This window comes from Sander lucioperca, chromosome 7 (genome assembly GCF_008315115.2).
Source record: "Sander lucioperca isolate FBNREF2018 chromosome 7, SLUC_FBN_1.2, whole genome shotgun sequence".
NCBI classification, from domain to species: domain Eukaryota; kingdom Metazoa; phylum Chordata; class Actinopteri; order Perciformes; family Percidae; genus Sander; species Sander lucioperca.
The window spans coordinates 32,999,532-33,121,427 of record NC_050179.1 but is presented as its reverse complement, the minus strand read 5'-3'; the positions used below and the strand labels follow the sequence as shown (position 1 = coordinate 33,121,427).

The 121,896-nt window shown below is 41.3% G+C and overlaps 5 protein-coding genes and 1 long non-coding RNA gene across 12 annotated transcripts; 5 read left to right on the top strand and 1 right to left on the bottom strand.

The window, feature by feature from the left end:
- Nucleotides 1-829: 829 nt before the first annotated feature.
- LOC116036278 (kelch repeat and BTB domain-containing protein 13) lies at nucleotides 830-2,513 on the bottom strand. The gene has a single exon (XM_031279767.2). The coding sequence runs from the start codon at nucleotides 2,363-2,365 to the stop codon at nucleotides 929-931; it is 1,437 nt and encodes a 478-aa protein (XP_031135627.1). The 5' UTR covers nucleotides 2,366-2,513; the 3' UTR covers nucleotides 830-928.
- A 3,597-nt stretch (nucleotides 2,514-6,110) lies between these two features.
- LOC116036289 (serine/threonine-protein kinase pim-3-like) lies at nucleotides 6,111-11,901 on the top strand. Its single transcript, XM_031279797.2, has 6 exons — nucleotides 6,111-6,526; nucleotides 7,451-7,560; nucleotides 8,425-8,475; nucleotides 9,205-9,568; nucleotides 10,445-10,621; nucleotides 11,384-11,901. Exons 1-6 carry the CDS (start codon nucleotides 6,457-6,459, stop codon nucleotides 11,560-11,562), a joined length of 951 nt encoding a protein of 316 aa, XP_031135657.1. The 5' UTR covers nucleotides 6,111-6,456; the 3' UTR covers nucleotides 11,563-11,901.
- Nucleotides 11,902-15,413: 3,512 nt separating this feature from the next.
- LOC118495423 lies at nucleotides 15,414-17,066 on the top strand. The gene is made up of 3 exons (XR_004897829.1): nucleotides 15,414-15,476; nucleotides 15,910-16,054; nucleotides 16,606-17,066. It is a non-coding gene; the product is annotated as an uncharacterized LOC118495423 (long non-coding RNA).
- A 1,590-nt stretch (nucleotides 17,067-18,656) lies between these two features.
- ftsj1 (FtsJ RNA 2'-O-methyltransferase 1) lies at nucleotides 18,657-27,432 on the top strand. 3 transcript variants are annotated; one of them, XM_036003007.1, is made up of 12 exons: nucleotides 18,657-18,734; nucleotides 19,536-19,671; nucleotides 20,974-21,043; nucleotides 21,155-21,266; nucleotides 22,413-22,491; nucleotides 22,884-22,936; nucleotides 23,009-23,062; nucleotides 25,005-25,107; nucleotides 25,365-25,448; nucleotides 25,922-26,025; nucleotides 26,554-26,777; nucleotides 27,034-27,418. In XM_036003007.1, the coding sequence occupies exons 2-11, from the start codon at nucleotides 19,551-19,553 to the stop codon at nucleotides 26,728-26,730; spliced, it is 957 nt and encodes a 318-aa protein (XP_035858900.1). In that variant the 5' UTR covers nucleotides 18,657-18,734; nucleotides 19,536-19,550; the 3' UTR covers nucleotides 26,731-26,777; nucleotides 27,034-27,418. The 3 variants fall into 3 exon arrangements, with proteins under 3 accessions (XP_035858900.1, XP_031135655.1, XP_031135656.1); XM_031279796.2 differs by adding an exon at nucleotides 19,133-19,159 and having other exon boundaries at nucleotides 18,669-18,734; nucleotides 26,554-27,432; XM_031279795.2 differs by having other exon boundaries at nucleotides 26,554-27,432.
- Nucleotides 27,433-28,438: 1,006 nt separating this feature from the next.
- LOC116036254 (bromodomain-containing protein 1-like) lies at nucleotides 28,439-52,188 on the top strand. 4 transcript variants are annotated; one of them, XM_031279726.2, is made up of 12 exons: nucleotides 28,440-28,754; nucleotides 32,291-33,696; nucleotides 35,619-35,775; nucleotides 37,357-37,485; nucleotides 38,452-38,580; nucleotides 40,222-40,534; nucleotides 42,313-43,071; nucleotides 43,215-43,344; nucleotides 45,619-45,749; nucleotides 47,948-48,042; nucleotides 48,385-48,539; nucleotides 50,474-52,188. In XM_031279726.2, exons 2-12 carry the CDS (start codon nucleotides 32,309-32,311, stop codon nucleotides 50,661-50,663), a joined length of 3,576 nt encoding a protein of 1,191 aa, XP_031135586.2. In that variant the 5' UTR covers nucleotides 28,440-28,754; nucleotides 32,291-32,308; the 3' UTR covers nucleotides 50,664-52,188. The 4 variants fall into 4 exon arrangements, with proteins under 4 accessions (XP_035858897.1, XP_035858899.1, XP_031135586.2 ...); XM_036003004.1 differs by having other exon boundaries at nucleotides 28,439-28,754; nucleotides 47,948-48,539; XM_036003005.1 differs by lacking the exon at nucleotides 47,948-48,042 and having other exon boundaries at nucleotides 28,441-28,754.
- Nucleotides 52,189-75,235: 23,047 nt separating this feature from the next.
- On the top strand, nucleotides 75,236-80,777 carry LOC116036267 (E3 ubiquitin-protein ligase TRIM21-like). Of its 2 annotated transcripts, XM_036003529.1 has the most exons (3): nucleotides 75,236-75,410; nucleotides 75,516-75,519; nucleotides 78,904-80,777. In XM_036003529.1, exon 3 carries the CDS (start codon nucleotides 78,913-78,915, stop codon nucleotides 80,551-80,553), a length of 1,641 nt encoding a protein of 546 aa, XP_035859422.1. In that variant the 5' UTR covers nucleotides 75,236-75,410; nucleotides 75,516-75,519; nucleotides 78,904-78,912; the 3' UTR covers nucleotides 80,554-80,777. The 2 variants fall into 2 exon arrangements, with proteins under 2 accessions (XP_035859422.1, XP_035859421.1); XM_036003528.1 differs by lacking the exon at nucleotides 75,516-75,519.
- The last annotated feature ends 41,119 nt before the right edge of the window (nucleotides 80,778-121,896 follow it).

Genomic DNA, 121,896 nt, shown 5'->3' with positions numbered 1-121,896 from the left:
CCCTGTTTCTGTTCTTTTTTAAGCACTTCTGAACCTTTAATACACAAACTATTATATATTATTATATATTACATATTATGAATGAGATCAAGATCCCTGTTACAACAAGAGAGACCTGAGAACAAACACATATAAGTGTTTCCCTTTACCCTAACTTAAACCCAATCTTACCCAAACCCTAGTCTATATCCACGACCTTCCACTTCCGGGATTGCTCCGTTGCCGCCGGAAATTCCGCCGTAGGTCACTCTTTTGTTGTCACGTTTGTTACCTTACGCTTTCTTTATGTTGTAATTCTAAAACTCCGGTGGATTTCTGAGGACTGTGGTTAACTGCTCCTCAGATCTCTGCAGGGTAAATCCAGACAGCTAGCTAGACTATCTGTCCAATCTGAGTTTTCTGTTGCACGACTAAAACAACTTTTGAACGTACACATGTTCCACTAAAACAAGTTCCTTCTTGAGGCTATTTTGCAGCAGCACCTTTGCTCCGTCCGGCCAAGACGATTGTGATTGGTTTAAAGAAATGCCAATAAACCAGAGCACGTTTTTCTCCCAACCTGGAATGCTGTGTGGACTAGTCAGACCCTCCTCCACAGCGCTGAAACATAACCAAACTGGACAATAACCAAACTGCAACCTTTTTTCACAACTTTAATGATGTGTTTAAAACCGTGACCGTTACAATCCATGTTTTAATATAAAAACGGAAAAAATGCTCCTGTGGGTCATATTAGAGGGCAGGAATAAACAACCCATATCGTCGTATGGTTCGGAGGACTTGTTATATTGCATGATAGAGATGATGGCCAAAACTGCAAAGACCCGAAGAAGTTCTAAACAGGAATTCTCCTTTAAATGTATTAAAGCACATGTCTGAGTGTAAAACGATGTTGACAATCCAATAAATACCAGAGCAAATTAAGACGTTACTGCAGCATGAGAGTGTCTGGCAGCCGGAGCAGAAACGTCCACACAGATCCACTTCTGGGGAAACCCTTCATCTGCCGTCGGGGCTTCCAGGTTTTACCGTCGACGGCAAACTCCAGAGTCATGGTCCTGTTGAGCGTGAGCACAGAGTCGCCTCTCACCACTGCCGTGAACAGCGAACCTTTGCTGTTGGCGAAGTGTCCCGGCAGAGACGACCACTGGCCCGAGCTCAGGTTATAACAGTCCATCAGGCATCTCAGGAAGTCGTCCGACGGCCCGTTTCTCACAACGTACAGGTTGTCCCTGTGGCCGATCATGCAGTGGCCGTAGCTCTGGTGCCTGATCAGCGTGGTAACCAGCCGCCACTCGTCTTTGCTTGAGACGTACTCGTAGATCTCTGTGGTCTCCATCGGCCTCCATAAACACGCAAATATCCTGCCCATGGCTTTGGTGCACGCCGCTCCCGCCGCCGGTCGTGGTAAGTGAGCGGCAAACTCCCACCTTCCTGTCTTAACGTCGTATGTTTCCACAGATGACATTAACTTCCGGTCGTACTCTCCTCCGATGGCGTAGAGTCGACCGTCTAAACCCACGAGGCTGAGATTGCATCGGAGCTGCGCCGGACTGGAGATCTGGCTCCAGCTGTTGTTTTCGACGCTGTAGCAGAAACAAGAGTCCACGACTTGTCTATGAAGTCCATGAACTCCTCCGACGACGTAGAGTTTGTTGTCCAAAACAGTCACTCCAGCCATGGAGGTGCTGGCCTCTATTGGAAGATCTGTCAATACTTTCCAAATGTTGGCAGTTTCATCCAGGTAGCAGACCGTCCTGGAGGCAGCGTGGACCGTTTCATCCACGCCGCAGGTCACATGAGCCCCCACAGCTACGAAAACACTCGGGGTCAAAGACTCAACGTAGGAGATCAGCGCTGACGGCAGGGATTTCTTCACCTCCGCTTCCATGTCGGCGTACATGTTCCGGATGAACAGCGCAGCAGCGCGGTAAAGATCCATGAGGCCGAAGTTTGCGGCGGTGTGATACATCAGCAGACAGTTGTCAGAATCCATGAGGTAGATGAGATGCTTAGTGAGCGGAGCCACCTGCAAGAAAGCAGCACATTCGATGGCTTCGACGATGTCGTCGCCATCCAGGACGGGCATCTCGCCTCGTAACACCGCCAAGGCGATAAGGAAACCTCGAGCACGCAGAGACTTGAGGTGGATTTCTTCCTGCCGACACTCCTTCATTCCTGAGCGATACAGAGCTCGGAAATAGTCGCAGCTCTGAACGAGAAACCTCTTCTCCTCAGAGAAGTGAGTGTCTCCGACCACGATAGTTAATTTAGCTGAGGAGAGACCAGAGGCACAACATGGCAGATATCTTTCGTCTGCACTGTCACAGCTGCTGTCCTCTGATTCACGGCAGTGCGTTGACATTACAGTTCTCTGACAGTAACACTTGAGGAAATATCTTCCATGAAAATTAAACCAGAGGTTGAAGCGTTTCCAAAAGTCCTAGAGAAGAGCTGGAGAGAATTGAGTCAGTGCGACGACGCTTCACTCTGTTCTTTCACAGCTTTCAAAAATAGACGCAGCTAAAAATAGAAGAGAACAAATGACCTGAGTCACATTCATGTTGTGGAGTACGTGTGAACACAGGGTGAGTAGTAATATCTGCTGCTGCAAACTTAAAGGACCAGTTCAACCATCACACAGAAATATATTTTCTCACTTAGTGGCATCTGGTCATGACAATTGTTTTTGTTTGATTTGCAGAGATTTAGCTTTTTAACCAAAATGCAATGGAAGTAAAAAAAAAAACATTTTAAGCATCAAAACCTTAAAAAATCTCTTTAAAGCTCCATTGTGTATTTTTTTGAGTTGATTCATAGCAAAAAACCCTTTGGTATTTCACAAAAATGTGCTCATTCATGTGTAATTACTTCCACCAACTAATCAAAGTATTCCCGTACGCGTAGAATCTGCCATTCAGAATCATTCAAAATACATACAAGCGAGTCGCTCGAATGGCGGCAGCCATGTTGCGCCTCCATCTTTAAAATACATTAGCCAAAGAGGGACATACCTCTGCCTTTCGCGCTTTTCACTCAGTGGCACCGTGACGAATGCCAGAGAGGGAGGGGGAGAAGATTACTCGTGACTCCTGGCAGTCTGTTAAAAATGGAGGATTGCGCCTATTCTCGAGGACATGTAACGGAGTCGTCAAGGAAGTTAAAAAGAGAATTAAAACGACAACGCGACAGGCCAAGCAACAAGACCAAAGTTAATATTGGAGTGGCTTTTCCAAGATGGAAAGAGCACATAGGGAGCAAGGATTTTAAAAGGGACGCCAAAGTTTCCTGCTTCCTTCTCGACAGGTAATTCAGCCTATTTGAGTAAATTCTAAGTTTTATAGTTACTACTTGCTTGGCTAACTATAGCATGGTTGTGCATAACAATAGAAAGACGTCTAGGATACTTTTCCTCGTGTCAATGATGAAAAAGGATTGTCTACCTTGTAACATATATCTAGAAAGTAATATTCAATACATACATACAATTTCACCGCTAGTTGGGAGAAATTCTTACACAATGTAGCTTTAAGAAACAATATCCACGACTTTACTGAGATCATTTCTCACTGGAACATTTTTTTGGCAGAAGACAACCATGGTTTTGAAAGGTGCTTTATAAATAAATATTATTATTTATTATTAAGATAGTTTCAACGTAAAAGATCCATACTGTAATAAATTAAGACCTAAGGACATTGAGGTCTCAGTATTTCATCTGCAAATGTGGGCATTTAGCAACGTACAATTTAAAAATATACAGAAGATAGATTCCACTATTTTCAAGCTCCTTATATTTAAAGTATCTCGTCACCAGGATTTTATTCCTATTAGTGTGGAGTCTTTCAAAAGACATTTACCGTTCATGTTGGGAAATAAAATATTTGAACAGATTTTCGTAAATTGTAAATTTACCGTAAAAGAACTCAGATATTCTCTGAGATTTAAGTGGTAAATTTGGAATTGGAATTAATTGCTTCGCTGCAATTTTGACACTTTGTAAAGTCATCCAGTGGGCCTAATTGGACCCTTTGCGGGCTGGATCTGGCCCACGGGCCATATCTTTGACACCCCTCCTATAGGGTGTAGCACTTAAAGGAGTGTTAGGTTCAGCGATCGTGACACATTCAACATACAAACACCAGATTAATACAAATAAGACAATCAAAACTTCTTCTGTGATAATATTCACATGAGAATTTAGACTTTTTGGAACCAAACGGCTGAAGGGTCAGTTAGTGAAGGGTGACATGTTACAGGGATGTCTGACCTCTGTGAGCTCAGATCAGTTTGAAGAACAGCAGCAGCTCTTTGTTTGTGTCTTGGCATCTTTTTTCTGTCGATCTGTGCCTTTACAGTCACGTACAGTGAAGCGGAGGAGGGGCTGACCTACATTCGGGCTCGGTGGGGGCAGTAATACAGCAGGTCCTCATCAAAACAATCTCACCGGCTCCAGCGGTTTGTGAGCAGGCAGAAGGGATTGTGGGAAAAAACATTGTGCTGGAGCTTTGATCCGTCTCATCGGCTGCAGGTGCTCCACGTGGTTACAGCATGGCCCAAGTAGAAGAGAAAACAATGAAATAAGAAGATTACACAGACAAATGTACTGCAATACTGCAGGATGTTGTTTACACCATGTAGAAATACCAGTGTTGTGACCAAGTCATCTTTGCTCAAGTCCCACGTAAGTCATTTGGTAAGTCTCGAGTTATTATTTTTTTGGGCAAGTCAAGTCCCAAATCAAGTCACTTTTTTTTTAAACCCAAGATAAGGCTGATGAAGTTCATTATATTTATATTTATTTTTTGATGATTGATGTTACGTGTTGCCATAGCAAGGAGTTTGACTGACAGCCAGTCATCCAAAATCATGACAATCACATACCGGGGGAGCTTTTTGAGTCGTCCAATCATGATTCACAGTTTGCACTGCTGCTGCAATACTTGATAGTTAGACAAAATTGTGACATATATATTATTTTAAATTTAACAGCTAAACATTCAAAACTTATGAAAACACGCAGGTCATCCGAGTCATCATGCCTTAAATCAAGTCAAGTCTCGAGTCATTAATTTACAAGTCCAAGTCGAGTCTCAAGTCATTTCTTTTTTGTCAAAACAGTGACTCAAGTCGACTTGAATCCAAGTCACCAAGTCTCAAGTCCACATCTCTGTCTCTGAGAAATACAATATACTATTTGGGGAAAAAAAGGGATGTAAGTAAGTTATTACATTCAATAATCTTTGAATATTCTTTTTATCTGTATACACTACCTGCTGAGCAGCAAACAGCAGACAGCACATTTCGAGACTAGCTGGTGAACATAGTGGAGCGTTCAGCAGCTGATATCCTCTCAGGGGTTGGTGGAGACCAAAAAACGCTTAAAAAGAGAATATTGGACTGACGTTCTTCAGGTGGACACTAGTCTCGCATTGCCAGACCTTCCTCCGCAGCTCTGTGGAGGAGGGTCTGGCTAGTCCACACAGTGTGCCGGGATGGGAGAAAAACGTGCTCCGGTTTATTGCCATTTTGTACTGTATTTATCATTGTAAATATAACGTATGTGTATGGAATTGAAAAATGATAAACATTGAAACAGCAGGATAAGTAACATACCAGAAGGAAAATAAATATTCAGATTTTATAAAAACACGAAAAACTAGATATGCATGTGTTGATATATGAATGCTATTTGTAGTGTATCTCTCATTTACCTATCAGTTCTATGGGTGGTTTTGAAAGGCATTCTGGGAAATGTAGGAAACCACTGCAGATGAGTCAGGCTAAAGGGAAATGGGTTCATCTGAAAGTAAACAATGAGATTTTGTCAATTTATATAATATTCACTATTATAATAATGATTCTTACAACCTTATAGTATTGTCATTAGTATTTTTTTTTAAAAAGTGTTTCCTTGTTTTATTATTACTTTTAGATGAGATGTTTTCTGAAGTGATTATTTTAAAGCCTCTTCTTTTCTCCCTGATGAACCGCAGCACTGCCGGAGTGACCCTCTCTGAATCCTTGCGCCTGTCCTACTATGTTAAACTAGTTCGCCTTTTCTAATTCGTTTTGGGGGCGACTTTTTCACTTCACCAACTTCTAATTCACCGTGGACCGATACCACTCGTTACACCGCTTTTTATTCGTGTGCAAGTTTGGATATAAAGCGTGTGGTACTGTGGTGTTACTTAACGTTTAGCTGGAGGCAGGCGGAAGGATCTATCTGATGTTTGTAAATATTGGCAGCGGCGGAGCTCGAGGCAGAGTGGCGCGCTTCTCTAGCTAGATGCAGCAACGACCATCTGACTTTTTTTTGACCGGACTACCGATTTTCCCCGCTTAACCGTCTCGTTTGGCCCGTGAGAAGAAGCGAGGACTTCGCTGTTATCTGGGATCTTTACGTGAATATTTTCAGCTGTATTTTTATTTTTATTGGGACAAGTTACGAGCAGCATGCTGCTCTCTAAACTGGGCTCCTTGTCTTACATCTCCAGCATGGATCTGCCGGCGAAGCTGCAGCAAGGTAACGACAGCATGCAGGTGTTAACGGCACACCGTGTTCCGTGAGCCGGTAGATTCCGTAACACACGTTCTCTTTACCTAAGCTCAACCGGTCCTCTCCGGTACGCATCACTTTAAGTGGATATACCACAAAATAAAATCCATCGGTTTCTTATCAGGTCACCGAATCTGACACAAAATACGACGTAACACGTGTACCGGCCTTAACTGGCGAAAAATACATAAACTAACGGACATTTTGTAGACGTTATTATTAGCAAGCATTTCAAAAATATTTGAAAATATGGATTTAAACGCATCGTATCTTCTAATTGAAGAGGTTAAGACCAGCTTAAGTGTTATATTCTTACAGAATACTTAAATAATAAATAAAATTCACACATTTCCATCCACTATGGATCTGTGCTGATGTATGACCTTTTAAATAAAACAGTCTGGGACCATTTTAGAAAGCAAGGTGCCAAAATGTGTAGTGCGTATCTCGTTATAACAGTTACACCCCCTCTGTTAAGACAGCATGTGTTTTACATCAGCCATGTAGCTAACATCGTTGAAATAGATGATATTGGCGATGCTGTTATAACAGTCCACCATTTTTAAACGCATGACACGAGAACAACAGGGGTCGTCTGAGGACGTTTGGTTATTCTGTCGTGTGTATTCATTCAGTAATGCGTATTGTTTATTTTCTTTGCGAATTGCGGCAGTATTTATAATAAACATATTATAAACGTATAGTAAGAGCTAAGTGTTTAGCTAAAGCTGCGTAGACAACACGCAGGAGACGAAACGCACCGGCATTTGTTTTGTGTTGTGGGTGGGGGCGGGGGAGTTACAGATTTTGGCGCAACACCACAATGTCCTAACTGTCCAAAGTACATAGTCCTGATTTATATTCTGTTATGTTTTTTTTTTTTTTTTTTAGCCAAAGCGGAGAAGCAGCCGTTTGAGAAGTTGTACCGGCTGGGTTCGGTGCTCGGCAGCGGAGGATTTGGCACGGTCCACTCGGCTGTCCGCCTCGCCGACGGGCTGCCGGTAAGAGCTGGGCGCCGCTTTGTTTTGGTCCCAGCACATGGTCGCAGCACGCAGCGTCACGCTAACTGCAAGCAGCTGCGTTTCCGACTCCTGCCTTCAAAATAAAAGCCGTACTAAAGTCATCATTGGAGTGACAAATTGGAGACAATAGGTGACAAAACAATCTGTTCACAGTTTTTAGATCGTCTTAGCTCCCTCAAAAGATATGTGTTCACATTTCCATTTTTCTGAAACCTATTTTCAGATTGGTACAGCTGCTGTATCCAACCTTTTGTGCTTTTATTTGGGAGGCAGCGTCTATTCCCTTTACTTCCTGTTTTACTCTTGTAAGCTGTTGAGCTTGACACCGCCCAGCCCTGCCTGGCATGTGGTCTTTGTTTTGACAAAGAAATGTGGTTTTGGAAACTTTCCTTTTCTCTTTTTATTAAAAAATAATCTTGGTATTTTGCTGTATACTCTTTAAGGGAACAAGAAGTGGGTACATGTTTGATAATATTTTCATGAAATCACCAAAATGGGAAAATAATTTTATTAGTAAAGGAAAAATATAAAGCTTTGTGTTGCTGTTAACGGTCACAGTTTTTTTTTTAATTTGGCGGCTGTTTTTTTTATGTGTTTTTACATAGACATGTCATGTTGTGTGTGTGTGTATATATATATATATATATATATATATATATATATATATATATATATATATATATATATATATATATATAATTTTTTTTTAATTTTTATATATATATATATAAAATATAATTTTTTTTAAATTTATATATATATATATATATATATATATATATATATATAAAAAAAACTGTATGGAGGCTGTGTGTTAATGGTGTTGTTTTTCTTCACATGCAGGTAGCGGTGAAGCATGTGTGCAGGGAAAGAGTGACTGAGTGGGGCTCTCTGGTGAGATTATACCTGATTATACCTGCAGATTAACTGTTTTATAAAAACTTCCTGTCAGATAGTTTACCACTTCAACTGCTAGTTAATCCTTTAATTAAAAATTAAGGTCAATACCCCCCTTTTTTTTTTTTTAACAAGAAAAGCTATTTTGACAAAACACACTATTTACATACACAATAGAGACATTAAGAATTACAAGTTGTATTCTGAGTACGTGAGCATGTTTTAACATCTTCAAATGGAATAAGAGATTTTAACTTATAGCAACACTTTTCCCACTTCAGTCCCCCTACAGGTTGGAAGCCGAATTGTCCATTACATTACATGTCCAGCTCATTCGAACTACAGATCCGCTACCCGATCTGGCAACTTGCATAATGTAATGTAATGTAATGTAATGGACAATTCCGCTTCCAACCTGTAGGGGGACTGAAGCGGGAAAAGTTCTCTAGTGTTGCTTTAAGCCCGCCCTGCGGCCCTTTGCTGCTGGTCATTCCCCCTCTCTCTCCCCTTTCAAGTCTAAGCTGTCCTATACAAATAAAGGCCTAAAATGCCAAAAAAGTTATCTTTAAAAAAATAAAAACACGAGTTGTAACTGTAAATAAAAAAACATAAATGTATTTCATTATGTGCAACTAAAGTGCTTTTGGTATCTGTCATTTCTACATGATTAAGTGTAATGTTTATAAGTTATGGGTGGTGAGATCAAGATATACATTTCCCTCTCAGTGCGGCGCGGTGGTTCCTCTGGAGATCGTGCTGTTGAAGAAGGTGGGCGGGGCGTTTGGCGGCGTGGTGCGCCTGTTGGACTGGTGGGAGCTGGCGGACGGCTGGCTGATGGTGATGGAGCGCCCCGAGCTGGGGCAGGACCTGTTCGATTACATCACGGAGCGCGGCCCGCTGGAAGAGGCGGCGGCGCGCGGCTTCCTCCGTCAGGTGCTGGAGGCGGTGCGTCACTGCCACGCCTGCGGCGTCGTCCACCGAGACATCAAGGACGAGAACCTGCTGGTGGACCTGCGCACCGGACAGATCAAACTCATCGACTTCGGCTCGGGGGCGCTCCTCAAAGACACCGCCTACACCGAGTTTGATGGTGAGTCGGATCAGTGTGTGCTCTTGTACTTTTGTGTGTATATAGATATATAGATATATATATCTCTCCAGAAACGTTACAAAACAAACAGAATTTCCCTAACATTAGTTATTGGTAGTTATTTATGAGTCCTCACTAAAATAATGATAATGCAGTTTAGAAATAAACTTGTTTGTTATATTGTCACAACAGAACATCAAAATATATTAAAGTTCTGATAAATAAAATACATAAAAATACAAACTTAAGATATAAAACTTAAACGGTTAAACACGAGTGTTGCCAACAGGGACGTTGTAGAGCGTCCTCTGGTGGACAGACTACGCAACACCAACACTCAGAACATGGTTGAAGGGTGTTTTGTCCGTTTTTATTTAATTTTTTAAATATTCATTTTTCAGCCATTATTAATGCCGATACCGATAGTTTGGAAAAAGCCTAATATCGGCCCGCCGATATATCGGTCGGGCTCTACTTGTGATGACCAATTACAGTTTTACATCTGTTGGAGAGTGAAAATGTTTGTTTTGGGAAGGTGAGGATGTAAGTGGGGACATCTTGGAACACATGGAATTTTTTTTATACATTATTTTTGTAAAGTAAGGATGTTTTAAACGCTTTAAAAAAAGTAGGGGTCATTTTAGACAGGACAATATTTATTTTTTTATTATTATGCGTGCGTGTGTGTCATCATGCACCAGTCCTCGTTAACGACTCACTCTGACACACTGTACCCCTTTGTGATGCCGTTGTCATGACAACTGCAGCAGGCCAGGAATTGCTGTTAGCACTTATGAGCCTCAATCAGACCATTGTCTTACTGTACATTGTCCAATATGATGAATACCTAACGCCACCTCCCCTCCTCCCCTGCAGGTACGCGGGTGTACAGTCCTCCGGAGTGGATCCGGTTCCACCGGTACCACGGCCGCCCGGCCACCGTCTGGTCTCTCGGCGTGCTGCTGTACGACATGGTGTGTGGGGACATCCCCTTCGAACAGGACGAGGAGATCCTGGGAGGGCGGCTCTACTTCAGACGCAAAATCTCCTCAGGTCAGTCCGAGCGCGACGAGTCTGCTCCGCTTAGATCGCAAGATCCGGTCCAACATCCATGTCCAGGGAGGGCGGAAGCTCTGCCTGTAAAGTGACCTCAAAGAAAGGCTCTTTTATAGAATTTCTTTTTTTTTATTAACGTTTTAAAGTACTTAAATATACAATAAGTATAGTATTTTACGTCCGTTTTGGTGAGCCCAGAGGGAAAATATGGCATTTTAAAAGTAGCCTACATTTACGGTAGCTAGCTAACGGTAGACTACAGAGAGAGTGTGATATTTTTACGTCCGTTTCAGAGCGGCAGAGGGAAAATATTTCAGTCGACACATTAAGTGGAACCGAAATGAGGAACCGAAAATTGCGTTCTAATCCGGTCCGAGTACTACCGGTTGCGTAGGAACCGGTTCCACAGTGGAACCAGGTTTCAGTACCCAACCCTACCAAGCTCCTTATCCTCTTTTAAATCCTTATCCTGCTTTATAAAGCATCTTTTATAAGTGCGCTTTTACTGGATATGGCCTGAATGGTACTTTTATCTGTTTTAATCTATTTTATACGTAATGGCATTATCTAAACCTATATTTTAAATAGTTAATATTGTTCTATTATACTTATTCTCTAGTGTTGCTCCTTTTTTACTAATGGAAAAACTCATTGTTGGTCTGGCATGTTGTTGTTGTCTTGTTAAGCAATTTGTAACTTTGTTTTTGAAAAGTACTGTATAAATAAAGTTATTATCCCTTTTTTGTATTTGTGTCACAGAGTGCCAGCAGCTGATTGGCTGGTGTCTGAGCCAGCAGCCGTCTGACCGGCCGACCCTGGAGCAGATTCTCCTCCACCCCTGGGTGACGGGCAGCGACGGGCAGCAGGCACACGGCGACGCCATCACGCTCCACGCCGTCACAGTGGACTCCTCCTCCTCGAGCCAGCAGGGCCTCTGATTGGTCAACGCGAGGCTGCCAGGAGGGGGCGTGACATAGACTTGTTGCCGTTTGGATGTCCTCGTGCGCGCAGCGTTGACGCTGCGAGGAAGTGTTTTCTGGTGGCGGGAGCGAGTCATCACAGTTCAGGGTTGGGTTGACTCTGTGCTCCCCCCCCCCCCCTTCACAGACAGTAGAGCCGCTCTTATAGAGCATAAACGCCTGTCTGGTGTTCGTGTTTCAGAGTGCCTTGAGTTTGTAGTAGGGATGCACTGAATCCAGATTTTTGGGGTTCGGCCGAATACCGAATCCACTGGTTGAGATTCTGCCGAATACCGAATCCTCCTCCCATCCTCAGTCCATTAACACAGTAAACACATTAATGAAGTAAACAACGTCCACAGTTTTTACCTGTGACTGTCCTTCCTTTGCCGTACCTGAAGTTGCAGCGTTTTGGCTGCTGTCTGTAGATTCCTTCATCACAACTCGTATTCTTTCAGATGTTTCATACCAGATGTTGTAACAGCGGTGATGTTGTGTACAGTTTAGGGTCCTCGCCACCACGAGACAAATCAGCATTGCAGATTGAACATGTAGCTGGACTTGAATGGCCTTCTTTTGACTGAAAGTACTGCCAAACTACATTGTTTATGCTCACGTGTTCCATTTTCACTTTCGCCTTACGCCTACTGCATTGAACGGTCCACCTACGTAAACACCTTCCCGTAATCAACGGCGCCGTCATTACGACGACCAGCGTAGCGCAAGCGTAGAAAGAAACCGAACCCCGTCAAAAAGCCCAATATTCAGCCGAATCTGAAGCCTGGATTCGGTGCATCCCTGGTTTGAAGGTTGCTGTGGGCAGAGCGTCGCCACGGTAACCAACTGCAGTTCAGAAGTTGGTCCGGAGGGTTCTTCAGACGTTCCTTTAGTTCAGATAATAAAGTTTCTAAACTTGACTTTTTGATACTTGATACGGAGTATAAATGTTGTCTTTGTTACATATAATATATCACATCCCTCAGTGTTCCCTTTGGCCTGAAAACAAATAGATGAGGACTTTCTGTGATTAAAATACAGGCTAAAACTAGCAAAATAAGAGAAAACATCTCTCAGGTTCATCAAGACGGTTGGTTGTGTTGTTGATTGTTCTTTGTTTAAACGGGGCTTCTTATATTATTTTTAACATATTTTATTTTGACATCTGTGTCCATACGATACCAGAGTTTCAGTATCGATGCCACGACCATAGCTCATCTCTTCACTGTGTGTGTGTGTGTGTGTGTGTGTGTGTGTGTTTGTGTGACTGAGATGCACAGTCAATGCAAATATTCAGTTTTGTATTTTGAATATACCGTATGTATTTTTGTTCTTACATTTCCATATATTTTGTACATTTCCTAAGTGTTTTATTTATTTAGTAAACACATTCCTCGTCATGGGATTATTTATTTAAGTTGTCTAACTTTAAAAGAATATATATATTTTAGTAATTCATGTTTTTGTCATCCTGAAAACAAGAATAAAGTTTTTGAGTTTTCTCAACGCAGGTTAAGAGTGGTAGTTCTGAGTGTCATATATCTCACAGGAAAAAGTATTTTTTTCATGGAAACATGGATTCTTCATGGATTTTCAAATAAAACCTGTTTGTATATAAACTGATCTTCCGTGTGATGTGTTCGCTCCTTTTAGACTCTGACACTCATCTCTACAAACCACATTACATTCAAAAATAACCTCAGATCTACTTTATTTTCTTCTCCAAACCATTTCTATTGGTCCAGGGAGTCTTTTAATAGAGAAAAATAGACTAGTTTTACATTACATTTGAAACCACCTTGAACAACAACTTGATTTTTTGACCATTAACTTAAAGGTCCAGTGTGTTTAGTTCAACTGTGTTGCCAGTTCACAAACTTGTTCTTTTTCATGAATATTTACCACCACCATCAATTCCAAGTAGTATTCCTTTTGGCTTGAAATGTTACATTTGCATTCGCATGAACTGGGGTAGACGCTCTATATTCATGCTCCATCGTGAAATACGTTAGCCGGTAAGGGACATACAGGACATACTGCTCCGCCTTTCGCGTTTTCTCTGTCACATGATAAACTCACAGGTGCTGCTAATGCTGCTAATGGGTATCGTAGCTTCCCGCCCTGGCAAGTTTGAAGAAGGAAACATGGAGGACCACACGTATTCAAAATTAAAATTTCAGGAACAGGAGTCTTCTTCTTCGCCCAGAAAAAGAAAAAAGAGATTGAAAATAGCAAGAGACCGGCTTTTTGCAGCGTGAAGGCTACTGTAGCTGTATTACGTACTTTGAACTGCGTGGCGCGAGAGAGTTGATTGCGATATATGATTTTAACGCTAGATGGGAGAAATTCCTACACATTGGACCTTTAATATTAATGAAATGAAAAATCTAGGTAGATAAAATGCTCCAATATAGTTCCTTGTCAAAACTATTTCTTTTTCAAGGGTTTATCAAGAAGGCTCATATTCTTCCATTTTTACTGAATAACTATTTAAATTTGGAAAAACAATCATTCTTAATTTTTTAATTGAAGGTAATTGAAATAGATTTTGGCTATATTTATTAAATCTTTTTTTTTACCTGTTTATTTAATTAGCCTGTCAACAGTGCACAAAATCGGCAAATTAATAAACTCAGAGTTCCTTTAAAACAACACATGCCTTTGTCAATGTAAATTTCGTAAAAGAAAATTTGACTTTTTTGGCTTGAAATCCCATTTCAAATTTGAACTTTGTTTTTTTTTTTTTTTTTCATCTGCAGTATTTTCATTTAAAGTGCCCATATTATGAAAAAAATCACTTTTTGTGGGTGGTTATTTTGTGTCTCTGGTGCTTCCACACGCATACAAACTTTGAAATAAAACATCCATGCTGTTGAGAGTGAGATACGGTTTCTGAATGTGTCCTGCCTTCAGTCTCTGGGTGAGCTGTTCAAAATCTGCACGGCTTTCTACGTAACTAGCTGAGACGAGGGGCCTAGGGGGCTAACTGTTAGCATGCTAGCTCGTTCTCAATGGCAAAACATTGCTACAACACACACAAATTCACACTAATCTACAAAATAAATTGTATAGAACTACTTCCATGTCCCTGTTCTGCAGGTATTCCACACAAAGTTAGAAGTGCGCCCTCGTTTAGAAGAAGGCTCCCGGCTAATCCTGCCTTGTACAGGCCGAAGTTGCAGAAACAGCTAGCTAGCTCATGTAATCTTACCTAGCTACTGAGCATGTGCGACTGACAACAAAGATGGAACAGAAGTTACGAGGTCTCACTCTGTAGCTAAAACACAGACCTGACACAGGATGAAAAGAGGATCTGCAGCAATGTGCAGTACAACAAAAATGTTGTGTTTTTTGAAAATTAAACCACGTAAACCTATTCTGGTACAACCTCAAAATACAATTATGAACCTGAAAATGAGCATAATATGGCCACTTTAAAATAACCAAATTTCCCATCAGTGACATTAAAACATATCCAATCCAATATTTATGTATATTTAATTTACCTTTTGGTTTGTTTCTTCTTTAATACAGAACGCTTGGACCCATTACTTACTCAGTGATATTTTCTGTGATATTCCTTCAGGAGGTTTTTACCATGGATGTATTAGGTTTTTACCATAGACTATATACAGTCTATGGTTTTTACACACGTTGTTTCTGTAGAGAGCACTTCCATGTGTCTGCGGCGACACCGTGTGGCCGCTACCAACAACTAGCAAAGATGGTTGGTATGCCAACGTCATTTTGAACGAGAAGGGTCCAGCTGCGGCTTGCGGCCGCTCACGCCACGCCCCCGTCCGCTCACGCCACGCCCCCACCATCCGCTCACGACACGCCCCCCTGCCGCTCACGCCACGTCCGACTTACAGCTTCATATTGCCAGTGAGTACCAGGTAAGCTACTGATAATAGTTATTTAGCCCGGCTTGTTTAAAATTAATATTAGGCTACTATCTACAGCTATTGATGTTGATGATAGCTTATAGTTAACAGGGTGTGTTAAAAGTATGCTAAAGTTAGCTGTGTCAGTGTATGCTAACGTTAGCTTAGCCTGTCAGAGTTAAGCTAACTCTGACAGTTAGTGTGTGTGTGTGTGTGTGTGTGTGTGTGTGTGTGTGTGTGTGTGTGTGTGTGTGTGTGTTTGAGTGAGGTACTTCAGATGATGATAGTTTTTATTAAATGAAATATGACAGAGTTTCAGAAACACTACAAAGTGACATAGTCACTTTAATGTAATTTGAGTTATTGAGAATTGGCTACATTCAAAAGTTAAAGCTTCTTTTACTAACATTGTGTTGTATACATCATTTCTTCCTCTTCTCTTCAGTCTGTTCTGCCAGAGCACAATGATCCTCAGTTGGTACCGACCTGTGATTCACAGTACAAGTGTCCCCTTTGTGAAAAGAAGGGAGACTTGTGTAAGCTGGTCCCTCATTTACAGGGCCACAAGCCAAACACAGTTAAACATGCAGGTATTTTTTTTTGAAAAACATACAATGTGATATTAAATATCTCATGTTTTATTGAAATAACTGACTGCAAATTTTGGTATCGCCTCATAACTGTGGTGAACAGTGAATGAAATTTAAGACCTACACATTAAAGTACAGCAAAATGCAGTGTCACAATAGTAGTTGTAAAGTTAATAAATGTATTCAAATTGAATAAAAGCAACACAGAGTAATATAATAATAGTAAAATAATAATGCGGTCTGGCATATCTGGCTTCATTATTATTGCTACATGACATTTCACAACATCATTACTGCATTGTCAGATGTATTTTAAACATCAGAAGAAACAGAACTGATTACTTTGTATGTACACCCTGACACATGCTCCCCAGGACATTTACTTTGTCATTGAACTTTTAACAAATAGCTCTGAGCATCTGAAAAAGGAAAATTAGATTTATGTAACAAATAAATAATACAATTACTATTCTTTTTATGTAACAAAGGGGTGTGAAAAAATAATTTAATACGTACTTGCTGCATTTATTTACTCTCTTTTTCTCTTTTAGTGCTTCAATCTAGAGAGAGCCTTCTACTCAAATGTACTCTATTGCGACCAGCCCAGGAAAAGGAGAACACACACAGACAGTAGTTGCATTACCAGGACCTACCCATGCAACAAACACAGCTGCTGTCACCCACCTTTTTGTGTCCTCCAATAAGCTGGGACTTTGCTGTGACCCTAGAGACACCCTGAGCTATGTGTGCACCAAACGTTGTGTCAATCCATCCAGTAGATTTTGAAATATTTGGATAAGTGAAAACTTTAAGAGAGACGGGAATTCCTGAGAGAAGAACAGGTTCATCTTCTCAGACCAGAGGTCAACCCGAAGAGAGATGGTGAAAAAGATTGTTCATTGATCACCAGGGTACCAAAAACTCTAAAATACTTACATAAGGTTGTTCGGAACACAACAATTACTCTCACAAAATAAGGAGGGTTTGATGGAGAACAGATGAATAAGATGAAGAAAAACTACAAGAAGGCAAATCCCTACCCAGCCCCATTCATGTCAATCTAACATGTCCTCTCATATATATTTACATCCACATCTTCATGGTTGACTCAGTGTTCAGCACTTTTACTGCAGGAATGTTCTTGTTTCAAACCAGCGGGGGTCTTTCTGTGTTCAGCAGCATGTGTTTGCATGTGGTTGTGTTTACTTACAGTACAGTCACGATCTCTCCCATGTCCGTGTGGGTTTCCTTCCTTCCTCCCACAGTCCAGACATGTTGAACAGGTGAAACATTGAATCTAAACAGTCTGTAGCTGTGAAGCCTATCCGGCTTCACTTCTCTTCTCCTAAATAGTGTTATAGCTCATTAGTATATAAGTCAAAACGTTATCACAATATAATTATATTATGTTTATTACTGTGATTTCACCAGTGCATAATCATCAGAATCAGAGGATTCGGTCCTTCCCCTTCATTTATTTATTATCCTAGTTGTGCACAACATATTATCATGTGCAAAACAAGAATAGACCAGTACAGGTACGGATTTACCTACAGTATGTACCTTTGGAACCTAATAATTACAGTAAACTAACCAATTATTATCATCTCCAGGAGCCTGGTTGACTGAAACGTTTTTACAGCAGAATGAGAATAAACCCAAAGTTATATTATTTAGTCCAAAGCATAAAACCTATCTGCTTTATTTTGTCTTGTCAAGTAGTTTTAATCAGGCAGTCCTGCCTTATTTCCTGACTCTTAACAATTTTCTGTGTTTGACCTAGAGAAAGTTAACAGGCTCTGTCTATTGACTCTCTATTGATTGATATTCTTTCTAACTTCACCTTAAAAAAACACTCTTACTTGTTGGCTTTTAACTGTGCCAAACATGTTCTTCTAAGCCTTACTGTAAGTAATCTGCTGTTTGTGACATACATACCATATGTTTTGATTTTGTTTTTGAATAAAATGTTATTAGCAACAAATTATCTCATTCAAGTCAATTTTATTTATAGTATAAAATAACAAGAGTTATCTCAAGACACTTTACAGATAGAGTAGGTCTAGACCACATTCTATAATTTACAAAGACCAACAATTCCAGTAATTCCCCCAAGAGCAAGCATTTAGTGCGACAGTAGCGAGGAAAAACTCCCTTAACTAAGGCATTGTCCCCTGTTTCTTTCCCATTGCCAAATAATCCTGTTATTTCCTTCCTCCTGTCATCAATATCTTATTCTTCCTCCACTTCTGACCCCACATCTTTAAAACAAAGTCAAATGCATACATTTCCAAGCATCTATGCAGTGGTGAGAGGGATTGAAATTATACTACGGATATAGATTTTTTTTTAAATACATATTTGAAGTTTTGTTGTTTGTATTATAAATTAGCAAATAAAAAAACATGAACTGATGATTGTTGTTTGCAGTTCAATGTATTATGTATTAGCAAATTAAAAAAACGAATCCAATACAATATGAACTGACATTCTATAGTTCCACCCCAAACTGGCTTTTATTTTGAAGGCGAAGAAAATAAGGGGCGTGGCGTGAGCGGGGGGCGTGGCGTGAGCGGACGCAAGCTGCAGCTGGACCATATTGTTTTGAACAGGCGTTTCGGGGACAGCTACCTACCAGCAGGGGTCCTTCCATCATCAACACCGGAACTGCACGTGAACAGTAAGTAAAATAGTTTCTTAATGCTTAATAAAGTATGTTAAAATGAGAAAATATACTATTGTTTTATATGTATAGTTTAGTTAAAGTGTGTATATATTTAACCCAGAGACATATGCTGCGCTAACGTCAGACGATAAGCTCAAACAGCCATGAAATATGCAGTTTCTTGTGCACTCTAAGCCAAACCCTGTTTAAAAAGTGAATTAGATCAAGTTAACGGGTCTTCAGCACGATAACATTGTTTACTAATTCTTGAACAAATACATTTTTAGATTCATCAAGAGGTGCTCCGTAATTCGGCTAATAAAGAATAAACCAAATGTCAAACCTTTTTAGTAAAATCTTGACTTTCTTAGTCGGATCACACAGCACGGTTTAACGTTTTTTGGTTGGAACAGACGGACTGATATTGATAGTGGACACAGGTGATGCTTTAAAGGTATTTGGCAATGTTGGAACTACTATTTGCATTGACCAATACACAAGAAATAATAATTTACAATACAATAATGGTAAAAAAAAATATAAAAAATAGTTTGTTGTTTATCACAACGTGTCATCACATCATTGCAGTGATTCCACTAAAACAAAACCAGTATGTATATTGTATTGTATGTGTATATAATATGTGGTATGTTGTGTGTCTGTCTGTGTTTGTATCTCTGTATGTTTGTGTGTGTGTGTGTGTGTGTGTGTGTGTCTCTCTGTATGTTTGTATGTATGTGTGTTTGTGTCTCTGTATGTCTGTTTGTCTCTGTGTGTTTGTGTGTGTGTGTGTGTGTGTGTTTTTTCCAAACCGTGGGGTCAGAGGTCAGGATGGGTCGCTCCTCCAAAGACAAGCGGGACATTTACTACCGTCTGGCCAAAGAGGAGGGCTGGAGAGCGAGGAGCGCCTTCAAGCTGCTGCAGCTCGACCACGAGTTCAACCTGTTCACAGGTGAGACCCGCAGGACGCCTGATGGGCTCAGGACACCTAAATATCCCCGCCTACATTACACCCTCCTGGAGACAATATAAACTACAGATTGACTGATACCATTTTTTTGCTTCCTGATACAGATTCCGATACCTGAACTTGCGTATCGGCCGATACCGAGTACTGATCCGATACCAGTGTGTTGTATATTTTATTATGTTTTAACAGATGTGTACTAGTACCCCTGTATGGATGTGATACGATTTCTATCTTTGTTGTATGGGTTCAACTTTTTGTGAAACAAGAACAAACACAAACAATAAACGCCATAGAACTTTCTTTTATTATCCAGTTTGAGAGTCAGTCATAGCGGAAAAAGAACATAAATACAACTTTAAAGTAGATTTTCTTTGGGGCTAAATGCTGAAAAGGTATCAGATCGGTGGATAAACTCCAGGACTTTCCGATACCAGCATTTTAGGCAGCTTTTGGAGGCCTTTCCGATACTGGTATTGGTATCGGAACATCTCTAGTAGGTTCGAGTCTGGTTCTCTCTCTATGGGCCCTTTGGGACTCCTTTGGTATTAGAGCTTAGAAAAATATCAAGCCTGACCCTACTCGAGCCCGTGCACGTTGTGTCCGAGCCCGGCCTGGCCCAGCCCGACACATTAACTGGAATTATGAGCCCGAGCCCGATTTTAAACCCGACAATGTTTTAATACGTGGGCCGTTATAACTGACGTTCTTAACTACCATTCAGAGTTGTTTGAACTACAGAAATCTGTTTAGAATTATCTTAATGTTAATTTACGCATGTAAACTGCGCTGTTTGTTTATTCAGAATGGAACGGATCGCAAATGGATCCGAATGAAGAAACGTAAAAAAAAAGCTCGACCCTAGCTCCTTCAGCCGGATAGTTTGGGTAACAGATCAAGGCAGCCTTTCTTGTCTCGATCACCTAATTAATACTGTCCTTCGCCGCGGTCTGCATGCTGACGCACTGGCTGACAACAGTGCTGCAGAGGGGGGAGACACGATGTAGCCCAGTTTCCCTCACACTCGAGTCAGGTTAGGACATCCAACCAGAGCGACGGGAGAAGCTGGAGAGGCATAGCTTTCTCCCTACCGAATTAGGCTAATAAAGTAATGATTCAAAAAACACAAATGCTTGATCAAGGGCCCGGCCCGAGTATTGCGGCGGAAAATATCGGTCTAAACTCTCTTTGGTATCCCTATTTGCGCCTGTCTCTGATTGTATTATTCTGCTGTCTTTAAATAAATGGCTGATTTGACATTTATTAATGTTTTTTTTTCTGCCTTAGGTGTGAACCGAGCAGTTGATCTGTGTGCAGCTCCTGGCAGCTGGAGTCAGGTCCTCAGTCGGAAACTCAGGTTTGACTTTTTTTTTTTTTTAAATAAACATACGGTCACGCAGAAAGAAATGAAATGGATTTGAACAAATACCAACAGTGAAGTGATCGATTGTTTGGTTTTTCCACTCAGAGGGCAGGAGGAGAAGGGTGAGACGGGGGAGGAGGTGAAGATCGTGGCAGTGGACCTGCAGGCCATGGCTCCTCTGCCCGGAGTCACTCAGATCCAGGGAGACATCACCAAGGTGACGACACCATGAATCTGATGGTGTGACTCTAATCGCCCTTTTCCACTGCAGGAATTAACAAAACGTAACGCGGAACCATCGTTGCTGGCTCTTCTTTTATTCCACTTTGGCACGGGGCGGGGCCAGAAGGGGGGAACGGGGGCGGGGCTAGAAGGGGGGCACGGGGCGGGGCTAGAAGGGGGGCACGGGGCGGGGCCAGAAGGGGGGGAGTGGAATATAGAACCACACAATCCACAAACACAACTACTGCTGATGCGTTCTAATGTGTGTCTTAGAGCTGGGCAATATATTGATATTATATTGATATCGCGATATGAGAATAGATATCGTCTTAGATTTTGGATATCGTAATATCGTGATATGACATAAGTGGTGTCGTTTCCTGGTTTTAAAGGCTGCATTACAGTAAAGTGATGTACTTTTCTGAACTTACCAGACTGTTGTAACTGTTCTATTATTTAACTTTACCCACTTAGTCATTATATCCACATTACTGAAGATTATTTATCAAAAATCTCATTGTGTAACTATTTTGTGAAAGCATCAATAGTCAACCCTACAATATTGTTGTGGTATTGATATCGAGGTATTTGGTCAAAAATATTGTGATATTTGATTTTCTCCATATCGCCCAGCTCTAGTGTGTCTATGCACTTTGACCTGTGTCTACTGTGTATGATACTTGTGTTATGTTTTTCTCATGCCATCAACCTGCCAGTTGTCCTGATCTGGAATAGTGGTTGTTATTTTTACTTGTCTATGCCTACGTCTTTCTTGTTTTATGTGTATTTGTTGTATTGTTGTAGTGTATCTATTGTTTTTAAGCCATCAACCTGCTAGGGATTGCAGATGAAAATTAGCCTGTATGGCTAAATCTGGCACATTTACACGTTGGACTCTGTACACATGTTGATTAATGTGTGTTGTCCCTTTTAAATAAAGAAATCAAAAAATAAAATAAAATAACCATCCTGTTGCATCTGTAAGGAGCAGGACAACCAATCCTTTTAACAAGTCGTTAGTGTTTGTCCCGCTGTCGTCCGTTGAATGACGTAAATCTGACTCGTCCCGGTTTGTAAAAAGCAAGAAGAAGTGCGTCAGTGCTTGGCATGACCTGTGTCTTCTTCTTCTTCTTCTTCTTAGGTGTCGACAGCGCAGGAGATCATCCGTCACTTTGAGGGTCAGCCGGCCGACCTGGTGGTGTGTGACGGCGCTCCAGACGGTGAGATGCTCACTTCCTGTCTGTCCTCACCAGGGGCATGTTCAATCTCAAAACGGTGTGCACCGTTTTGCTACGGATTCCTGGTTGAACGACAGGTTTCCTCGGAACGGCGTGCGACCGCTTTGAGTTGTTTTCTCTCGTTTGGTGGGCGTGTCACAGGTGATACCCAATCAGCAGAGACGTGTCTGGAAACTCGTGGTAATAAAAAGGCAGAGCGCCTTGCGCACACAACAGGGTGTTCAACGCACCCCCGTTTCAGTTAAAAAAAAACGTGTTGCTATGTTTTGTCGAGGCTGAACGTGGCCCTGATCTTAAGTCTCTCCTGTCTCCCTTTAAAAAAAGAAAAACATGCATTCAGCTGTCTGGAGTTATTTCCTGTTCTGTTTCCATAGTGACCGGGCTCCATGACGTGGACGAGTACATCCAGGCTCAGCTCCTATTGGCCGTGAGTACAGAGGTGTGTTTTGTGGTCACCTGTCGGTCTGTGATGTCATACTGACACCTGTTTGTCTCTCAGGCTCTGAACATCACAACTCACGTCCTGAAACCTGGAGGGACGTTTGTGGCCAAGGTGAGTCCAACTTTCATTCATATGGTTTATTAAGAACACATTTTGTAATTAGGGCTGTCAAACAATAAAAAAATTTTAATCGCTGAATTTCTATAGTTAATCGCATATTTTATCACATGATTAAAATTCTATTATTTTGCATTTCAGAACAGTTTTTAAGTATATATTAACAATGGAAAGCAATTTTTACCAGTGTATCTTGGTTGGGAATCAAATGAATGCAAAGAAAGTTACTTTATGAACTTGATTTTAAGATTTGTAATTATTTATTTACTGTAAACAAAAGAAAAATGTGTGAATCTGTCATTATTGCACAATTCCTCCAAGTACCTAACTAAAAAACTAAAAATCCCTATCCTTACCAGAGTCAATATAGTGTTTAGTAACTCCTAAATAATGTTGATTACTCACTGACGTCCAGTGATCCCCGGTTAATGAGACAGCGTTTGCAGCATGCATGGAGTGTTTCTCCATCATGCTGCAGCCTGCAGCAGCAGGATGTGTTAGGAGGAAGTGGCAGCTTGATGATAAGTAACGGTGCTGCAAAGGGTCAAAATAGTAGCCTGTTAGGCACGACGCAAAGCCCAGTGAAGTGTAAAATAAATTAATAAATGGCGGCATGCGATTTAAAAAAAAATTAATGCGTTATGCTCGGCCCTTTATCACATCGCGATTAACGGGTTAATGCTGACAGCCCTATTTGTAATGTTACGTTAATGTTATTCGGTATTAAATGTAGTTTTAACTCAAACTTGAAACTGCAGCCTGTTAGCTTAGTTTAGCACAAAGAATGGAAACAGATGGACACCGGTCTGGCTCTGTTCGATGGAAACAAAGTCCACCTATCAGCACCTCTAAAAGCTCACACATTATATCTTGTTTGTTTGTCCAAACACCAAACTCGTTGGCCTAAAAACACATTCTGGATAAGGCCGGGTTCAGACAGCCTGCGTCGGCCGTCCGACGGTCCGGCAAAAATGCAGGTCTTTCCATTCAATTGGTCTCTAACTAACATGACAACGCTTATGCCTATTGAAGCACTCTTCAAGAGAGCCATTAAAATCTTGGATAAAAAAGCGGTATCATTTCATCACTGTAGCATACTGGAAAAACACAAACTATTGAGTTTTGAGAATTTTAAGTACCTGTTTTGTATATAAGGTTATACATCACCGTGGCCCGCCCCCACTGAATGATTTCTTTCAAAGATTTGAGAGTGGTGGTAGTACAAGGGCCTCCACCAAAGGGGACTGTGTAATACCTTTTAGGCGCACCACTTTTGGACAAACTGTTTTGTCAGTAAAGGGAAATAACTATTGGAATAGCCTGCCCTCCACAATAAGGGACTGTCCCACATACATCAATTTCGAAACTCATTTAAAATTCTGGCTTTTAGAAAACCAAAGCTGCACTCACTTTTAACTGCCTCACACATTTCACTATGTGTGACAATCACATGTTCTGTTGTATTTTGTCTTGACTGTTGTTAGTGTTTGTCTTGCCTCTTAAACTATGAGAGTGTTGCATGCTTGTTACTGTTTTCATAGATGAAAATTAGCTATGGTGCTAACTCTAGCATATTTACATTGTGTACTTGTACTGATGTCCATTAATATGCACTGTCCCTATCTAAATAAACTATTAAATAAAAAAAGAAATCATTTTGAATGGGACTAGTGCGTCTGTGAAATATAAAGTCTACTTGTGCTTTGTTGGGTTGTTTTAAGAACACAACAGGACGTCACAGAAAAGGGCCGTTCCATTGACACTACCCCCGCCGCAAATCGCCGGATCCATTTTTTTTTTTTTTGGGTCTGAATGCCCCGTAACTCCCACAGTGAAAGTAATTAAGTGAAAAAGTAGTTTAATGCAGTGGTGCATTGTGGGCGGAGGTAACGCTGTGTCACACTGTATTAACCCCTCATTGTCCCGTGTTGTTCAGATCTTCAGAGGTAAAGACGTGACTCTGCTGTATTCCCAGCTGAAGATCTTCTTCAGTGGTGTGACCTGCGCCAAGCCTCGCAGCAGCAGGAACTCTAGCATTGGTGAGTAACACCCCCCCCCCCGAATCCTTCCCCTAGCTCTGGTTGAATCATTTACACACCTGAGACTTTTATACTGAGGGCTGCTATCCAATTGAAAGAAGTAAAATCTGACATGCCCAGAATGTTTGACAAAATAATTTGAACTCAGAGTAAAAGCAGATTTTACCACATTAATTTGCATCTGGATCTGTGGTGTTAGCTAGAACTCTGTTGACTACTTACAGTATCTGTCTGTCTGTCTGTCCGTCTGTGTGCAGAGGCCTTCGTGGTGTGTCAGAATTACTCTCCTCCTGAAGGTTACGTCCCCAACATGTCCAACCCTCTGCTGGATCATTCCTACGGTAACTATGAGCCCTTTTGCCGTACGTGCTATGGATATCTGATCTGGATCAGGAAAACCCAACACGTGAACGCAGTCAGAACAGAATCACGATGCCACTGGGAGATAGAAGCAGCGTCACTTCCCTTCACCATGTTTGGTGACAAGTCAGACGGCGCCGCTTAACTCATTTCTCTATTTAAAAGCTGTTCTATTAATGCAAACAAGTGTCATGTTTTGAAAAAATCCTTAAGACGAGCGTAAAAAAATACATATTCTTTGATTTTTTTATATTTGATGTTTTAGTTACCTATTCGGTCTTTAAATTGGATGTCTAAGGAAAAGGGAAATATGTCATTTAAAGTCACGATACCCAGCTCTAGTTGCAGCCTTTCGCGATGTGTATATTGGCTTAGTCGATATCGCGATGCCTTTAGTTCCCCTGCGTGCCCTGCTCCTGCTTCTCCTCAGTGTGTTCTGGTCTCTGTCCTCCAGATGTGGACTTCAACCAGTTAGAGGGTCCAAACCGCGTCATCGTTCCCTTCCTGGCGTGCGGTGACCTCAGCGCCTTCGACTCAGACAGGACCTACCCTCTGCAGGTGACCAGACACAGGTTTATCTTCACGGAGTTAAACTAAGCAACAGAAACATGGTTCTTACATTAAAACAATCATTTTTAGTCATTCAGTAATTGTGCTCAATGCAGTATTATAATTGAGGTATTTCACTGGATTTTTAAGGAGATGATTAATAGATAAATTCATTTATTGTGATTTTTTTTTTTAGTGTGACTGACTGTGGAGACGTAGCTCATACTATGGAGACGTAGCTCATACAACCCTACTTCAAAACATCTGAACTATCCCTTTAAGAAACCCTTGGATTTGTCGAATACTTTTAACTAATATGTGAATTAAGGGGAAAGTAATGTATCGGTAATGTTTCTCAAATTAAAGGATCTCTAGCTACCAAACACCTTGATGTTGTTTAAGGTGTTTGGTGTGTTTTTAGGGGTAAATTAAAGATAAATTAAAGGGTATTTTAAGATTTCTTGGTTCTACTTTTGATGTTTTTTTTACCATTCTTCAAACACAACCTCACACCTGTTGACTGTTTTCTTTCTTCAGCTGGATGCTGGTAAACAGTACCAGTACACGCCCCCCACCCAACCGCCCATACGCCCCCCCTACCAGCAGGCTTGCCACCTCCGCAAAAACAACCTGCTGTCCAAAGAGGACGCGCTGTCCAACCGTCCCAACCAGAGCCAAGACAAGGAGACGGATCCACCGGCCGAGTCCTCCTGATTCGTCTGACAGCTGACGGCTTGGTGGGAAAAGAAACCGAGTTATCATTAAAGCAACACCAAATCACCTTTCCCCTTCGGTCCCCCTACAGGTTGGAAGCGGAATTGTCCATTGTAGTTTCTTATGTTTCATCCGAACTACAGATCCGCTACCCGATCTGGCAAACTTGCATAGTGCGGTTATAGCCGATAGAGGGCCGTAAAGCGAATGCAGAAGTGCCGTTCACCCTGTTACGAGTTGATGAACCACTGAAACAATTTTGGAAACATTATTTTAAGGTACAAAAGAATCTTTGGTGTTGCTTTAAAAGGGACAGTCTGGCATTTTGGAAAAAGTCAGTTCTTTTCTGTCTGATAAGAAGATGGATACCAGTTTAATTTCTGAACAGTGCTAGGTCCAGAGCATATTTAGCCTAGCTAGCTTAGCACAAAGACTGGAGGCAGGACGGAACTACATGTAGCCGTAGAATAGAAGTTTCCTCCTGCCTCCAGTCGTTGTGCTAAGCTAGCTAGGCTAAACGTGCTCTGACCGATTGCTGTACTGGATGTTTTTCCAATCAAAGGATACGTTTTTACTGTTTTGTCTGATTTTATGTGGAGTCTTTTTTGACAGATCCTCCATTGAGGAATTGTAAACCTTTTAAAAAAAATAAAGTAATTTCTTGGAGGCAAACCAATACTGTGGTTAACATGGATTTTATTTGAATTCATTCAAATCTGAGTTATGTTTTTTGTCTATTTTACTACTGTAGATATTTATGGTTGTGCTAGTTTTAATTCATTTATAAACTGTTGGGTAGTTTAATCTCCAGCGATGCATCCTATTCTATAAGATCATCATGTGTTTGTAGCGTCACTGTCCTGTGAGAACCACGTATCTCTAAAAAGTTTTGAAACTTTTCATGATGTCAGAAAAACAGCCCTGTTTTCAGCTTTGTGACGATGCACTTTCCAGCTGATCCAAGAGGCTTTTTAACCCTTGTGTTGTCTTCCCTTCAACCTTGAAAAAAAAACACTCTTTTCGACGTTTTTGACGCCTTTTTTCACAATTTGTTTTTGCTTTTTCCAACGTTTGAAATTTTTCTTCTACACATTTTCAGCGCTTATTTCTAAGTCCCATATTTTCTGATATAAAACAAAAATGTAAAACGGGTCATTGTGACCCGAAGTCAACACAAGGACATTATTTTTTATTTATATTTTTTACATTTAATTTTTTTATATATTTTTAGGAGAATTTCACATTAAATACAAAAAATAAAAAAGAATTACAAAAGACATTAAGGAACACTCTTCATCCTTCAGTTTATCTCAAAACATCTGGAGATACGTGGTTTTCACTGGACAGGAAGGGGATGGAAACTCATCTGAAAAGTAACTAAAGCTGTCAGACAAATGTAGTGGAGTAAAAAAGTACAATATTTACCTCTCAGATGTAGTGCAGTTGAAGTAACGTTATAAAGTTGCTTAAAATGTAAATGCTCAAGTACCTCTAATTACGTTCCGCTGCTGGTAGCAGCAAATACCAAACTGCAAAAGACGAAAAGCCTTCAACGCACCAAATAACCAAGTAACGTTCCTACTTGTACCCATAGACTGTATATAATTAATACCATGGATGTATTAAAAGAACTTGTACTCTACAGTTCCATGGTAGTGAAGCCAGAAGCCACTTCCGGGTTTCGTTTGTACGCGGTGACGTCACGACGACGTAAGATCTCACACAACCGCATTGTTGTTGGGGGAAGAGAAGCTCGGGCAGCCGCTGAGCTCTGCCGCTTCTAACTGCTTCCAAACAGCCCTATATTGATCAGTATTTATCCTGATCAACTGATCAATAACACTCTGAAACTGGCTCCGTCGCCCTGGATACCTGTCGGCCACTCTCAAGTTTAACTCGGTTCAGCGCGAGCCGCAGCCGCCGTTGGATGAACGGACTGAATGTGGATTTAACTGCCGCTTCGCTCCGCAGGCCGCACCGCCATTGCTGCTGTTTTTATAAGCTGAATTCGTGATAATACCGAGGTAAGTTCAGCCTCACTCTGCCCATATCTCTTTAATATAAACCCGCTACAGTCTGGGCTGGTTTGAATCCAAAACCAGTCCGCGCTGCTCATAGGAAAAGCACCCTTTTTCCGAACGAGGCAGTTTCTTGTTGTGTTGGTCGCCATATTTCCTCCCCCCTTCAGTTGTAATGCTAGCAGGCTAACGTTAGCCCAGTTTGTGGACGGAGTGTCCTACTGCGTTTAACTGGCCACCAGAGAGGCCGCCGTCTGATCGGAAGACACCACCAGGTCGTCTTTTAGTGTAGCCAACAACAGATCTGTGTTTGGCACACCACTTTAAAAGCTGTCTCGATTAATAACAAAGATCAACGTTGTGGTTTGGTAAATAGGTGCTAACGTTAGCTGGTGGCCAGCATGCACAATTTAACCGAGAGAAACCGAACGAGCCGCAGCTGCTGTTAGCCGATGATATCCAACAACAAGCAGCTCTCGGCGGCTTCAGTCAGGCTAGCTGAGCCGCCCGTAGGCTCGGCTCGGTGCGGAGGTGTGCTGCTCTGTGCATTTCTGTCATTCACTCAGCGAACCGTTATCACAGTCGGTTTCCGCCCCCTTTAAAGGGATGCTTTGCCCGATATTCAAACAACTTTGTATGATAATAATATTGGTAGTATATGTAAATTAATTAGGTTAAACTTTACACCATCTTACCAGTACCCAGATCTCCCTACTCACAGGTCAGCAGAAAAACTCCAAGTGATGCGTTTTGCGTCACTTGGAGTATTTCTACTGATGCTACAGCTGTTGCTGTATAGACTGTAACATTATATAAATATGGAAGACGCCTCTCCGTGTTTAGATTTTACATACGTTCTTGGTTGCCGATGTTGTTAAGAATGTCTTCCTAATTTTGGATCACATTAATGTTGCAATCCGTAGACTGTACATAAAGATGGACGACGCGTGTGAAGCCAAAATATCCCGGAAATGGGCGCCGCCAACTTGGAATTTTGAAGCTAGACGCTGCTCGGTAGTCATCGGCGGTGAACAACTCTAATTAAACTAGACAGCGCTGATCAAATATAAACCAAGATTCCATTTCTGCATTGCCTATTTCTAGCCTAAAAGGTTTTCAAAAGCATATTTGTTGTTGCCGTTTAGGCTAACTGTTACACAAGATTGGTACCAGCCGGCCGCCAATCTATCATTGCTGTCGATGCAGACAAGCTCTGCTATTTAAGCCCCTAACATGGTCTATAATGGCGTTTTTCCATCACGTTATACCTGCTTGACTTGACTCTGCCGCAGTGCCGGAGGTGATACTAAAAAAAAAGTACCTGTTAGCTAGTACCAGGGACTTTATTTCGTAATTGAAAACCCAAAAAAGCGAGTAGAGTCGAGGCAAGTGGACCAGGTACCATGTAATGGAAAAACGCCATAAAAGCCACAGCAGTTTTTTCAAGACTTCTTACAGTCGTTTTTGTACAAATCACTTGACGTAGCGGTCTAACGCTCATGTGGAAACCCTCTTATATGAAGGTGTGGAAATTTGGTAAGATTCAGAATCTTTTTTTGCATTTTTTGATTGAATAATTCCTGATTGTAATCAGGAAACTCTTAACTCTACACTTTATTCCATTCAGGCAATTCTGTCTATTTAACACTGATACATTTAACAGATTAGCATATTTAGTTTCAGGAGGAAAGGAATTAGTATTGGAAATGGTCTGTATAAGTACGGTTATTATGGCGGCACAGATATCAAAACAAGATTTTAACAATAACCAGCCTTTATGTAGTCAGGTCAATTGCATAATCGGCATCACCAAACGAGAGAGATTTATATGGGCAGATGAGACTGTACCACGTAACAGACGCACTACACGGCATTATAAAGCTGGGCGAGGTGGAGAAAATCTAACACCCCGTTATTTTTGACCAAATACATCGATGTCAATGTTGCTCCAACTTTGTAGAGTTGGCTATTTGTGCTTTCACGAAATATTAACACAACGAGAGTGTGGAAACAATGACTTTGTGGGTAAAGGCAAATAATAAAATGGGTAGTAAGTTTGGTAGGTTCAGAAAATGACATCCCTTTACTGTAATGCAGCCTTCAAAACCAGGAACGATATCCAAAATTTAAGACCATGTCGATATATTGCCCAGCCCTATTGCATCAGTAATAAATTGATAGTTCACAGTTTGCAGAACAAGTAAACCACACTGGAACTAAAATGACTCACTCACAGAGATAAAAAGCGGTGTATTTCTTTACATAATTCTCTGGTCGTCTATGATTTAAGGTGGGAAGAGGTGATGACATCCTTGTGTAAACACGTTAGCTGCCCATCATTGTTCCCTCAGGGTTAAGGGGGTTAATCATTACTGCAGGTTTTGGTGGATCCAACGTGCTGGTTGTTGCTTCACAAACTCGTCAGTTGCTGCCACAACATCACGTAAGTGGGTCACTGACAACTAGGGGTGCATGATATATCGACTGGATATCGTTATCGCGATATCACGTTGCGCAATATTATGTCGAACGTGTCGCGATAAGTATGCAATATTTAGTGTATTTTGTGGAGCGCTGCGTCCCGTCCGTTGGCTGTGTGGTTTAGTTGTGTTTGATTTAGAGGCCGCTTGAGACGCTATAATGATCATGTTTCATTGGCCAGTTACCGTGCCACCTGCACGTTAGTGCACGTCAGCGCACGGGTCCACTACGTGACAAACCCTATGGAGCGTACTAGGCCTGCACGACTTGGGGGGAAAATATGAATCACGATTTTTTTTAGCTTAGAGTTGATATCACGATTCTCTGGCACGATTTTTTTTTCTCACGAAGTGTAATGTTTATTGCACACATCAACCATGACAAAACAAAACAAATTGGCAGTACCAAACATAGATTTTTTTTGGCACCTATAGCACATTACGCATCACCACGAGCCTGTAAACACAGAGGCTTCAATGAAGAGAAGGGAGAGCACTGCAGCGCTTGGGAGCGCTTTAAAACCTTTTTTATACAGTCTATGTTTAAAACTCACAGAAGAAAGTAGTAGCGTTTGTGATGCAGTCGGCTTGTAAAATTAAATGAGTAGATTTTTTTTTTTTTTTTAAATAAAAAAAGTTATTTAAAAGTTATTTAAAAATTAAATCGTGAACAGGGTGAATCGAGATCGCGATTTTATAACGATTAATCCTGCAGGCCTAAAGCGTACCACGGAACGAATCAAAAGTGAAAGAAAAGTTGTGTCCTGTTCTCTTTATTTATGTATTTTATACTGTCCAACCAGTAGAACATGTCCTGTTCTGTAGACGTGGTCCTTATTTATATATTTATACTGTCCAACCAGTAGAACATGTCCTGTTCTGTAGACATAAACCTTGTGTTGTATTTGTTATGAATCTCTTCTGATGCGTTTTCCCGTAACTTTTGTAATTTTACATATGTTTAAAAAAATATTGAAATTAATATCGATATCGCAATATCACATTTAGTCGATATCGTGCGACCCTACTGACAACGTTGCTAAAGTCTGCCTGGTGTTTCAGGGTCTTTACGGCTTCAAGATGAAGAAGAAGAGTCGACATCACAGACCTTCGGTGCTGAAGAGGGACTCGTCTCCCATCAAGCCGTCGCCCAACCGGGAGACGCTGACGTACGCCCAGGCCCAGCGGATCGTGGAGCTGGAGGTGGACGGCCGCGTGCACCGGCTCAGCATCTACGACAAGCTGGACGTCATCACCGACGACGACCCCACGGCGCAGGAGATCATGGAGTGCAACAGCAACAAGGAGAACAACGAGAAGCCCCAGCAGGTCCTGGTGCGCTCGGTGCGCCTGAAAAACAACCAGCAGAAGAAGAACGCGGCGCTCGTGGCTTCGCACGCCGGCGGCGGCGGCACCCCCACCGCAACGCACGGCAGCACCGGCGGCCTGTTGGAGCCGAAGGTTAGAACGGTTGAATACAACCTGCCGGTGGTGCCGAGGCGGCCGGCGGCGTACTTCAAGTACACGGAGCGGACGGAGGAGGAGCTGGACGACGAGGTGGAGTACGACATGGACGAGGAGGACTACGCCTGGCTGGAGCTCCTCAACGACAAGAGGAAGAGCGAGGGCGTCAGCCAGGTGTCCTACAACCTGTTCGAGTTCCTCATGGACCGCTTCGAGAAGGAGTCGCACGCGGCCACGCAGGGCCAGAGCGACCTGCAGTCGCTGGTGGACGAGGACGCCGTCTGCTGCATCTGCATGGACGGCGACGGCGCCGACAGCAACGTCATCCTCTTCTGCGACTCCTGCAACATCGCCGTGCACCAGGAGTGCTACGGTGTGCCGTACGTCCCCGAGGGCCAGTGGCTGTGCCGCCACTGCCTGCAGTGTCCGTCGCGGCCCGCCGACTGCGTCTTCTGCCCCAACCGAGGCGGCGCCCTGAAGAAGACCGACGACGAGCGCTGGGGCCACGTGGTGTGCGCTCTGTGGGTGCCCGAGGTCGGCTTCTCCGACACGGTTTTTATCGAGCCCATCGACGGCGTCAGCAACATCCCGCCAGCGCGCTGGAAGCTCACCTGCTACCTGTGCAAGGAGAAGGGCGCCGGGGCGTGCATTCAGTGCGACAAGATCAACTGCTACACCGCCTTCCACGTCAGCTGTGCCCAGAAGGCCGGCCTCTACATGAAGATGGAGCCCGTCAAAGAGGTGACGCCGTCCGGCGGCGCCACCTTCTCCGTGAAGAAGACGGCCTACTGCTGCAGCCACACGCCCGAAGGCTGCGACTGCCGGCAGCTCAACATCTACGAGGAGCCCCATCCGAAAAACGGCGCCTGCCACAAGAGGGCCGAAAAGAGGGGGAAGTCCCGGGCCAAGGGCTGGCACAAGAAGAAGAGTAAGAGAGGGGAGCCTGAACCAGAACCGGAACCTGAGACCCCCAACAACTCTGGGCCCAGCATCACTGCCTCAAGGTAAGCGGCAAACTAGGTTTATTCAGCTGAAGTTAAAACTGAGAGAGAAAAACACACTTGAGTCGACTGAGTGTTGATTGTTAATTCATGTGAGAGATGCATTCTGGGAGTCTTGTTGTTCTCGGGTCAAATTTGACCCATTTTCAAAAAGTTTCTATATCAGAAATTTGGGTTTCTTTCAACCAAAAAAATAACGTGGATGGTTCCGTACAACACATAAATGATCAGTTTACTACTTTCATTGAATTTGGGTGTTTTATTCAATTTGATAGCATTTGAAAAATAACCGATGAAAGAATGTTGAAAAAAAAGTGACAAAAATGTCAGAAAAAGCTTCAAAATTTGAAAAAAAAAAACGCAGAAAAAAAAAATTCAACAAAAACATCGGAACAAGTGACAAAAAACTTGAAAAAACGCCAAAAAACAATTGCCCAAAACGTTGGAAAAAAACTTCTAACAAGACTCCCAGAATGCATCTCTCACATGAATTAATAATCAGTACTCGGTCGACTCAAGTGTGTTTTTCTCTCTCAGTTTTAACTTCATCTGAATAGACTTTCTAACTCCTGAGTTTAAAAGAATAGTTTCCCAATGAACTCCAGCACACTGTCAGGTTTCAGGAGTCAATGCATACTTTAGACAGTTGCGTCAGTAACCACTAAAATATACACAGGAAAATCAGAGAAGCAATGCATCACAATACAATGCAAACCTGGAAATAGAATATACTGTCTGGTTAACACAACATTAGTTATTTTTATTACCACTATTAGTCAGAACAAGTTTTAGTTTTCCCAACATCCTGATCCAATATTACTGCAGTAATTCACGGGTCCACTCAGTTCCTAGTCACTTAGAGCTCCAGATTTAAAAAAAAATTACAGGTCAGTAAGTTTATTTTTCTACAGTCTTGTTTCTGATCAGGTCCACAAATCTATACAATCAGTATTAGTAACAACCAGATCTAGTTTAGGTAAGAACATTTTTGACAAATTAAATAACTTTGCATGAAGCTGCATTCACGTTCATTCTGGTTCATTACAACTACAGTCTTTTTTTGTAATAACGACTACTCACCGAGTTAATATCTGTAACACGGTGACGGGTCGTGATCCTGATTACAACCTATTACAGATATAAAGACACGGAACAAACATGTAAAGCTTGTTAGATAAGCGGTCTGTAAAAAAGGACAACAGCGCCTATGCTGCTTGAGAAAATGTTACCATTTTCATATACACAAGACATTATTTTATCAGGCTTTTATCGAATCCATCATATGTTTCTCCTTAGAGTCATGCTTTGGGTGTGTTTCAGTTAAGCACAAGAATCGCCTAAATCAAATTCTATAGATGGTCAAGTCAGCTGACTGGTGAGTCTCAGCTGCCCCCCTCCTCCACACATCCCTGTACGCTAAACAACTACAGCAGATAGCTATGGCCATCTTAGAAGATAGCCTACACCCTTTGAATAGGGAATTCCAGTATCCCCCCTCTGGACGGAGGCTAATAGTCCCTGGTTGTAGAACTACAAGATTTAAAAAAACGTTTTGTCCCAGCGGCAATCACTCTATTAAACAGACTGTAGAATGACTTGCACACAACGCACAAGCACCTTGGTCATGTACTAGCTGTAGAATTTCTGCATATAACTGCACAAGTCAATGTGGTCATGTACTGTTTTTTAATCCATGTTCTACTGTCTGGTTTATATGTTTTAATGTTTTGTGTGTTGCATGTTATGTGGTGGTCTACAAAGTTTTAAGGATCTCCTGCCTCTTAGACTGTAAACCTAGTTTACCTACTGGGACCAGTAAAGTAACCTGAACCTGAGATAGGAGGTTGTGTTTCTGATCAGGTTATCCCTTAGGAACTGATGATTATTTATTGATTATTATCTCCCCTGTTTCCCCCGTGGGTCAGTTTCGACACCATCCTGAACCAGGTGGCAGTCCAGAGGAAGCGGGTGTTTGTGGAGCGGGTGCTGAGCTACTGGGTGCAGAAGAGGCAGTCGAGGAACAACGTGCCGCTGATCCGCCGGCTGCAGGCCAACCCTCATCCGCCCAAAGTCAAGCCAATGGTCAGTGCTGCCGACGCTCGCCGTGGAACAATAACTTTTAGTAGGGCTGGGACGAAGTGCTTTTGTCCTGTTTCGATTCTTTCCCGATGCACGGTAGGGTTGCACGATATTGACAAAATGTGATATTGCGATATCGATTATGAACATTGCGAAATCGATATTAATTTAGATATTTTTAAACATATGTAAAATTACAAAAGTTATGGGAAAGCGAATCAAAATATATAGTGCACACTGAGACTTATGCACGGCTCCGTAGTGTGGCTGGACCACAGGTCGGTCGTGGATGAAACATATTCTATATTTCCGACTCCAAACTCTGCCTCATATAAACACCTTTTATAAAGTTGCGGGATAGCTACCGGTGAGAAATAGATGCGGGATGGGATTACTTTTGGCCACTAAAGTTTCCTCTTCAATCTCTGTTATTTCGTCTTCTCCAACACTCATTTTCTTACTTTTGTGTTCTTTCTTTTGCTCCACTCACTCCCTTCGCTCTCTCTTTAGGTCCTTTCTTTTCTTTCACTTCACTGATGCATTCAAATTTTTTTGTCTCTATCCAATTCTTCACTTACACTGTCACTCTGTCGAAATACGCACACACGTCACGTGGTACGCTCTATAGGGTTAGTCACGTAGTGGACCCGTGAGCTGACGTGATCTAACACGTGCAGGTGGCACGGTAACTGGCCAATGAAACATGATCATTATAGCGTTTCAAGCGGCCTCTAAATCAAACACAACTAAGCCACACAGCCAACGGACGGGACGCAGCGCTCCACGAAATAAACAAAATATTGCATACTTATCGCGACACTTTCAATATAATATTGCGCATCGTGATATCGCGATAACGATAGAGTCGATATATCATGCACCCCTAATACACGGGTGCCGTTTCGATTTGTATTGCGATTTTCATTTATTTGCAATTCTAATAGTATTGCGGTTCGATAGCATTGCGAATTTCTTTTCCTTGTTTAACAAAAACAAAAGTTGAATAATAAACTTCTAGAGACAATAAATCACGAGACATTTCTCAAAAACGAATTGTTTTCTAAGAATACACATCACGTGTTAGGGACTCAGTCTGACATTTATTTCATTTAAGAAGTACATGACACGGATTTTCTGCTTTCTGTTGGTTTAGCTGGAGACTGAAGATGTATTCGCCGTCGGCAGCACCGTGTGTAAACAGAAACCATTGAGTTGAATCACTGGTAGATAAAATAAATATCGATTCTGGGGAAGGAATCAATTTTCATAACGGTCTCAAATCAAATCACGACTAGGGTTGGATACCGTTTGAATTTTTACGATTCCGATGCCGAACCGGTACTTCGATTCCTAAACCGATTCTAGAAAAACGACATCAAAGATGTAATATGTTTACTAGCGATCACGTGCAGTGAATGGTCAATATGCTTTTACGTCCGTTTTGGTGAGCCCAGAGGGAAAATATGGCGTGAACCGAAATGATTAACCGAAATTTGTGTTCCAATCCGGTCCGAGTACTACCAGTTACGTAGGATCCTTTAGTGTCAACGCTTTACTGACTTGAAGTTTGTCTGTTCTCCGCAGGACCGCGCCGAGTCGAACCAGGCGCTGAAGGAGCAGCTGAAAGAGTGGCACCGCCTCCGCCACGACCTGGAGCGAGCGCGCCTGCTGCTGGAGCTCATCAGGAAGAGAGAGAAGCTGAAGAGAGAGGAGGTAGAGTCACGTCACCATTTACCGCTTCCCCGTTTCTCCTTTTTTTTTTTTTTTACTCCAATTTTTATTTGAAATCAAAGTATCTGCGAATAATGCCGAAAAAGGGGTTTCCTGTCTGGATATTTTTTGATTTATTTCCAACCACCTGCCTGCATCCATGAGAAATTTCTTTTAGTAAAGGTTTGTTGTTCACACTTTATCAGCTTAAATAAGTAATGTTATTCGGTGTTTCCCCTAGGTTTGTGGAAGACTTGGGTGCGCATATTTGGCGGAGGGTTTGGGGGTCTTTCCTCAACAAGATTTGATGTTTTTCAATAAAAAAAAATGCAATTTGACATAATTTTGGACCATTATTATCACCATATCCGTGTCTAAAATGTGGGGAAAGCTAGAGCAGATAATACATAACAACTTCAAGACAAAACTTGCTAAAGAAGTCCAACTACAATCATTAGATCTGAGAAAAGTCTTTGTTAGTTTGGTTCTTTTGTCACTGTTTTTGCCGCATTCATTCAGCTCAGGTGCTGCACCTAAGACTTATAATGGCAGGGAAAGCCCTGTAGTTTATTCATCATGGCGTAGTGGCTGTCTTTCACCAAAACCTCCCAGATTTCGCAGACCTGAATGGAATCTGCGGGGGTTTTCTGCGGATGTTCTCAGCAGTGATCCAGAATGAAAATCTGCAGAAAGGTGTCTGTGGGGTGGACATGTGTTCAACAAAGCCGCATTTTTTTTTAGCAAAGTTCTACTTTTCTCGTTTTACTTACAGATTTTATGTGGACCTGCTGATAAGTCAGGTGTATTCAGACTGAATGTGAAGAGAGCGTTGTGCTCACAAATATGACCTCAAACACCCCCAATGTACCGCTGTCATTGACTGTTTGTACAATCAACACTGACCTCTGGAACATTCCCAACAAGGAAAGGGGACACAGTTTTGACTTTGTGCGCGTGTTCTCCCGTCAGATGAAGCTGCAGCAGTCGGCGCTGGAGAGTCAGCTGACCCCCTTCAACATCCTGCTGAGAGCCGTGCTCAGCCAGCTGCAGGAGAAGGACCAGTACAGTATCTTCGCCCAGCCCGTCAACATCAAGGAGGTCTGCCACCATTTATCAATTAACAATCTGCTTTACTGTCCATCGATTACATTGTCGCATGCTATGGTCCCATAACGGTCAGCAGCCAGGGTTACTACATCTGGTATATGATGTGATTTACATTCAAGTCCTGGAAAGTAACTAAATAGACCAAAATGTCCAGGAAATGCTTAGTCAGGCTTATCACTAGACCAAAGTCTGGGGAGTCTGCTCTGTATTTTCTACTGCGCAAGAGGCGTGATCAACGGGCATAGTTCACATGACTCTGTACGCAATTGGATAGTCCTTCAACCAATCAGACCAACGATCCGGGTGACGTAGCAGCGACAGCGGCATCAACGGGTTGCTGCGCTTCGGTGGCCGCCACGTTGAATGTAAACAAGAAGCTGCTTGCCGTCGCTTCTCTATCGTCATCGTGTTAAACCCGCCAATAGCACGCCAGGTGGATAAGCCGGTTTGTGATTGGTCTCCGCTTATTTGTAACGGAAGCAGGATAGATAAACATACAAGTTTCCAGCCTGAGCTGCAGGGAGAAATCAAATCACCGGCAGATCGGGCTGGGTTTACCCAGTCTAGGAAACGCTTTCAATGTGCAACAAATTGTTAACGTTAATTTGACTGTTACATCAACCAGGGTTTTTACCGATTACTCATCGGCTACTAAAACCACAAGTTGGTAGTAGGGCTGCACGGTATGAAGAAAATATCTGATTGCGATTATTTTGACTGATCTTGTGATTGCGATATCGGAGGGAAATTATAGTTTTTGCGAGGATCTGTTACACAAACAACAACTTTAGTCTGTAGGATACGATTTGTAGTCTGGGACGTCTCTGCAGCACTGAGTCCTTAATTCAGAATGGTTTGACACATATTTTGTCTGTAACGATATTGCGCCCCCTTGCCATTTGGATTTTTGCACTAGTCCCTATTGCGATTTCGATACAATTGTGATTGCGCAGACCTAGTTGGTAGCTGTTACTTTCTGCTTAAAGATGAAGCTACTGTGGATTCTAACACATCACGTCCTGCCTGTGTTTTAATGTGAGGACAGGGGTTGACCTTTATTGTGTAACAACCAAAGGAAGTGTTGACCGTGCTAGCCAACGAAAGCTTGACCCATCTCTAGGGTTGGGTATCGTTTGGATTTTTACGATTCTGGTGCCGAACCGGTACTGTTTAAAACGATACCGATTCTTGAAAAATGACATCAAAGATGTAATATGTTTACTAGCGATCGCGTGCAGTGAATGGTTAATATGCTTTTACGTCTGTTTTGGTGACCCCAGAGGGAAAATATGGCATTTTAAAAGTAGCCTACATTTACGGTAGCTAGCTAACGGTAGACTACAGAGAAAGTGTGATATTTTTGTGTCCGTTTCGGAGCGACGGAGGGAAAATATTTCAGTCGACGCATGAAGTGGAACCGAAATGAGGAACCGAAATTTGCGTTCTAATCCGGTCCGAGTACTACCGGTTGCGTAGGAACCGGTTCCATAGTGAAACCAGGTTTCGGTACCCAACCCTGCCCATCACGTGGTTACGTTTAATTCTAAATGAGAACTGATGTCTGTAACGAACGTGAATCCCTGTATATCTTCTGCCGCCCCCCCAACGTGTCCTGTGCTCCGTCTCCGGCAGGTTGCTGACTACCTGGACCACATCAAGAACCCGATGGACTTCTCCACCATGAGGAAACGCATCGACGCTCACGAATACCGGAGCCTGGAGGAGTTCGAGGCCGACTTCGACCTCATCATCTTCAACTGCATGAAGTACAACGCCAAGGACACGTTCTTCTACAAGGCAGCTCAGCGGATGCAGGACCACGGCGGCGCCATCCTGCGCCGGGCCCGCAGAGAGGCCGAGAGAATCGGCTTTGACTTCCCCAGTGGGCTGCATCTGCCCGAAGCCCCAAAACTGGAGACGCCACCCCCTTTCTCCTGGGAGGACGGTAAGTCGAGTGATTATTAACCCTTGTGTTGTCTTCCTGCCGACCGTGCAACGTTTTGTTTTTTTTCAACATTTTTGTCGTCTTTTTCAACACTTTTGTTGCTTTTCCACAGACTTTTTTGTCACTTTTTTCCTCCAAATTCTATAAAATTTAATAAAACGTGAAGAGCGTTGTAGGAAGCCATCCACGTTATTTGTTTTAAAAATTTGGTTGAAGGAAACCCAAATTTCTGATATAGAAACTTTTTGAAAGTGGGTTAAATTTGACATTTCACTGGCGTAGTTAAAACGTCAAGCAAGAAGCCCCCATACTGAGTAGGGGGTGCACGATATATTGACTCAGTATCGTTTTTTGCCATATCACCTTGTGCAATACCACTATCGAAAATGTCCCAAAAAGTATGCAATAACTTGTTTATCTTGTGGAGAAATGCGCCGGTGAATGTGTGTTGTGATCAATTTAGAGCCCGCATATTTCATTGGCCAGTTGGCCTGTCATGGTGCACACTTTGACAGCGTGAGTAAAGAGGGAGATAGAGGCAGCAAGAGAAGCGAAAGGACCAAAAGAGAGTGTGAACTGCGAAGCGAGTGTCTGGAGCGAAAGGAAAGAAGGGACAGAAAAGTAAGAACACGAGTAGCTCAGGGAGACGACGAAGTTATGGATATGGAAGAGGAAATGTTAGTAGCCAACATTATGACTCCTCGCCAGCATGGAAGTACTTAGGCTTTAAGCCAACAGATGTTGCTCGAGCTAATGCACTACGCAAAACGTGCTGTATGGTGGGACAGCGTGTAAGAGGCAATACAGCCAACCTCTTTTCTCACCTCAAAAAACACCACAAGACACTGTAAGATGAGTGCATAGTAATATCCCGAAAAAAATCTTTATTTATTCAGGTTGTACTGTCAGTTTAACCCTTGTGTTGTCTTCCCGTCGACCTGCAACTTTCAGTTTTTCTGGGTCACTATTTAAAACTAAAATTGGTTGATACTTTTTCTCATTTTTCCTGACGTTTTTCTCACTTTTTTCCAAGTTTTTTGTCACTTTTTCCGATGTTTTTGTCGGGTTTTTTTGCGCTTTTTTGACGTTTTTGTTTTTTTCTGATTTTTTTAAATCCTTTTTTTTTTTAGACATTTTGTCCATTTTTTCAATGTTCTTCTATAATATTTTCCCCCCAAAATGCTATAAATTTGAATAAAACACCCAAATTCAATTAAAGTAGTGAACTGATCATTTATTTTACGGAACCATCCACGTTATTTCTTTGAGAATGTGGTTGAAAGAAACCCAAATTTTCTTATATACAAACTTTGAAAACGGGTCAAATTTGACCCGAGGACAACAGGAGGGTTAAATAAACCCTTGGGTTGTACAAAAAAACAGTTGTTTTGATATTCTTTAATCTATTTTGATGTCTTTTCCCATAACTTTTTGTGTTTTTATGTTTAAGAATATCAAAATGAATATCGATCGCAATATTCATGCTTAATATCACAATATCACATTTTGTCAATATCGTGCAACCCTAATACTGAGGCCTGTTGTAGGCCCCTCCACCATATTTGTAGTCTTGTATTTAACCTTATTATATCATAGACTTTATATATATAGCTCTATTATATGGGCGATGCGTCTCCGCTTCCTCCCACTGTACCAAAGTACAGTAAAGCCAAAATAAACCGGCTACGGGCGCTGCCAACTTTTACTTTTGGAGCCAGCTCAGCCGTGAAAGCGCTGCAGTGTTGTACTGTCTGATGATGTCACCGTCTGTCTCTCAGTGGACCGGCTGCTGAGCCCCGCCTACCGCCGGCTGACCCCTCTGGAGGATCAGCTGAAGGCGCTGCTGGAGAAGCTGGACCTGAGCACGGCCATGAAGCACAGCCCGTCCCGCAGCAAGAGGCTCAAACTGCTCAAAAAGACCATCATGGAGGTCCGCAGCGAGATGAGCCTGAAGAAGTCCCTCCGAACGCCGCCACCCGCCCCCCCGGAGCCAAGCCCGCCCCCCGCCGAGTCAGCGCAGAAACCACTACCCGAACTCCTGGCGGAGCCCTGCACGCCTCCGGAGGAGAAGCCTTTACCTCCGCCAACGTTAGAGCTGCTAACCTCACTGTCGCAGCTCGGCAGCTCGCCCGGTGCCTCAGAGCCGCCCCCTCTGAAGGCCGCCAAACCCAGCACGGACCACGCTCCCGTGGAGCTTGGCGGCGACACCGACACGTCTACCTCAGCGCCCGCGCCCAACGGGCACGTGCCAGACCCGCCGCTTCCCAACGGCAACATCCACACCGAGGCCTCCGGTGCCTGCAACCGACGGAACAACGTCCTCTTCCGCAAGTCCAAGAGCGCCAGCCCCCAGAAACCACCCAAGACCCAGGAGGCGTCCGCCGTGTCGCCGCTGCCCCTGGGCACCAAGACCTTCCTGTCGGTGGTGATCCCTCGACTGGAGACGCTCCTCCTGCCGAAGAAACGAACACGCAGCAGCAGCGCCGACGACGGCGACGAGGAGGACGAGGAGTCGCCGATAAAGCGCCTCGGTACAGGTAAAGACTCAGAGCGGTTGTCCATGTTCGCCGGACAAAACATAAACTTACATGTTAAAGGAATCATTTGAACGATCAGAGTACTGTTGTGCCCATAACCCTGTTCTACACTGTGACATGTTTCCTGTGTTTGGGCCCTTCAGGAATAGCAAACGGTTTCGTGGTGGAGGAGGAGGAGGACATCTCGCCGTCTCCCCGCCTGTTGGAGCCTCGCCGCCGCTGTGCTTCCGAGTCCAGCATCTCTTCCAGCGGAAGCGTCCTCTGCAGCACGAGGTGAGTTCAGGCGGGGAAACATCCAGAGTTCCAGTATCGCTGAAAAATAAAATGCACAACTTCACAACAAACCATTCCAGGGGTCGACCGATACTGGTTTTTGCAATGCAGATTATTAGTTGTTAATCAAACCGATAACGGGGCGGTGTTGCTGAATAAATAAAAACAACATTAATTTACACATCACACAACTATTTAGCAACAGTAAGTAACATTTGAAAGTAGGGGCATGGTTGCGCGACCTTGGCTACATTGAACGTGTAGCGTACACGGACCGTTAGCGGAGCGTATGTGCCGCGGAATATGTGTTCTAACCGGCTACACCAGCTGCGCGCACATTTGCGAGTCACAGGCGAGACGGAGAGCTTTTGCTTTGGGATCGTCGTCGTTTCTTCAGTTTTTTTGGAGCCGGCACAGCGCTGTGAAAACATCAGTCTACTGTCAGCTGTTATCAGAGGACGCAGGTGAGGGAAACAAGAAACACAAACAGAAACTCTCAAAGTGAAACTGCCAATACGCTCATTCACAGTCATTAAGGCGTTTCCTGTATATCGGTAGTTTAATTTAAAAGAAATAATGAGTTGTGATCCACTTTTGTGTCAAAGCCCCGCACACACCTCGCGTAAAAAATATAAATAGAAGACGGCTCTCCGTGGAGCTTATGCACCACTATGCGCTGCTGTCAACGCCCGGTGTAGCCAGTTTCACTGGTTACAGTGCAAGAGTAGTGTTGGAACGTCAGCTCCGCATACGTCACGCGTGCAACACAGCCAGCCCGTAAGTTAAAATAAGTTGAACTTTTAAAGGGAGGAACAAGAAGTGAATTGCCGGTATGTGTGAAAAGAACTTTATCTGGCTTATGTTTTTTTGAATATATAGTATAATTATATAATTTTATCATTCTTTCAAGGGGGGGGCGGGGAGTCGTTTCACTATCACTCAAAAAAACTGAAACTCTGAACATAATACACAGTCAATGAAATGACTAAATGAAAACAAAAAGTAGCTTCCTGAAGTCTAAACATGCTAACGGTTTGTTCGCAGGTGTTGGTGTTGCAGACTGCTTACAGAGCTGTAGCTGAGCCAAAGTAGCGCACTTTTGAATTCATTAACTGTAATCGATAACATGAAACACAGATACAGATCTGCAAATTGACAAATATCAGCCCCGATAATCGGCCAGGCTGATAATTGGTCCCTAAACCATTCCAACAATGCGATAATGAAACAGAGAAACCGCATTTTGAGCCATGGTGATGCTGATGGGTCAAGCGGCATGCAAATTATTTGATGTAAAACTATTTTGTAATAACAACATAACCAGGGTTCAAAATTAACTTTTTCGTCCACCAGCCAAATGGCTAGTGAATGTTCAAATTTGACCAGCCACTTTAATAGATTACCATTGTTTTTTTGGCTGGTGACTGAAGCAAATCTACCAGCCACTTGCATATTGTAACAGCATTTGGCTGGTAAATGGTGCTAATGTTGAACCCTGAACATAACATTTATGAAAATATCTAGATATAACTTGAAAAGGACCTAGTAGTTAAAATATTCCCACTTATCTTACTGTATTTTAACAATATTTATCATGTGAAGCACTGTGGGACTTTGTCTGTAAAAAGGTGCTATATCAAATAAACTTAATATTATTGTATTCTCATTCTAACAAGAAACTAAGCATGTTTTATTTGTAATGGTGGCAGCAATAATGAAATAAACTCAAACCAACAGGAGAGACCTGAAGCTTGCTGCAGAGACGTCCTCATTTAGTCTAAACTTCGTCCTGTGACGGATTTTAACCCTCGTGTTGTCTTCCCGTCGTCCAACAAGCAACTTTTTTGTTTTTCTGGGTCAAAATTTAAAATTATAACTTTTTGGTCAACGTTTTGGTCGTCTTTTCCGACACTTTTGTCGCTTTCCCCCCCGATGTTTTTGGCATTTTTTTCAGTGTTTTTTTCACTTTTATCCAAGTTTTTTTGGCACTTCTTCCGATGTTTTTGATGATTTTTTTCAACATTCTTTTATCATTTTTTTTCTCCAAATGCCATAAAATTGAATACAACACCCAAATTCAATGAAAGTAGTGAACTGATACTTTACTTTACTAGTTGTATGGAACCATCTACATTTTTGTTTTAACAATTTGGTTGAAAGAAACCCAAATTTGAGATATAGAAACTTTTTGAAAATGGGTCAAATTTGACCCGAGGACACCAGGAGGGTTAAAAGAGCATTTTCCTTATCTGGCTTTCCTCCGGTCTCTTTCAGCACCGTCATCGTGTCTAAAAGCGGGAAAGGGCGGTCGCCGGCGGCTCGCCGGAGCACCGTGGACGACAAAAGCACGCTGATGGCCTGCATCGACAACGGAGAGTTCCCAAAAGCTGCAAAGATCTCTCCAGGTGAGCAGAGCAGCCTCAGGCTCATTGTCATCCGATGAATGTGCATGAAACTGCATGGCACGCTTTGATTGGTCAACTCTGTCTCTCTGTCTGCCAGTCTACTAAACTTATTAAAAAAAACTTTTTATTTATTTCTTCCTTACATCACTTTTCTTTCTTTTTTTTTGCTGTTCCACCCGTGTGACCCAAAGAGCAGTGAAGTCGATTTTCATTCAGAGTTCTGACGTTAAAAGTCGTTTAAAATAAAATCTTGAAAATGGGATTTTACCAAAGGCCTCTGAGTCTCAAACTGAAGTCCAGGGGCCTACGGAAGTCCTTTTTAGCCGTATAGGAAGTGGTAAATGTGCAAAGAGTCCAGAAACAGGAAACCTGTGATTGACAAGGGGGAAGTGAAGGGGACGCCCGTTATTTTCTGTGGGTTCCGTGGATTATTAGCTCATGTCACAGCCACTCAACAAACACTATCCACTCCGTTTGTCTTTTAGCTGCTGTGCCGATTGTCTTTTGGTTTAACGTGTAAAACTCTATTGTTCTTATTGAGAGCCGACTGGTGGTAAGCAGGTAGTAGCATCAGATTAAAGGGCTACATCTGGTGGAACTTTTAAACACAAAATACACCTGCTAAATCGGACCCCTCTGACATTTCACAAGCTCCTCAATTCAAATGCTAAAAAGGTCCTGATTCAACTATGAAGTCGATAAACTCAAATTATTGATATGAGTAAAAGTTTACCTGGGAGGTTCGGAGTCCTGAAATTGACGTTACGTGATCCACGAGAGAGACGACGGCTCACTCGGATGAATTTGTCGGAACTCCAAAAACACTTAACGGCTGAAGAGTGGAGCTTCTTTCTGCAGAGGCGACGATTAGTCAACTAATCGACTGGACGATCGACAGAAAAGTAATCGGCAGCTATTTTGATATTCGAATAATCGTTGAGTCATTTTTTTTTAATGCAAAAATGGCAGAAAATGCAGTTTTCAGCCTCTCGAATAGACTTGGAAAACTTTAATGTCCCTGAGAGGCAATTTGTTGTACAGTACAGGCATATTGACACCTAATTCACAACACAAACATTGAACCAGACTTCTACAGCACTATTTATCTATAACGCATAACGTGCACACATCAGTAAATAAAATACAATAAAAAGGAGTATGTTGCACTTCCCTTTAAGGGCCCTAATGTCATAAATAAATAAAAATAGTAAAAAACTACTGCAGTTTTCAGCCTCTCGAATATGGTTTCTGGCTCCTTTGACAGCTGATTTGATCTGCTGCTGGCAATACTTCTTATTTTTTACCGGTGAAAGTGGCGGTCAGCGCCGCCTAAAAACATTCAGTACACTGATCTTTGATAAAGAGAGGGTAAGTCTCAGAGCTTAGTGAATCTGTGTTTTGTGTTTGAAGGTTGCACATTCACACACGCACAAATCTGCATTTACATACGCAGTGAAATACTCTCGCCGTCATTAAAGAGCTCAGCATTTGATCTGCTTTATCCATTAAAATATGTCTGGATCGGCTCAGGACATCTTTACTTCCCCCCCCTTATGTTCCTGGCTTAACAACCCCACCGCTGGCTAAACTATTTAAAAATGGCGGGTTGGGGCGACCTCTAGGTCACCCAGTAGGAGCGTGCGCTCCATGTAGGCTGAGTCCTTTGCAGCGGCCCGGGTTTGAATCCGACCTACGGCCCTTTGCTGCGTGTCATCCCCCATCTCTCTCCCACCTTTCCTGTCTATCCACTGTCACTCTGAAATAAAATGGAAAAAAGCCCCCCCAAAAAAATACGACCGTCTGCCGCTAGCAATGATGACGCAGTAATAAGTGACGATTCTCACCGACCAATCAGTAGTCTGCAGGTTTTCACATCACCTTTTGGTATCACCTCAGCTCGCTTGGACCCTCGACAGAGGTGATACTAAAAGAAGTACCTGTTGGCAGGTACCAGGGACTTTTTTATCATAATGGAAAACCAAAAAAGGGGAATAGAGTTGAGGCGAGTCGAGCAGGTACCATGTAATGGAAAAACACCATACGTGACCATACGGGAATCTCATCAATTGCTTTTTTTTTTTTTTTTTTGAAAGGTAATCTTTAGTGTGTGTGTGTGTGTGTGTCCTCTGGTGTGTATGGCTGTGTGTTTAGACTGTTGAGTTGACTACTTGATAACTTGCTTATCGTTGTTCCTGTAGAGGTGTGGAAGCCCTCGGCTGCTTGTCCATTTGTTCTGGAGCCTCTTAAACTAGTTTGGGCTAAATGTAGTGGATATCCCTCCTACCCCGCCCTGGTGAGTGAGTGCTGGTCCCTCTCTATGTTTCATTACCCATCAGCCCCCTCTGCCATCGTGCGTGCTGTAGCTCGTGATTTGTGCTCACACAGCCATGCGGGAGCTTCCAGCTGGCCGATCATGGACTGCTTGTGTGTGTGTGTGTGTGTGTGTGTGTGTGTGTGTGTGTGTGTGTGTGTGTGTGTGTGCGTGTATGTGTGTGTGTGTGCATGCTTGTGCCTTCTGAGTGCTGGCTTTTTGCTCTGCGGCTGCCTGGCCCCACCCCCTGTTACTGTGAGGAGGCGGCTTCACTCAGTCTCCATCCCGCTGTGTTTTTTTTTTTTTTTTATTGGCCCGTCACAGATCATGGACCCCAGAGCGCGGAGGACGGGGTGTCAGCACAACGGGGCGGAGCTTCCCCAGCCGCCGCCGGACGTTCTCAAAGCCGGAGAGCGGATGCAGTTCAGGTCCGCAGAGAAACTCTTCCTCGTCCACTTCTTCGACAGCAAGCGCAGCTGGTGAGGAACTCGCCGACTCACTAAAAATAAAAAGAGGATTTATAAAAGGCTTTGTTAAAACTCTATTCTCCATTTTGGACACGTTTTGATAACCAAAGTATTTATTTTGGTAGACCTGAGAAAAGAAAAGACTGACTCGAGATGAATGCATGGATCCTGCTTTGACTAGTCCTCTTACATAACTACTTGTTTTCAGATGATGAAAGGCTGACAGTGATGTGTAGTCTTCCCGTCAACCATGAAAAAAAGAACTTTTGTTGTCCCTATCAAATCTTTTGGTCGCTTTTTTTTTAAAGTTTTTTATTTGACGTTTTGTGTTTTTTTTCCAACATTTTGGTCACTTTTTTTAAACATTCTTATCGCATTTTCTGACGTTTTTGTCACTTTTTTGGGTACTTTTATGACGTTTTTGAGGCTTTTTTCCCTTTTGTTTTTCGTTGCTTTTCCCAACGTTTTGTCGTGTTTTTTTTTATTTAATTTTTTTTACATTTCCGGCACTTATTTCGACGTCCCATACTTTCTGATATCATTTTTTTTTTTTAAACTGGGTCAGATTTGACCCGAAGACAACATGAGGGTTAATACCACTGGTAAAATGTAGATCTGCTTCCAAGAAAACCCCCAAACAAGCCACCTGACTACTAAGTTTTTGTGTTTTTCATTATGGGCAACAAAGATAATCAACTCAGTTTTGTTTTATATTTAAGAGATAAGTCTGGCAAATCCACTCCCTTCTTTAATGCACTGACATAGTCATCTGGGGATAGAAATGCATCATCAGCATACGGGAGCATTTCTATTGACATTAGTACATTGTACACATTGACATCTCTTTGACAGATGTCTCATTTTATATAATCTTCGAAATAATAAAAACTTCGTAGCACATTTCATATAAAAAGATGTAATCACGCGCTTTACAAAAGATAAAATAAATAATAGGAACATTAAAAACAGCAAAACAAAAAATAAATCAAAGGGTTTTAAAGACAAATACAACTAAGTGCTCGTATTATGCAACTTAATGTTCATTTTCAGGTTCATAATTGTATTTAGAGGTTATATCAGAATAGGTTTACATGGTTTAATTTTCAAAAAACACCATATTTTGTTGTACTGCACATTGCTGCAGCTCCTCTTTTCACCCTGTGTGTTGAGCTCTCTGTTTTAGCTACAGAGAGACCTCTCACTTCTGTTCCATCTTTGTTGGGAGTCGCACATGAGCAGTAGCTAGGTAAGGACTACTAGCCAGTCAGAAGCAGAGTATGAGGGCGTGTCCTGACAGTAGCTAGGTAAGGACTACTAGCCAGTCAGAAGCAGAGTATGAGGGCGTGTCCTGACAGTACCTAGGTAAGGACTACTAGCCAGTCAGAAGCAGAGTATGAGGGCGTGCCCTGACAGTACCTAGGTAAGGACTACTAGCCAGTCAGAAGCAGAGTATGAGGGCGTGCCCTGACAGTACCTAGGTAAGGACTACTAGCCAGTCAGAAGCAGAGTATGAGGGCGTGTCCTGACAGTACCTAGGTAAGGACTACTAGCCAGTCAGAAGCAGAGTATGAGGGCGTGTCCTGACAGTACCTAGGTAAGGACTACTAGCCAGTCAGAAGCAGAGTATGAGGGTGTGCCCTGACAGTAGCTAGGTAAGGACTACTAGCCAGTCAGAAGCAGAGTATGAGGGCGTGTCCTGACAGTACCTAGGTAAGGACTACTAGCCAGTCAGAAGCAGAGTATGAGGGCGTGCCCTGACAGTAGCTAGGTAAGGACTACTAGCCCTTTAAAGGCTAGTACTAGGCGAGCACTTTAAAAGTTGCAAGTGTGGAGGAACGGAGGAACCGTTATCGCGAGTCAGCCGAACGCAGTGATTTGACAGAAACATAAAAACTCTTGAGGTCACTCGTGTCGTCACGCTGACCACTTGTTTCCTCTCTCCTCAGGCAATGGCTTCCTAGATCCAAGATGGCTCCCTTCGGGGTCAACCAGTCGCTCGACCAACTCAAGCTGAGGGAGGCTCGCTCCTCCTGCATCCGAAAAGCTGTGCGGCTCGCCTTCGACCGAGCCATGAACCACCTGAACTGTGTCAGCGGCGGGCCGGAGCCGAGCACCGGCCTCGCCGTCGCAAACTGAACCCTTCTCCCCCCCCCACCCCTCCCTATGAAATCCTCCCATTATCCATCTCTCCTCTTTTTGCTTTTTGTTATGAAAACCATCACAACAGACAGAGATGCTCAGTTTCTGCCTCATACGCACAACAAACACACATACTTGTCATGTTTACCATTTCCTGCAAACTGGAACTGGATCGTTTTCATGTCTCATCCCCACACACACACACACACACACACACACACACACACACACACACACCCTCTCCCCCCCTTGTCCGAAATACTGTAGCTTGTGACGTCCATCTTGTTTTGTCAAAGAGCTATGCAACGAAAACGACTCGGTTAGCAGGTGCAAGAAGTTATAGAAGTTAAATAATTCAAACCTGGGCTGTGAGGACTAAAAAAAAAAATCACAGGTCTAAACCTGTTGAATGTGTCAGTTTGACCTCTGACCTCCTTAAAAATGTGCTGCAAGACTGCTGCAACAATCTCACTGCCATGAAAATGTCCATCAGTGTGCGTGTGTGCGTCTGCAGCAGCTCCTGTAAATATCCTGTACAAGGCCTGACACTAATTTATTCACTCCCTCAGTTTGTCCTTTTTGTTGGTACATTTGGTGTTCACATATTTATACAGTCGGAGGTGACGATCCACTGACGGTGTCGGTGTTTCTGCTGGTGCTATCTCTACACGGAGAAAAAAAACAAACATGCATACTGTAACGAACATTTCAGCTCCTTTTTTTTTTTTTACGGTTTTTGTAAGTTATTGAGTTCTCAAGCTTCAAGTTCTCTCATCTTTGGCATTAATTGTTTTTGTGTGTTTGCTTCTTTTTTTTTTTTTTAACCTGAATGTTTTTACTGGACTACTTTTTTTTCTTTTCTTCATTTGTACATATTTATATAAAATCTATATAGATGCTCTCAAAGTTTAAAATGCCTAAAGTGCATCATTCACACCGAAACCAAAAAATCTGCTGCCCACTAATGTTTTTTTTTTTTTTTTTTTTTTTTTTTTTACAGTTTTTCAGGTTTTTAGCCTTTTTGTTTGTGTGCTGTGATGAGTTCAAGTCCTCTATAAAACGTCACAGAATCATCTTTTCCACCTGATCAGAGCTACAGTCGGCTGTAGGAGAGAAGAGAATGTGCCTGTACTAATTTATTGTAAAGCAGAAAATGTATATGCATTACTTTATAGAGAGAGTATTGTAAGAAAAATACTGCGGGCACACGAGGGGGCCAAATGTAGAGGCCCTTCCTCTTCTGTTTTTGTGAGTTTTTATTTTTTGGATTAATAGCATTAAATCTGGGAGGTGAGGTGATAGTGTTGATGTTTTTATTTGGGCAGGGTAGCACTGGGTAGACTTCCTATTTAGTTTGGCCCCTCTGGATGTGGATGTTGTGTGTAAATAGATTTGGTACTTTAGCTGATTCTCTGGGAAAAACCACAGTTATAGCCAACGGGAGTGGAAACCAGCCGACAGCAGGCCGGTGGGATTTTTATACTAAAACACTGAAAAATTAAATATGTTATTGAATCACTGACTCAGCGTGTCCTGGTTTTATTATAATTATTAAATTAGATTTCAATACATCTTTTCCCCTGATTTTTATTTGATTCTTTCAGGGTTCATAAGTTTTGAAAAAACCTGGAAAAGTTATGGAATTTAAAAAAATGCAAATTCCAGGCCTGGAAAGGTTTTGGAAACATAAAAAGACCCAGAAAGTTTTGGAAAAGTTATGGAACTTATTTTTTTTTTTTTTTACACAGCATAATATGTGATTAATAAAGTATTTCACATCATCTTAACCTCACCGTTCTATTCAGGACGCGTTATTACGAATCCAATCCAATCCACTTTATTTATATAGCACGATTTTAACAAACACAAGGTTTCCTGCACAAAAAGATAAAACAGAAATAACTATGAACCACACAAGTTGTCATTCATTTTATTGTTAAACCTCGGAGGGTAAACTTTTAACACAGATTTTTATTCTTATTGTATAATGTTGACTGACATTTTCAGGAATACATAGTCATGGAAATTTGCCAAAAAGTCATGGAAAAGTATTGGTTAAAATGCGTATCTTTATTTTTTACACTAATTTTACACGTCATTTTAAAGTACACTTTAATTGAAAAGATATTGTATTCATTACCTTTTAGTTTTGAAATATTACCATAGTTTTATTTTATTCTGTTTAATCTTTTTATTATCCTGGTTTTTATTTCTTAAATATAATTATTTAAAGTTTGGGAGAATTATCTTGAAAAAATATTTTTATTATCCCGGTTATATTTTATTCAGTTTCTTAAATTGTCTTGCTTTCCCTTTTTAAAATACTGTTTTTATTATTAAATATTTTGGCAATTTTGTATTCAGTTTTACACTTTTGAAATTGAGATGTGCATGTGCACTGGCATAATTATAACATACTTTAACACATTATGCACTAAAACTGAAAAGAGTAAAGTAAAAATAAAATTACAAAAAAATACCCACATTACATATAACACTAAACCCAAAAAGAAACTGACGTATGACTCATATCTGACCACACGGGGACGCTGTTGTTCTGTCTGTGAAACAGCTGATGATGCAGAAATGAAGAAAATGCAGTGTCACCACAGTTAAAACTCGGGAGGACATGTGCCATGTGCTCTTCAAAATGATCTGAATCTGAGAAACCTGAGACAATGTGTAAACAGGAAGTATAATGTTGCCATGGAGTCAGTTAATTAGCAGCGATCCCCATTTTAGCCTACTTTCTTTACACTGTTAGCAGTTTGCAAAAGTACTTGTGAAGAGCCTATTTTCAAGTTCAGCCACAGATCCTTGATTGGACTGAGATCAGGGCCCATATTTATCAAGCTTCTCAAAGTGCCGTTTCAGTCTTAAGTGCTGAGAATTCAGGAAATGTACTCCTACTTTCAAACTTAAAGTATGAAAGCAAGTTATGAAATTTCTTCTCACGTGGTTAGGAGTTGCCAGTAAGGGCTTGTGATGGCACGGAGGGGACCGAGACGCGCGCAAATCTTTCAGGAGAGGGAGAATGTTTTTGAAATGTTTGACGACGAGCAGTTAATCAAACGGTATCGTTTGGACAGAGCAGGCATAGAATATAAAATCTATATATAGGCAGGTCAGTTAACAGCACACTGGTTTAAAATTGTATTAAGTAAACGTTTCCTTCATTTCCAATGAGTATATCATAATGTACTCTCTTGAAAAATCTTTGTCAAATGTGTGTTGAATGTAAACTCCTCCATTCAATTTGAATTTATCTGAGAATATTCTTAAATACGGAAGTCTGTGCAGTGATTGGTCCATGCCTATGTCGTCATCCAAAATCCTGTTTGTGGCACAACAAAGTGTTGTGAATCCTCTCCAAGAACAACACTTATATACTTATATAGTCTTATACTTATATAGTCCTACACTTAACTTAAACTACGCCTGAGATCCATGATAACTAAACTTTTTAAGCGCAGCTTTGAGCCAAGATTTCTTTTTACTCTTAAGTCAATTCTTAGCAGTGTTCTTATGAGTAATTCTCAGAGGCTTGATAAATACGGGCCCTGATCTCCACGGTATTAAGGTCATTGTTTTGAAACCATTCCTGTGTATATTTGCTTTTATTCTGGAAAACAAATATTGTCGTAAGGTTCAGGATTCTTGCAGCAGACTGCATCAGTTTTTTTTTTTTTAAATCACATTCTTTTTACCCTCACAGGCCTTTTAAGAGCTTCCCCCGCAGCATGACGCTAAGGGCTCCTGCCGAAATAAAAATGGACACGCCACGCAGGTAGTGTACCTGCGTGGCGTGTCCATTTTTATTTCGGCTCCCATGGTAACAGGTTAGAGCTTGCACGCTTCCTGCGTGACACGCACGCCTATTTTCCATGAGACACGCAAACATGTTGGAAGCGTTTCCAGGCAAACTAGAATAGGAAAAGATGTTTATGTCATTTTGATACAAATACATTTAATAAATTACATTTTGATGTTTGAAAGTCTCTAGGTCTTGACATAAATGCAGATATAAATGTAATTTAAAAAAAAAAAAAATAATAATAATTATCGATTTTCAAATATTGCATCTGTCAATACAGAACAAAATATTCTGTAGCCTATTTTGCCGTCAATACTGCCGACGTTGTCTTTGCTGTAATCAGATCAGTATATATTCAGTGTTGTAATGTAACGAAGTACAAATACTTCACTACTGTACTTAAGTAGAATTTTCACGTATCTGTACTTTTATTTCTGGAAACTTTTACTTTTACTCCACTACATTTCCCCTAAGCATCTTAGTTACTCGTTAGTACAAAATAAAATCAGAAGAAATTTATTACACTGAAAAAAAGGAAGTTTGGCGAATCATTGCTCCTAAATTGCCAAGATAATGTACGCTCCGTTCCAGTTGGTGACGTGATGCCTGTTTGTGGCCAAGTGGCAAAAAAAAAACCATAGGCCAAAACTAAAGAACAAGAGGAGGAAGCAGAATGACTGATAGTGTCATGGAAGCGCCTGCTGCAGGCTCTGCCGCCATGGTAACAGACGATGATCACCCCGACGACAGTGGTGATGAAGATAACATTACACACCTTTGGCCATAAAGTTCATAATCAAAGTTTTTTTTTTACTTTTACTTCTACTTAAGTACATTTAATATCAGAAAAATGCTATGAATACTTAAGTACTGTAAATATCAGATACTTTAAGACTTTTACTCAAGTCATATTCTAAAAGGAGACTTCTACCAAAGTCATTTTCTGGGAAGATACTTGTACTTTTACTCAAGTATTGCTTTTGAGTACTTTATACAAGACTGTATATATTTATGTTTAACATGAAGTATACTACTGCTTGAGCAGCAGCGCCGCGTCATGCTTCATGCGGGGGATAGAATGCGATGTTGATGTGCGCCAATTCTGTTGAACTGTAGCCAAGATGTCATGGGAGGTTTCTTTAAGGATGGCTTTCTCTTGGCTGCTCTCGACTAAAGCTGCGACGAGAGAAAACTACCAATTGTATCGGATGACGAGCTCAGATAGCCTGCTTTGAGTAGAACCCAGTTCCTTCATATGTAAGTTGAGATTGTTCAGCAGCTGAGTCCTCCTTGACGCTGTGACGCATTTTGTGAGGAGAAGACAGAGGAATTGTGTCGGGGGACCACAGACCAGCAAGCCAGTCATCAACAAGGAGCGTTAGTATGACTTTCATTTAAAATCTGTAGCTACCGTTGGTTCCAGTATCCCTGCAGGTCCAGTTTTCTCAGTCTTGTATCTTGCGAATGTCTCTGAATATTTTGCTGATGACTTGACATTTTCCTCTAATTAGCAGCAGATAATTCAGGCGTCCTGAGCTCATCGTCCAGCTCAGGCACACACACCCTCTGAGATGTCTGGGGGTTTGAATATCTTTGAAGTTGGAGATAATTATCCAAGCATGGAGCAGGGGTAATTAACAGCGTCCAGCTCATAAATAAACACATTTCCACTGCACACACGCAATTAATGCAGCAGACGCCGCCAAGATAGAGTCTGTCTTCTGCAACAAAAAAAAAATACTTGAGTAAAAGTACTTTTTCATTCTATACAGTAATTGTAGGAAAGTTAAGAAATGCTTTTATGAATCATTTAAACAACGGTATGCCAACTGTGAAATTTAGCCACTAATTCACACTAAGAGTTCACAAATTCAAATAGCAAATTCAGAAATCCAATATTTAAAAAAATAATTTCAAGGGACCCAAACACAATTCAATTTGTTACCTAAAATTTGGGTCAAAAATATAAAGTTGCTCAAAATTACAGTGAAATTACTTAACTGAAATCGATCAGACCTCTGTCCTATCAGGCTACGATCTGTCAGTCACATGATCCAAGAAACAGACGTTCCAAAGAGTGACTGGACATTGTTGAAGTGAATGTTTCACACTGGAGGGAATCGTCTGCAGCAACAGCCCTGAGTACGACCAGAAGGACATACACTCGTACACACACACTGACATTGTGGGGACACCCCTGCAGTGTGGGGACTAGCAGCCGGTCCCCACAAGGCAAACTGTTAAATATTAGAATTAAGACTTCTTTGTGTGACAGAAACAATCTAATAAGCAATATTCTGTGCAGACCTGCAGTCAGACATCGAAACAAAATGTCCTCTTGCTGAACACAAAAGAACTTGTCGCTTTTTGTTGTGTGAAAACCTCAGCTCCCTGCCATCTGCGTCCTCGTGAATATTAATGCATGGCGGCAGCCGCTTCACACCTTTGAAGTTTTGATGTTATTAGCAGGAGAGGTCTCTCGGCTGAAACCTCCACAATGGAGGAATAATTACACAGCAATTATGGCTTTAGAATGAAATGAAAAATAGTATTCTCGGGCCGTGTTCGGCTGCTGTTAATCGTTTGGAGTAAACAAAAAGATTTCTGTCTGACAGCGGGAACACCAGCCGCCTCAGGGAGCTGCGTCGGTGGTGGCAAAACATTTAGTGTTTGTATCGTTTTTTTTTATTAAGGCGGTCCGAGTGTTACAATGTCGTGTGAACAATGACAATAAATGAAATAAAAAATTGTTCTGGTGTTTATTATTAGTGTAAGAGATATTGTAAAGGTTATCAACAAGAAACGTGATACATAACAAGGCAAGAGAGAGAAACAATGACAGCAACCACATAGGATAGAAATACAGATAAGCTTAAGTAATCAACATGAGGAACCTCCAACGGGGCATATCAGGTCAGGCACGAAGAGGCGTTGGGGTAAAACCGGGACAGGTGAGGACAGCTGGGTCAGGCCACGGTTTTATTTATTTACCCACTTCTAATTTATTTGCACCGAATCCAGATTTTTGGGGTTCGACCGAATACTGGTTAAGATTCTGCCGAAACCGAATACCGAATCCTCCTCCCATCCTCAGTCCATTAACACAGTAAACACATTAATGAAGTAAACAACGTCCACAGCAGTGTATTTTTCATTTTATTTTAACTGTAAAAAAAAAAAAAAATGTTTGGTGTAGGGCTAGCAAAGCTGGTGATTACGGAGCCCCCCTGGTCCCACTTTGTCAAAAATAATTAATTATAACTATCTCGTGGCCTCAAGATAGTAACTCATGGCCTCAAGATAGTAACTCGTGGCCTCAAGATAAGTGTATATAAAAGGAGAATGCACAATGGAGCAGCTTTTCTCCCCAAAGCAGAGAGTTCATCAAGACATTTAAAGGAATATAAATAATAATAGAAGTTGGTAAATAAACAAGTATATACATGTAAAAAGTATGGATATAGGCTATAAAATGTGAAGAAGAATTATAAAGGACTATGGATATGCAGTCTCACGGCAGTTCGTGTAAATGTCACGTTATTTTCTCGGGGAAAGGACGCCAGGAGACGGCTGGGAAACGGCCGAAAATGATGCTCTGTAAGCTGGGAGGCAGCCGCAAGGCGGCCCGCTGGGGACGCGCCACAATAACGGGATGGCAGAGGTTGGGTTTGGAGAAACATAACGGGGAAAGGGCGCCTTACGCGCCGGGAGACGGCCGCGGGGGACCCGCCACAATAACGGGATGGCGGAGGTTGGGTTTTAGGAGAAACTCTCTGCACTCTCTGCTTTGGGGAGAAAAGCTGCTCCATTGTGCATTCTCCTTTTATATACACTTATCTCGAGGCCACGAGATACTATCTCGAGGCCACGAGATACTATCTTGAGGCCACGAGATAGTTATAATTATTTTTTTTTACAAAGTGGGACCAGGGGGGCTCCGTAGGTGATGGTCGTCTGGTTAACAAAAGTTTTTAGTAGGGCTGTCAATCGATTAAAAAATGTAATCTAATTAATTACATACTCTGTGATTAATTAATCGAAATTAATCGCATATATAATTAACGGTGCATGAACCGATACGTAATAAGTAAAAAAAGAAAAGATAAAAAAAGGGTACTAAACAACAGTTGGTGACATTAAAGAACGGCTTGTTTATTGCTATGGCCATATGGTCAAAATTAAATGATTTAATAATAATGTATAACAATAACATTTTTCTTACTTATTTCACTAGTGAATTGCTGTTGAACGACAAAAACAACAACCAGATAGGAAAAGGACATTTACAACAACTTCAAATGCACCACGAAGCTGTAGTTTACAGTGTTGCCAATTTAGCGACTTTGTCGCTAGATTTAGCGACTTTTCAGACCCCCTTAGCGACTTTTTTTCAAAAAAGCGACTAGCGACAAATCTGGCGACTTTCTGTAGAAAAGTCGTCAGTATTGTCCAGCGAGCACGCAAGGTATTTCTCTCCTGTAGCTGCCAAAACAGTCTTCTGTTCTGTGACAGAGAAGCAGCGGAGCAGCCTCTCCACTCTCTCCTCATGTGCAGCAGCTCTGCGCACAGTGTGCAGGTAGTTAGAAGGGGAGGGGGGGAGGGGGGCAGGGTGTGCGGAGGCCGGTGTAGGTAGGAGAGACAGCGGGACGCGACGGGAGAAAGACGCCGCTGAGCTGGCCTGGACCTGGGCAAGCCAGACTTCTTTGAGAATTCTTTATCGATCTTTTTCCCTCCCTTTGTAGAATTTCATTTTTTTTACTTCAAAGATAGGCTACCTAAGTAATAATTATAAGGTAAAATAAATTCCTGCATTGAATTTGTGATTATTTGGCTAAAGAGCTCTATTTCTTTCTATCTACCTTGCTGACACAACCACTAAGCTTTATACAAATGATTGCGTAATGACGTCAAAAATATGCAAATGAGCGTATGACGTCATCTAGCGACTTTTAGCGACTTTTGGAGCTGATGCTAGCGACTTTCATTGGAAAAGAGTTGGCAACACTGGTAGTTTACCAGTTTCATTGAACACACCGTCTGTGTTGTTTTTCCGACGGCAGCTGCAGATTGTTACATTGTGTTGAATCCTCTACAGTAAAACACAGTCAAACTTTACACCATTTAGCGTTAGCTGTCAGCATTGTAACCGTGTTTAATCCAGCTACTAGCTAGCGGTAGGCTAACGTTAGCTGCTGTTGAGTATAGTGTTAACTAGCTAGCGGTAGGCTAACGTTAGCTGCTGTTGAGTATAGTGTTAACTAGCGTCACGTGCAGCGGTGTTTGTGTTTCCTGTAATGTCTGTTTCAGAGCATCAGAGAGAAGTGCAGACATATCAGTGGCACCAGATTTTCGTCTGTATGCAAACGTCAATATAGAATGGATTAATCTGCGTTAATTCTTTTAACGCGTTATTTTTTCTCAGATTAATTAATCGAAATTAACGCGTTATTTTGACAGCCCTAGTTTTTAGCTGTGACTGTCCTTCCTTTGCCGTACCTGAAGTTGCGGCATTTTGGTTGCTGTCTGTAGATTCCTTCATGCACAACTCGTATTCTTTCGGATTTTTCATACGCAAATGAGACAAATCAGCATTGTAAATTGAACATGTAGCTGGACTTGAATGGCCTTCTTTTGACTGAAAGTACTGCCAAACTACACTTTTTCTGCTCACGAGTTCCATTTTCACTTTCTCCCAGCCTACTGCATTGAATGGTCCACCTATGTAAACACCTTCCCGTAATCAACGGCGCCGTCATTACGTCGACCAGCGTAGCGTGCGTAGCAAGCGTAGGGTTCGGTGGAAAAAAATTCTAAGGTTCGGCAGAAACCGAACCCCATCAAAAAGCCCAATATTCGTCCAAATCCGAAGCCGAATTCTGGATTCGGTGCATCCCTAATCCTATCTTGTATTGTTATTGTTGTATCTGACGATTTACAACTTTGACTTATGTTTAATTACTCCTACATATATTCAATTCAAATACATTCAATTCATACATAATGTGGTATTGACATGTCACCATTTTCATGGTGAGAGAGTTGAGGCCCTATACATGAGAGAGGATGTAGATGTTGGGTCTGGGAGATAACAGGAAAGGGGCCCTGATAAGTATATGTCCTGGTAAATATGTATTCTGTCATTCTACAGCTAAATAACAAGTTTAGACACAGTTAACCTATGACCTTGGAGAGGCATACAGGAAACCTATGTTTAACAGCGTATGAGAACATACGTTGTCATGAGATCATGTGGTAAGGTTGATGACATTAGCAGAGGGGCCCTAAAACAAAAGTGACTGTTTCTTCTAGTCCATGTATAGGACACACGTGGTTGACCCTTATCTCAACTCATACATACACACTCCCACTTTTAGGTTACATAAATGCACAGAATATATACCATGTGTTAACAGTAAAACGAGAGAACAACGTATTGGAAGAAATTGGTTTGGTCGTCCTCCAAGCTCTGCAGGGCTCGTAATTGATGCTGAAATCTTTGATGTAATAAACCTTTTTATAATCAAGAACAGTGTCAGCGGATTCCTCTTCATACAACATCACAGCATCGATACTAAAGACACTACATTATTTATCTCTTTACACCTTTCATAGTCTACAACTGCCCAGAAGGGGGCGGCACTGGGAGCAGAGTGGGGTTTTGGGGGGAATGGACAAGTATGGGACAGCGTGGTGAAAGAGGGCCTGATCGACAAAGCAAAGATAGAAAGGACGAAGGAAAATAACTAATCAAAATCAAATAAAACTAAAATAGACAAATAAAATGGTAAATAAGTATGCAAATTAAACTGTAAATGGTAAATCAATAAATAAGTGAGTAACTTAGTAAAATCAAGTCAAGACTTACACAAATTGTTTATAATGAGGTCCCCAAATATCGGTCTTTAATACTACTTGAATCACTTCAGAGACAAACAACTACGCAACAAGATGCAGCTCAACAGATTTGATTCTTTTTAGACTCAAGAGATAAAAACATTGGGCAAAAATGCCTTTTTATACACGGCTGCATTTGAATTAAATCAATCAATTAAAGAAACTCTGAAACTCATTGAAGCAGAGAGAAATTTTAAGCAGGCTTTGAAGAAATGGCTTGCAAATAGTCTCTCAGGATAGGGACCTTACACAAATTAACTCAGTGTTGTTGTGTTATGTTCTTATGTAATTAAATGGATATTGTATTTGTACCTGTCAGTCTTGCCAGACTTGGCATCATGGCAGTGTGGTGCTAATGGACTAGTCTAGCCTTTTAACTCAAGATTTTTTACTTAAACATGACACTTTTTTGACAGAATTTGAACTGGTTCCTCTTTTCTAAATTTCTTTTAAAAAACAATATCACTGGACATAGTCCTGATTCTCTGGCAGCGTGAACATCCTGTAACTTCACCGCAGTTACTGCTGAAACCTGCGTTTGTGTGTTGCTCCTCTATTTAGTCGAGCCGTTCTTTTTAATTGCAGCCATAATGAGCTAGAAGAGATGAAGTTTCAGGCTTCATTAGAAACACTTGCTCACCTTTTAACTACTGTGAGAGCAAGCTGCTGGAGGGGGCTGATTGACAACACGCTAATTAACCAATCAAGGGGTGCGTGACGAGCAGGCACCTGTGTGGTCACTCCGAGTGCAATTACCTTCTGCCTGCTCCCCTGCTTCCTGTTCAGCCAATCTGTCGGCCTCCGAGAGCCTAATGACCCACTAATAAGACGAGCGCTCCAGAGTCCATCTTAATGAAAATCAGCCGACCCCCCTCCCTCCTCGCTCTCCTCTCGACGGCGCCGTGAATTCGCGAAGCCGGTCCTCGACCTTTTGTCACCTCGGCGTGCTGGGAAACCAAGCGGCGTTGGAGATCATTAAAAAGTAGAGGTGATTTCCTGAAGAGGCCGATGGACTTAATTTCTCTCCTCTGAAAGAGAAATGAGTCGGCGGAGGACGGCAGCCTCTCAGCACGAAATCAAAAACCTGCTCTTTGACTTTTTTTTTTTTTTCACCCTCTCATTTCTCGATCCCCAGGTCATTATCGGGCGTGATTGGATGAAGCTGCCGGGTCCACCTGTCTGCCCTGCTGCCCGGAGACGGCTTCACACCAGGGGGAACCTCGTCGCTCTAAAACGTCCAAATCTGGACGGGAAATAAGAAAATAAGTTAGTGAAGATCTTGACTGTTACAGCTTTCTGTAAAACATCTGCTGTAAATTCTGAATTCTGAATCCACTCTGCTGGAGAATGAAAAAGCTCTAAAACTCAAAAAAAAAGAGGTGGTAACGACCATAAACATAATTGGGACTAAATCTGATTTAATCCTGGAGATAAGAATCACAGCAAAGAAAAAAAGTTTAAAATAATTTAAAACAATTCATAAAAATCCAGTTATTGTCTATTAGTTGGCAAAACCATCTCACCTCAAGGTCCATTCAGTAGCTGCTCTGGCGCTGTCAGTCGTATCACAGGATCCTCCTCAGCAAATGCAGTTCCCCAGTTGTCATGAAAATGTCCTCTGAGCAATTTCTCGTCCATGTTGGTTTTAATTATTGATAGTCTATAGGTTTCTTCTTGTCAACAAATCTCATGTGCAGACTCAAACCAACCACAGCCTGATATATCGTCTTCCTCTGTGCCATAGAGCTCCATGGTTGTCCAAACTAAACTATTGAAATCACATTGAAACTAGAAAATAAGACTAAAAGGACACCTGGAGCATCATGGGTAACTAGTTGCCTTATTACAGCAAGTGAGAGAGGCTGCAGTGTTTTGGGGTGACAGTGATCAACGTGCAGTTACGGTCGTACAACCTGCTATTAAATCTAATGGGATGTTGGACTATTGTGTGTTTGTGTGTGTTGCCGGGAAAGTGACAGTATATTTCGCAGAAGTATGAATATTTTATGGAGTGAACTCATTAGATGCTCGGCCTCTCGGGAGCTCAGAGGAGAGTTTGTTTTGTTCCACATTATTTGCGTGATGAATTATACATCTCTGGGATTCAACAATATGAAAACAACACAGCTACAATTAGATGGAGGGTGGAGGGCTATATTTACACTCCACACATCAAAACGCTACCTGGCCCACTTTACCGCCCACCACCTTACTTCCTGTCTGTGAAAGACACTTTAAAATCTGCTTTTAATTCATAATTATTAGTACAAAATAATATCTGGAATGAAACTTGTTTCAGTACTTCATATTTCATTAAATAAAGTAAATCTTTTATATTTTAGATAATGTTTTCTGTTGGTTTGTCACAGCTGATACAAGATGTTCAATCCACACTAACACTGACCTCTTTTAAAAGGAATAGTTTAACATTTTGGCAATACTTTTTTTTTTTTTTAGAGTGAGATGAGAAGAGGAAAAAGAGCATAAAATCCCAAAGGCAAGTCCCTCCTCTCCCGGTGAACCTCATGGGACTTTAATTCGGAAAGAAATACAATAGTGAACGGGGGATCGACTACTTATTTTTTTGTTTTCTGTTTGAATTGAGCCATGGATTACAAATATTCGTCAATTTAAAAGATAATTTTGCAAGTCAAGAAAGTCTCAGTTTGTGGTAGTACCACTTGGTTTTGTGTGAAACCGCTCAGTGAACTACATCTTTCAGTTCGCAAAATCTAGCTTGATGCTTGGCTTGCTCGCTCGCTAGCTAGCTAACTAGCTTAGCTATGTTCCATAACACATGAGACGTTATCGTACCTGATGTGTTTTATCCAGCAAAGTTTTATCAGCAGAGAAGCAAAAGAACAAGCAGGATCTGCTGCTCGTGTGAGTAACTTTACATCCCGGTACGAAACACACAGACATTGTGGCTTCAGCGAGAGGTCAGCCATGCGACTTTGAAGTGTGTGTCTTTCTAATCACTGTACGTATCTTCAACGTCTTACACTTCAACGAGTTTACGACAAACCGAGACTTTCTTGACTTTAAAGTAAAATTACCTTTAAATGACGGACATCATGTGAGTAATCTATGGCTCAATTCAAACGGGATCAAAAAATAATGTGTCCTTCCCCGTTCACTACCCTTCATTTTTTTTTCTTTCGAATTGAGGTCCCATGATGTTGACCGGAAGGGGAGGAACTTCGCCTCTCTAGTGCTCCCTCTCATTGCATTAACAAGTTAGAGTGCTGTTAGCTCTACATCTAAGTAGGTGGAGGACTTGTTTCAATATAGCCAATCATTTCATTTGAAATAATATTTGAATGAAGCCACTTAAGGTGCAGTAGGTAACTTATAAAACTAACTTTCTATCATATTTGCTGAAACTGACCCTATGTTCGAGTAGAACTACATGAAGCAGGTCATTAAAAAAAAATCCGGCTCCTCTGGCTCCACCTACAGCCTGTAGTGTGATTTGCAAAAATCCACCGCTCCCTGTTCAGATGCACCAATCAGGGCCAGGGGGGGGGTGTCTAACTGCGTGTCAATCACTGCTCATGCACACGCATTCATTCTCCCTTGTGGGGGGAGGGCCTTATGACTTGTTTCGTTGTCTCTCGTTCCCCTGCAGGGGCTCAGTCTGCCAGCTGCTGTCAATCAAACAGACACGCCCACTGTAAAGGAACATTTCTGATGTTTCCCCAAAAACCTTAGTCTGGCTATCACCAGACCAAGCTCAATCTTTTAAGATTGAACATTAGTCTGGGGAGTCTGCTCTGTATTTTCTACTGCACAAGAGGCGGGATCAATGGGCATAGTTCAAATGACTCTGTACGCAATCGGATAGTCCTTCAACCAATCAGACCAAGATCCAGGTGACATACTTTTTCAGAGCGACGTGAAAACTCCAGACAGGAAACGTCAACAAACGTGTTGGTTTGTAGCATTGATCAGCGGTTTTGCAGAAGCAGCAATGGCATTGAGCTATTTTTGCAGGTTGTGCAAAAAAAAACCATGAAAGTGAGTAGTATTTACACCCGCTCGAGCAATTTGTTTGCTAAACTAAAGAAGCCATTGAGCATCGTCATCGTGTTAAACCCCCCAATAGCACGCCAAGTGGATAAGCCAGTTTGTGATTGGTCCCCGCAGATTTGTAACGGAAGCAGGATAGAAAAATGTACAGGTTTCCAGCATGAGCTGCAGGGCGAAATTAAATCGCCGGCAGATCGGGTTGGGTTTACCCAGTCTACAAAAACCTTTTAATATTAACAAATCTCTCTTTTAAAAAAAAAAAAGAAAGGGTTGACTAAATGTGATAGGGTTCTGATTTGTTTCTTAAAGCGTAACTCTCGCCAAAATGCAACCTAGGGTCTTTTTGTGAATGTACCCGAGTCAAACTTTCGTTTAAAAGCATATTTAGGACGGAATCGTCACTTTTAAGATTTACCGTATTTTCGTTTTTCACTTTTATGCTAGCCTCAAAATAGCTATTTTTAAAACACTAAGAAGGCTCGACACAACATGAGACTTTGCTTGAAGTATCACCAGGGGCTCTACACCTTAACGAAAGCATTGACGACATTGTTTGTGTACACAGAGTTTACTAAAAAGAAAGGTTTTGAGCAACTCACGTTAGCAGTTGTTGTTTACGCTATCCGCCATTTTCCCAGTCCAAAATAGGCGATCTCCGAATGCGAATGAACCAAGGGGGTAAGCCTCTCCTCGGACCGCGAACCTCATGGCGCCATTTTAATGCTACAAAGCAATCACCCCCCGTTAGCATCCCATTGACTGCCATTCATTTTGACGTCACTTTGACAGCGAATAACTTTACATCTGAAGAGTTTAAAGACTCTATTTGTCCATTGTTTATTTCTAAAGAAACACGACAATGTATAAAAGGCTCCATTACCTTGTACCTCACGTTATGGCTCCGTAGCAGACGTTTTTATAAAAATAGGCTAACGATTGTGTCATAACCACGCAACTTACTGTCGCATAGTAGAGGAATTACCGTATAGTACAGGAGAAGCGCGCAGGCAGTTTCGTCTCACATTAGCTGTTTAAGTGTAATTACTAATGTTAACTAGCATTTTAGTGATCAATAATTAGCCTGTGCCTATGTTATCTCCTTACATATACCTACGCTCTCCGTCTCTGCAAGATTGGGAATGATTGAGATTTCTCTTGGCACAGCTACCAGAAGACTTCCAACTTTCAGACAGGTTGCTCACGTCACATTTACGTCGTCTCTCTCAGTTGGAGGCTGCGCAGTAACGCTCAGCGCTCACCGGAAAAGTGCTTCTAACGGCCTTCACTGAGAGCAACGGGATCTGTTGGTCCATTCTTATATACAGTCTATGGAATGAACGGACTCCATAGGAGGAAATGTCATTCTTATATGAGGCTCCTTCTTCAACTACAAGGTCAATATTGTGTTTCACTAACGACAAAACAGCGAATTATCCGTGCATTTATATGGAACTAAGCTTTAGGAACTTTCCATCTTTACTCTCCTCCCTCGACTATTTTTGACTGGCTCGATCGACGGCGACCGGAAGAACAGCAGCTACAGTGAGTTGCTCAAAACCTTTTTTAGAAAACTCTGTGTACACAAACAATGTTGTCAATGCTTTCGTTAAGGTGCAGAGCCCCTGGTCATACTTCGAGCAAAGTTTCATGTTGTGTCGAGCCTTCTTAGTGTTTTAAAAATAGCTATTTTGAGGCTAGCATAAAAGTGCCCCTAGCTCTCCCATTCAAAAGGCCATTTGACCGAAAAACGAAAATACGGTAAATCTTAAAAATGGCGATTCCATCCTAAATATGCTTTTAAACTAAAGTTTGACTCGGTTACATTCACAAAAAGACCCTAGGTTGCATTTTGGCGAGAGTTACGCTTTAATGGAGGACACAGGAAGGGATTTACAAAGTAGATGTTTATGAGAAAAAACAACCTATAATTTCAGTTGGACTTCATCAGATAAACACCTAAAGTAAAGCTTGAACACTGCAGGCAACACACTGAAGAAACTCAGTGTTAACTTTGCAATAGTTTTTCTGTCTTTATGGTTGACTGTACCTTTAACAGTGTGATGGGGGGGTTCATCTCCAATCTCCGCCGGCTCCATTAGAGAACTGACAGGGCTGTGAATGGGCTGGAGGCCTCGTGGCCTCGGAGCAATCACCACGGCCATTTCACACCCTGCTGATCCCCTCATCTGCTGCAGAGACGAGAGAGGGGCTCCGAGGGCCCCGGAGGCCCCTGATGAAGTCCTGACCTCGCTCTCCAGAACCCGCGGGATTAAAAAAAAAAGTGCTTAAAGTGATGACGGCCGCTCAAGTTAGTCGATGGACAAATTGGAAATTTTTATTGCAAGATGAGAAAAGTGACTCTGGACTCACCGGACCACCAGAAACTTATAATGCACACATTTAAATACTACATGTTTGATGTCATAGAAGAGAAAATGTATAACTAATTTTTCTGCCCAATTTTGTCAAATTTAATTTTATTCTTAACCTTTAAAGCTGGCAAGTTCACATATTAAATGCCTAAAATTGATTCTTTGAGTGTACCAACAAATATGTAACGCTGAATGTAAATGACATCAGCACATTTAAGAAGCAGAGTGTCGGTTCTTCAGCAGTCACATTTATAACATACTTTAGAGTAGTTTTGCTGACATAGTTTTTTTTTTATAAGCATGAATAGACTTCCAAATGAGTGACCCATCTGGATTTAACTTGTTTCTCTTTCTGTCAGGTCAGGATGATCACTGCTTGTCCTCTTTGGTTATCTTAATTCAGTGGCACTTAAAAGTTCTTTAAAACGCCTCTATGCTCACCTGAGATAGAATAACTCAACTGGCACGTCAACAACCATTATTTTGCGAAAAGAAAAGTGATTAATAAATAATAACACTTAACTAACAATTAACTATACAACAAAAATGAATCCTGCCACAAACAATGATATTCATGTAGTAGTCTTCACATAAGTATATGAGTCAAAAAAAAAAATCAGAAAACTAATGATTTTTCCAGACCCCCAGTTCTCTCCTATATTCACTGGTTTCTTTTAACCAACCACCATATTTCTCTAACCATAACCAGACCTCAACCATATAGGTGGTAACATTTCCTGTCTTTTATGTCTCATGTCAACCCGTTCTCACTCCGAACTCGTAAAATACGGACGTTTGGGCAGTGGCTGTCAGCGTCAGAAACGACGCAAAAAGCGCCCTTCAGCGTGTGTGTAAAACGCACCGGGGAGAGCAGCAGCTACACGGCTGTTGAAGATGACGTAGCACTAAGAGCGACTATGGTAGCGAGTAGTATGAAAGCCCGAAATTCCGCATAGGGAGGTTGGTTGGGGTGGTGGATGGGTCAACAATCAACGGCACAAATTTGCATGTCGTAGTTCATCAAATTTGAACTTGACATGTAAAAATTCAAATTCACAGATATATTTCAACCCTGCAAACAAATCCACTGATCACAGTAATTCCATATATATATATATATATATATATATATATATATATATTTTTTTTTTTTTAAAATGCTGGTGTGACTGGGTATTTATGTTAAAAGAAAAGCCAAAATATTGTTAAAATGTGACAATTAACCTTAATTTCCTTAGTTGTTACTTACATAGCTCTGCCTGGTTTCTTTGGAATTGTACATCTTATACGATGCTAATCAAGTTCATAAAAAATGTTTAGCCTGACAGATTAGGTATCTTTGGAAACTTTGTGAACTTCGCTAGAATTCAAATGTATGTGTTTTCCTAAACAATGTTAAGTGTATAAAGACAGATCCAGCAGAGTCAATGTTTCTTCATGTTCTGCAGGTGCAGTATGTGTGCTGATAAACAGCATTAACAGCAGCCTGTACATGTGGATGCAGACTTTAATGAATCTCTATCTGTGGTGGTGTGGGTCCCAGATAACCAGCAGGCCTCTTCGCTGTGTGCAGAGACAAGAACAGCTGAGGAAAAACACAATCAGAGCAGTAAATGACAATCGGCTGCCTAATAAAACCAGAATGAGCTGGCAGAAGAAAAATAGAAAGAAATGCCACATTCATGGGCCGATGCAGTCCCACTCATGTAATGATCTCGAATCAGAGGCCACTAAAAGGACAATTTTCCTCCCCGGGCTTTAATGTGTGATACTCATCAGCCTCTTTGCCTCAAATAGAAACTGACGTGCCGGGTCTCTGCCTGTTTCTTGGGAAAGTGAGAATTTCAATTACCTCGCCTCAGCGGCGGCCAATCTTAATAACTTCTTTCTTAATTCGTGTTCACGTCGGTGTCGAGGCGTTGCATCCAGGCGTTTCCCCCTCACACCGGGCTGCCGAATACGAGACTGGCACCACTTAGCTCCATCAGGACCCCCCTCCCTCACCTCCCAGCTCCTGTGGAATAAAGGTCAAGTAATCAGGCATCTGGAAAGACAGCTCATTTGTCATCCCTTGATAAATGCGTCTGCGGCTAATCTGCAGAGCAGGACCCTGCCGCGCCGCCCCGAACAGAAAGGTTAACCGATTCAAAACAGGAAAGCGATGGAGGACGATGGCACGGACGGCAGCAGCATCAGCGGCGGGAAGAATAAAGCTTCATTTTGATTCAATTGTTTGGGGGGCTATTTCTGGACCAGTGCATTGTGGGAAGGCTCCGACAATAACCTCCACCCTGCCGCTAAATGACAGCAGACTGCGGCGAACATTAACTGTGACAAGACATTAGCGGCGATGAGGCGATACGTTTCTCTGCAGGAAAGAAAAGCTGCGGCCTCCATCGCCCCGCTCACATTCACTTCTTCTTCTGCCTCCCAACAGATTCTCCTACCGTCTGCTGAAAGTCAACTTGACAACACTGAAAGAAAGCGGGGCTACACTTTACTTGAAGGTATCTACATAAGAGTGACATGACACTGTCATGAACGTGTCATAAACATTATAAACAAGTCATAAACGTTTATGACATAACGCTTCTTTTAGTAAGTGTCATTCGTTTTTTGACATGATAAGTTATGGTTAGAGTTATAGCTGTTACACACCAACCAGACGGGCCGACCGTCGGCAGAAAAGGCAGTCGGACTGATCAGTCGGGTCCCCGAGGTCCAAAACAATGCCTCAAAACACAGAAGCGACGCCGACTTGAGTGTACGCTCTGCGCGTGCGCGAAACGTAATACGTCTCCATAGCAGCAGGCGGAGCTTCTCTGTATAGTTTCCCAGAAAATGAAAACCGGCAGCTGATTGGACGAACGTGTCACGTGGGTCTTTTTTCTCCGGAAATTCACAGCCAGACTGTCATGGCAGCTTGTTCAGAATATGATCTCATATTGTACTAAAATAGTTCACCGAAACGTGTTTCTGAAAACATTTACATTTAACCATACAGTTGCTGAATCTGTCTTCATTTCAGATCGACAAAGGTCAGTTTAAAAGATTTTCGTCAGATTTTGAGCGGCTCATCCGCTCCCCATTTCCGGGTGAGTCCCGACTGCCCTGTCCCCGACTGAGCATGTCGGGTCGGCCAAAATAAAGGCCGACAGCTCCTCGGACGGACGACGGCACGGAACACACCGAACAGACTCGAGTCACCGACCTCGCCAGACGGTCTGACGGCCGATAATCAGGTTGGTGTGTCAGGGCCCTTAGGGTTAGGGTTAGGGTTAGGGTTCATGTGTTCATGACACTGTCATGTGTTCATGACAGTGTCATGTCACTCTTATGTAGATACCTTCAAGTAAAGGTTTACCAAAAGTGGTTTCACTGTAAAAGATTGTCGTTTGGGTTAAAAAATATATATATGTTTGTTATGTAATTTATACGACATAAAAATTAAGGAGGAAGATGTTTTATTTATTTTGCATTTTGAGAATAAAGTCGAAATGTCGAGAATAAAGTCAACATGACGAGAATAAATTTGAAATACTTTTTCGAGAATAAAGTCGAAATGTCGAGAAAAAACTTGATATTTCAAGAATCAAGTCGGACTTTTGAGAATAAACCAAACTACTAGCTATATTACCTATAGTATTCTACAAAATGCATGAACTCTTTCTCTTTTAGCACATAAACACAGTATGATGATAAGTATTAGGAATTTGAAGAGATTGTGCCGAAAATTGCGTCTGTTCAGAAGGAGAAACCACACAAACTTGGAAGAGGTGGCCAACTGAAATAGCTTGTAATGGACAGATGCGAGGGTATCGATGGTTACACCTACGCATATGTTGTATCACAAGACACAATAAGACAATTGATTTGTCTGATCCTGATGGAGTGGAGCTCAGGCGAGCGCGGCACTCCAAGGACGTAACCCATATCTATGATGTTTCCTACATGGCAGCTGGCATGGCGGACAGTCGCTCTATTAAGTGATAAAGGAGTTGAATTTATTCTTGACATTTCAACATTATTCTCGAAATGGTATAGTTCAACTTTATTCTCGTCATGTTGACTTTATTCTCGACATTTCGACTTTATTCTCGACATTTCGACTTTATTCTCAAAATGCAAAATAAATAAAACATCTTCCTCCTTAATTTTTTTCCCTTGATGTGGCCCTAATGCTCCGTCGTAAATTTAGGTACGCACGTCAGCATTGACTTTTGGTTTCACACAGGACACCAACAGCGGCCTTCTGAGTGAAAGTCCTGCGTTTGTTTGACCGACGCCGAGCCGCTGGCTGTTTGGTTTTAGACCAATATTATATATTTTCAGACAAGCCGAAAGTCAGTGAGGGTATTTTTATCTGTAAACTGAATTACCTCGAAGTCCCTCACATCGATGATTTATGGGACAAGATTTGCATCACCAGTGGGCACGCAGGGACCTCATTTCTGGAGGAACACCAGCTGTATTATCCCCACTAACAATCATCTCTCGGCGCATTCACGATGAAAAAACAAAGTGGCGTAATTAAATTAGTCTTAATTAAATTCTGATTGGATGGAATTATTTCCTCCTGTCTCTAAAGCTCTGAATCACCTGGAACGCTTTTCTCACGGATTCCTCAATGAAGAGTCAGTTTCACTGTGTGACAAATATTCTCTCCTCAAAAAAAAAATAAAATCTAGTAAGTGGACCACTTATTAGATTTTTCTTAGGTTTAATTTCATCCACTACATCTCAGAGGTACATTTTGTACTTTTTACTCCACTACATTTGTCTGACAGCTTTAGTTACCTGAAGGATGACGTGTTCCTTTGTGTTGACAAAATTCTCCTACTTCTTAACCCTTGTGTTGACAAAGTTACGTTTTTTTATATCAGAAATATGGGTTTTGTTCAACCAAATTGCCCAAAAATAACTTGGATGCATGGATGTACGTTGTATGGATACAACGTTCTTCGCAGGTAAAATGAATGATTACTTCCATTGAATTTTGGGTGTTTTATTCAATTTTATAGCATTTGAAAAGAAATGTTAACATGGTTTCAAAACAGTATCCAGACTAAATGTTGACATTAACCAGAATGAATGAATGAATGAATGAATGAATGAATGAATGAATGAAGAAAGTTATTTCAGACATATCAAAAATAAACCAAAGTATCAAAGAAATATACTAATAAGTTAAATAAGCAAAACATTCAATAAACAATAAGTAACATTAGCCAACTTAGACATGTCTGTACATATATATATATATATATATCTATATATATATATATAGATATATATAGATATATATACACACACACACACACACACACACACACACACACACACACACACATACATACACACACATAATCATACACATATGTCAAAGAACACATATTGCAATTATTAAAGCCCTCCTTCTTTCATATATTTTTTTGAAAAACATTGCTTTGTACCTTTTTTTGAACTGGATAATGTTTAGACATTGCTTTAGTTCTGTGCACAGACCATTCCACAACTTCACACCACTGATTGTAATGCACTGACTTTTTATAGTCGTGCGAACAGCTCGAACCTTGAATTTAAACTTAACCCTTAAATTAACCCCCCTCTCTATCAAAAAAGAACTTATGAATATTACCAGTTAGTAGTCTGTTTTTTTTGCTTTATACATAATTTGTATTGAGGTGGTTCGGGCATTTGGTAAGGATGCCCCCTGGGCGCCTCCCTAGGGAGGTGTTCCAGGCACGTCCAGCTGGGAGGAGGCCTCGGGGAAGACCCAGGACTAGGTGGAGGGATTATATCTCCAACCTGGCCTGGGAACGCCTCGGGATCCCCCAGTCGGAGCTGGTTAATGTGGCTCGGGAAAGGGAAGTTTGGGGTTCCCTGCTGGAGCTGCTACCCCCGCGACCCGGTACCGGATAAGCAGACGAAGATGGATGGATGGATAATTTGTGCAACTTGAAATGAGCTTTAAAGCTCTGGAATGTAAAAACAGTAAGTTGGTGTGATCATAATATCCTGCTTTATGAACTGTTCTTATGGCTCTATTTTGTAGTGTGATCAGTGGTTGCAGTGTGCTTTTATAGGTGTTCCCCAGACCTCCACACAGTAATTTAAACAAGGTAAAACCAGTGAACAATATAGAATATGCAGTGATTTGTGATCCAATACATGCTTTGCCTTACACAGGACTGAGATGCTTCGTGACACTTTAGATTGAACGTGTTTTATATGAGGTTTCCAGCAGAGCTTGTGATCTACAATCACACCGAGAAATTTACTTACATACACTTTCAATAGTCACACTATCTATCTTAACATGCACTTGATTATTTGACTTACAATTTCCAAACATGATATTGGTTTTACTCAAATTTAATGATAATATATTACTGTCAAACCATCTTTTTAATTTGCTCATTTTAGATGTGATTAACTCCAGAAGCTGCTGCAAATCCTCACCAGTACAGAAAATATTTGTGTATCTGCAAATAAGACAAATTTTAGAAATTCTGATGTTTTACATAAATCATTTATGTAGAGAATAAATAGAACCAGTCTTATCCTCTGATCTGAACTATTAGTTAAAATAGTTTATAATGTCTGCTTTTTCTAACTCAAAAATTAGGTATAATGTCATCAATTAGGTTTATTGACCATAAATAAAATAAAAAAGCACTGAAATTTTTTTTTTAAAGCGTCAAAAGAATCAAAACAAAAAGTCGGGTAAAAAAAATGTTAAAAAAAGAGTTAATTTTCAAGTCTGAAGTGGTTCAAATTAGCTCCACAACCAACAACAACATTTAAGTACAGCTTACACATTAATACATAATTGTCCAATAATACAACCACACTGATTGTAGTCTGTCTGCATTATTAGTATTTTTAACTTTCGATACTTTATTAGATTAGAAAAGACTTTATTGATCCCAAATCAGTTATGTACATTGTGTTGTTAATACTGTACTTTCACCACGTATCTCCAGATGTGTTGATGTTGAATGTTTGTGATAAACTGAAGGATGAAGTCTTCCTTTGCGTTGAGAAAATTCTCCTCCTTCTTAAACTAAATAAAGTCTTCAATAAGCTACTTGGATCAGATGGAAAATGCCTGGTCACAAAGTTGAAAACAGGGCTGTTTTTCTGACACCATGAAAAGTTTTGAGAGATACATGGTTCCCACAGGACAGCGACGCTACGAACATATGATGATCTCATAGAATATGATGCATTAAACTGACAGATAAACCCCAGAAACAGATATAATAGAAAAACACTGACAGGGAATGTTTTACAATTTACTTTCATTGTTAGTACATTTTGCTGACAATACTTCAGTAAGGTTTTCAGCAAATATGACAGAAAGTTAGTTTTATAAGTCTTACCTACTGCACCTTTAACTTCAGTAAAGGATCTGAATACTTCCTCCACCTCTCCATCTTGGTGACGGGCCACTGAGAGGTGGAGCAACACTGAAGGAGGAGAGCTGCAACGTCACATTTCCTGAACTGAAAGTGAAAAATTGTCTGAGCGACAGCAGAGCAGTTGAGACAAGTCTCTCTGTTTCTCTTTAAAGAAACATTCAACTGATCAGCAGCTTTTTCTCAACAACAGCCGAATCTCTGCCAAACACTGGTGAGTACACTGCCCTACAGAGACAAAATACACTCACTAAATATGTGGTCAAAGTTTAGTTCAAACCAGAATCTGACTGTTTTACATCTGTTTGACCATTTGAAGAATAGTATACAATAGAACTGTGTCATTTTAGATAATATGTACATTCAGCCAGAAATACAATACAGAGGTAAAAACCAAACCACAGTGACTTGAACTCTGGCTAGTTAAGGTTAGACAGAATAAAGGGACAGCTAGCATTAGCTTAAGATAATTTACGGGCCCGTTTCCTGTATGAACTTAAAACCTCAGCTCTACTCGGACAGGAAGGTCAAATGTTATATATATATATATTATATATATATAATATTATATATAATTTCCTGCAGTTCAGAGCAGTTGTTTCCATCTTTTCATTTCTGCACATTTATTGTGTCTGATTCTCTGCTCTCTGTTTAATCCTCCTCTCTCTCTCTCTCTCTCTCTCTCTCTCTCTCTCTGAACCTGCTCTTTGTCTACGCTGACCCTCTCTCTGACACTAAAAGTCTTTGGACAGAGAAGGAGATGTTTGCTTTGCTCTGCTCCTTCAGAATATTTAATCTGGAACAACACCCTACACTCCAGACCAGTCAAACTGGTTTCTCCACACGTTTTCACATGTTGGTACAGGTCATTGCTGTTACAGGGACAAGCAATTAATGCCAGTCCAAATAACCTCTGGGGAAATGTGGTTATCCTGTATTAAAATACAATGCAGACCTTCAACACCTTATTTGTCAGGTTAAAGACATTACATAAATGTCTGACATCTAGCACTCATATTGTTCTCTCTTCCAAACTTCTTAGTTACTTTCCCTCTCGCTCATGTTTTGTTTCTTTGTTATGTCTTATTACTAGGGCTGTCAAATGATACATTTTTTTAATCGCGATTAATCGCTGAATTTCTATAGTTAATCGCATTTAATCGCATATTTTACCACATGATTAAAATTCTATTATTTTGCATTTCAGAACAATTTTTAAGTCCATATTAACAATCAAAAGCAATTCTTACCAGTGTATCTTAATTGGGAATCAAATGAATGCAAAGAAAGTTACTTTATGAACTTGATTTTAAGATTTGTAATTATTTATTTACTGTAAACAAAAGAAAAATGTGTGAATCTGTCATTATTGCACAATTCCTCCAAGTACCTAACTAAAAAACTAAAAATCCCTATCCTTACTAGAGTCAATATAGTGTTTAGTAACTCCTAAATAATTTTGATTACTTAATGACGTCCAGTGATCACCGGTTAATGAGACAGCGTTTGCAGCACCTTGCAGCAGTTCCAGTTGGGCTGCTTTCTCCGTGTCGTACAGGCTGTGTATCCGTGAAAACTACTGTCCCCCTCGACGGCAATGAGACAGGTCAGAACATGCCAACCGTAGTACGTCTTTAAGACCCGAGTCCTCTACGATGCTGACAGGTCTGCAGTTAGTTGCCACCCGTTTCGCAAGAGCTGTAGTAATTTTTGGGGATTTGGTTTCATCCACAGGTCGGCAAGTAGTAGCACTCTCCAAAATACTGCTTTGCCTGAGTGGGTAGCATGCTAGCGGGTAGCATTACGTTAACTGTACTACTATGCTTAGCTCGTAGGTGGTAGCTCAAGCTTGACGTGCTTTGGTGATATTTTAATTTGGCTTTACACAATGAGCATATGGCTTTCGACTTGTTTACGAGCCGTCCGGGAGTTTTGGAAAATAAAAAGCGCCATTCAGGATTTCATTGCTGCTGTCTTTCTCCATCATGCCTGCAGCCTGCAGCAGCAGGATGTGTTACGAGGAAGTGGCAGCTTGATGATAAGTAACGGTGCTGCAAAGGGTCAAAATAGTAGCCTGTTAGGCATGACGTAAAGCCGAGTGAAGTGTAAAATAAATTAATAAATGCCGGCATGCGTTTAATGCGATTAAAAAAAATGAATCGCATCGTGTCGGCCTTTATTTGCATTGCGATTAACGTGTTAACACTGACAGCCCTACTTATCTCTTCGCTTTCCATAAATGTGTGTGAGTGAGAATTTTTATACTCTAGTGATCCATTTTGTAAGTCTGATCTGAACCATTTCCTCTCATAACTTAAAGGAACACGCCAACTTATTGGGTCTTTAGCTTATTCACCGTATCCCCCAGAGTTGGACAAGTCCATACATACCCTTCTCATCTCCGTGTGTGTCGTAACTGTCTGACTCACCCACCGCTAGCTTAGTTTAGCACAGATCCTGGAGGTATGCATACTGGGAACTATATTCTCAGAAGGTGAAGCAATGCTACTTGGGCGGAGTGATTAGCGCAACACCTGAAAAGCACCGTTGTTACTGTCTGCTCCTCACCACGGGGCTTCTCTGGTGCTGCGAGCAAATCACTCCGCCCAAGTAGCAGAAGTAGCAGTGCTTCGCCTTTCTGAGAATATAGTTCCCAGTATGTATACGGTTAGAAGATGGCTGTCTCTCATGTGACCTTGTTATTTGTACACGCTGTGACTGTACAAATCACAACATGTAAATAGGAAAATGTTGGCGTTATTTAGTCACTTATTGAGAGCAGCAGGCTAGATGGAGCCGGTTACCTTCAGGATCTGGGCTAAGCTAGGTTAGCGGTGGGTGCGTCAGACAGAGTTACAACACGCACGGAGATGAGAAGGGTATGTATGGACTTGTCTAACTCTGGGGATACGGTGAATAAGCTAAAGTCCCAATAAGTCGGTGTGTTCCTTTAAGAACAGGTAAAAAAAAAAAAAGGTGATTTTATTCAGTAAGGATTCAGTTGATTTGTTATGTTTGTTACTGCAATACTCATTTCAGCCACAAGAGGCTGTGTTTACAGTGCATGGAGAAATTAAAACTCACCTGGATGGAAACATGAATGCTTTTAGTCCTATTTAGAACATGCGCTTCTTGTGGCAGAAATGAATATTGCAACAAACACAAAAATGAACTTGAGAAAAATAAATTCACCTGCAAACATTTCTAGTCATCTATTTGACAGAAGGCATTTTTTGAGGGACTTAATTTTCATGGTATAACTTTTGTGACTTGTTATCAAGTCACAAAATACGCTGTCATACGCACAGGGGAGAACATTTAAAAGCAGACTTTGAAAATTCATCATCATTCATCACTTGCCTCTAAGAGCTTCCGTATTAGTGTTTGCTAATGTATTAATTATATTTAGGCTCAAGAATATAATATTTTTCAAGAAAATTTTTTGAGAAATTGTGTTTTTTCTGCAAGCAATCAAAGTAAATTTTTTGTAATGAAGATCTCCATGTTATCACTTATTTTCTGAGGTTGGTGATTTCATAGAAATACGACCACTGAACTGCACATGTGAGCTCTTTTTCACTCGCAGCAAATTCATATAACATAATTCAGGATGACTCTCCTTATATTCCACTACTCAGTTGTTTGATTTGAAACAAATAATCAAAATATGTAATTACATTTCTTTTTTTTACACTTTTTGTCCTCAGAGTGTTACAATGTCTGCTGCCAGCTGTCTGCTGACTGAAGATCGGTTTCTGTGCTCCATCTGTCTGGATGTGTTCACTGATCCAGTCAGCACACCCTGTGGACACAACTTCTGTAAAACCTGCATCACTCAACACTGGGATATTAATGTCCCGTTTCAGTGTCCCAACTGTAATAAGGTTTTCTACACAAGACCTGAGATGCAGGTCAATACTTTCATCTCTGAGATGGCTGCTCAGTTCAGACAGTCAGCTCAACAGAAAGCCAGCAGCAGCTCAGAGCAACACGTGTCCAAACCAGGAGAAGTTCCCTGTGACGTCTGCACTGGAACCAAACTGAAGGCCCTGAAGTCCTGCCTGGTGTGTCTGGTCTCCTACTGTGAGACTCACCTGGAGCCTCATCAGACAGTTTCACGTCTGAAAAAACATCAGCTGATCGACCCTGTGGAGAACCTGGAAGGCAGGATGTGTACGAAGCACGATAAACTGCTGGAGCTGTTCTGTAAGACCGACCAGATGTGTGTCTGCATGCTCTGCACCTACTCAGACCACAAGACACATGATGTTGTTCCTCTGAAAGAAGAATATGAAGAAAAGAAGGCCGAGCTGGGGAATACAGAGGCTGAAATTCAGCAGATGATCCAGAAGAGACGACTGAAGATTAAGGAGATCAAACACTCAGTGGAGCTCAGTGAGGAAGATGCAGACAGAGAGATAGCAGGTGGTGTTCAGGTCTTCATCGCTCTGAAGGAGTCTGTTGAGAGAAGCCAGGCTGAGCTCATCGACACGATCAAAGAGAAGCAGAGAAAGATGGAGAAACAGGCTGAAGGCTTCATCAAAGAGCTGGAACAGGAAATCTCTGAGCTGAAGAAGAGAAGCACTGAGGTGGAGCAGCTCTCACAGTCTGAAGACCACCTCTACCTCCTCCAGAGCTTCACGTCCCTGAACGCTGCTCCACCCACCAAGGACTGGACACAAGTCAGCGTCCGTCCACCTTCATATGAGGGGACTGTGGTGAGAGCTGTCAATCAGCTGGAGGAGACGCTCAGTAAACAGATGAAGAAAGTGTTTGATGTCGAGCTGAAGAGGGTCCAGCAGTCTGCAGTGGATGTGACACTCAATCCTGATACAGCACATCCAAAACTCATCCTGTCTGATGATGGAAAACAAGTTAAACATGGTGATGTAAAGAAGAATCTCCCAAACAATCAAGAGAGATTTGATACTTGTCCTTGTGTCATAGCAAAGCAGAGTTTCTCTTCAGGAAGATTTTACTACGAGGTTGAAGTTAAAGGGAAGACCAAGTGGGATTTAGGAGTGGTCAGAGAGTCGATCAGTAGGAAGGGAAAAGTCACACTGACGCCTCAGAATGGTTACTGGACGATATGTTTGATGAATGAAAATGAGTTTGAAGCTTGTGCTGACACTCTAATTGATCTCTCTCTGAAGTCTCGTCCTGAGAAGGTGGGGGTGTTTGTGGATTATGAGGAGGGTCTGGTCTCCTTTTATGACGTTGGTGCTGTAGCTCTTATCTACTCCTTTACTGGCTGCTCCTTCACTGAGAAACTCTACCCATACTTCAGTCCCTGTACCAACAATGGTGGTAAAAACTCTGTCCCTCTGATCATTTCTCCTGTCAATCACACCAAGTAGAACAACCATCTGATTTTTTACAGAAAAATACACTTTCATGTAAAAAAAAACAAAAAAACACATTGGTGATATACATGGTTGATTTTTCAGATTCTGATCAATGCGTTTTTTTCCTTTTTTCTGTAAATGTTTTTTTGATGCGTCAAGTTGCTACTTACTATTACAATACACAGATTTTACGACACCAATTGACTTTAAGGGTTTTAAGGTTTTACATTTCAGATCAAGATGATTTTCAGTCATCTTTTCAGGGTTAAATAATTATTAATTCATATTGGTACAAAATTGTTGGAACATCAACAAAATTTGATCATAAAACTTTCAGCTGCAGTGGTTTCAAACATCAGTTCATAATATGATCCATTGTTTTAGATTCAACTACCAAAAGTATGAAGTAGTTTAAATTCTACGCTCCAACGTGACCAACCATATAAAGTACAGCTTACATACTATTACATCAATAACAATTACACTTGCAAATTAATACATCAATAACAATAGTACAACTAAAAAAGTTCTACATGAAATTTCGACAGTGTGCCGACTACTTCGTGAACATCTCAATAACTAGTTTCGAGTTGCCAGACCTTCCTCCACAGCGCTGCGGAGGAGGGTCTGGCTAGTCCACACAGCATTCTGGGATAGGAGTAAAACATGCTCTGGTTTATTGGCATTTATTTAAACCAATCACAATCGTCATGGGCAGCACTAAGCTCCGCAAGGTGTCACTGCAAAATAGCCTCGGGAAGGAACTTGTTTTGGTGGAATGTATACGTTCAAAAGTTGTTTTAGTCGTGCAACAGAAAACTCAGATTGGACAGATAGTCTAGCTAGCTGTCTGGATTTACCCTGCAGAGATCTGAGGAGCAGTTAACCATAGTCCTCATAGATCCACCGGAGTTTAAAATTCCAATACAAAGAAAGCGTAAGGTAACGGACATCGGTGAAAAGACATGCATTCGGTGGAATATCCTGCGGCACCTGAAGTGGAACGTCAAGGATATAGACTACTCAATAACAAACACTGGCTTAAGTGTGAGAGAGAGATGGTTGAGTAAAGGCCATCGTCACCACAGGTATATAGTTAATATCATTAGAAACACCTGTGCTGAGCTACCTTAAATCTGTTGTTTGACGTGTCCTGCAAAGAGGTTTTGAGCTCTGTTAAGTCGATTTACCAACAATTTCCCATTAAATCTATGGGAAATTTAGGGTGTTTTTTTGCAACTTTCGTAAAACCCGCTAGGTGAATCTCTAAGAAAAGACTTAGCACACCATTTCCCATCATTTCGCACGTTTGATTTAATTTCTGTGCATGTGTGACTAGTAGCGGGACAAAAACGAGGCAGAAGATGAAGACTATTATTCAGTGTGCCGTTGTGCTGCTATAGCAGTGTTCATCAGCACAATTTGTCATACTTAATAATGTGAAGCAGCTATAAAAAGCTTAAAGCCAAGTGATGAGCAGAGCAGGAAATGATGTGAAGACAAAGACAGTTAACAGATAATATAATCACTTTACCTTAGAGTGGACAAGACTGTCAAGACAGAAATATGAAAAGGACAAGGGACACAATGAGTTAAGATGCTGTATAATGGAGGCTGTCTTGTCCCGACTCATCTCTGAACCAGAGAACCAAAACTGTTCTGGTCTGTCAAACGTCTGAGTGACTCCTGAACTTTTCTTCAGGGAAAAAAACTGTCTGGTTTCTCAGCTCAGATGCTCCGGCCTCATCCTGCCTCCAAAGTGCGGATAAATCACTCGTTCAAACTTTTGATGCCCAATCCATCTTCCTGCGGCCAGTGGACGCTGGAGTCAATAGGTGCTTATATTGCCGAATCACAGAAGGTCTTATTAAGCACAGGCAGTGATGGAAACAGCTGCAGAGACATCAATACATGGATAAGACAGCAGAGAGAGAGAAAGCTGGACAGAGTTACAGGCTTCTCTTTAATACAAGATGTTCTGTGTCAAGCACAGTCCTTATGGTGGCACGAAAGAAGGACTCCCAGAAACTCCTGAATAACCACTAGATCCATTTTGTTGTTGTAGTTGTTGGCCAACTGTCATTAAAGAAGCAGAAAAGATCTCACAGTTTTCTGTTTTGTCTCAATGTTAACAGAACTTTTAGGATAGGATCTGAACATGCCAATGTGTGGAATTAGAGAGGCAGCATGGGTCAAGACTATTAAGAAGGCAAATACGGATGCCTGTTTGTGCCAAACCATGGAGAGAGTTTGTCAACAGACTTGTTTAAAAGATGCTGTAGGTAGGATTGTGAAGATCCAGGACTTAGCCAAAACATTTGAACATCGACAACTTCTCAGTCCCTCCCCCCTTTCTGTTAAAGCCCAAAATGGTCTCTTAAGCCCCTCCCCCCACAAGGGAGAATGAATGCGTGTGCATGAGCAGTGATTGACACGCAGTTAGACACCCCCCCTGGCCCTGATTGGTGCATCTGAACAGGGAGCTGTGGATTTTTGCAAATCTCACTACAGCCTGTAGGTGGAGCCAGAGGAGGCAGATCTTTTTTAAATGACCTGCTTCATGTAGTTCTACTGGAACATAGGGTCAGTTTCAGCAAATATGACAGAAAGTTAGTTTTATAAGTCTTACCTACTGCACCTTAAGTGCACAGGTGGTGGGCGGGTAGACCTGTCAATCAATCTGTCAAAACAACAGGATCCAATCACGATTCAGTCCCTCTTTACCTGTACTGCAGGTAGGCCAGTTTGTGTTAAAGCCAAAGTCATCGGTTTACAGAGCCGTCAATCGCACACGCAGCATGGAGTCAAATGACTTATTGATCGGCTGATTCATAAACACAGCAGGAAAATATTCAGCTGTTCTACATTTGCATGATGAAATGAACATTGAATATCTGTCAGCCTCCACACCAACTCATTAGCATATTTCACACCTTCAATTAGCTCTGACACAATTGGCTACTGAGCTTGCAAAAAATAAAATCTTTGTACAAGGTTACTGGCTGTGTGTGTGTGTGTGTGTGTGTGTGTGTGTGTGTGTGTGTATGTGTGTGTTTACAAACTGCAGTCTAAGCAGATAAGATGCAAAGCAGCTGATAAATGACAAACAGAGTCAAACTGAGTGGTTTAGCTGTCTTTCTTTGATAATTTTAAACTTTAATTCAATAAACTTTCATGATATGACTGGAAATGAGAGGATGACATGATACAAGGTAGTTTGTAACGATGTCATAGTAATGACAAGATGTCTAAGAAAAATATCTTGTTGTCTTGTGCCAGTATTTCCCAAATCTTCATTAAAGGAGTTCTGTCCAAAGCCAACAAATAAATCTGCTCCCATCCAAATGTTAACCACAACCAACATACAACAACACCTAGCTGCATCTACCTTCTGTGTGGCGTGACGCACACACACACACACACACACACACACACACACACACACACACACACACACACACACACACACACACACACACAGCGTTTCACTATCTTTGTGGGGACCCTTCATTGACATAATGCATTCCCTAGCCCCTTACCCTAACCTTAACCATCACAACTAAATGCCTAACCTTAACCCTTACCCTCACCCTAACCATAACCTAATTCTAACCCTAATCCTAAAACCAAGTCTTAACCCTCAAACAGACCTTGTGGGGTCCAGCATTTTGGCCCCACAAAGTTGTCCGGACCCCACAAGTATACTGTATTCCCGGTTTTTGGACCCCACGAATGTAGTTAAACAAGAACACACACACACACACACACACACACACACACATTTGTTTCACTATCTTTGTGGGGACCTGTCATTGACATAATCTATTCCCTAGCCTCTTACCCTAACCTTAACCATCACAACTAAATGCCTAACCTTAACCCTTACCCTCACCCTAACCATAACCTAATTCTAACCCTAAAACCAAGTCTTAACCCTCAAACAGACCTTTAACCTTGTGGGGTCCAGCATTTTAGGCCCCACAAGGCTGTGCAGACCCCACAAGTATACTGTATTCCCCGGTTTTTGGATCCCACGAATATAGTAAAACAAGAACACACACACACACACACACTATGTCTTGACACCTATGGGTGACATATGTCTGCGAGGCTATAAGCATGATAGCATCTCCGCCTCGCCGACCCAGCTTCGAGGCAAGGGAGGAAGGTGTTAACGCTTTGGAGGCTGTTTATTGTTGACAGGTGACATAATCAGGGTGAGGTGGACGTGAGGGACTGTATGGCACGCAGCTAGAGCTGTGTCATAAAACACCAGCAGTTTTCATAACAGAATCTAGTAGCAGCATGAGGACAAATAACACGTTACGAGCTGGCCTACTGCTGCTTTAAAAGCACATGCTGTCCCTATTTAACTGAAATAATCCTATAAAAAGTACAAAATACTAACCCTTAACTGAAAATGTACCTACATCATTAAAAACGCACACTTCGAGAACTTCACACACACAAAACTGTCTCTGGAGCTTAGAGATTGATGCAGTCTTAACCCAATGCAAGCTTAAAGCGTAAAGAGTAATGTCCAATCATCTTTTGCCTAATGCAACAAGGTCACTCACTGGCTTTGCCTTCCTAACAGTAACTCTGACCAGAGTACAGAATTATGAGGACCTTTACTGTCAAAATATTTTCCCCAACCCTAAAACGGCTTAATCAGAAAATGCTATATTCGGAAAAAGACCTTATTCGGAATATCCAAATTGGAATATGCTCTTTACATGACCTCTATCAAATTCAGAATATTGTCATACTGGATAATAGTGGAATATTAGTGTGCAACGCAATGTCTGAGGTTTTTGAATTTCTGTTCCGTTTATGAATTAAACATGATACGGTGCAAGTTTTATAAATGCTTGACTAGCAGATGTAATATCTAAAACATATTGGTGTAGACTTCAATATATTTAAAATGTAGGGTTTGTGATTGTTTCTCAATCAAAATGTCCCACTTCACTTTCTCTCTGAAAGCATTTGGAGAGAAAAAAACCCCGTCCTCCTCCCGACCTCGAGTTCAGACCACAATCTTCCAGCGAGAACGCCGCCTGTCACTGAATAGAGCGGTGGCCGCTGTCATATTTTCGATATTCAATCGGTGACCGGCTCACTTTATCTGCTTTCATTTCTTTCCTCCTCTGTAATGAAATGAAGAGCAAACAGGCCGCCTGTCCTGCGCACATCAATAAGGGCGCTGACGAGAGGATAATGAAATTGTTCATTTTCAATTTTTCATTTCTTTCATTATTTAAAAAAGCGCTGTCAGCGTCTCGGCCTCAGGCTGACCTTCACCGATTATTATTTGCGCAACACTTTCTCCGTCAATTCTCCATCTCTTTCCTCCTCCTCCTCCTCCTCCTTTCAGCCGCCTGTCAAACCTTCATTTGGCCTCTTTACACTGAAGAGTAAATAGCCACCATCCCATGAATCTGTTCATTAATTTACATTACATATCGTAATATAAGTTGGCATCTCAGTTCTCAGTATGATTCATATTGTGCGGCTACGCTGGCTGAAATAAACGACTCGTGAACTTTGATTAAAAGTTGTTTTGTGGCTAAAAGTTTGATGTGTCAAAGTCAACACAATTGAAGGAGCACATTTAAAAACCAAAAATGCCGGATAAGTAGAAATTAAAATGTTTTTGCACAATGTGTACATCATTAAAAGTCAAGTTATTTCATCATTAGTCTCGCTTTGCCAGACCTTCCTCCACTTTGGCTAGTCCACACAGCATTCTGGGATCGGACAAAAACGTGCTCTGGTTTATTGGCATTTCTTTAAACCAATCACAATCGTCTTGGGCGGCGCTAAGCGCCGAGTGGACCCACGGTGCCGCTGCAAAATAGCCTCTGGAAGGAACTTGTTTTGGTGGAACATGTGTACGTCCAAAGGTTGTTTTATATCTATCTATCTATCTATCTATCTATCTATCTATCTATCTATCTATCTATCTATCTATCTATATATATATATATATATATATATCTCTATATAGAGATATATATATATCTCTCTCGCTATATATATATATATATATATATATATATATATATATATATATATATATCTCTCTCTCTATATATATATATATCTCTATATATATATATATATATATATATATATCTCTATATATATATATATATATATATATATATATATATATATATCTATATATCTATATATATATCTCTATATATATCTATATCTCTATATAGATATATATATATATCTCTCTCTCTCTATATATATATATATATATATATTAGAGATATATATATATATATATCTCTAATATATATATCTCTATATATATCTATCTATCTATCTATCTATCTATCTATCTATATATATATATATATATATATATCTCTATATATATATATATTTATTACTAACAATTAACCAAACAAGTACAAACAATTATTTGGAGATTAGACTCCATTGTAAAAGGGGATCTATACAATTAATGTTTAGGAAAACCAAACACATCCCCCAAAACTTGAAAAGAATTTAAGTGATTAATTGACATGAATATAGCCTACATACCTTACAGCCGCCACAATCTGTATAGTAATAGAAACATGAATGTGTTAAATAATCAGTGAATAATCAGTGTAACAAAGACATTGAGCATTGACATTGAACAAACCCCAAAAGACATAAGAATACGATGTTGCAAAAGAAAAACTCGGCGATTCAGACAAACAAAACTCGGCGATTCCGGCCGGAACAAACAAAATATCAGCAATTCAGCTGAACATGCACTCTGCAATCCAGGCAGGAACAACCACAGACCTCTGCAGTTACCACGGCACCTGTAATTACAAAACAACCACATACCAGCAATTCAGGCCGGAACAAACAAAACTTCTGCAGATCTAAAACAAAAAATACATATCAGCAATTCAGGCTGAACACGAAATCTCAGCAATCCAGGCAGGAACAACCACAGACCTCTGCAGTTACAAAGGCACCTGTAATTATAAGGGCAATACACATCAGCAATTCAGGCTGAACATAACACAAAACATTGGGAATTCAGGCAGGAACAAACACAGAACCTGTATTTATGATAGATGCAAAATAAAATCTAAATTGATGAAAACAGTTATAACAATACATCAGTACCATTGAGATCACCACCCATCCATTACACCACCACCAGTTATATGCAATCTTACCACAATCAAGGTTTAAGAGATCTCTGGTTATTGATGATGTCTTCTACATCAGAGCAAATATATGAAGAGTACACAGAGGAAGCCCACCGTCCAAGTTGTTGTAGAGAAGTACAGTAGACCCCTCGACTAGCAGCAGTAGTAGCAGCCCCTATTCTAAATGAATGACTCGTAAACGCTTTGGTGAAATGTTAGCTTTGATAAGGACTAGTTCCAAATGCTGTTTAAACCAACATTTTGTTCACATTTGAAATCTCCAGGAATACAAATAAGGGTGACAGGGTACTACTCTGTAAGATAGATACTCAATCATATCTTTAAATGGCAAAACTGTGTGTCAGTGCGGGCAACAATGATTGAACCAGCGCATCCACGTTAAGAAGGCTGAACACAAAACAAAACCTCGGCAATTCAGGCCGGAACAAACACAGAATCTCTGCAGACTTTTACTTTAATACTTAAAGTACATTAGAAACGGGTACTGTTACTAAAGGGTTATCATAGTACTTTTACTAAAATAAATATATGCCTGGTTATTTTTACTGAGATGCAGTACTACATCCACCACTGTTAAGAGATCAATACACCACAACCAGATATATGCACGCTTACCTGGAGTATGCCTAAAAGATCTCTGGGTTGCGAAAACGTCACGAATGTAAGGGGAATAAACAGAGGAAGACCATATGCCGGGTTGTTGCAGGGACGTACATGAAATGCCTTGATTTCCCGCATTAGTAGCTCCCCCTATTCTGAATGAATGACGCGACTAAACTGAGTAAAGAAAACTAAATGATGGCTAAACCGAAATACACCCGGAAAACCTCTAGTATGAGCATAAGCAATGAGTAGTTAATCTTAGATTAAAAGCAATGAAAGAAGCAGTGTCTGAGACTTAGAAGGTTAGTGTTGTAAGGAGTACAACTTAATGAGGTCAAATGTCATGAGTTAGCTGCATACAAGGTCAGTGATAACGTCACTTAATGCACTGCATATATGAAGAGTTACAATAGAGAATTTACCCATCCTGCGAGAAAAACAGGTTAAACATGCTGCAATAAGAAGCTATTTAAACGTGCATAATATGAAGTATAACTGGCCGTGCTGCAACGATATTGTGTAAAACATGCTCATAATGAGACATTGATATGAGGAGATCTATAGGGTGTAGCTATATGAGAATCCCATTGCAAAGGTGAATTATGTTTAAACATATTGCAGAGATGAACTGTACAACTAGCTACTAAAATTGTATACAATCAGTAACATAAGACAATAACGACTGCCTTTTGCCCAGTAAGATGGACTACCACTACCATACTTAGGATAGGGATTCCCCCAAAACTTAACTCAGCAAAAGAAAACGAGTGCCACACATGTATTAGTAATACAGTGCCTCAATAATACCCAGATACCAACTGACCTAGCGTGGTTAAGACAGAGAAGCCAACCGCACGATGACGATTCTGCGAAACAAGTGATTACCAACCACAACAAAAATGTATTGTTCTTGACATGCCCAAAATAATATTTCATAAGTGATAGAAAGTGTCTGGGTAATACACAAAATACTTACCTTCAGAGGGCATCGCAGAATCTAGGTACAAAGTAACAAAGTCAGACATAGGATACCGCAAGAAGGATCCAAGAAATAGGAGGATGCGATGACCATAATGCTGACACGCGACCCATATGCACCATGCTGAGTTTGCGTGCCCATGAATAAGACAACGTACGTTAATGATGCAAGACTAACCACCGAGACCAGCCATAACCGAAAGTGAATACACGTAGTGATTAGAAACCTGGGCTGCCACCGGTTCCAACACATCTACCGGGAATCAGTCAGAATCCGATTTGCAGGACTCACACCAATCTATTACCAACATAGGAAGCTTAGTGGAAATGAACAACACATCTTTGTAAATTGATTAAATAAAACGTAAAACACCAAGAGGCCCCCACAGATATGAGATGAAAAAAGTAGGCTAAATAGCTGATGCGAGCAATGCAGCTTGTTAGATAGTTTGTACCATATAAATATTATGCTGAGAACACTTGCTTTGAAAGACCATATATGAAACATAATGAGTGTGAGCTACCCACCATGAGTGAGCATAACACACAAAACGTTAGTAAGCAGGCAACAATGGCGATGAGTATATTTATGAAGACAAACCTTAACAACGTGTCATTCCCTAACGAGAAAGAAAGTTACACCTGCCCAAGTATTAGAACAGTACTTAAGCCCAGAAACATCACGAATATGGGACAAAACACTTACGTACCTCCATGCACTGCCCATTATATGCTACCAAGTACTCACCCCCTGTAGCATCCAGTGACTGCCATATGACGTCACTTGACACCAATAACTTACATCCGAAGCGTCAAAGACGTAATTCGTACATTTAACTAAAGAAACACAACAATGTATAAATGCTCCATAGCTTGTATGTCACGGTGTGCTCCATAACAGACGTTTATAGTTAAGAAAGAAAAAGCTACCATTACTTGCAAGATAATAACTAATGTTAACTAGCATACTAGTTAGCAACAATTACCCCTTGCCTACATTATTCTTAGCACATAACTCAATCTCACGCTGCAAGATTGACACGATGGAGTTTACTCATGCACAACCATCAGAAGACTACAACTTCGGACAGGCGCTTCATACCACAACTACGTAGGTAAACTCAGTTTGCAGCTGCGCAGTAGCGCTCAGCCCTAACATACTTCAGTGTCACCATCCAGCTAATGCATCCATGTCCAGAGCAACACCTGTTGAAAAACTGAATCCACCGTAAATGCGCATGTAAACACGCACGTACTTTATTTTAGAACGTCAGCTGCAATGACAGCACACTAACAAAATGTCGGAAAACTAAAAAGCAGCTTGCCTAGAGAGCCCATAGAGAAAAGACGTGCCAGTCTAAGTACACAATTAACCTTGATGCATGTATAGAAGTAAAACGACGTCCCCGGCTGTCTCTATCATAGAATTTACGGTAAATAGGCCCCAGAGATGCAGAGGAATCTGCGGCAGAAGCCAGAATTTAGACAGAGCCCGGAACTCCAGGCCACAGCAACCTGATCCGCATTACTGGTGGGCGGCAAACATGAATGAACAAAATATGCCCGATGAGATAACTTAACTACGAAGGGTTGGATTACACATCTGAGTTGACATGCCGGTTCCTCTGCCGTAATGAACCTGACCAAACACGTACAACGCCACGGCTGAGAGTTGCGGCTGGAGGCCAGCTGCAGTTTAGAGCGGCCGTGCGGCGAGTCGGGAGCTACGAACAAGGCAAAATCTCCGGGACTGCAGTCGTGTGAAAGTACTTCTGAAGTGATTTCTGCCTGCCAGGCTGCTACTGTTTGCACCCGCGTGCATGCACCATACTACGGAAAACTGCTTGCAGGACAAGTGCGAGAGAGAAATCCTCTAGGATAGACATCATTTGCAACCACACGAGATACGCCGGAAAAGGTGAATCGAAACGTGCTCTTAACCTGAAATGACACACACCCACGAACCAGACGCAACATAGAAAAACACTAATGCCATAAGCCAACAACTACTAGTCGCACTCGCACTCTCGTCTGAAAATACAACTGACAGAAACGGGAGAGAGAAGATATTTAAAACAAGGTAGTCATGCTGTGATTGGATAGAACATACGTGCCCGATTCTAATTGGTATACAGAACCTAAACACCCACCGCCCAGCTGATCAGTTAAAGAGAATAGAGACAACGTATTAGAAGTCTCCCTGACAGAATTTACGCTGAGCTACATTAGAAAAGGAGAAAAAGTGGCGGCACCACACCAGTTACCAAAACACTGTGCATGTCAGTCCAAATTACGCACAATAAGCAGTTTGAAACCACTGATGAGTCCAGCGCGAAGGAGACCCAAACCAACCGGGAGGAGAGGGGGGAGCCAGTGTGTCCACTGTGACAAGGTGACAGTGGGCACCCTGGATCTGCTGCGCATGAATGAAATAAATACAATCACAGAAATATGTGCAGGATTAAGACAAATTAACAATGTTCTAAATAACATAAGCGAACATTGTGTTTATGACATCCAAACGGTGCTGTAAAGCTGCTGCATTCGGCCCAGTTATTGGTGGCCTAGGTTGGGTTCATTCATCACACGAGTTTGCCCACCGGACGCTGCGTTTCTTCCTGGGGAGATGGATCCGTGCGTCTCGCCTCCTGTGCGTCACGGATGTCTGTGAGGCAATTGCAATGTCCCTTGTCGATCTTGTGGTTGCACAGTGAGTAAGATATTTCCATCTGTAATAAGCTGGGGTGCGCACAATGTAGTTATGTACAGAGGGTGGCTGAAAGTATTTTCCAAGTGGATTTTTCATACATTTGACACATGTTGAACAGAAGTTATTAAGTAGCCTAAATATTAAACAGTTTAAAGCATTTCCCGTTTGGGTTTTGGTCTTTCGATGTGAAACGTTATCGACATGAATGACCAAACCTTTATGGTGTATCAACGGATATAATTGTTTTTTTCATAGACAACGTCATAGATGTATGACAGTAAATGGAGTCGAAACTTTTTTTTTTTTAATATTTGGTGAGTTTCGACATTTTTCAGTTAGAATTCGCCACGTTACAGAGCCGGACAAGACTTTGCGGACGGCCCGCACATTCTCACGGCAAGTTAATTTTTATACATCACACCATGTGTGTGACAACCAGCGTACGCAACCTTTTCGTACGTATGCAGCGTTTATACATGAGGCCCCAGGTGTCTTGAACAAATTCGCATGACGTTAGGTGCAAGGATATTTGTGTCAAAGACTTTTCACATTTCTAAACACTGTGCACCATGTCAATATTTTTATTTCACTTTTAAATGAAGTCTGTCCTGACTGAAATAGTCTTTGTTGGTAATTTTGCCACAGACCATCCACTCTCTCTGTTGAACAGACCATTTAATTGGATGTCTGTATTCTATTTCATTAAAACATCTGCTACTGACCTGCAAGTGCCACAAAAATTGTTACAATCATGTTTAAAAGTTCATACATTTTGCAATAAAATCTAAATCGATAATTGTGAAATTGGCCCCAAGTTTGAAAAACAAATAACAAAAAAAAATGGAGATAAAAATTATAGGCGAAGAAAAAAAAGAAAAGATCCAATAGCCGTGTCAAAGCTACATGTTTTAATGATACGAGTGAGGAGAAAGATCTAAAGCTTGATAACCAATTTCATCCAAATGGGGTTAATTACAAGATTGACTTCTGAAATCTAGCTTACAGCCTTGGTTTCTATTAGTAATCTTTCTAGTGATGAAATGGGTGTCATTGCCCTTTATTTTGCACTCATCCTGCCTGACGTCTGACGTTCTGTCCATCTGCTATCAGTGATGTTTCAAGGGGAATCACTCACGTCTTATTTCAGATGATAGAGCAGCATGACAGTCGGTGTCTGCCGCCCCGAACCCTGACTGACAGATAAATGCTTTTATAACCTCCACCCCCTCCGCACCTCCACGGGCTGGTGGTGATTGAGCGGGGCGGCTGCAGAGGTCAGAGGTCAGGTGCTGAAGGAATTAAGTCCATCAGCTCCAACGGTCTGAGCAGAGAGGATGAAACCAGACATCAGAGTCAAATTCCAAATGGAGACAAATCTATTAGAGGGAGAGGGATGGAAGAAGAGGATTAGATAGTTCTACTCTCCGTCACCGTGGAAGCAGAGAACGACCATAATCTAAAAATTTAACCAGTACTGAAGAAATGTATTGCATTGAAATATTGTTCTTACATACGTCTGAATTTATGTGGTTTGGATTCTATGAAGAACACAGACACAGTTTTACAGGCAAAACCCAATACAGTCGCGACCTAAAACAGGTAGGAAAGCTGGCAAAAAAATAGAAGACGGTGTAAATGCAAAATTCACGCTTATCAATATCACTTCCTCATCAGTCAGGCACAATATCTGACCATAATTACACTTGTCCTTTCCATAAACTGTCGTTGCTGTAGCCTATTATTTCAGTTGCATCCCTGGCAAACGATCATAAGAGCAAATAAAATATATAAAATATATGAACACATAATTCAAACCGATGTGCGCATTGGCAACACGCGGCTCAAGAAGCTGACAAAATATGTAATTCCCTCCGCTGAAAATCTCTTTCCTAAAAATACCCATCAAGGAATGTTACGGGGTTCCTGAGCAGGTTATGTCTTCAGCATAATTTACCACGGTGATTTAACCCGGTAACAAGTGATCCACCGTCGTGGTACACAAAACCCTGGGTTAAACCTGAAGTTACCTCGGTATCCCCAAATCTTGCTTCGTAGTACAGGCCTCTGGTCTTTTCGTTACCTCCTCCTACGACTTTTAAATTCTCCTCCATGTTTTCTCCTCTGCTGCCTAATAACTCACCGCAGTTATAAATATATGAAATGAATGCTTGTCTGAAACAGTTTGTGGCATAATTCATCTTCTGAGCTCATGATCGGGTTATGTAAGTAAATATGGGAGCAATCCATAACCGGAGACCTTGTTAGTCGCCCCCGAGGTCACCGCTAATTGGTGGTGGGAACGTGCGAGTAAGCGAGTGCCGTCCGACTGCAGGCATCAATAAAACAATTTCCTGCTCCCATACGGTGCAGCATGTACCAAACAGAGGAAACAGAGTTCAGAGGTCAAAGGTTAAAACAAATCTGAATAGATTGTTTTCTTCTTTAGGAATTTTTATTTCAGTTGTATTCGTTTCATTTTTCACCAGTTAATGTAAGAATAGTTGTATTGAAGTGTTATACTAGAAGAGTGGAACTAAACATTCAGAATGAATTTCTCACACACACACACACACACACACACACACACACACACAATTAACGCCATTTCCATTCTGAGAAGCTGTTTGTTCACCTTTTCTTCCTGCCGTCAGAGCGCCGAAGAGCTCTGTGCCGCCACTTCAGAGATAAATGACCCGCCAGCATGGATGTACACAGTGCGACTCGGACAACCCAGAATGTGTTGCGTTGTCGGTGTGTGAAGGGGCCGACTGATTGGCTGTGAAAAATGAAATGTCACTTGACTGTAACTGAGTGTTTGCTGGTGATGGCATCACGCTCCGGCTGTCAGCGGCAGTCGCTTTCATGCAACTACATGACAGAGTGAAAGTTACTGCTCTGAATATTGATATATGAACATTAAAACACAGAGTCATTGGTGCTAACAAACCTGCCGTTCATGTGATCAATAACCTTTAATTTTAACTGTAACACCACTGTTGATTATTAAACTTCAGTTTTGTTTGTCTCTTTACACTACTCCCATACTTTAACACTATACTAACTGTACTGCACCTGCATACATACTGTACATGGTTAGTAAAAGTGGTGACATTTTTGAAAAACTGGACTGTTTTTGTAAAGTGGGGACATTTTCCAAAATTTAAGAAATTAAGGGGTTAGTGTGAAAGCTTGAGGATTTTCTTTTGCAATATCAAAACATTTTTGTCAACTGGGGACATTTTTGTAAGGTGGGGATATTTTCCAAAATTGAAGAGATTAAGGGAAAGTTTGAAAGCTTGAGCATTTTTATTGCAAGCTCAAACATGTCTGCAAAGTTTTGATTAGTGAGGACATTTTGATAAAGTGAAGGTTAGTGTCTAAATGCATGATGTCAATGAGTGTCCTCACAAGTACAGTGTACAACTGTGTGTGTTTGTTAGTTTAGTGTCTGTCCTCAGCAGGCGTCTCTATGCTCTTCCTTATTAATCAGATTACTGACCTTTAACTCTGGTCAGGGACATTGTTTCTGGACTGTCCTGGGCGGAGGAGGGTGGTGGGTGGGGGGGAGGGGGGGGGACTTCTCGTCAGCATACCTGGACAGACTACCAACCAATGTCCACCATGACCCCGTCCCCCTCTCCACCCCCGGTCGGCTGTGCACCGTGACACCAACATCCATCACATCTGGATGCAGGTCGACATCCATCAGCAGTGGAGCTTCGGCTTCGTAACGAAAGGCCAGCCCCTTTGGGGAGTGTGTGTGTGTGTGTGTGTGTGTGTGTGTGTGTGTGACATATTGACCTGTCATCTGAATATCTAATGAGGACCCTGAAAGTGTATTTCATTACAGATTCTGTTGCACTTTGACATTAAAACTGGACAGAAAATGTGACCAACGTTTTAAAAAGAGTGGAACATTTTTACAAAGTAAGGGCGCATGGAAACTGAGGACATTTGGGGACATTTTAGGGTAAAGACATTTAGTTAAAGTGGGGACATTTTTGGGAGTGAGAACTGTTGGAAAAGTTGGGAGTTTGTTAAAGTGGGGACCTTTTTGCTGAAGAGGGGACATTTTTGGAAAGTGGGGAAATATTGGGAAAACCAGTAGGTTTTATTTATAAATACTATGGATATTAAGGAAAAGCAACAGAGGAGAGAGCCTCCTCCAGGGCCAATAGACATTTTTGAAAAACTGAAGGAAGCAAACAAGCCAAAGTAGCCCGTCTTTCCGAAATTATTATGAAGCTTAGCTAAAGTTCAATCAGGAAGACCCTCCAGCTTCTTCTCCGTGGGCGTTCACTCCAAGTTCCTTCTTCTAGAGGCTATTTTGCAGAGGCACCGTTATTGCTTAGCGCCGCCCAAGACGATTGTGATTGGTTTAAAGAAATGCAAATAAGACCTTCCTCAGGGATGTGTCAATCCTGTGGCTGTGAATTTTTTGTTTATAAGCTCACGGGGAGCAGCGGCAGGCAATTATTGCCTTTCAACAATTTAAAAATCAACAGTCCTGTTTGTGCCACCTGACGGCAAGGAGCATGTCCCACTCACTTTTATAGTTTCAGGTTGACCTTACTAAAACCTCTCTGAACATTGTTTTTCTTACGGTCTCGACGTCCAGATGAGAGGAGATCTGAGTGGATAAAAAGGTTTTTCCACTTCAGTTATTACCTCTAGAATAGATGTCATTGTTTTCAACAACGAAACAGTGTTTAGCAGCTCTCAGTTTGACTGTATAAATAACAAAAATATAAGAGCAAAATTTAAATAACAAAAACATATAAATCAAGATAAATAGCACAGTGAGGTGACGCTATATACTCAGGAAAGCTTAAAGATGCTGAAGGTAGGATTGCGAAGATCCAGGAAATTTGAACATCGACAACTTCCCAGTCCCTCCCCCCTTTCTGCTGAAGCCCAAAATGGTCTCCTAAGCCTCCTCCCCCCACAAGGGGGGATGAATGCGTGTGCATGAGCAGTGATTGACACGCAGTTAGACACCCCCCCCTGGCCCTGATTGGTGCATCTGAACAGGGAGCTGTGGATTTTTGCAAATCTCACTACAGGCTGTAGGTGGAGCCAGAGGAGCCGGATTTTTTTTTAAATGACCTGCTTCATGTAGTTCTACTGGAACATAGGGTCAGTTTCAGCAAATATGACAGAAAGTTAGTTGTATAAGTCTTGAATCTGATCATTAAATTAAAGCTCTATTTTTAAACGGAAAGCAATTTCTTGTCATAATTCAGAACTTTAAAAATGAAGTGCCACAATTTGTCTTCATAAAAAAAAAAAAAAAAAAAGGAGGTACTAAGGGGAGTCCTTGGCTGACATTGTTGCACTGGACTGCCATTTTTTAGAAAGCTCAGACAGCCTCCCTCCCTCCCTCTGCTCCAGAACAAGTTTCCAGCATTAAATCAAAGTGGAAAATTAATGACAGCGAACAAGCGTACCTGAGTTCCCCGTCCGCTACCTGCTGGATGTTATAAAAAAGAAGAAGAAAAAAAAAAAAGGAAAAAAACTTTATTTAGGTCAGAGCGTCCCCTCTGGTAACAGAGGATCTTCTGGCTGCTGTTTCTGTAACAGATTGTGTGGGGATTTCAACGGGATGCCTCCATGGCAATAGAGATTAGGCAATTAACCTCGATGTCACTGTAATTATTAAGACACTTTAGCAAAGAATGAATTAATTTCCCAAAAGGTGCCAGAAGAAAAGGATGTACTGCTGCTCGGCCACAGAGAAACAGAGAGTGATACCATGTTGACAGGTAATAAGAGGAAATAAAGAGTGAAAGACAAAACAGAGGGAAACCGTTGCAGTGACTTCATGCAGATCGCCATGTTCAAAAAATAAATCCTCGGAGGCTGAGTGCAGCCGGGCTGCGTTCACAATCCGGCAAACTATCACTTTCATATTGGCGAAGGTTGACATCAGGGATGCACCGAATCCAGGATTCAGCCGAATATTGGTCTACTTTCAGTCAAAAGAAGGCCATTCAAGTCCAGCTACATGTTCAATTTGCAATGCCGATTTGTCTCGTGGTGGCGAGGACCCTAAACTGTACACAAAATCACCACTGTTAGAACATCTGGTATGAAACATCTGAAAGAATACGAGGTGTGCATGAAGGAATCTACAGACAGCAGCCAAAATGCAGCAACTTCCGGTAAATAAAATGAAAAATGCACTGTTGTGAACGTTGTTTACTTCATTAATGGGTTTACTGTGTTAATGGACTGAGGATGGGAGGAGGATTCGGTATTCTGTTTCGGCAGAATCTTAACCAGTGGATTTGGTATTCAGCCGAACCCCACAAATCTGGATTTGGTGGATTCTTAGTTGACACGGCGAGGATTTAAAAAAGGTGAGACTATAAACTGTACGGACTGTAAACTGAACTCTGGATTCACCACAGTGTCTCTCCGCTGAAACTCACCATTTCACACAAAATCCTCTATCTGCTTCACATTCATATTGATCATTTTTAAAGTCCCAACTAGAATTGAATTGCATTTTTTTGTGTGTGCACGTGCTTACCGTTTGTAGGTAGTACCTTCACTGGACATGCCAACATTTGCAGCTCCCGTTATGACAAATAAAAAAAAGAGTCACTTTACCTTTATAGACTTACTTTTTACCAACTGTTCACATCTCTGTATGAAGCCTACTTCTCATTACGCATATACAAACATTACCACATATCCGTTTACACTAGTTTATTCACCTTGTACCCGTCTACCACTAATCTGTAGTATGTTCTTTTTCGTTTATAGATATTTGGCCTGTTCATATCCTACTCTGTTTGATTTTTGCCTATTTGCCATATCCAAATGGGAAAGCTTCTATCAGAAGAACTGCAAGTTCAAAATGCATGTTTAATGCTTCATTTAATATTCTTCTAAAAAAAAAAAAAAAAAAAAAAAAGGCTTGTTTAGCGTGTGATTGAAACACAACCTAAACTACATCGGTTCAAAACTGTTTTTTGGTCCACGTCTAAAATAAATCATATTTGAAAAATAATAACTAAGACACGGTTTATGCAGAACACCACACATACCTTCTACATCTTTACAATAACACGTGTATAAAGTTTCAGAACTCTAGGTCTAACCACAGCATTCCGGGATGGGAGAAAAACATGCTCTGGTTTAATCGGCATTTCTTTAAACCAATCATAATCATAATCGTTTTGGGTGGTGCTAAGCGCCGGACGGACGGAACCACAGTAAAATAGTCTCGGGAAGGAACTTGTTTTGGTGGAACATGTGAACGTTCAAAAGTTGTTTTAGTCGCACAACAGAAAACTCCGATTGGACATATAGTCTAGCTAGCTGTCTGGATTTACCCTGCAGAGATCTGAGGAGCAGTTAACCATAGTCCTCAGAAATCCACCGTTTAAGTTTAAAATGCCATCACAAAGAAAGTGGAAGGTAACAGACATCTGGCCGAAAAGGGGGACATCCGGTGGAATTTCTGGCGGCACCGGAGCAATCCCGGAAATGTAACGTCATGGATATAGACTAGAGGGAGCCATCGATTTTCATGCCAAGGACTGCTTCTCTGAATTGTGCATACAAAAATATATATATCTGGTTTTGGAAAGGCTATAAAACTAAAAAGACACATCCTCCAAACCCCTTTACTACAGCTCAATGCACACTGACGCTCCGAGGTCAGTCAAACTTTGGGGACATCTGTGGCCGGGTTGGCTCAGTGGGTAGAGCAGGCGCACATATACTGAGAGGCTTATGGCTCGACGCAGAGGTCCAGGGTTTGAGTCCGACCTGAGACGATTTCCTGCATGTCTTCCCCCTCTCTCTCCCCCCTTTCTCACCTAGATGTTAAAATTCTTTAAAACTTTGTGGGACATCTAATAAACAATAAATCATCCAGCTTTCCCTTCCACAGGAGTCCAAACCTGTCAGCTTCTCCACCACATTCTACCTCTTTTCGGCATGTTTTAATGTTAAATATACTGACAGATTTTGGTAAACTTTACTTGCTGTTAAACACAGTTCTCTCTTTTTATTCCACTCTCAATATGAACACTGTTGAACATCACTGCTCGTCATGAAACCGTGACTCATTTAAATATATAACATGAAATCACTTTCACCTCTTCTGTCATCATAAATGGAACAGTGGTTAAACTCTTGCATAATTAAAGTTATGAAAAAAAAAGCTCACATTCTGTTGACAGTTCATCAGAGAGTCGGTGGAGGTTTTTCTTTATTAACATCCCGCACTGCTGCTCTCTCTCCATTTGATGGACACATCTGAACATGTGGGAGGACGGAGGAGCAGCCGCCCACATCGTCGCCACTTCAGCGATTGATATTCGCCTCCTGCCACTCCGACCGGCTCGTTAGTTACATCCAAGTGCACCGAGGATTAATGAAATCAGTGTCATCGCGGCGGCACCGAGGGGTCAGAGGTCAGAGGGAGACCAGAGGGAGCTGTGTTAGTGAGTGGGAGTTTGTGTGAAGATCTGTATGCTGTGGGATAGGATGGCATCTTAATTAGTATGTTAATGTGTTACAGTGTGAATGTTTTTCAGCTCACAGGGTTTATATGAATGCTGATGAGTTATATATGAAGGTAATGAGATGACAAAGTGTTGAAGTGAATGTTGACTTGAAGGGTTTGAACATTTTAATTTCCTTTACTGCCAATTGATTTGTCAGATTTGATACATAAAAAAACCCATCTTTATCTAATAAGAACAATTTATTTTTGTATTTAAAGGACAAATCCGGCGCAAAATGAACCTAGGGATTAATAACGTGTACTGAGTCGACCGTTCTCTGGGATATGTTTTCATGCTAATCGGATGTGACCAGTTTTATCGCGAACCGCTAATTAGCTTATAACGCTAGTCGTCGGGGCACGCGAAAGTAAAAAGAAATCGCTATTTCTATACCACTAACAAGGCTCAAAATAGCACCACACTTCCACGGTAGCATAATGAGGGTCCCTACATGTAAACCGAAGCATTGAGAACTTTGTAAGTGTACAGACAGTTTATTAAAAATATAGTTTAGAAAGACAGTACCGTTCACGTATACATGCAGGCGCCATCTTGGGAAAACAGTCATGAGCAGTCGAACGACGAACGCCGTGTTTGAGCTGTTACTGGTTACACAGTAAAGCAGAGGAAAGTTAAAGCTTGTGTTTGTGTGTGTGTGTGTGTGTGTGTGTGTGTGTGTGTGTGTGTGTGTGTGTGTGTGTGTGTATGTATATACACACACACACACAGTATATATTGTATATGGTATATATTGTATGTTTAGTTAAAATGTTGCAGCCTGTTTTTTTTTGTATTTTTTTTTTTACACAGACTTTTTGTCTGATGTGTAAAAAATCCATTAACCCTTGTTTTAAACGTCTGTTAATTTTTTCAACGCTTGGTCAATAAACCTAAATTATATGACATTATACTTCAATTTTTGAGTTTAAAAAAAACAAAACTGAAATTATGAATTCTTTTGACTAAGAGTTAAGTTTAGAGGATTTTGAGTAAATCACAGACAGGTATCTGTCAGGACACCGTTTTGAAACCATTTAAAATCATTTTTTTTCAAATGCTATAAAATTGAATAAAACAGCCAAAATTCAATGAAAGTAATCATTAACTTTACCTGCGATGAACGTTGTGGTTCTGTACAACGTACATCTATGCATCCCTGTTATTATTATTTTAAAGGGTCAAATTTGACCCTAGGACAACACAAGGGTTTGCACATTACAAGTACAATAACCAAGTAAAATGGATATGTGCAGAAGATGATATGAAGTGTCCTTGATACACACGGTGGAATTAAACAAGATAATATGAAAAAAAATCTGAAACAAAACATCAAGAAAACATTAAAAAGAGAAGTTGCAATGAAGACCAAAGAAATAAATTAAGTAAAGAAATGAGAAAGCAGTGAATCACTGTTTGGGTTTACTGTCAGGCTGGAAACCATCAAAGTCAGCACAGATGAAACGTGGTTGTTTTTTTTCAGCAGGTAATGATTGTTCCTCCTCTCTTTTTTTTTTTTTTTTTTAACATCTCGGTGATTAGAGCTCTGTGATGGTGCTGCTCATTAAATGCTGCTATGCTAATAAGGACGTGTCTGCATTCGTCTTAACAAACACTAATTACAGCTACTCGTTAAGCTCCCGGCTCTCGTGAGATTAAATTTCAGACCTTTCGAAGCTCAGATCCTACCGGGGAGACGCAGTCGTCCTCGCCCAGAGATGGTCGGGAGGACTTCGAAAATCTGTACAAACAACTTAGCAAATTTGATCAGAGTCCCCTCTGAAATGCAATTAGCAATATGTCCTTTGCATTGTAACAGGTGTGATCTTGCGTTGTGTTATGGAGAGACACCACAGGCCAGTATTCCCAGTTGGGTATTTATTTATTCTAGTAATAGACAACAGCGCGGTCACTGCACTGTTTTTTTTTTTAAGATTATGTTTTGGGCATTTTAGGCCTTTATTTTTATAGGACAGCTGAAGACATGAATGGGGGGAGAGAGAGGGGGGAATGACATGCAGCAAAAGGCCACAAGTCGGAGTCGAACTGTGTTCAGGAGTAAACCTCTATATATGGGCGCACACTCTGCCAGGTGAGCTAGCCAGGCGCCCACAGATTACAAGTTAAACTGGGTGGATACAACTCGGAACAATATTGATGACAGCATAAATGTGTACCTGGTAATCAGCAGTGGAAAGTATTCAGATCCTTTACTTAAAGCGTAACTCTCGCCAAAATGCAACCTAGGGTGTTTTTGTGAATGTACCCGAGTCAAACTTTCGTTTAAAAGCATAATTAGGATGGAAGCGCCACTTTTAAGATTTACCGTATTTTCGGTCAAATGGCCTTTTGAATGGGAGAGCTAGGGGCACTACTATGATCGCATCAAAATCGCTATTTTTAAAACACTAAGAAGGCTCGACACAACATGAGACTTTGCTCCAAGTATCACCAGGGTCTCTACACATGAACTCAGCATTGAGAACATTGTTTGTACGGCTGGGGTGGTATGGATTTTTTTCTACCATGGTTGAAAAGCAAGAAATTCCTACAGTAGTATACTGCAACCCCCTTACAAGAGTAGCGTAAGTTAGAGCGAGAATGGCAGGGTGCCTTAAGTGAGTGACGTCAGTGCCCGTGTGGTCGCGCAAGGAGAGCGAGCGCTGTGAGGAAAAAGAGATAGCAAAGATGATGTAAAGTGAGTTAAAAGTAAACAAGAAAACAACAAGCTAGAGCTTCTCAAGACACGGTGGCTTTATCTATTGCAGCCCAGTCTCATAGCAGTTCGTGAAATGGTTACGCTATTGAATCTATTGATTCGTGAACAGGACACGATTATGTCGTTTTTTTCGTGTTGTGATTACGAATTTTAATTTAATGTATTTAAATGGGAAGCATATTTCGTGATCACAGCACGACAATGGTAGGGAGTAGTATGAAAAGCAGAAAATCCGTGTAGCAAGGTTGGTTGGTTGGTTGGTTGGTTGGTTGGTCCCGTGGTGGATGGGCCAAACAATACAGGACTTCACGTCCGGCGTGTTGCAGTTCCTTTCCGTGTTATTCTCTTCCTAACCTTAACCGTCCCGTTGTTGTGGCATTTCATGTCCCCGTTGTTGCGTGCCACAGAGACCACGGGTCGTGTCCCTGCGCCCGGGGATTGCGTCCCCGTGTGGTGGTCCATCCGGTTGTTGTTGCCGGCGTGTGGCGTTTCATTTCCCCGTTGTGGTGTTTAATTTCCCCATTGTTGCGTCCACCCAGAGCAGCCCAGTGTCATGGCAGTTCGTGAAATGGTCACGTTCGAAAATCGTGACCTGTACAAGAAATAAACGAGAAAATCATAAATGGCAAGTGGAAGCATTAATAACCATGTTACACAAGCAACATGCCCTCAAAACCAAGCTGTCCTTGCAAACATGTCTTTACAACCAATCTGTCTTCACAAGCGTCATCACAGCCAAAATGATGACACCACCAACTTGTTGTTATAATCAAACTGTCCTGAATACAAAAATGTCCTTAATATTTTTTTAATCTGCTGAGACTGAAGGGTTAGGTTTGGGTTACACTTAAAAATGACTTACTTACTTTTTGCCGATTGCTTACACACTGAAAGCAAAACTATTACACAATTATCAAAACCTTACACTCAAGGAGCAAAACATCGGCCCAGTGTGCACCACCATAAGCACAATATCAGCCTCACACTTTTTGCAAAACAATACACAGTGATTTGCAAAACACACTTGTATACATTAGACACAGAAGTATATCATGATGTCACTTCCTTGCAATTCCAAAGCACTGACACATCTATGAGCTGATCTGTGACGCACAGCCATCAGGTGCGCAAACACATGATTGCTTGATTGTAGACACACCAATCAGGTTTACGTGCTATAAAAATGCAGCAGATAAGTGTAGTATTTTCTGTACTGTATTTTCCGATTTTTTTTTTTAGATCTTTGTTTTAAAAAAAAAAAAAAATTTATTATTTTATATAATTTATAACTAAATTGTATGTTTGTCTGTTGTTTGCTGAGCTAACAATGTTATGCACACTACTGTAGTAGCATGACAACTGGGACATGTTTTGTTGGGATACTCCATGTTGACTGATTTGTATATGGAGAGAAATAAATGATATTTTCCTCAGTCTGCAGCACTAGTCTAGTGTAGTGTTTGGTGAAGTTATTGTATATTTGCACTTTCTCTGTGTACTTAATTTACAGTACTCTAGTCACTGAGAAGAAGAATTGCTCAAATTGTTTTAGGTTAGCAACAGCAGTGTGCAACTGGTTCAAACTGAATTAAGTCATGAAATGTGCGTTTCACAAAAAGTGTTTTTTTTTATAAATAAGTGTATAGTTTTTGCAAAGCGTCTGAGGTGTTCTTGTACTTTTCAAAATAGTGCTTATGCAATTGAAAAAAAAAAACTAAAAAAAAACTAAGGTTTGTTAACCTGTGAGATGATGTTCACACATTCACAACTTCTGGTTGACATGTAGTCAGTCTTCCTCACATGTATAGATACATGCACCCTCTTATGTTCTCTTTGGCTTTAGTTCCCATTAAAAATGGTCTTAGTTTCACTTTCTCCCTTACAAACACAAAAGACACTTTTCACAGAATATGCATAAACGGATCTTTTAACACCCTGTAAGCATGAACGTGGTCTCTGATTCTGGCAGCTGTGAGAAAAAAAAGCCCTGACGGAGTAAAAACTGCCTCCATTAGTCTCGTCATTACCTCTTAAGTAACACTGAGAATCCATTTAAGTTTGCCTGATAACTGACAGAGCAGAACAGCGGGGTGTGAGTGAGTGCCAAAAGAACTTTTACTTTATAAAAATACAACAAAAATACTCCAGTGCAAGTTAAGGTCCTGCAGTCAAACTCTGACTCAGTAGTTCACCTATTTTCTTGCATTTAATCTGAAGGACTTGTGGGTTTTGCCTCTTTGAGTTTGCAGCACAAATTTACTGCAGATGTGCATTAAAACACAGCTTTTGAGTCTCACCAATAATGTCATCCACATCTCACTGAGCATAGCCAAAATGTCAGAACCGATGTTCTGTTAAACTCAGACTGTTGTATCTTTTGCACGCAGTTGATTAAATATCTGTAGTCACACAGCCGTGAGTTTCATTGTCTGATTTAAGAGAGGGGCTGTGCACTTTTTGTGCATGGATCGTGGAGCAGCTGTAAATTATTGAGTATTGAAATGTCCCGATACTAGAGTGCGGATCGGGCTGCATTGTTCTGTCCAAGCCCGACCCCGACACATACGTTTGTTTGTGTGGAAAACCCGCTTTTATTAAGCAACTGTAGGAAGGCATTCGGAAATGTCAACAGATGAGCTCATCAGCGCACACGGGGCAACAAGCGCACGTTACCACAGGCGCGCACCTACATAATAAGCGGTTTTAAATTTAAAATGTTCAATGCCTTATCGCGCTGATGTGACCGAGCCCGACCCGACCTGTCGGGTACCGTCGGGTCCCGACGGACTCAGTTCGGGTATCCATCCTCTACCCGATACAGCCGCAAAGTTGGTCACGATCTAACCGTGTTCCCCCGTGTTGTTTTGTACACAGACAGATAAGCAGTGACACATACTGCATCCCGAGTTCAACAATTAAAATCATTTAGAGTACGCAGCTGTCAGGATGAGTCCCAAGCTCCATTAAAGCTGTTGAGACATTTTTATTATAAGTCCAAACTTTATTATCTCTAGAGAATCCTATTATTTTTGTGCGTCGAGCGGATTATTATTATTACTTAAAGTTTAACGTTTTGCCTCCTGCAATCGCATCTCAAAATACTTGCAGTAAGGACTTAATTCTATAATTTAAAGTTATACAATCTTTACTTGCTTAAGCAACAAGCTACAACTGGTTGGTGCTGTTGGTCCCCCCAAATTGCAAAAATGTGTTGCCAGTTTTAAGAAAATATTGCCCTTCATGTCTTATGTGTCTTAAAATGAACATATTCAAGTACCAATGGACTTTAGGTATGTGGCTGCCAGCAAGCTTCCTGCAGAAACACTTGACCTTCTTTTTATTTATAAAGTCGTTTTGTTTTGTGTTATTTCGCGCTGTCTGGCGGTGAACAGATTCATATTTTCCTGTCAGGACAAATCTTTACTTCATCATTTGTTCCTGTTAGCAGACTCACAGCTCTGCTTCCAGCCACTCATTTACACTCTCATTTGTCTTTTCTTTCTTCTGTGAATTATTGGCAGCGATGGCTACATTTATTATAACAGGGAGTTATGTTTCCTGGAAGCCATTTCTAGGGGAGTGGTTAGTTCCTGTTGATGAATGTTAGCTAATCGCAGGTGTCAGACGCAGTGTTCGCGATCATTTATCATATCTTTAAAGGACGTCCCTCCGGGAATATTAACCAGCTCGCTGCCCGCCGCTCCACTCTTTAAGAAAGTCTTTAGTAATATTACAGCAGCTCTGGGCTGACTTCATATCAGGTGATGGAGGGAGAGGACGAGACAAAGTTCATCAAATTATTTGGTTTAGGTACTGAGTATATGTGAGACTAACTAACTTATGAGACATAAGTTCAAATTTATAAGTCAAAACTGGTCAAACATGTGACACTGCTGTTGATGTTTGTTAGACTACAAAGACTAAAAGGTCTCTAACTAGTTTGTATGACATGATGTCCATATCTAAAGTCACAGAGGGCAAGCTGTTTTCATGAACCATTCATACAGCTACGAAAAGTGATGCATTGCAATTCGTATGTATGGATGAAGAGGAGGTCGGGGTGGATGTGTAGATCCTAAAACAAGACTTTCACCCAGGAAAAGAGAGTTTGTCCCGGCAGTACTACTTGTGTAGTAGTCTTGTGTATATATCGACGACGTTCCACTTCCGGGATTGCTCCGGTGCCGCCGGAAATTCCGCAAGATGTCCCTCACCTTTGTGTTGGCATTTTAAACTCTGGTGGATTTCTGAGGACTATGGTTAACTGCTCCTCAGATCTCTGCAGAGTAAATCCAGACAGCTAGCTAGACTATCTGTCCAATCGGAGTTTTCTGTTGCACGACTAAAACAACCTTTGGACGTACACATGTTCCACCAAAACAAGTTCCTTCCCAAGGCTATTTTGCAGAGGCATCATCATTGTGTCCGGGACTTAGCGCCGCCCAAGACGTTTGAGATTGGATTAAAGAAATGCCAATAAACCAGAGCATATTTTTCACCTATCTCTGAATGCTGTGTGGACTAGACAGACCCTCCTCCGCAGCGCTCTGGAGGAAGGTCTGGCAATGCGAGACTACTTGTGTAGCGTCGCAAAACAAACTTTCTTCCAATCTTAAATAGTGGTTTTGGTGTCCAAACCTAACTGCCGTTGACGCATAACGACTGGATGGCGGAATTTTGTAAGATATCATACAACTGTTGTGCATAAGTTGTCATACAAACCAGGACATGAGAATGCGTTCAATAGGGATATTCTACTCTATTATATAGATGGGTATGACGCTAGTTGCAAACTACCATCAGAGGTAAAACATTTGGGTAATTTTCAGTAAGACCTGTTGTCAGGCTGTTTTGACGGCATGTTGCAGAAGTCTGGAAATCAATGGGGCTGCTAAAAATAGTGAAGAAAAGCACATTGAAACTGAAAGTGTTTCCTGAATTAAACTCCAGCAAGTTAAATAGTATGATGAATATAAGGGCCATTTTGCGAGATAAAGACGTACTTTCACAAGAAATAAAGTAAATATTTCAAGAATGAAGTTGTATTGTGCAGAGGAAAGATGATTCCTTAGTATTCAACAGGTGAGAGCCGTCTGTCAGCACCACATCAAATATTTTAGAATATTTAAATAAAGTTAAACCAGTTAGATGTTTGAATCCAATTTGACGTGTTTTGAAGCTTTTCAGTTTCTAGAGATTATGGCTTTATTCTAATGAAACACAACTTTTCCTCATATTATTAGAACTTTGCCAATTATCTCTTATTCTTGTGAGTATTGAAACATACACACCAATCTGTTCTAGAATAACGCAGACATGCTGAATTTTGCAGCAGCAGCTGCAGCATCATCAAGGCAAGGCAAATTTATTTAAGGGCACCTTCTCATACACAGAGGTCATTCAAACTGCTTTACAGGCAAAAAACCAAAAAAAATTATATACAATGAGATACATGAAAAGACAGACACATTTTATAAAAAAAGTACAACAAAGTTTAAAACAAAAATAATAAAGCAATTAAAAGTACCATCAAACGAGACTAATTAAAAGCTCTGGAGACGAGAACAGTCTTTAACTTAGATTTAAAAATGGTTACAGTTGGTGCTTGCCTTAGATCCAGCGGAAGCTGATTCCAGCAGTGGGCAACATAACGGCTAAAGGCCGTTTCACCACTCACTCAGAACTCTGGGCACCACCAACCGACCAGTACCTGCTAGACCTACCAGGCTCATACTCAATTAACATATCCGCAATATATGTAGGGCGCAGACCATTGAAAGACTTATAGGCAATAAGTAGCGCCTTGAAATCGATTCTAAATTTAACCAGAAGCCAGATTAGGGATTTCAGAATTGGAGTAATGTGTTCTCTCCTCTTGGTGTTAGTCAGAACTCTAGCAGCAGCATTTTGAATGCTTTGCAACTGTTTTATGGTCTTCTTTGCAACACTATTACGAAGTGCATTACAGTAGTCTACCCTACAACAAATAAAAGCGTAAATGATCTTGTCTAGATCCTGTTTGGACACAAAGTTTCTGATTCTCGCTATGTTTTTGAGATGCCAGAAAGATAACTTGGTTACAGCTTTAATGTGATGACTAAAATTTAGATCTTCATCAATGATTACGCCAAGATACGCCACTGTGATCTCCGTGGAGAAAACTGTTTTTTGGATCTCTGTGTTCTCCAGCTGTCCTGAAGACTCACCATCCCCTGCTACATCTGCACAGCATCAAACTCACGATGCTTTTAAACTTCTTGTTATCAAAAGTTTTTTATTGTCCATTCATTTCTATTTTCGTTGCATGGTGAAGACACAAGCAACGTTTGAATTTTCCACTTTGCTTGTCAGAAAATTACTTTTTTATACCTTCACTACAGCTGTTATACCAGACAAAGGGAAATAAAATTATTTGGGTAATAAAGTGAAGCTTTCTTATTTAAACAAACTGCTATTAGCAAGCTGCTGAGGTCGTTCACAAGGCAGATTTCTCAACAGACTTCCTTTTTTCAGGATTAGACAGAGCAGAAGAATCCTCTTCAAAACCTGTGCGCTCCCTGTCTTGTCCCGGCTCGGCTTGGCTTGGCTCTCCTTGTCAGCTCATGATTTGTGGGTCTCACAGGAGAGGAACAGAAGGAACTCCTCTAGGTTAAAATCTGCAAACAATGAGTCTTCTGTGGGTGTGATGGATGGTGAACATCCCGGTCCATTTGTCTGTGCTTTGCACTCGCCGGTATCAATTGTTAAAGAAACTTTGCTTAACATGCAGTCCTGAATGTTGGCCGGTCACAGCAGAGCAGAGAGGAAGAAGAAGGAGGAGACAAAGACGATAAGACGGATGTTCGTTCAGATCGGGGAGATATTAGGAATGCTGGTTCCTAGTCTTTCTAGTAGTTTTAATTTAAATTCTCTTTAGAAAACTGTTCTGATACTGACATGGCCTCATTAATTTTTTCTTAAATTTGAAAAGAAAAGTCTACGTCTGATTAATGACATGTTCTTGAACAGCAGAATTGTTCGCAGGTGTGTTCTTAGAATGATGAATCCCAGTGTCTTTGTAAATTGAAAGTTCGTGCCTGTTGCTTCTATTTAGCATAAGTAAACACCCTGTTAATTCCCATAAAAAAGGGCATAAGATGGTGGGGCCGTGTGCACACTTAGAGAAATGCTGAAAAGATGTGGTAAAGATGGTGCAGGCCTCGACTCCAAAAGAAAGAAAAACTTTTGTAATTCTGAAGTGGAGCTACTGCTGCAAGAAGTTAGTGAAAAATGAGACATATTTAGTAGTGTCAGCAGTGTATACAAAGCAGCTAATAAAACGTGGAATGCAATTACTCATGCAGTGAACTCTGTCTCTGGAGAAGGGCGCAGAACTGATGAAGAAAAAAAGAAATGTTTGATCTGAAATCTGAGGCAAAAAAATAATATTTCAAAACATAGAAAACAGATGCTGACCACTGGAGGGGGGCGGGGGCGGGGAGGCTGGCCAAGAGCTATCTGAGTTGGACCAGCGCATCGGGGCCTTGATTGGACAGACAGCCCTCTCGGGTGTGCCATCGGCCAATGATTTAGATACAGACCTGGGCCCCGTGTCTGTGGTTTCATCTCCTAGGCCATCTCCTATCTCGGAATTGGAAGGTACACAATGGCAATTCAAAGTGTCAGCTGTCGTGGAATAAACATTTAGCAGCTATAGAGACAGATATTTCCCTCAGAATTTGGTAGAGACCAAAAACAGAGCTAAAAGAGAAAGAATATTGGACTAATTAACCAGGTGGCCAGAAAAAAACGACTCCAAATGAATCATCATGTTGCTTCCCAACTGTTTTTCTAAAACGTTCAATATATCAACTTAAAAGCTGATGATGATCAATGATCAGTTCCACTTTTTGTACTTGGCATGACAGAAGGAAATTAATAAATACATACAGTAGATAAAATAAAATATGACCACTTTGCGTTAGTGATTTCCCCTCTAATGGTCATTGGGTGTACACAAACCCCTCCACGACATTAAAGAGCAACTTTACAACATGCTGAACAGCAGCGCTTCACTGCCCTCTCTGGTTGAAAGTTTCAAGTCTGTTTCACCGGCTAACAGCGATGTCATAGTGTACCGAGTACACTTCTACATCAATGCAGCAAGATCAGAAGTTAAACCACAAGAGGTCAGCAAAAACAAGATTTTCAGCTGTTGTTAGGTACTCTCTTCTTCATGGATGTAGTTAGGTATGGAAGACGATCTCTATTCGATTGTAAGGCATAGGATGACATAGAGAGAATCATTTAAACTTTACATAAACAATGAAAATGCACTGTATTGCACAGTATTGCCTTTTATTCAAAATGTTTGTGTGAATTGTTTATTTATTTTTTTTAATTTAAACTATTTTACTTTCCGTTAGCTTACATGCACAATATGAGGTTGTATTACATAACCATACTGAACCGTATTGGAAATAATCTGCCATATGTTTGTTGTTCGGCCGTCTGTGTGAAATGACAGAACTGCTTTCAGACATTTGCTTAAAACGACAGACGCTGTGTTGTTTTTAGCATGTTATTCCATTTTTTTGTCCCTTAAAAAGAATTGTCACATCCGTTTGCCAGCGTCATAACAATTAAAAGTTTACCAAGAGAAAACTAAAACTTTTGCTCTTGATTTAACCATACAGTTGGCTCTGCATTTGCAGGAGGAATATAAAGCAGTGTAACTTTAGCATCTTTTGTACCCAGTTCAGACAGCCAATCCATCGGCTCCTTGCTGGACTAGCAATTTGCTTCATGTCCAGCCACCGTTGGGCTAATTGGACCTCTAGAGGAATAATTAGTTGACTCAATGAAAGCGATGGGGCTGTTTGGCTTCACCAACAAATGTCACTATATTCCCTTTTGTACCTCAGATCATGGCGCTTTGCCGTCACCGCAGGAGGAGGAACCACCAACACAGAGAACGGCTAACGAAACTCCTGTTTGGTGAAACCAAAATGCTCAATCTTTTAGTTTTTAAACTTTTTTTTTCTAAACAAAGTTAAGGCAGAACGTGTTGCATATGGAGGCCACAACAGTTACAGCAGAACGTCTCTCGCTAAACCTTAAAAACCAAGTCTTTGTCAGTTTGCTTCTGAGCTTTGGACCATAAAACTAAATTGTAAGTCTTATATGAAGTTCAAACAACCCTAACATAATGCGCTTCATACTTCACATTCACCGAACTGCTGCTACACTCAAGAGGAACACTGAAAACTTTTGAAAACTGGATATCAGTTTCATCTCTATGCAGTCAGTGGTTCGAGCTTAGCACAACCACCGGAAGTAGTCCATAAGAAAAAAATAGCAAAAGCACTTCAAAACTAAATTCTGTTTAGCTGCTGAAAAAAGCTGTTTGGCAGTCAACTCAGGTTTGCTGTGCAACCTCTTAGCATGATTTCAGATTAGCAGAGGAAACAGATAGCTAACCCTAAACCAAAAGGTTTTGGCAGATCAGTCAGCTAACATTTAGCAATTCAGTTTGGTTTAGTTTTACTAGCATAGTTGCTCAAAGTGCAGCCCAATGGGCCCTCAGAAACATTTTGTGCCGCCTTCGATTGTGACATGAAATGCATTCATTTTAAATCATCCACAGTCAATTTCACTTTCAAGAGCACACATTGAATACACTAATACTGCATCAAATTGCGACCGCCAACAAGCGTCTGTGTTAGGTTACGGATGACAACTTGTAGAAGCTATTGACGCGAGTGTTGTAGGAATTGCGCTCCGTCATCAATGCTGTCAGCTAAAGACAGCGGTTTCGGTGGACAACTCAGCATTTTAATGTGGAAGTGAGAAAAATGGATCAACTCGTGTCTGCGTTAGGTTAGGTTAGCTATTAGCTAAAGTTAGCGATTTCGGTGGACAATAGCATTTTAATGTGCAAGTGAGATGGAAAAGCCAACCAGGAAAAATTTAGGAAAAATGGATCAACTCGTGGGGAACCCTTAGGGGAAAAGAAAGTAATCTGCCTTACCTGTTAACAGGTGAATTCAGTGCAAAAAGAATTTAACATAAAAAGGTGACATATCGTCAAAAACGCAACTGTTTAGAAAACAAGCCAAAAATTCAACAAGCCTTTCACATTTGGCTCCCCTTCCTACGTCATATGCTGGCTCTTTACCGCCCCTAATCTCGGTATCTACACCCACGGCTTGAGAACTACCACTGCAAAGGTACGCCATATTTTTATCATCAGCCAATCAGAGCAGAGTGGGCGTTTTGGGAGGGGGCCTTGAAGAGACCCGTGAAAATACAGGTATATTCAGAAAGACCGCATGAGAAAAAGAACGTGTTTTTAAACATCCAAGTATGTAAACTAGGCCCTAGTAGAAACCTAAAATACAAGTATGAGCCTGAAAATGAGTCGGTTTCCTTTAATCGCCATTATCAAACCAATCAACAATCCTACGAAGTGATGTTTGAAGAGCACAAACCTAAGCAGTTTCAACAAGTCTCATTTGCCCAACAGTCAAGTCTTTTGAACAGTCTTCACAAATCTTGTCTAACACAGGGAAGCCATGTGGTATCTTACAAAATTGCTAAGCGCTGTTAGCTGTTCAGTGAATCTGTGCGGCCCTCAATGATATCCTGGCTCTCTAAATTTGCACACAGTCATCAGAACTCCTGGTTTACAGTTCAGTTTAGCAATACACTTTGTTGAGGTTAAGTAACGTACTAAATGGAAACTTAAATATATGCTTAACACAATTTATTAAGAAAACAACCCCTTGAATAAGTTCACAAGAAAATAATTGTAATATTATAATAATATAAGTTTAGTCCAAGTCAAAAAAATCTTCCTTAAAGAGCACAGATAGTCCAACCAAAATATCCATGAACAAACACTTTTTCCATTCAAAATGCAAAAAATATAACTCAAGGAAGTGCAATGCATTGTAAAAAAAAAAACGTCAAAATGAATCAAACTCACCAGATGTAGTACTGGAAACAAGTAGTCCTGCCTACAGTGGATCTCCAGTCCTCGTTATGGTCTCAAATCTCACAAACCTCACACGTTTTTTCACATGTACAAGGTACCAGCATTAAAAACTGCTTAATCCCTTTTCCCGTCTCCACTGTAGGCAGCCAGGATCTGTCAGAACTCTTCTGTCTACCTCTAAATATTTCTTTCCTCCTCCTGAACAATTCTCGTCCCTTTGTTCTCCAGGCCACGCCCCCTCACACCTGTGATCCTTGATGACCTGATCAGTGTCACCTACAGGAAACTATACATGGCATGGCAACTATAAATATATAATAGTATAACAGTGGACACGTTTATACTTTTGATACTTTAAGTACATTTTTCTGATTATACGTACATACTGTAACATTTTCAATACAGGACTTTAACAGAGCTGTAACAGAAGATTTTTACAGTGTGGTAGTACTTTTACTTCAGGATCTAAATTCTTCCTCCACCTCTGGTTTATGCTCTCAGTTTATTTCACTTAATGTCAGACACCTGGACTGTTTGAATCTGTCTCCACAGTTTGATAACTTGTTTGTAGACGTGTGTGTCCAGGAAAGCACATTTATACCGTGCTGTAGATACAACTGCCTGTGGTTTTAAGACAGTATATATATCTGTGTGTGTGTGTGTGTGTGTGTGTGTGTGTGTGTGTGTGTGTGTGTGTGTGTGTTTGTGTCAGCCCCCTCTGATGATCTACTAATGACAAATGGATGGAACGAGCCTGAGGAGCCCTCGATGGGGAGCCAGCCGTGTGAAGTCAAGTGCAAAATTGATATTTGAGGACAGCTGATGCATTGTGGGAGCCAGGTCTGCTCGGTGTCATTGGCTCAGTGTCACCGTGATGCTACACTGACTCTGTTTCTATCACGGCTTCATCCAGGGAGGGTTTCTTTCCCGCCGCCCCGCCTCCTCACCGTGAGAGGAAGGTGTCTTTAGAAATTACTCTCTCAGCCGCAGGGAGGATGTTCTCAGCATGGCGAAGAGTTTAGACTTGTGTAAAAATGACTCTAAATTACTGAAGCGACTCAAATTAATGTTAATGTTAGCATATAGATGACCTGGAAAAAAGAAGACTGTAAAACTGAGGAAATCAGGACTAGAAACATATTCCTCACTCTTCTTGTTTTTTTTTCAACGTTTAAATATTATTTTCAGGACAGTTTGACTGTTTTTGTGTTTTTTCCGAGCTGCACGATTTCAATCAGATGGTAATGTTCTCGATCTCTGCTGCATAATTGTACACACACATTTCCCCCAACATTTAGAACAGGCATCGAGATTGGTCGCCTGGTATACGCCTGGCTGCATCATATAACTCAATCATCATGCATCAGTCATTTTCATTTTGGCCACAGACACAATGTCACTGAGCAGTTTGTGCTATGAATTTTTCAGGACAAGTGATACGTTCAAGAATGGAAACATTTCCATTTCATATTTTAAGTAAATAATATGGCCTAATTTGATTCTGTAGTGTGTTCCTCTGCACTTGCTTTTTGATTATTACAAATAATAAAGCAAAATGATCATCTTAAAGTAGAAGATATACTGACTCTCACTTCACATACATTATAAAGAGGTGAGTAAATGCTCTTGAAGAGGATTCTTTTTTTTCTGTCTCTCTATCGACTGGATTGACGTCTGTGTATTTACGTCCGTATGGGAATGTGCTCCCGTCTGTGCATGAATAAATAAAAATAAGTAAAAGCCAGCTGTTTTTTCCTGTGACGTGATCGATGGCACTAAATTGAACCTGGTTTAAGACTTTAGAATAAGAAGGGTTTGACCGTCTGGATCCTTCGTGTTCTTGTGTCACTGAGCGATGGAACACAAAACGTTTTATTTATCGCAGGAGCTGGCATCCTTCTGCTCCGTGTGGATTTAAAACAGAAACCTGCAGTGCCGGAAGCTTTCCTCTCGGGACCAAAACGGCAAACCAGCCGCCTCCCTTGGGCGGCCATGATGGATGTTGTAGGAGAGGAAGGGGAAAACGTTTTCCCAGGAGGCCGAGTGTCTCACTGCAGGTTAAACAGCACTCAATACAGAGCTGCTTCACAGACATCGTTTCTGACAGTCTAGAGCAAAGTCTGAAACTCTTTGGAAAATATGAATAACACAGCAACAAATGCTAAAAGATATTCAAAAAGAAGAATTTAAGAAGTATAAAGTGTTGTAATGATAAAACACCCTTTTTGAATCTCTTCATTCTTTCATTGTATTCTGACATATCAACAGTGTATATATGCATGTATTGTAAAGATACTGTAAAGGATATAGGTAGCTGTTTAATTATGACATTTTAACAAAGTTGCACAGACTTTGAAAAACGAACCATAATAATTGTCACGTTTTATTTTACGAACATTACTTCAGCATCATGTGCGTAGTCCATATCCATGACGTTCCACTTCCGGGATTGCTCTGGTGCCGCCGTAAATTCCGCCGTATGTCACTCTTTTTGGCTGGATGTCTCTCACCTTACGCTTTCTTTGTTTTGGCGTTCTAAACTCCGGTGGATTTCTGAGGTCTATGGTTAACTGCTCCTCAGATCTCTGCAGGGTAAATCCAGACAGCTAGCTAGACTATCTGTCCAATCTGAGTTTTCTGTTGCCTGACTAAAACATACACACGTTCCACCAAAACAAGTTCCTTCCCGAGGCTATTTTGTAGCGGCACCGTAATGGTGCATAGCACCACCAAAGACGATTGTGACTGGTTTAAAGAAATGCCAATAAACCAGAGCACGTTTTTCTCCCATCCCGGAATGCTGTGTGGACTAGACAGACCTTCCTCCGTGGCACTGTGGAGGAAGGGTCTGGTAATCTTTTTATTATTAGAATCGTTAGGAAAATTTGGTTTTGAATCCGATCATTGGTTCCAAATTTAACACATGCAAGTTTTGGTTTCCGTAGAGGCCACCTTACCTCCAGGCACTTGTTGTGTTGCAACCATGGAGCACAGTAAGCGGTGCTCTAGTGTGGCTTTACAACCTGTTCCGAACTCGTAAAATAAGGACGTTTGGACAGTGGCTGTCAGCGTCTGATGCAACGGAAAGGCGTCTTTCAGCGTGTTTGTGTAACGCGCAGGGGAGAGAAGCAGTTAAATAGGATTTAGCGAGTAGTATGTAAGAGCGAATTTCCGCATAAGGAGGTTGGTTGGGGTGGTTGATGGGTCAAACACAGGCCTTTCACCCAGGAGACCGGGGTTCGCGTCCCACTTGCTAGAGTCATTTTTTTTCTTTCCGACATGTTCTTACCGCGTGTCACAGAACCGTACGCCCACCCACGACCCTTTCCTAAACCCAACCGTCCCGTTCTTCCCACGTGTAACGGAACCGTACGCCCACCCACGACCCTTTCCTAAACCCAACCATCCCGTTCTTCCCACGTGTAACGGAACCGTACGCCCACCCACGACCCTTTCCTAAACCCAACCGTCCCGTTCTTCCCACGTGTAACGGAACCGTACGCCCACCCACGACCCTTTCCTAAACCCAACCGTCCCGTAGTTCCCGCGTGTCACGGAACCATAAGTCCAACCACGACCTTTTCCTTAACATAACTGCATCAAAAGGGACGGCAATAGTCCCGACCAAGCCTGTTTACTTACAGCGCTAAAGGGATGACACTGAAGGGACGGCAATAGTCCCGACCAAGCGCGTTTACTTATAGCGCTAAAGGAGACTTTTAGCATCAATACGAATGACAAAGGCACCTGACCAACCGTCCATATTTTACGAGATGGGTGTGAGAACCTGTTGGGCTTTATTTTACTTTGAAAAAGGCAAAACTGTAAATCTCCATTGAATTGAAATAACATTTTCCTCTTATCTGTGAAATAAGCATGTGACCCATTTCAACTCCACCCCTCAAAGAACCAGAATCAAGAAACGGTAAGAACTGGATCGAAAGGAAGAATCGCAATTGGAATCAGAATTGTTAAAATCAAAACGATGCCCAACCCTAGTTGTGCCCAAGTACATGCTGCATACAGAGCAGCTATACCATGGCTTTAGATGTTTGTAGTTTTATTTATTTTTATTGATTCATTGTCTCTTTTTCTTTTATTTCATCTGTGCAACCACATTTGTTTTTGTGTTATTTACAAAAAGATCCCCCGTGATAATTATAATCAAACAGATGGAAATAAAATACTTCATCACACGTTTAATCAAGAGTACCAATGAATGCAGAACACACTGAAATGAATAACCCGACAGAGCAGGACTTTGTTGGTCTCAGAGCAAATCAAAATAAACCAGCCACGCTGCCGTTTGGTTTCCCCTTCATCGTTTCTTAATTGTGATTGGACGACCAGCAGCTCAGCCACACTTTATTTATTGATGTGGATTATTTCCATACGTGATGTGACATCGGTTCACGTTACCGTATGGTCCAATGAAAGAAACATATTTTCCCTTTTAAAGCTCGCCGCTCGTAGACGGATGCCACTGAGCTCTGCTCCCCGCTGCCCGCCTGTGAAGACGAGGAGTGAATCTTTTATGTTGACTTCGGGTCCGCCTGCCTGTTTCTTTTTTTTTTACCACGTAGATCCTGAAAGAGAGGGATCAACATGAGGAGAGGAAGCGAAGGAGGAAGAAAACAGCTGTTCAGGAAACATCAGTGTCTAAATGTTCCGTAGCTTATTTCATTTTATCTTTCACAGGAACTGTTCACGATCCATTTCCTCCAATCCGTCCTTCTTCCCTTTTCCCTTTCTAAGCATTCTTTCTTCCTTCATTCCCCCTTTTTTAACATTTCTTGCAGTCCTTCCTTCATTCCTTCCTTCCTTCCATTTCTTGCATTTCTTACTTGATTTAATTTCGTTCCCTTTTTCCTTTCTTTGCATGCTTTTTCTTCCTACCCTCTTTACTTCCATTTGTTACTCGCTTCCTTTCTTCATATATTTTTCCCTCCCTCCCTCCCACCACTGCTTCCCCCGTGTTGTTGCCTGACATGAAACTAAAAAATGCATTCTCTCATTCTCTCATCATATATTGAAAGCAGCTATGGAGAATAAATGTTGCGTGGAAACACAAGAAGTGTCAACAATCTGAAATGGTCTTTTAAGTAGCTGGCTGGCTGCTGGCTGTAGCCTTAGATGTGACAGTGGTATTGGTTTTCTTATGTAACTCTAAATCAGAAAGCAAATAAGACTATTTCCCAAAATAGAAACAGTTCCTTTCAGATTAGCTACAGATAGAGGTTTTAGTTAATAAAACAGTTATTAGTAAATGTGTGCAAAAATAGAGAATCAACAAAAGGATACATTTCTGCAAGTTATGAAAACCGGACTTTTGAAACTTGTGTTTAATAGTTGCACTATTCCTTAAGATGAAAGTTTTCTACATGTAATCCTGACAGCTGTTAGCCTGACGTCGTCATTCTAGTCAGAATCTGAGTCTGATACCGCTCCATTGGGCTGTGATTATGGGGCGTGTTTCAACCGAACCAGGAAAGAAAATGCCTCTGCACTCAATTGGATAGACCTACAACCAAGCCCCCAGGAAGAGTGCCATGTCTAAAAGCCACCATGGGCTGAGTGGATAACGGTGGTACTGCACCCCATGGCCCAGAAAGACTTTTCCCATAAACTTTGCATGGCGAAAGAAATGTCTATATTTCAGCAGATAATTTTTTTTGGGGTACATCAACTAACCAGCCCGAACAATTAAAGGGTCCTTGTTTAAAACGTCACGTTTGTAACATTTTTAACATTCGCTAGTAGCCGAATCCAGAGTTATTAAACTAGGTGACGATTATGCGCATGGGCGTCAGTTTGGTTTGAAATGTGCTGGGGACAGAGACGCATTCGGAAGTACATTTCCAGAAGTGCTGGGTACAATGACTCATTCATTTTTTTCTCTTTTGCGCAGGTCATGTTTTGAAAGACGCTGTCCTGTAGCTTACTAATGAATAAAAAAGTGGTTTAATGTACGTAAACAATGATCAATGATTACCACATTTCTCTCTCATATTGCTCCTCATAACCACTGAAAACTGACAAAAAAATCAAACTCAAAGTCCAATTATTATGGACGTTATCTGACATTAAGCGTTTCTGCTTCACATTTTCAGCAGGGCAGCAGAGCGGCTGTGGGTTGACTCCCCACGATTCTCATGGGCTTTATAAGTCATAACGTGAAAAAGCTTAACATGGTTTAATGTACCTAAACAAGGACCAATCATCAAAACATTTCTGGTTTGATTTTTTGACAGTTTTCAGTGGTTATGAGGAGCAATATGAAAGAGAAATTTGGTAATCATTGATCATTGTTTAGGTACAAGCTTTTTCCTCACCATAGGCGCCAATGAAGATGACAATTCTAATGTGAGATAACTTCTATAATCGTTGGATTTCGGTTTAATTCTTTTGACAGGCTTAAGTGTTCATTACAAGATATGGCCATGAGAAATTTGGTGATCATTGATCGTTGTTTAGATACATTAAACCAGTTAAGCTTTTTTTCACGTTAAGCGGAATGTCCCAACAGGCAGTGTTGTGAACAGAGAACGTGCAGCAGAGCGGTTGTGTGTGTGTGTGTGTGTGTGTGTGTGTGTGTGTGTGTGTGTGTGTGTGTGTGTGTGTGTCTGCCCTGTGGGAATAGAGATTATTGTGTTATGCATCTGTCGCTCAAGAATTCAACCCAGTCTCATGGCAGTTTGTGTAAATGTCACGTTATTTGAATCTATTGATTCGTGTTCACGGGGACGTTTTTCTCGTTTTTTACGTGTAAATGTCACGTTATTTTCTCGGGGAAAGGACGCCGGAGACGGCTGGGAAACGGCCGAAAATGACGCTCCGTAAGCCGGGAGGCGGCCCGCTGGGGACGCGCCACAATAAATGCCGGGAGACGGCTGGGATACGCCCGAAAATGACGCTCCATAAGTTGGGAAGCGGCCGCAATAACGGGATGGCGGAGGTTGGGTTTAGGAGAAACCCAACGGGGAAAGGGCGCCTTACGCCCCACACGCGGGACAAAAGACGCCATCCCCGGGAAACAAAGCGCCACTGTCCCCGGGAAACAAAGCGCCACACGCCGGACGCGATCCCCGCAAGTCCTGTGTTGTTTGACCCATCCACCACCCCGACTAACCTCCCTACGCGGATTTTCGGCATTTTATATTACTCCTTAACATTTTTGTGCTGTGGACACGAAATATGCTTCCCATTAAAATACATTACTTCACATTTTCAATTTACAAAAAGACTCATGACGAAATCTGGTAGGTACGCGTACCCACCGTCCCAACCGAAATCGACGCCTATGATTATGACGGACGCGCATAATGGACGCGAGCAGACCCGCGGGACTGCGCCCGCCCGCTCACGTGACTGTTCTCCCGAGGTCCTGTAGCTGTAATAAATGGATATACCTAATGGTTGTAATTCACCATGTGTTCTATTAATACATCCACGGTATTATCTCATGATACACCCGAGGGATATATGTATGCTGTAAAGCCTGTAACGTGGATGTAACGTCATGTATGAAGCATTTCCCAAACTGGCGGGGCTATCGGCTAGTAGCTATTAGCGGTAGCTAGCATGGATGTACTAAGAGAATGATAATACCATAATTAGCTATATGCCTACATAACGTTACTACAGACATAGCTAGTGATTAC

Bases quoted from the DNA above. Each gene is read 5' to 3' on its own strand.
- LOC116036278 (XM_031279767.2), bottom strand. From the start codon at position 2,365: ATGTCAACGCACTGCCGTGAATCAGAGGACAGCAGCTGTGACAGTGCA.
- LOC116036289 (XM_031279797.2), top strand. From the start codon at position 6,457: ATGCTGCTCTCTAAACTGGGCTCCTTGTCTTACATCTCCAGCATGGAT. The intron at 8,476-9,204 runs GTGAGATTATAC...TTTCCCTCTCAG, and splicing joins TGACTGAGTGGGGCTCTCTG to TGCGGCGCGGTGGTTCCTCT. The intron at 10,622-11,383 runs GTCAGTCCGAGC...TTTGTGTCACAG, and splicing joins CAGACGCAAAATCTCCTCAG to AGTGCCAGCAGCTGATTGGC.
- ftsj1 (XM_031279795.2), top strand. From the start codon at position 19,551: ATGGGTCGCTCCTCCAAAGACAAGCGGGACATTTACTACCGTCTGGCC. The intron at 21,044-21,154 runs GTTTGACTTTTT...TTTTCCACTCAG, and splicing joins GTCCTCAGTCGGAAACTCAG to AGGGCAGGAGGAGAAGGGTG. The intron at 23,063-25,004 runs GTGAGTCCAACT...CGTGTTGTTCAG, and splicing joins GAGGGACGTTTGTGGCCAAG to ATCTTCAGAGGTAAAGACGT.
- LOC116036254 (XM_036003004.1), top strand. From the start codon at position 32,309: ATGAAGAAGAAGAGTCGACATCACAGACCTTCGGTGCTGAAGAGGGAC. The intron at 45,750-47,947 runs GTGAGCAGAGCA...TTGTTCCTGTAG, and splicing joins AGCTGCAAAGATCTCTCCAG to AGGTGTGGAAGCCCTCGGCT. The intron at 48,540-50,473 runs GTGAGGAACTCG...CTCTCTCCTCAG, and splicing joins TTCGACAGCAAGCGCAGCTG to GCAATGGCTTCCTAGATCCA.
- LOC116036267 (XM_036003528.1), top strand. From the start codon at position 78,913: ATGTCTGCTGCCAGCTGTCTGCTGACTGAAGATCGGTTTCTGTGCTCC.